Source organism: Prionailurus bengalensis, chromosome A3 (assembly GCF_016509475.1).
Source record: "Prionailurus bengalensis isolate Pbe53 chromosome A3, Fcat_Pben_1.1_paternal_pri, whole genome shotgun sequence".
Classification (NCBI taxonomy): domain Eukaryota; kingdom Metazoa; phylum Chordata; class Mammalia; order Carnivora; family Felidae; genus Prionailurus; species Prionailurus bengalensis.
In genome coordinates, this window is record NC_057354.1 from 110272397 (window position 1) to 110375948 (window position 103552).

The 103552-nt window shown below is 38.0% G+C and overlaps 1 protein-coding gene across 3 annotated transcripts; it reads left to right on the forward strand.

Moving 5' to 3' along the window:
- The first annotated feature begins 4601 nt into the window (after positions 1-4601).
- PRKD3 (protein kinase D3) lies at positions 4602-102401 on the forward strand. Of its 3 annotated transcripts, none has more exons than XM_043604155.1 (19): positions 4602-4614; positions 21681-22639; positions 55942-56080; positions 57395-57526; positions 58273-58430; positions 63863-64055; positions 69731-69808; positions 73159-73342; positions 74768-74891; positions 76569-76646; positions 77725-78001; positions 80867-80919; positions 85205-85277; positions 86324-86430; positions 92767-92928; positions 93166-93264; positions 95936-96203; positions 98336-98421; positions 99525-102401. In XM_043604155.1, the coding sequence occupies exons 2-19, from the start codon at positions 22352-22354 to the stop codon at positions 99696-99698; spliced, it is 2673 nt and encodes an 890-aa protein (XP_043460090.1). In that variant the 5' UTR covers positions 4602-4614; positions 21681-22351; the 3' UTR covers positions 99699-102401. The 3 variants fall into 3 exon arrangements, with proteins under 3 accessions (XP_043460090.1, XP_043460088.1, XP_043460091.1); XM_043604153.1 differs by lacking the exon at positions 4602-4614 and adding an exon at positions 14423-14613; XM_043604156.1 differs by lacking the exon at positions 4602-4614 and adding an exon at positions 20522-20624.
- Positions 102402-103552: the final 1151 nt, after the last annotated feature.

The following is a 103552-nucleotide window of genomic DNA, read 5'->3' on the forward strand; positions in this document are numbered from 1 at the left end:
CGCTCAACCGACTGAGCCACCCAGGTGCCCCTAGATTTTCTTTATACCATCCATGCCTCTCCTTAACGTGTTCAACCTTTCCCCTACCTTCTTGAACATATAGAATATAGTTATATTAAGACAACCGGTTTTAATATCCTTATCTGCTAATTTATCATCTGTGTCATTTATGTGTCTGTTTCTATTGATTGATTTTTGTCTTCATTATGGGTTGTATGTGGCTACTTCTTTGCATGCTTGGTAATTTTTTATTAGATATCAGATGCTGTGAATTTTACCTTTTTTGGTGCTGAGCATATTTGTTTTCCTTTAAATAATCTTGGTATATGAAACACAGTGGAGTTGGAAATAGTTTGATCCTTTGGAGGCTTGCTTTTAAACTTTGTTAGGCTGGAGCAGAGCAGCTCATAATCCAGGTATAATTTGACTCCCAGCTGAAACAATACTCTCTGGGCATTTACTTTTGCCCCTTGTATGTTGGAGTTTTTCCACTTTGACTGGTGGAAACATAAAATATTCCTGACCCCATCTGTGTCCTGGGGCTTATTTTGCCTGCTCCTTTTTGTTAGCTCTTTCCTCCACCTTGAATAGTTTCCTCACCTGCAGTTGCTATCCTGTACTCAGGTAAGACTTATGGAGAAACTTTAAATGATCTCTGAAGTACTCTCTCTCTCTCTCCTCCACTCCGTACTGCAAATTCTAGCCACTTTCCCATGTTCTCAACCCCGTTCTTGCATCTCACAGAGACCACTTGGTTCTGTTGGGATTCCTCCTACCGACACTGCATCCTGGAAGCTCCTTAAGGTGGGAAGTGGGGAAAGCGCCCAGCTCATTTCACTTCCTTTCCTTCTGCCATCACTCTTCTGTGATATTTGCTTCCCAACATTGGAACAACGTTGTTTGATTTTTGTTTTTTTTCAAGATGGGATGATAAATCAAGTCTCTTTTACTCCACTTTGACTGGAAGCATAAGTTCAGAGTATGAATATTTTTCTGTTCTACATGACAAAATGGGAGGTGCAAATAAAGCACTCCTACCGCATACTGAAGGACAATTGTTGTGTCAAGGAGAAGCACTTGTGCAATTGCTTGAGATGCATAGTGAACTATCTGCTTTTTCAGAAAATTCTACTTTTTCTGGTAGAATGATAAGTTGCTAATAACCTATGATTATTTAGATTTGGATATTTGGCAGACATTTGTTTAAAAATGAATAAAGTATAGGGGCACCTAGGTGGCTCAGTCAGTTAAGCATCCAACTTTGGCTTAGGTCATGATCTCATGGTTCGTGGGTTTGTGTCAGGCTCTGTGCTGACAGCTCAGAGCCTGGAGCCTGCTTCAGTTCTGTATCTCCTCTCTCCCTGGCCCTCCCCCTCTCGCTCCCTCTCTCTCTCTCTCTCTCTCTCTCTCTCTCAAAAATAAACATTTAAAAAAAATGAATAAAGTGTGCTTATGCCTTCAAGGAAACTAACTGGCAGTTTTTATCACCAATGAAAAAAACTAGATCTTCCAAATAAACATTCAAATTTTGGAAAACTTGTATATGTTCCCATAAGCCTGACAGTTTCCTTATATGTGACAACTTTTCTGACCAAGTCAGTTATTTTAACAAATGTAATTTTTAAATAATACATAATTAAATTTCAACATTTGGAATATCTGTATAACTTAGTGAACCAATATTTTCCAAATGCTCAGTGCCTAATCACAGAGAGAAGATCGATTCAAAGTATAAGAGTGACTAACAGATTTTATTTATTTTAGAATTGCTTTTACACCTTTATTCTTCATTTCAAATGTAAAAATGTTAGAAATAGCATACAGTGCTCAGAATATTATATGTGTAAGAAGGATATTATAACCTTAAATCAGTCTTACTTAACTAAGATAATCAAGATCAACAGATTTTAATGTAATGAAGTAAAAAATGTTTATTTATATGGTCTTAGATTCCACTTTGTGACTAACTTTTGCAACATTACCTTCTATCATATTTTGATTGAATAACAAAGATTATCCATAATTATCTAAAGAAGCTATTACAATACTTCTTTCTTTTCCGACTACATGTCAGCATGAGGCCAAATTTTCTTCATATCCTTCAACCAAAATAACGTATTACAGCAGATTGAATGCATAAATAAATCCAGTTATTTTCTAATAGGTCAGACATTCAAGAAAATTGTTAAATATTCAAGAATGTCCATTTTTTCACAAAATTATTTTTGTTTTTAAAAACAGCAAGTTTTCCATAAAAAATGTGTTACTTAACATACAGTGTTTTCGTTATGTTTTTAATTTTTATTTAAAAAAAAATTTTTTTTAACGTTTATTCATTTTTTTGAGAGACTGAGAGAGACAAAGTATGAGCAGGGAAGGGGCAGAGAGAGAGGGAGACAGAATCTGAAGCAGGCTCCAGGCTCTGAGCTGTCAGCACAGAGCCCAACACGGGGCTCGAACTCACAAACTGTGAGATCATGACCTGAGCTGAAGTCAGAGGCTCAACCAACTGAGCCACCCAGGCGCCCCTCGTTATTTTTAAATAACTCATGATTAAATATTTATAAAATGCCTGTTTTAATTTTCAATACAAGAGCTATTGATAGGCATAATTCACACAAGCAAAAGTTATTTTTGGTCTTCAATAGTTGTTACTAAGGCACAGGAGTCCTGAGACCAAAATATTTTGAGAGCTGCTGTATTTAAGCTATTTCACCTGAGAAAGATAATACATTAAGCCAATGGTTCAATGGTTTTAACTTGAGCTACATAGTGAAATCATGTAGAAAGCTTTTTTTTTTTTTTTTTAAATAATGCTTGAGTGCCACCCCCTGAAGGTTTTGATATGATTAGTCTGGTGTGTGGCCTGGGCATCAGGTCTCTTCAAAACTTCCCAAATGATTCTAGCAGGCTAAGAACCATTGCAGTAATCCCATGCTCCGAGAAATACATTACCAAAAATCATATAATCAGATTAATGATAACATTAATCATCATGTTGTGAAAGCTCTGAGGGAAATGGTAGTGAAAAAAAAAAGAACTTGGTAAAATGGGACAATCCTAGACAAATTATGAAGTAGACAAGTTTATAATTTTTTTTTAAATTATTTTAGAGAGAGAGAAGGCACGAGTGTGGGAGAGGGGCAAAGACAGAATCTTAAAGAGGCTCCACACTCAGCACGGAGGAGCCCAATGCGGGGCTCCATCCCACAACTCTGGGATCATGACCTGAGCTGAAATCAAGAGTCAGATGTCAACCTACTGAGTCACCCACGTGCTCCTGAAGTAGACAAGTTTGGATCCAAACCTCCCACCCTTCCCCTCACTTTTTGCCCGTGCACAAGCCTCGCGCTAAAACACCTTGCCCTTTGTTCCTTGAATAGCCACAGCGACTATAAAGACGCCCACATTATATTCCTGCCCAAATCTGCCCACCACAGCTTTTAATAATGGAACGAAAAATTAGGATGTTTGCTTCCTCAGTACAGAGTCAGACCTTTGCTGTTCCTCAGAAATCTCAGGAATCCAGATTTCCTGTAAATCTTCCCAGCTCCCTTCACCTTATCAGAGGTCAAGTCAAGGTGGCAATAAAAGTTAGGAAAAAAAAATCCCCTTTCCTCTGGTTTTCTGACCCTCTCCCTTCCCAGCTGTTTAGAATAACAACTCACTCTCCTCTCAAAGAAGGGGAGGAGAACATTCCCCTTGACCCCTGATTCCTTTCACTGACACTCATCTTGCTCCCAAACAAAATTCCTCTTACTCCTTTTTTAATTTTATCCTGCTTTTTTAAATCAATTTTTCTCTGCAAGCTCTAAAAACCAAAAGCCTTTAAGATCCAAAGAAATGAATTTCCAGTAAGGAATTTTAATCTCCTCACAGAGATGAGGGCAGAGAGAATCAAAAGATGAAAAACCAAAAAAAAAGTTCATCTCTTTACTGCTCACAGAATAGACAGCTCTGATCTGCATGCCCAAATTGACTGTGGTTTCAATTAACCGATTGTTATGAAGAGTATGTGTTCATACAGTGTATGTTTGCGTATCCATTATTTTTTTTTCTTTTTTGCAGTTTAAGGATTAAGTAGGTGACGAGGCACCAATTTCTCGAGAATATTAATGCTACTATGTGAATGACAAAAAGCTGTTAGTGCACGAACTTATTTGCATCCAAAATTACTAGCTAAATTTTTTGATGCAAGTTAAAAATATGATCAAAGGTGTTAGGCGTGTCAATGATATATTTTTAAAGATCCTCTAAGTCTATACATGAGTATGATGAAAACCATTATTATTATCCTTGTTGTGAATGATAAGAAAATAAAAGCACAAGGAGGTCAAGTAACCTGCCCCCGGCGCATACAAAGCCAACTCAACTGTAGGTAGTGTACTTTTGCTGTAGCCCGTAGGCTTTTCCAGTTTCAAAGGAGAAAATTTAAGGGTGCCTGGGTGGCGCAGTCGGTTGAGCGTCCGACTTCAGCCAGGTCATGATCTCGCGGTCTGTGAGTTCAAGCCCCGCGTCAGGCTCTGGGCTGATGGCTCAGAGCCTGGAGCCTGTTTCCAATTCTGTGTCTCCCTCTCTCTCTGCCCCTCCCCCGTTCATGCTCTGTCTCCCTCTGTCCCAAAAATAAAATAAAAAAAAACGTTGAAAAAAAAAAATTTTTTTTTAAAAAAAGGAGAAAATTTAAGTAGTTATAAAATCTAGTTTTTAATATGCTAAGGTAAGCTTGTCCTGAATGTAAACGCAGACACTTTGAAATTATTTTATTTCTAAGTGTTAAGCAGAGTACTCATTTTGTATTGCTTTCTCTCCTTTCATCAGATGTCTAATACCATACCTATTAATTAGAAGGGGAAATGCTAATTTTTTTCTAAAAAAAAAAATGAAATACTACAATGTAAATTAATACACTCTAAACCCAGGCACCCCTGAAGTAGACAAGTTTAGACCCAAACCTCCCACCCTTCCCCTCACTTTTTGCCCGTGCACAAGCCTCACACTAAAACACCTTGCCCTTTGTTCCTTGAATAGCCACATAGACTATAGACACCCACATTATGTCCCTGCCCGAATCTGTCCACCCCAGCTTTTAATGATGGAATGAAAAATTAGAATTTTTGCTTCCGCGGTACAGAGTCAGACCTTTGCAAAGACTAAAGCACTGGTTATCTTTTGCTTTGGGGTCATTTATGGATTTTTCTAAGGTTTTATATTCGATTTATTTACGTTCTAATGATAGGAAATTGTGAGAATTCTCTACTGATGAAGCTACACTGTCTGTAATCAGAGTTAATTGTAAAAGCACTCCTTTCAGTTTTGTAATCCTGCAGCAGTATTAATTGGGGCTGTTAATTAAGCCCTTCAAAAGAACAACAATTCCAAGAGTAATTTTCAAGTCAGAAACAAACAAACAAACAAACAAAGAAAAATTGTTTTTCAGATTCAGGTTAGGCCCAGCGGCGTCAAATAAAGTAGGAAGAAAGGCTCTAAAATCTCTTTTTGCAGGATTCGAAAATAAAATGTTAAGAAAGCAAGTAAATATGATACAAATATGCAGAAACTGGCAACAGTCATTAAACAAAAGAGTCAAGTGGACAATGCCACCATAGCTATTAATAATAATGATAGAAAGTTGCAACACGATACCATAACCCAAATTCTGCCTTAAACCACATATGTTCCTAAATATATCTTCACTTTTGCTTAAATTTAGGATAAATTCATTGTTTGTTTTATTTATATATCTGAAGACATTAGCAAAGTATTTCAAGTGTTTTAATAATTTTAAAACAGCATGGACTGTGGCCATAAAAAAATCCTTTCAACCCTACGATTTACATATACAACATTGTTCAGACCATAATAAATTAGATGAGCTAATCCACCTTCAATTTTAATGTTTGAAAACGCATTTCAAGAGAGCGGCCATTGGCACGAGGCCAAGAGTATACCTGACTTTCCCTTTAAAAGAAGCTTAAATTACGGAGCATACAGTTTTAGCAAGACTAATCCCCTTCTGTCACTCGCCAAACCTTGATTTTTTTGTGTGTGGTTCTCACTGGGTGAAGTCCCATGCCTATTATGGGGAACGCTAAGGTTTGAATTCACAGATCTGTGAGAAAGTAGAAGAGATTGAATAATTGTCTTTCATAATACATTTGTTTAGTCTTTCAAGAAAATCGTTCCAACAGTCTAGGGTTGAATCTGTCTTACAAATTAGGAACAAGCAAAGTTGTAACTTTGGAAAGCAGGCTGGGAGGAAATTTTGCAGGCAAAGGAAGTGACCAGAGAAGAATGGTGCATCATCATTCCACTCTGAGGCAAGATGGTCTTCTTTCAACTCTACTCTTACATTAGAGAAAAGGAACACCAATGAGAAAACAAGCTAGTGGCTGAGACAGGAACTACATGACATTCAGGACCATGCTGTATGCATAGGATACGGTAAAAATTATTACAGGGTTTTTAGAGACGAAAGATATGAAGGAAACATGGGATGGTGGCTAGGTAATAATAGCTTATTCTACGCATCTCTGTGTGACAGTGTTTCACATATTCACCTTTATTATATTCTGCAGCTAGTTATATAATACTATTATTTTACAGTACACACACATCTTTAGCATATGCTTTACATGTGTAGAAGGCTTGATAACATAATCCTTACAAAAACAGGGACCTGGAAGTGTACTAAATTCTCAGTAATTCTCAGTAAAATATTGAATGTCTGAAAACAAATACCTTATGATTATTCAGAGTGGTACCTTCCAAAACATATGAGGAAATATTTGACTTGTCATAGTGCCTAAAAACACAGCCCAACCAATAACAACAGGCAATGACCTACCTTCTTTAATTATTGCCCTCTTTCCCTTAGCTTCCATTTTTTAATGTAATGAACACCATTAGTTCCCAAATGCCGGTCCCGTGTTAACACTTGTCCATGACTCTCCTTAATGAGAAAATTAAGAAAAATGTTTTGTCAATAAGGTAACTGTATTTAATATTTATTATTATATTCTTCCTTCATATTTGATGCTAAATATTTTTAAATTAATGCAACAGTTGGTGTAAGTTCCTGAGTTAGTTTTTCTCTGTTATTGTTGTTGTTTTTAACCGTGGCAAAATATACGTAACATAAAATTTGCTGTCCCCACCAATTTTAAGAGTGCAGTTTAGCATTAAGTACATTCACACTGTTGTGCAACCATCACCACTATCTATCTCCAGAACTCTTGTCATCTGGCAGAACTGAATCTCTGAATCCGTTAAATAATAATTCTCCATTCGCTCCTCCCTCCAGCCCTTGGCAACCACTATTCTATTTTCCTGTCTCTATGAATTTGACTACTCTAGGTACCTCACATAAGTGGGTATTTATATTTTTGTGACTGGCTTCTTTCACTTAGTATGATGTCCTCAAGGTTCATCCATGTTGTGGCACGTGTTAGACTTCCCTTCTGTTTCGAGATCGAATAATATTCCATTACATATAACCACATTTTGCTTTTCCATTCATCTGTCATTGGTTATTCAGGTTGCTTATGCTGCTATGAACATGGGTGTACAAATATCTCTTCAAGACTTTCATTTCTTTTGTATATATACCCAGAAGCGGAGTTGCTGGGTCATATGGTAACTCTATTTTTAATTTTTTGAGAAACTGCTATACTGTTTTCCGTAGCAGCTGCACCATTTTGTATTTCTGTCAACAGCACATGAGGGCTCCAGTTTCCCCACATCCTTGCCAACACTTGTTATTTTCTGTTTTTTGACAGTAGCCATCCTGATGGGTGTGATGTAGTATCTCATTATGATTTTGATTTGCGTTTCCCTAATAATTAGTGATATTGCAATCTTGCCTTATTTTAATGTTCTTAGTTGGTAAAACAAGAAGTTGGCAACTCGGCAAGGCTCTCCAGTTTTTCTTGTAAATGTCTTGGTCCTTGAAATTTGAAGATATGAGAGCCATCAATGTCCTCTCTGTCTTCTCATCTTCCATTTACCTCCTCAATTCATTACAGTACGGCTTTGGCCCCAATCTTCTCCTGACACCTCTGTCCCCAGAGTCAACACATGATGAACTTATCATTGCCAAATAGAATGGATCTTCTTCAGTCCTATTATAATTGGTGAAAAGCATAGAACTCTGTATAGAAAAGCATAGAACTCTGGAGTCAAACCTTAGGATCCTGTCTCCTTCGACATAGTAGGACCCCAATAAATGTAATTTCCACTCCTGGTCTTCCTGCAGGATAATTTCATCCCTTCCCATAGTTTCATTCTCCATCCTATGCACTGACTCCCAAATCTCAGGGAAGTACTAAGAGTGGGCAAAACATACTGCAAAGAAGATAGGGATGAGTTATGTGGTCCCTGCTTTTCAGCAGCTTACAGGTGTTTGTTTGCTGAGAGACAGAAAGAGAGAAAGAGAGAGAGAGCGCACACAAGCAGAGGAGGGGCACAGGGAGAAGGAGAGAGAGAATCTCAAGCAGGGTCCAAGCCCAGTGCAGAGCCCGATGCTGGCCTTGAAATCACAACCCTGAGATCATAACCTGAGCCGAAATCAAGAGTCAGATGTGGGCCACCTGGGTGGCTTAGTCGGTTGAGCGTCTGACTTTAGCTCAGGTCATGATCTCACGGTTTGTGGGTTTGAGCCCCGCGTCGGGCTCTGTGCTGACAGCTCAGAGCCTGGAGCCTGTTTCGGATTCTGTATCTCCCTCTCTCTGCCCCTTCCCCACTCATGCCCTGTCTCTCTCTGTCTCAAAAATAAATAAACATTGTTTTAAAAAAAAGTCAGATGCTTAACCAACTGAGCCACCCAGGCACCCCAGGAGTTTACAGTTTAGTGAGAGAGTTGTGTGATAAAATGTCACAGGTGCTATGGAAGCAGCACGTCTGGAGCACAAGGAAAGGCATGGTGATTCCCAGTCTGTCTGAATCAGATAGGAAAGACCTCATAGATGGAGCTGGAACTGAAATAAGTTTCCAGGTAGAAACGGGGGAGACAAGTATCACATTAGCAAAAATACAGTGGGAAACTGTCAGTAGTTCACCACCGCTTGAGGTGGTAGGTATGTGAGGAATTGGGGGTAAAGCAGGAAGGGACACATTAGGCACCATGCTAAAATGTTTGCATAATGAAGGCATTGGTTAGCTCCTGAAGGACTTTAGCCACAAGGAATCATATTCTGCATTTTAGAACTATTACTCTGGTGGCAGAGTGGAGAGTGGGCTAAAGAAAAGATTCAATCGAGGGGGGAAATGTTTTAGAAATCTCTTAGATGGCTAGTGAATCAGGTGAAAGCTAATGGAGGCCTGAGTTAAGACAGTCATAGTGAAAAAGGAGAAGAGGAATACAACACTAGAAATAGGACGGTCTGAAATTGACAGGACTTGGTCGCTAATTGGGTTTGAGAACAAGGAAAAAGAAGTCTAGGCTAACCAAGAAGTTTCTGTCTTAGATGACTAAATAGATAGTAGTACTGTGAACTAAGATTGGAAATATAGGAAGAAGAAAAGGTTTTAAGGAAAAGATGAGTTTAGTTTGGCACACTTTGAATTTGTGATCTTTCTATGGAACATTGAGGTGGTTATATAAAGGGATCAAGGCTATGGATAGAGATTTGTAAGTCTGTGATTGAAGCCATGTGAGGTGAATACAGCAGGTGTCCTGCCAATATCCACCCTGCCCCCACCATTCCCCCCACCTGTCCACTTAAGGGCTTCCAACTGCAAGCACCTGTGACTCCATTGGGAGCTTCCTGGGGGGTCCAGCCACCTCTGGGGGTCATGGGCAGTGACTGCTAACGGATATGGAGTTTCTTTTGGGGGTGATGAAAATATTCTGAAATTAGATAGTGGCAATATTGCATACCTTTGTGAGTTAACTCAAAACCACTTTAAAAAGGTGAACTTTTATAGTTTGTGAATTATATCTCAATTTTTAAATGACTGTGTGAGGACTGTCTGGTCCTATGGCTCAGCCTAACAAAACTATTTGGTCCACAACTATGCACCATGTTTCATACCTCTGTGCCTTTGCTCACTGTTGCTTCCACTTGGAATTTTCTTTTTTTTCCCTCATTTCCCTCCCCCATATTTTCCAATTCTACTCCTTCAAAGCTCAGCTAAAATCTTCTTTGTCCATATGTTTAGCCTTCCCAGGTCAGACATATGTCTTGTACTTCTTTGCCACCTTCTAACCTTTTATTTTGCTTCCTATTTCTTTTTTACTCTTTTCTCTGTATGATAGATTTGACATACCTTATTAATAAACGTTAGTCCCCCAAGATCAGTAATTGTTTCACCTATAGGTCCTGTCTAATGCCTTGCACATGGCAGCCTCTCCAAAAATGTTTATTGAATAGAGGCACCTGGGTGGCTCAGTCGGTTGAGCGACCGACTTCGGCTCAGGTCATGATCTCACGGTCTGTGGGTTATAGCCCTGCGTGGGGCTCTGTGCTGACAGCTCGGAGCCTGGAGCCTGCTTTGGATTCTGTGTCTCCCTCTCTCTCTGCCCCTGCCCTGCTCTCTCTCTCTCTCTCTCAAAAATAAATGTTAAAAAAATGTTCATTGAGTCAATATAACAAGGACTGTAAAGTCTTTTTTTTATTTAAAAAAATTTTTTTAACGTTTATTTATTTTTGAGACAGAGGGAGACGGAGCATGAACAGGAGAGGGTCAGACAGAGGGAGACACAGAATCCGAAACAGGCTCCAGGCTCTGAGCTGTCAGCACAGAGCCCAATGCGGGGCTCGAACATCACAGACCGCGAAATCATGACCTGAGCCGAAGTCGGCTGCTTAACCGACTGAGCCACCCAGGCGCCCCAAGGGCTGTAGAGTCTTAAGGGGGGGCTAGGAAAAAAGGCATGTAAGGCAAATTAACCTCAACTAGACTTCAGCTGCACACTTCATCATCATTTAAGGAACTATGAGTTTAAAGTCTAGGGTTATATAGTCAGAATTCTTTCTGGAGGTATCTGAGATTGTGAAATTTGAGATATATGATCAGAGTACAAATTATAGTAAAATGTTCATCTCAGTAGAGTCTGATTAACTTTATTAAAAACAAAACCAGGGGGCCTGAGTGGCCCAGTCAGTTAAGCGTCCGACTTGGGCTTGGGTCATGATCTCCTGGTTCGTGAGTTCAAACCCCACATCAGGCTCTCTGCCTTCAGCACAGAGCCTGCTTCAAATTGTCTGTCTCCCCCTCTCTCTGCCCCACCCCTGTTCTTTCTCTTTCTCTCTCAAAATAAATAAGCTTAAATAAATAAATAAATAAATAAATAAATAAATAAATAAATAAATAAAACAAAACCATGTAGTGATTTTATCCTGGATGGGACACCTGAAGCTATTAGTGGAGAAAGTGATGGTTTCTGGTCAACTGAGCACCAGTGCAGTAGGATATTCCCTTGATGAAGTGAAAAGGACTTTACTCCATGGTCACAGGGATTCCTGTGTCATTTAAACTCTTCGCTATTATTTTAAATTTCCCTTCACAGACTCAAGCTTATTAGCTTTTCTCCCTCTGTGCTTCTAGGAGGAGCTGTGGCACTCTGAAAAGCTCCACCTCTTAAATGTAATAGCTAACATTTATTGAGCATTCACTGTGTGAATTCTTAAAAGCGTCTTCCATTTGTTATGTCATTTAGGTCTTGCACAGCTCATGGGATAAGGACCGTTATCATCCAAGTTAACTGAGGCTGAGAAGGAAGCTCACTGATGTTGGCATGCCCATGACCGCACAGCCATTCAGTGGCAGAATCGTGATGCGTACCTGGGCAGACTACCTCCGATGCTCATTGCATGTGTGGTACACTCAAGGTCATTCTCACGACCCCATGGTGTACATAATTATCTCCCCTCATTTCACAGGTAAGAACACCAATTCTTAGTGAGATTGAGCGGCATGCACCTGTGACATGGCAGGGACTAGGTTGGATTCTGTCTTCTAAGTCCCATCCCAACCCTCTTCTAACTGGCTCTTTAGGGCTGGTGCAGTTTCCAGACTGTGAGTGAGGGAGCCCACTTGTCTAATTCTTTTGCTCTGACCAGTGTTGGTACAAGAGTTAATTTTAATACTGGCTCGTTATCCAGGTCTGTTGCGCTTGTGTTCTCTTTCTCAGTTGACTTTTAAGATATATTATGGCCAGTTTACAGTATTTCAAAAGCAAGGTTTATAGTGAATATTTAATTAAAATGAAATCCAAAGGCACATTTATGCACTATTTTGTCCTTCTTGGAGAAACGTATTTTACAACCACAAAGATAAACAGGAATTACTGGGGATGAGCAAGGTAATTGGTTTTTGATTACAAATTACCTGACTATTAAATTTTAGGGACACCATATAAAATCCTGGGTGGAGTATATGCAGTAGCTTCTCCTTATAGTTACTTGGTTTTTCTAATCCTCCTTTTAGTTGGACAATCCTTTCCGCGATTCTTTGTGTATATACTATGTTCTACATATATTTGTAGATATAAACATGAATATATTTGCAGTTTATTTCTACAAATATATTAGAACATAGTATGTAATCAAACAGTAAATTATATAAAGTTAAATATAAGTGCATATAAAGAAAAGGGAGGTGTTATGTGTAATATACAGAGAAGGTGATATAAAAATGGATGAATGTGACTGGCCCGGAGCTGACGTTCAATAAATGATAAATATTACTCGCCTTTATATCCATGATCTTATACAAGTTCAGTAGGGGGAAAGACACATTCCTATGAAGGGGGAATCCAGGTAGATCTGATATATACTCAGTTAAAGAAATTGTAGTTTCTGTCAAGCAAAAAATTGCAGCTACAAAGATAGTCTTATGCTAGAATACATTGTTGAAAGTTTCATCTAAAGTGGAGGAGACAATTTAGTTTTTAAAAAGAGAAGCAGAACAGTGGAAATAAAATGCTTACTCTCTCTCTCTCTCTCTCTCACACACACACACACACACACACACACACACATCCTTAAATCTCTATATAATACCAGGTTGATTTGTTTAGAAAAGTTACTTCTAGGAAGAGTAACTTCTGTCCCTTTAAGGACCACGAGAGAACATGGAAGTCACTAGTGACATGGGAATGGCTGTAAACTGCTCCAATGAGGTCCTGGGAATCTTGCTGAGAGAGAGTATTTGGGGCTGGACTAAAACGTCTGTTGGGAAGTGGGAGGAAGAAAAAGGCAAAGTTAGGTAAGAGCGTTCTTTAAAAAGAATGTAAACTTGAGTGGAGTTACTTTCAATTTTAAAATAAAACAAGAGCAGAAAATAAGACTAAATATAAAATATTAGATCGAATTAGGTAGATACTACTGGATATGGGATATGGGACATTTAGCAGCTTCCAATTCCTGAGAATGTTTCAGAAAGGTCTTTTCTAAAAAATAGCTTCAGAGTACATTAGAATTATACACAAGCTTACTTGTCTCATCTTTAATATAATTTTTTTTTAATTCCCATTTCTTAAGTTTAAATACAGGGACATCGATTAAGATTGACAACTTAGTATAAAAAGAAAGGACCCACTTAACTTTCTTTTCTTTCTATTCTCAAAAGCTGCTTGGGAGCGTCGCCTGAGGATGGATGGATTGTTGACAGTAGCCCATCTAGCTTGTTACAAGATATTTTACTTAAGAATTTTCGAGACAAAATCTTGAGAGAAGGAGAACTAGGTCGTTTCTGGGACAACTGTCGGCTGCTCAGGGTTTTCTCTCACATTAAAGTTGTAATTTACCACATAGTGTATTTTCCCTCTAGATCCTCATCCCGACACCCACCCTTCCCTCTGCCCCTCCCCAGGCATTGTCACTCTCTTTCCCCTGCGCGTGGAAGCCGAGGTTTGTGATGCTTGGCTGCACTTCACTTTGATGGTAGGGTACCCCGTGGAGTTCCATGATGGACAGAGAGGAAACACAAAACACATGGAAAGTAGCCACTTCGATTTACTCTGTTTAGATGGAGGGCTCTTGGATGTTTCTGCCTCCGGGGCGGGATGTCTGGGGCCCCGGCGCCAGGCGGCCACCTGGAAGGCAGGCCCGAGGGAGGGAAAGGCAGGGAGCAGGGAGAAGAGCTCTCAGGGGGTAGCTGCTCTCTGCTGTGGACCTCTTGTAAGCCTCCCGTCCAAGTTGCCACCTCTCGGTTCCTTGCCCCCGTCGGCTCCATCAGAGCGGACGACAAAAGAGCAAGAGGCAATGATGGGTATCAAGCGCCATGTGTAACTGGTTCAAATACCCGGTGGCGCCCCGCTGCCGCGCGCCCACGGAGACACAGGGATCTCCGAGCGCGCAGGGCCAGCCCGAAAGGACCCAGCGCTCGCGCTGCCCCTGCACCGCGCGCAGGCATAGCGTGACTGACATCCCCGCGCGGAAACTACAGCTCCCGGCAGGCCCCGCGCCGGCCGCGCGCCCCCGCCCCGCACGCCCCCGCCCCCCGCCCCCGGGCCTCAGGACGGGACAGGGAGGAGGGCGGGAGGGAGAGGGAGGAAGGGGCGCCAGCGGCGGGCGGGATCGTGCGAGGCGCGTGAAGCCTCGCTGGCGCCTCGTCCGGGACCCAGACGCTGGCGGCCGTGGAGTTTCTCACGACCGGCGGAGCTCTTCCTCCGTAAGTCGTCGCCTCGGGGAGCGCGGATCAGACACCGAAAAAGTTAGCGCCGCGGCGGCCGCCGCTTTGTTCTCGCGGCCCGTCGGGTGAGGCGGCGGCGGCCCCTCCCCCACCCGCACGCGGCGGCGGCGGGACTCCGGGCCCCGCGCGGGGCTGGGCGGCGACCGCCCGGGGCCGGGCGGGAAGTTGGCGGAGCGCTGGGCGGGAGGCGCGGGCGGGGTTGGGGGGGGGGGGGCCCGCGGCGGGCCGGGGGCGCCGGCGCGGCCGCCAGATGGGGCCAAGTTCCGGCGTGGGCGCGGAGGCCAACTTGGGTCCGCGCTCCGCGGGCGACCACCGCGCGCGCGGCCGCCTCGGGAGTGGTCTGTTTCGGGGTCCCTCCAGCTGGTTTCCGACGCCAGACCCGCGACAGTCAAGCTGCCGAATTTGGGATGAGCCTTTTTTTCTTTTTCATTTCATCACTTGGAGTTGCAGCCGTCTCAGAGCGGGGAGTAAATGGTGCTTAGAGCATGGGAGCCCCCACCCCAGTTTCCTGACTGTGCTTAGTTTTGCAAGTTGCAGCCTTGCTCGGAGTTGTTCTTAACCCCGGGAGGTTTTTCTTGAGATGAAACGCTGAGGAGTGCGACTGTTTCTTTGAGCAGCAACCATAACCGCGTACTACTCGATTGCCTGTTGGATATTTTATTTGAAGTCATCGCAGGCAGAAGCATAGGCCTTGCCGACTGCAGGCACGAATATAAATTCCAGGGACAGGCGTAAAACCTGCAGACTTTTCCATACACAGATTGATGGCTTGGACATAACTGTCTCTTCGACCACACCCATCCCCACAGGAAATAAGATATCGGTGTCATCTTTGATTAGGAAGAATAAGTTCCACCCTGAACTACAATTTTGTACTACCCAGCCTTCATAAGCTGTAGCCGCAAATGAAACAAAAAGTTTTCAAATGCCTTAATCTGTACCCTAGAAAATGCTATATTGTGTTACTCTTACAACTGCTTCTACTTAGTACTTAACGCTGCAGTTCTTTCCTACGTTTTTAGCGACTATGATTTTGCTTAGATCAAGCTTACTTACTTACCAACTTCTCATGCCTCGAAGGCTGGGAATACCTCTGGATTTGCTGCCGAAGACGTCCGTATAAAGTACCCCGATCTAGGTCTAGACTAGTTTAATTTTATCAAGGAACCTTTTCTTCCTCCCCTGTTAGGATCTGAATTGAGAGCAAGCATGAAAATTCAGCTAAAAAAGAAGTTACAAGTTTAGTAAAAGTATTTTAAACATGTCACTTAAAGCCTTCACCTTACGTTTTGCTTTTTAGCAGTTAATATACATGTGGTAGACCTGATCAGATGAGTTTGGAGTATTTGACAAGCCAGTTTCCATACAATAATTTGGTGGATAGCATTTCACTTTTTAGGATGATTCACATTCAGGATATCTGGAGTAATTTTTTAAGCATCTCAGATAGTAGTGAGTCTTTTAGATACACAGATTTTATAAGCTTTCAGTGTCATCAGACGACCTCTTTAAAAGAGAAATTTCTCTTGTGGGTTGTTTTTAATTTAACACTGGCATATGCAAAAAAAAAGGCTTTAATAAATCAAGTTTTGGGACAGTAAATTTAAAAAATTAAATTAGAATTGAAAAAACCTCATAGAGAAAAAACGAAATGATCATTTAAATGCACTTTTAAGGGACATTTTCTCATTTAAAAAAAGACATTTTAAAGGTGATGAAAATATTACCATATTGAAGTGAATTGCTCATTTTTAAAAGAAATTACTCTTACAGGCCTGGATATATGAGGAAATTATTTGCTAGTACAGATTTTAACTTGATTTAATAATCATTCTTATGGTTCACAATTTTCTGTTAGTACTTTGAGTCTCTGATTATGTAATTTAAATTGAACTTGTATGTGCCCTCTTTGGAGCGGTTGTCCTGTTCGTCAAAAAATTTGAGATGATACACTTAGAAAATGTTTTTGTTTTAATTTCATTGCAGAAAAGTTTTCTCCACTTGTGTGGTTAGTTTACAGTGACATTGTGTGAGAAATTGCTCATTGGCTGTTAGCCAGTCAGATTTCTCAGATACCACTGGGGCGAAGAGAGGCGATGAAGGCCCATCAAGCCCAGCATAGATTCCTACAGCATTGCCAGATTGGCAGTCTCTAATCTTATTACCGGATAAACTTTTCAGTGGCTGAGCAGAGAGCAGACGTAGTATGCTCTCTGTCCTCTCTCTGAGAGTAGGACTGAGATTCAAATGTCACTGATCCAGATCAACAGAATTTTAGCAGCAACAATTTAGTTGAATGCTGATCTCTTAGGAAAAGTATTATATTAACCTAAGGTAATAGTTTTTGAAATTGTATTTGCCGCAAACTGTGATTTTAAAAAACCAAAAAGTTATTTGACTTTAATGCGATATACAGTATAAAAGCAACACTAGGATTATTAAGCCAGATCAAGCCTGTTATCAAGGCAAAATGACCTCAGGACACTGGTCAGTATTGCACTGAAAAAGGGCACATGCTTTTTTACGTGCTAAAAGAATACGTCTACATATTAACAGGAGGGAAAAAAAAATAGCATTCCTAGCACACAAAACTAAATTGAACAAGGACAACCCATTACTAGTAGGAGTCATGGTAAATAATTACGCTGTTCTGAATAAGAAAAGCATTTTACCTCTTTAGCCCTGATTACAAAAAGGACACTGGCTACACTAAATAATGAGCTTCCTTTTGAACTACTGTATGTAAGAATTGGATTTGTTTTGTCTTCCTGGAATCCTCCCTTCTCTGCTTCCCTGACTCCTACTTATCCTTTAGGTCTTAGCTTAAGCACTACTTCCTTAAAGTCACCTTGCCTGAGACCCCAGTTAAAATTAGGTCCTTTTGGTATACTCGGTCATTTCACTTTTCATAATTTGTAGTTCCCTTGCTGTTTATGTGAATGGTGTTTGTTTAATGTGTGTGCCCCACATCACACTGTAAGCTCCAGAAGGAACAGTAGCCATATCTGTATCTGTTACTGCTATATAAGCACAGCAACTGTAGTAACAGTCTGGCAAATAATAGGCACTCAGTAAATATTTGTTGAATGAAAATGCTGTTGTTAGAGCTTGTAATTAGAGGCTTTGCCAAGATATGAGATATGTACATGCAGGGGGGAGGTAAGGGAGTGGGAGAGAAAGGTAGATCAACTTGTGATGTTACTACGAAGTCATAGGCTTTGTTTTACCTTGTCTGTAGTAATATGGCAGGTTGGGCTCACGATTCCTTTCATAGTTCATCTTTTGATTCCATTCCGCAGTGGTGATGGATCCTGTAAGCTCATTTGAATGGGATATGTGACAAATTAACTCCCCCCAAAGAATATTTGAGATGTTCCAAGTAAACGTATTAGAAATGCTTGCCAATCCATAGCTGTTAGAAATAAAGATATCTAATTGATACATAGCTTATAAATTAGTAATTGTCTTCTGTCTCTGTTTTCTAATTGAAACATAAAGACAAAGTAAATTACAGTTCTTGGATTTTTTTGATGTTTAGTGTTAATATTTTGAATCCTACGTCTTGCATCTTACAGAGAAAATCAGGGTTCCATAAAATAAAAGGAGAGAGAAAACAGTTGGGATGAATGGGCAGAAGCTTAAAGACAGCTCACTTAGTTTCTTCTATTTGTTTTCATGCTGAAACTGTAAAAAATATTTTTATACAAAACTATAACACTTATATAGTTTATTAACAGTTATCAATAGTTCTGATAAATTGGTTGATTGTATTACTAGACAGTTATAATAAAATGGAAATTTAGTGGGAAGACATCCATTGAAAATAAATTATTATTGAACACAGCAGTATCTTGTATTTTGAAGTATTTGACCTGAATACAGTTTATTATTCGTAGATATTTTGCTACCTTTTTCATGACAGTTGTTCAGCTTTTGAAACTACTTGTAAGTGACTGACTACTTCAGGAGAAAACCTGGTGGGTAGTTAGGCTGTTGGAGGTGGAATGCAACAGAAAGAACACGGGCTTTGGAGCCTGGCAAACTTTTGTTTGAATCCCAGTCCCATCTCACATTAGCTGTGTAGTTGTGAGCAAGCAACTATAAACTTTGGTTCCTTTTCAGTAAAACAGAGTGGAACAAATCTAGAGTGGTCTTGAGAATGTAATGACGTGTCATATATCAATTGCAGCGGTTAGCATAAAGTAGGACCTTCCTTCTTAATTTCCTCATGGAATCACTGTAAAAATCGTTAAAACTTACTGAGCACTGAACTGTAAGCCGGGTACTGTTGAAAGTACTTTACATGCAGTAGCTCCGTGCTCTTGACCTTCTGTGAGGTAAGCAAGTAGTGCGGTTATCTTCATTTTACTTCTCTGCAGTGATACTGAATAAAGCCGATTATTCTCTTAACACTTTTTCAAATGTTTGAACACCATTATTCTGTTTGGCTTTGTTAAGCATGTATTTGTCACATGACATTGTTTTCACCTTTATCTAGATGCATGCTGTTACTACTATTTTTTAATCAATATGGCTCTTAAAAATGTGGACTGTAGAAATGAATACAGGGGTAAGGTAGGCTGACTGGCAACAGAGTTTACAGGTTGGTGCTGATGGGTTCTCAGTGTCCTGGGGGGTTAGATTTGCATTAGTTCTTTTAGTTACAGATTAGCAGCTCTCGTTAAACTCTTAGGTGGCTAACTCCCCTTCTGAATACCTTCTAAATCAGCACTTCTCCATTTCTTCTCCATTAACTTTTTGAAACCAAATGTAAAGCTTTACACTCACTGTTGTTACATTTCACTTTAATTTTAGTTTATTTCTCCCGGATCGTACACTCTGAGGATTTTATAAGCATGTTTTTTGTGTCTATATGTTATGAATAATCAAAAACAATATAGGGCCGAGGACAGAGTTCTGAGGCACTCCCCTAAAGACTTCTTTCATCTAGGCTGATCTAGAGTAGTGAATTTACCCAACTACACTAACATCCAACTCACACTCAAACAACATATTTGCAAAAATAGTGTGAAAAACCATCTTGAACACTGTTTTGGCCAGAATACACTTTTTTCTCCCTGGCTTTGCTAATTGTGTGATCTTGGGCAAGTCCTTTAATTTCTAAGCGTGTTTTTTCAACTATAAAATGGGTTGTTGCAGAGGATTAAATGAGGTAATGCATATAAAGTGCTTAGACAGTGTCTGGCAGATAGTTGGAGCTCAATGACTATAAGTTATTATTTTTTTCCCTTGCATCTGAGAAGTCTAGTAATCCTTCTTTTCCAAGATGTAAATGCAGTTGATTTGGCATTATTTGTTCTGTTTTAATTCATGCTGACATCTAGTGATTATTATATTCTTTTCTAAATATTCAGAAACCATTTCCTTTCATAATCTATTCTCAGATTTGACTAAAAATTAAGTTTATATGTCTGTGATTTCTGAAATCTACTTCCCTACTCCTCCAGCTCCAAAATTCGAAGCAACCCTGACCCATCTTCAGGCCCTGATTATTTTTTTCTGAGCTCTTTCTCTAAGATTTTAGGAGTCAGCTTTGTGATTACACTTGCTAATTGCTTTTGCAGTGTGGAATGAATTGCATCTGGAACCCAAGACTTACTACATAAAGTTGTTTTAGTCTCTCTCATTCACCAGGCTGGGGTTTCGGTTCTCATTGCCCTTCTACAACTTTAGTTTAAAAACTGAGAGAAGATCAGCAAAATACAAGTTGAGCAATTCTGCTTTCTGTACGTGCTCAACCTTAACAACATCCTCTCTGAGCAGTGATTCTCTCAGTTCCTTGTTCTCTTTGAAAAATAGTATGTTATTTTATGGAGATAGCACTTAGTAAGAAAGTATGAAACTTGGGTCCTGATTCCCACTCTACCTCTTAATTACCTGCGTGATGCTGGGCACGTTGCTTTATCTGCTTGTGCTTCTATTTTCTCATCTGCAAAAGTCATATTTGTCTCCAAAGAGGTGTGCACGAGGTAAAGTATGTAAAGCATTTATGAGATGTTAAGTGCTGTACTGTATAAGGTGGGTTAATATTTATTTGAATGTAGCTATAAAAGCTTTTGTTATCTTTAAGTAATTTTTTCTAAGCCTTAGTTTTCCCTGAGCTTTCTAATTCCTGATACTACATCTGTATGTTTTTGCTCTTCTGTTGTGTTCATCCTGATTTATTTAGCCCCATTAACTACTCTCCGGAGAGTCATTCTGCAACCACATTGGATGCTTCACTCTTTTTCATCATTGGAATTGTTTACAGTTATATATGGAAAATTTAGAAAGATCTCTTGTGAGCCATTTCACTTAGGCCATGGGGGTCATGCCTTTTGTTTTGTTTTTGAAATGTCCTATTGTAAACTGTGATACATATATAACTGAGTCTAGTGCTGTCTCTCTTTTTACTTATAGAAACCCTTTACGATAAGGTCACTTTCTCCTATGTTCCTGTCTTAAGTATGTTGTTCACATTATAACTGTGCATAGTATGTCCCCTTCTGCTTTCTTGGCCTTACGGAAGAAATCTGTCAAAAAGCAAGTCAGCAATCATATTTTGGTAGAATTAGACTTTTAATATAAAAAAGAATACTCTTAACATGTCTTTATTAGGACAGTGTTCTACTTCTTCGGTATGGCTGAGTGGTAGGTGCTTTATTTCTATGACCATATCAGTTTTAACCTTCTTTTAGTCCCTTCTGTTTTTCTCTGTTTTTGTCTTAACTCAGTTGTGTATTGTGGAATAAAAGTGTTTGATCTTCAGATTTTGGGTGTTAGTGAGGGGTGCCATGGGCTTGGTGGTGGTGGTGGTAGTGGTGAGCAGAAGGCTGTCCCTAAAATTATATCTACAGTAAAAAAAAAAAAAAAAAAAAGACTCTGATAACTAGACCTCCAGAACGACTACCCGTTAGGATTTATTGGTGAATTGTAAACATGCAACCAGAACTTCTCATTTAAAAAAATTAAAGGGATTCTTGGCATTCTGAAAATAATGTCAAATGAATATAAAATATTAAGAGTGTTTTTAAAATTCCTTCCAGGCTGACTACATTTCAGAAAACATCAGCTCTTCTCAGCGGACCAATTCTTCAAGTGAAATATACCTGTACTGTTTTAAAAAGCTTTGTGCTTCATCATGGAAAAATTTACCCCCCCAAAAATGAAAATGAAGACATCTGAGAAGGTGATTTAAGGTGTGGATATTTGAGAAAGTATCCCATCAAATCATTGAACCTAAGGATAAGGATTAAATAGATTAATCCTAAACACTTCTCTTTTAAACCAGGAGGATTTCATCTTAACAGAAAAACAACTTTTATTCAATATGTATTTTCTGAAATTAAAAGAGAGAGACAAAAGTAGACTTAAAAGAAAATAGATGAAGATGGTTAGTAAATAAGCAGTGTCAACTCTTTTCTGATGAGGATAATTCAGTGATGTTAAATCCTTTCCAAATCCCTGGTTGTGGTCCTGAAGACAAGACTGTTTTTTGATGGGACATCTGATACTAGGGGAAGTGGGACCTTCTGTGTATTCAGCTCACAGTTGTAGAAGATGCAGTCATTGGCATGAGTGGCTTAAAAGAGGAAATACAGCAGTTTTCAATTAAATCCAAAAGTACAGTCATTTTTTTACTCCTGTGATTGTAAAAGCCTCTTCATAACCACTGAAAAAGAATTGACAACTATTTTAAAAGATTAAAGAAAGGCAGATGTCTGCAAACAATTCCCCTCCATCAGCCCAGAAGTCTGTATTACCTGCAACTCTTCCTGCTGTGCTTCCCACTCCTTCTCCGTGTTCAAGTCCTAAAACAGGACTCTCTGCCCGGCTCTCTAATGGAAGCTTCAGTGCACCATCACTCACCAACTCCAGAGGCTCAGAGCATACAATTTCATTTCTGCTGCAAATTGGCCTTACACGGGAGAGTGTTACCATTGAAGCCCAGGAACTATCTTTATCTGCTGTCAAGGATCTTGTGTGCTCCATTGTTTATCAAAAGGTACTGTGCATACTATTTATGTCCATACTTTTTCTAATTAACGTTGTTCCTAATGCTTTTCTATAAATTATACATGCAACAATGAGTTAACACGTGAGACAATTGATTATGTCCTAATTTTGATCATTTTGGGAAAAGTGCTAATAGGCTAGAAGCCTAAGGTCTGAAATTTCAGGTCCTAACAACTGGAGCCTATATCCTAACTTTAAAATACTGCCTATTCAATTTTCCTTTTTAAGAGCATGAAAATCCATATAAAATCAAGAGGACCTAAGAAATCTTTGTTTTTAGAGAAAACAGGAGTTAGAGGGTACAAGCCATCCAGATGGCTTCTCTAAAGGATAAGACCCAGCTGTGGCTGAGTCCCAGGTGCATATGTGTTCTTCCTAGGTGCGCTGTATTCCGCCCCCTTTTTTATACTCTCTTCTTTCTCTTTTGGTCTTAATTTCACCTAAACTGCCATCTGATAGGAGAAGACCACTCTCTCTTGCTTAAAAAATAGGTAAATGAGTTTTGAATATATGGCAATACATAAAAATTTGAAATTGAGGGTAGTTTTTGTTTCCTCTCTACCTGTCTCCTGTCCTGTACTATACCATTTTTGTTTTTGAGAGAGAGAGCGAGTGCGCGCGCAAGCAAGCATGAGAGCGCTAATGGGAGATGAGGCAGAAGCAGAGGGAGAAGGAGAGAGAGAACCTCAAGCAGGCTCCATGCCCAGATCCAAGCCCGACACAGGGCTGGATGGATCTCACAAGTGTGAGATCATGATCGCAGCTGAAACCAAGAGTCAGACGCTTAACCAACTGAGCCACCCAGGCACCCCTATACTATACTATTTTTTAAGGAACCTTAGCTAAATGTCTTTAATAATCTTGATTTGGTGGATAAGCAGGGACGTTCTCTATTTTATCATGAAACTGTATATTTACATAGTGTGAATTGGGTACATTTTATTTTTGATGGACTGAGCATATGGTTCAAACAAATTAGTATATTTTTTATTTTAAAAATCATTGCACAAGATTAATATATTTGGATTCATGCTCTTTATCTTCCTGTTTTTGTTTTAATTTCTTTAAAAATTAAAAAGAAAATTTAATGTTTATTTTTGAGAGAGACAAAGCACAAATGGGGGAGGAGCAGAGAGAGAGAGAGAGAGAGAGAGAGAGAGAGAGAGAGAGCTGGACATGGGCTCGAACTCGCAAACCATGAGATCATGACCTGAGCTGAAGTCGGATGCTTAACTGACTGAGCCACCCGGGTGCCCCCCAAAGTATTTTTTTAATGTTTATTTATTTTGAGAGAGAGAGAGAGAGAGAGAGAGAGAAACCAAGCATGAGTGGGGGAGGGGCAGACAGAGAGGGAGACACAGAATGTGAAGCAGGCTCCAGGCTCTGAGCTGTCAGCACAGAGCCCGATGCGGGGCTCAAACCCACGAACCTGAGCCAAGATCATGACCTGAGCTGAAGTTGGACGCTTAACCAATGGAGCCACCCAGGCGCCCGCCCCTGTTTTTCTTTTAATTTCTTATCTTTGTTTGTTATTATCTTCTGATGTAGATGCATTTAATAGTCTAAAACATGTGATGTGGTTTGTAAAAATAATCTGTGCCTGTGTGTCAACAATAACTTGTCTGTTGAAATGTGGCCTAAAGATTCACTTTCCTTTTGTAGATCTGTAGAGCCATCTGTGTGCCTTTAAGTATTTTTGCTTTTATTTTCCCTTTCATTAAATGTTACAGAGGTTTTTCACAAATATTTTTGTGACAAGGTTTTTAATTTAAAGGTAAGCTTTTAACTTAACTATAGTTTGTAACTTTAATGTTTCCTTTTTATTTGAGTGCATAGAAATTCTAAAAAATGTTTGTTTATTTTGTGAGAGAGTGTGCCAACAGGGGAGGGGGGGGGAGAGAGAGAGAGAGAGAGAAAGAGAAAGAAAGAGAACCCCACACAGGCTCCACACTCAGTGCAGAGTCTGACACAGGGCTCCATCACACAACCCTGGGATCATGACCCAAGTCGAAATTAAGAGTTGGACACTTAACCAACTGAGCCACCCAGGAACCCCAAACCTATAGAAATTTATAACCAATGTTTTGGCAGAGTCTGTATTTATTGTTTTCAATCTTCTAAAATTTCACTTTGTTCTTGAATTTATACAGAGGTATGCTGATTTCCTACAGGATTATTTTAGAATTCATGTTACTTCATCTTTAATATAGATGTGAGAAGTGGGTCAGATGGGTTAAACTCTTAGAAAACTTGATTAAAAATCATAATCCATGAAAAATTACAGTGATACCAAGGAAGTAAACAGGATAGAGCTGAAGGAAAAAAAAGATAACTTAGGGTGAACTTTATATAGAATTATTGATTCTAGAAATATCATAGTGAACTGAATTTGAATCAATATTATAGTGATATGGGGATGTATCTGGCAAAAATATGTAGCATATATAGGGCATAAATATACTACACATTTCTAAGAGTTTTGAGCTTGAAACTAGGTCAGCTGTATTGCTTATTTACTGTTTAACTTTGCACAAGTGATTTGACTTCTCTGGATTACAATTTCCAAATCTATCAATGACTGAGTTGGGATGATTTCTAGTGTGTAATTACAGTGGTGAGATTATGAAACATTTAATCAAAATTGGGTCTTCACTGCTAGAGACAGTTAAAGGAAAAAGGAGTTTTAAGGGATGACCTACTCCAGATCCTAACCAGAGAAAAATCTTAAGGCAAGCAGCTCAGATTCTGAGATTTTATAGAGACATTTTATGGATCCCTAACTCATTTGGAGGATGGCAAAATCATGTCAGAAGTTCTTTTGTTTTTTCCTTCCCTCTTGGGTACTTGCTCATTAGTCATCCATTTTCATTACCTACATCTCTACAGCTCCAGGTTAGCTGCCAGCGCTCTGAGGGTCACATACCTGCTTTTCTTATATCTATTCTTAGTAAATGCATTTACCTGAACCTTTTAAAAGATGGGGTACGGTTAAATTTTAAGTTGGGAAGATTAACCATATATCCCTTCTGTCAAAAAGCTTACAGTCTGCTGAAGGAAACAGAGTAAAACATGAAAAGTAGAAAGTGGGTGATATAAGGTAGAGAGTGCTCTTCTCAGGTTAATAAAGGATATGGAAGACTTCATACAGAAAGCAGCATTTTATTTGACATTTAAAGAATGAGCAAGATTTCAATAATATAGGAGGTGAGGAATACATTCCAGGTAAAAGAATTAAGATGATTGAAGATACAGAAGGGGACAAGAGGAAGATTATAATAACATTTATTGAGTGCCTATTCTATGTTGGGAGTTTTACACACATTTTCTAGTTAATTCTCACAATAGTTTGTGGTGCATCTCAAATTTTAATGTATATGCCAGTTATCTAGTGATTCTTCTAAAATGTAGGTTTTGAATCAGTAGGTTTGGGGTGGGTCTAAGCATTTGTAATATGGTCTTAGGGGAGGTTGATGCTCCTTCCCAAGGACCTCACTGAGTGGGAAGAGTGTGGGTGATATAATTGCTGTTGAATAAAGGAGGAACTGAATTTCAGAGACATTTAATTACTTGCTGAAAGTTGGAATTCAAACACAGGTCTTTTTTAAACTCCAAAACCTGTATACTCTTTTCAGTGCACCACACTGCCTTCTTCATGCAAAGGAAATTTTTGCACTTGATTCCTGTAAGAGCAGAGATTTAACTAAGGTCTGCGTGCAACATGCAGGTCTGCAAAGCAACATGATCAGATTTGTGTTTGGGAAAGCTTAAATGTGTAAGTCAGTGTGACATAAAATAAGGAGATCAGGTAAGAAGCCACTGTAATGAATATCTGAACTGAGATGATGTGGGAAGTGAATATATTTGAAGAGTGTTGGGCAAGTAGTGTTGGTAAAACTTGACAGCCTATTGAAGAAGACGGGAGCGCGGGTGGCTGGATGGGTGGTGATGCTGGTAACCAAGATAGAAAATTCAGAAAGAAAAGTAAGGTTTTTCTGGGGGGAGAGAATAGGACTGATTTTTATCAAACTTTAATAAGATAGAGTTCCCGTGTTCTAGAAATTTTTAAGGATTTGGGCCCTAGTGTTCTGCTGGGACTCTTGAAATGGAATCATTATTCCTTGAGAAGAACCTTCCCAACTTTCTGTAGAGAAACCAACAAGGTGGAAAAGTGATGAAAAGAGCTCTTACTTTGAAGGACCAGAGGAAAGGCCTCTAAAAGTTAGTGAAGTAAGCCTGGAGGGCAGTCCTCCTTTTGAATTAGTAGAGGAGGACCGCCTGAGATATGATTTCACGTTAACGATATTTTAGATTTTTTTAAATAATATTTTTAATCTAGTCATAATACCAAATGTGTATTCCATCTATTTTACATTTTTGCCATCCAGTGTTAACAATATATTAGTAATAATTGGCCTCAGATATAAGGAATAGGAATTTGACCTCAGGTACAAGAATGGAGTTTATTAATTTGTAAGGCTTTTTAAAGTACCCCTGCAGTGATCCAAAGTGTAGTTTGTGGGATTCTATAAAAGTTTTTGCAGCTATTAAAAAAGGAAACATTTTGTGTGGACATGGTTGGGGGAGGGAGAGATCTGCAAAGTATATAGGACATATAGATAACATAATAAGTGTAGAACAGGGCATGCTGTGCTATCATTTTGTCCTACACACTTACAAATACATATGTACATGTATATATGATCGCTTGATTGCTTTTTGATTACCTTGGAAGGAGAGAGAGATTTCTTCCAGGAGGGGACTGGTGACTGGGAAACGAGTGAAAGGGAGATTTACTTTTCATTGTGTACCCTTGTGTACCTTTTAGATTTTGTGTCTTCTGCATGTATTCCATATTCAGAAATAATATTTCAGTATTTTTTTCAAATAACAGCACAGTGATCTAAACGGAATGACTGTTACATTTTTAAATTAATTTATTGGCTAAGATTGGATTTTATATTGCTTTATTTTCTAGTACCTCTCAGGCATTAAATAGAAGTATGCCATATATGTAGTTTTTTTTCCTTTAATAGCTATTTTAATAAGGTGTTTACTTTTTTAAAAATCAGACGTAATATATATAATTTACCTGTAATAAAATCCATTGATGGAGTTTTAACAATTGTAGGAAGTTTGTGCAACTATCACCCATTCAAGATATAGAGCATCTTCATTACCCCTTAAGTTCCCTCTTGCACTTTTGCAGTCTCCTTTCCTCGTCCTGGTCCTGGGCTACCACGTACTACACTCTGTTACTATAGTTTGACTTTTTCTAGATTTTCATATAAATGAAGTCATATAGTGTGTAGTCTATTGTTCTGCTGTCTTTCACATACCTCAGTGTTCTTTGTTTTTAATTCATCCATGCTGTTACATCGGTAGTTCTTTTTTGTTGCTGAGTACTGTTCCATTGTGTGCATATACCATAATTTGTTTATTCATCAGTTGATTGATACTAGAGTTGTTTCCAATTTGGGGGAATTTTGAATAAAGTTGCTATTAACATTCTCATACAAATCTTGATTGTAGATATGTGTTTTCATTTCCTTGGGGTAAATATGTGGGTGTATAATGGCCATATCCTTGCCAGCACTTGGTATTTCCAGTCTTTTTAATTTAACCATTCTGGTTGATGTGTAATGATATCTCCTTGTGACTTTGATTTGCATTTCCCTAATGACTAACGAGATTGGTTATCTGTGCATGGGTTTATTCACTTATTTTCTTTGGTTAAATTCCACACAGATTGTTTATGTTATTGAAGTATAAAAGTTTTTTAACATCTTAGATACAAGTTCTTATCAGATATGAAATGCACATACTTTCTTCCAGTCTGTGGCAGCTTTTCATTTTTTTCTCTCTCTCTTTTTAATCTAAGTAATAGTGTAAATAATCATCATTTTAAAGGCTTCAGTTATATTGATGCATAGTAGTTTACAACCAGTTTCTTATTTTAGTCGTTTATGTTGCTTCTCATTTTTTCCAGTTTTATGGAGATATAATTGATATATTTGTATTAGTTTTTTAAAAATGTTTATTTATTTATTTTGAGAGAGAGAATGTGAGCATGAGCAGGGGAGGAGCGGAGAGAGAGAGAGACAGACAGACAGACAGACAGACAGACACAGTCCTAAGCAAGCTATGCACTGTCATTGCTGAGCCCAAGATGGGGCTCAGTCTCATGAACCATGAGATCATGACCTAAGCTGCAATCAAGAGTTGGACGCTTAACCTACCAAGCCACCCAGGCATCCCTAAATTTGGATTAGTTTAAGGTATACAACATAATGATTTGATATATGTATATTTTGCAAAATGATGACCACAATAAACTTAGATAACATACATCACCTTACATAGTTAAATTTTTTTCTTGTGATGAGAATTTCTAAGGTCTGTTCTCTTAGCAGCTTTTAAGTATACAATAAAGAATGGTTAACTATAGGGGCGCCTGGGTGGCTCAGTCGGTCGAGTGTCCCAACTTCAGCTCAGGTCACGATCTTATGATCCATGAGTTCGAGCCCCACGTCAGGCTCTGTGCTGACAGCTTGGAGCCTGGAGCCTGCTTCGGATTCTGTGTCTCTTCTGCACCTCCCCTGCTCACACTCTGTCTCCCTCTTAAAAATAAATAACCATTCTTTTTTTTTTAATTAAAAAAAAAAATGTTTAGCTATAGTCACCGTGCTGTACATTACATTGCCAGAACTTATTTATCTTATAACTGGAAGTTTGTACCCTTTGACCAGCTTCACTCATTTTCCCCACCTCCTGTCCTCTGCCTCTGGTAACCACCAATCTGCTCTCTGTTTCTGTGAGTTAAGTTATATGAGACTCCATATAGGTGAGATCACATGGTAGTTGTCTTTCTCTGCTTGACTTATTTCATTTAGCATAAAGCCCTCAAGGTCCATCCATGCTGTGGCAAATGGTAGGATTTCCTTATTTTATGGCTGACTAATATTCCATTGTATATATACCACAACTTCTTTATTCATTCATCCATGGATGGACATTTAGGTTGTTTCCATGTCTTAGCTATTATAATGATGCATTGACATGGAGTGCAGATTATTAAAGGTAGTGTTTTAATTTTCTTCAGATATATGCCCAGAAATGGAGTTGGTGTGTCATATGGTAGTTCTATTTTTAATTTTTCAAGGAATGTCCATACTGTTTTCCATAGTGGCTGCACAAATTTAGATTCCCACCAGCAGTGCACAGGGGTTCCCTTTTCTCCACATTCTCACCAACACTTGTTATCTCTTGTTGATGATAGCCATAAAGTGGTATCTCCTTGTGGTTTGAATTTGCATTTTCCTGATGGTTAGTGATAATGAGGACCTTTTCATGTACCTGTTGGCCACTTGTATGTCTTCTTTGGGAGAATGTCTATTCAGTTCTTCTGACCATTTTTAAATTGGATTGTTTGTTCTTGTTGTTTTGCCATTGAGTTATATGAGTTCTTTATATATTTTGGGTGTTAAACCCTTATCAGATATATGATTTGCAAATACTTTTTCCCCCTTCTGTAGGTTGCCTTTTCATTTTGTCAATGGTTTCCTTTGCTGAGAAGAAGGTTTTTAATTTGATGTAGCCCTTGTTTATTGTTGCTTTGGTTGCCTTTGCTTTTGGTGTCAAATCTAAAAATCATTGCCAAGAATGATGTCAAGGAGCTTATCCCCAATTTTTTCTTCTAGGAGTTTTATGGTTTCAGGTCCATTTTGAGTTGATTTTTGTGGATGGTGTAAAATAGGGGTTCAGTTTCATTCTTTTGCATGTGGCTGTCCCAGTTCTACCAGCACTATTTGTTTAATTATTTAGATCGCACAAGTGTGGAAGGGGGCAGAGGGAGAGAGCGAGAATTTTAAGCAGGCTCCATGGTGGTCTAACATGATCTGTCCTAGAGAATGTTCCATGTTTGCTTGAGAAGAATATGTATTCTGCTGCTTTCAGATGGAATGTTCTGTAAATGCCTGTTAAGTGTCTGATCTAATGTGTAGTTTAACTCCAGTGTTCCCTTTTGATTTTCTGTCTGGATGATCTGTCCATTGTTGAAAGTAGGGTATTAAAGTCCTGGTTATTATTGCATAGCTGTCTATTTCTTCTTTTGGGTCTATTAATATTAACTTCATAGATTTTATGTATTTAGGTGCCTCTATGTTTGGTGCATAAATATTTACAAATATTATATCCACTTGAAGGATTGACTGCTTTATCATTATATAATGATCGTTGTCTCTTTACAGTCTTTGGCTTAAAGTCTATTTTGTCTGATCTAAATTAGTTTGTATACTTTTCATTATAATACACTATATATACTCTTTTCATTCTCTTAACAGTAGCATCTGGAGAGCCAAAATTTCTAATTTTGATGAAGTACAATTAATTTTTTCCTTTGTAGATAGTGTTTTTGTTTCACATCTAACACGTATTTGCCTAAATGAAGATAACAGATTTTTTTTGTCCCATGTTTTCTTCGGGAAGTTTCATAGTTTTAGCTTTTCCTTTATGTTTATGATATGTATGTTAGTTCTTGGGGCTACCACAGCTTCATGACTTAACAGAAATTTTTCTGACAGTTCTTGAGGCTGGCTGTCTATAATTAAGGTATCAGTAGGGTTTGTTCCTTCTGAGGGCTACAAGAATCTGTTTCATGCCTCTCAGCTTCTAACGGTCTCAGGCATTCTTTGGTTTGTAGATGGTATTCTCGTCTCTTCATATTGTCTTCCTTCTATAAATATTTGTGTTTGTAAATGTCACCTTTTTATAAGGACACAGTCATATGGGATTAGGGCTCAGCTTAATGACCTCATCCTAACTTGATCATCTGTGTATAAAAACCCTATTTCCAAAGATTACATTCCCAGGTACTGGGGGTTAGGACTTTGCATCTTTTGGAGGAACACTGTTTAACTCATTACAATCCATTTCAAAACAAAAATTTGTATATGGTGTGAAATAAAGGTTGAGCTTCATTTCTTTGCATCAGACATCAAATTTTTCCAGGACCATTTGTTGAAAAGACTTCTTCCCTCATTGAATTACTTTAGTACCTTTATCGTAAATCAGTTGACCACATATGTTTTGGTCTATTTCTGAACATTGTTTTGCTTTATTGACCTACATGTGTACCCTTAAACTAATTTCACATTGTCTTGAATTCAGTTTTATAAAGACATGAAATCAGGTGCATTAAGTCCTCCAACTTTGTTCTTCTTTTTCAAAATGATTTTTACCAATCTGTATCCTTTGCATTTCCATTGTAATAAAATCAGTTTGACAATTTCTACCAAAAATGTCTATTGAAATTTTGTACATCATTTGTTGTCTGTGTTTCATATTTTTGATACAATTATAAATGGGGTTCTAAAAAATCTGTCTGATTTTTCATTTTATTATATAGAAACACTATGATTTTTGTACAATGTTATTGTGTCCTGCAACCTTGCTAAGCTCATTTATCACTTCTAGTAACTTTAAAAAATTCTGTACAGTTCTGTACATAGATGATCTTGTCTTTTGTAAATAAAGATAGTTATATGCCTTGTCTGCCAATATTTCTTTTTCTTGTTTTGTAATGGAGGCTAAGCCTGTATTGTATTATATTGCATAGAAGTGATAAGAATGGACATTTGTACCTTGTTATCAGTCTTAAAAGGAAAAGCATTTGGTCTTTGACCATTAAATTTGATGTAATTTTTTAGATGTTCTTCATCAAGTTGAGGAAATTCCTGTCTGTACATAGTAGACTGAGATTTACTATCTTGAATGATTGTAAATTATATACTTTTTCTGTGTCTATGTATTTTTATCTTTAAGTCTGTTAATATGATGAAGTATGTTGGCTTATACTTTTTTTTCCATTCCTTTATTTTTTATTTTTATTTTTTAATTTTTATTTATTTTTGTAACTTTTTTATTAAAAAACATTTTTTTTAATGTTTATTTATTTTTGACAGAGAGAGAGACAGAGCATGAGCAGGGGAGGGGGCAGAGAGAGAGAGGGAGACACAGAATCAGAAGCAGGCCCCAGGCCCTGAGCTGTCAGCACAGAGCCCAACGTGGGGCTCGAACCAACAGACTGTGAGATCATGACCTGGGCCGAAGTTGGACAGTCAACTGACTGAGCCACCCAAACGCCCCAACTTTATTTTTTATTTTTTAAAATTTACGTCCAAATTAGTTAGTATATAGTGAAGCAATGATTTCAGTAGATTCCTTAGTGCTCCTTACCCATTTAGCTCATCCCCCCTCCCACAACCCCTCCAGTAACCCTGTTTGTTCTCCATATTTATGAGTCTCTTTTATTTTGTCCCCCTCCCTGTTTTTATATTATTTTTGTTTCCCTTCCCTTATGTTCATTGGTTTTGTCTCAAAGTCCTCATATGAGTGAAGTCATATGATTTTTATCTTTCTCTGATTGACTAATTTCACTTAGCATAATACCCTCCAGTTCCATCCACATAGTTGTAAATGGCAAGATTTCATTCTTTTTGATTGCCAAGTAATACTCCATGGTATATATATACCACATTTTCTTAAATTTTTTTTTTCAACGTTTATTTATTTTTGGGACAGAGAGAGACAGAGCATGAACGGGGGAGGGGCAGAGAGAGAGGGAGACACAGAATCGGAAACAGGCTCCAGGCTCTGAGCCATCAGCCCAGAGCCTGACGCGGGGCTCGAACTCCGGGACCGCGAGATCGTGACCTGGCTGAAGTCGGACGCTTAACCGACTGCGCCACCCAGGCGCCCAGTATACCACATTTTCTTTATCCATTCATCCATCGATGGGCATTTGGGCTCTTTCCATACTTTGGCTATTGTTGATAGCGCTGCTATAAACATGGGGGTGCTGGTGTCCCTTCACAACAGCACATCTGTGTCCCTTGGATATATGCCTAGTAGTGCAATTGCTGGGTCGTAGGGTAGTTCTGTTTTTAGTTTTTTGAGAAACCTCCTTACTGTTTTCCAGAGTGGCTGCACCAGCTTGCATTCTCACCAACAATGCAGAAGAGATCCTCTTTCTCTGCATCCTTGCCAACATCTGTTGTTGCCTGAGTTGTTAATGTTAGCTATTCTGACAGGTGGTATCTTATCGTGGTTTTGATTTGTATTTACCAGATGATGAGTGATGTTGAGCATTTTTTCATGTGTTGGTTGGCCACCAGGATGTCTTCTTTGAAGAAGCGTCTATTCATGTCTTTTGCCCATTTCTTCACTGGATTATTTGATTTTTGGGTGTTGAATTTGATAAGTTCTTTGTAGATTTTAGATACTAACCCTTTATCTGATATGTCATTTGCAAATATCTTCTTCCATTCTGTTGGTTGCCTTTCAGTTTTGCTGACTGTTTCCTTCGCTGTGCAGAAGCATTTTATTTTGATGAGGTCCCAGTAGTTCATTTTTGCTTTTGTTTCCCTTCCCTCAGGAGATGTGTTTAGTGAGAAATTGCTGCGGGCAAGATCAAAGAGGTTTTTGCCTGCTTTCTCCTCAAGGATTTTGATGGCTTCCTGTCTTACATTGAGGTCTTTCATCCACTTGGAGTTTATTTTTGTATATGGTGTAAGAAAGTGGTCCATGTTCATTCTTCTGCATGTCGCTGTCCAGTTTTCCCAGCACCACTTGCTGAAGAGACTGTCTTGATTCCATTGGATATTCTTTCCTGCTTTGTCAAAGATTAGTTGCCCATACGTTTGTGGGTCCATGTCTGGGTTCTCTATTCTGTTCCATTGATCTGAGTGTCTGTTCTTGTGCCAGTACCATACTGTCTTGATGATTACAACTTTGTAGTATAGCTTGAAGTCTGGGATTGTGATGCTTCCTGCTTTGGTTTTCTTTTTCAAGATTGCTTTGGCTATTCGGGGTCTTTTCTGGTTCCATACACATTTTAGGATTATTTGTTCTAGCTCTGTGAAGAACGCTGGTGTTACTTTGATAGGGATCGCATTGACTATGTAGGTTGCTTTGGGTAGTATTGACATTTTAACAATATTTGTTCTTCCTATCCAGGAGCATGGACTCTTTTTCCATTTCTTTGTGTCTTCTTCAATTTCTTTCATCAGCTTTCTATAGTTTTCAGTGTATAGATTTTTCACTTCTTTGTTTAGATTTATTCCTAGGTATTTTATGGTTTTTGGTGTGGCTTATACTTTGAATGTTACCACCCTTGCATTCCTGGGCATCATATATTCCTTTTTATGCTTTCCTTGATTCAATATATCTCTGTTTTCTTAATATTTTTCTAAGATAATGGGAAATGTATTGGCCTGTATTTTTTCCTTCTATTATCTTTGTGTGGTTTTGGTATCAAGGTAATGTTGGCCTGACAAAATGAGTTTGGAGGTATTTTCTTCCTGTCTTCTGAATAAGTTTGTATAAAATTGATATTATTTCTTCCTTAAATATTTGATAGAATTCACCAATGAAGCCCACTGTGCCTGGAATTTTTTTATGAGAACATTTTTAAATTGCTTTCTATTTCTTTAATGAACATAGAGCTGTTCAGGTTATTTATTTCTTTGTGAGTGCAGTTTTTATTTTGTGTCTTTAAAGGAAAATTTTCATTTCATCTAAGTTGGCAAATCTATCGCCAAAAATTGTGCTTTATGTTGTTTTATTATCCTTTAAAGTGATTTTCTTTATTGTCTGTTTTCTATTTTTTTATTTTTTATTTAAAAAAAATTTTTTTTTTTTCAACGTTTTTATTTATTTTTGGGACAGAGAGAGACAGAGCATGAACGGGGGAGGGGCAGAGAGAGAGGGAGACACAGAATCGGAAAGAGGCTCCAGGCTCCGATCCATCAGCCCAGAGCCTGACGCAGGGCTCGAACTCACGGACCGCGAGATTGTGACCTGGCTGAAGTCGGACGCTTACCTGACTGCGCCACCCAGGCGCCCCTGTTTTCTATTTTTTTAATTTTCTTTTTTCTATCTTTATGCATAACTTTATTTTTTCAGTTTCTTAAGGTGGAACGTCGGATCATTGATTTGAGTCTTGTCTTTTCTGATATGTGTCTAGCTCTGTAAGTTTTCCTCTAATCACTACTTTAGCTGTATGCCACAAACTTTGATATGTTGTATTTTCATCTACATTTTGTTTAAATTATTTCCTAATTACTTTTGTGATTTCATCTGCAGTCCAAGGATTGTTTAATTTGGAAGCATTTGAAAGTTTTCCAGATCTTTTTCTGTTATATTGATTTCTAGTTTTATTTCAATTTTGGTCCAAGAATATACTTTAATTTCAATCTGTTTAATTTGAGGGTTTTGTTTTGTTTTTTATAGTGTAAGATTCTGTCTTACACTACATTCTGAATGTTACATATGCAAGTTTTTTTTTTTTAAGTGGAGTTTTCTATAAAAGTTAGGTTAAGTTGGTTGATAGTGTTTTCTGTATCTTTATGGATTTCTTTTTATTTGTTCTATTATTTATTGAAAAAGGAGTATTGAAATCTTTGTAATTTTAGATTTGCCTATTAGTCCTTTCAGTTTCAATTAATTTTTGTTTTATTTTTGAGACTATTACTTACAGACACATTTAGGATTTTTACAGCCTTTCACATACTGATTTATTTTTCAGTGTAACTTTTCTTCTTTATTTTTGGTAATGTACTTTGTTCTGAAGTCATCTTTGTGTGATATTAATATAACCATTCCTACTTTTTCTAAAAAATTATTGTTTGCATTGTGGTATGTTTTTACCACATTTATGTTTTTGCTTATAACCTCTCATATGTGAAATGGGTTTTTTTTTGTAGACTACATATGCTTGGGTCATTCTTTTTGAATTCAGTGTGACAACTCTGCTTTTTAAAGGTTTAGACCATTTATATTTAATATGATGTTTAGTATAGATGCATTTAAACATACTGTTTTCTGTTTGTCCCTTCTGGTCTTGGGTCATTTTCTCTCTTCTTTGGAATTGAGTATTTTCTGTAATCCCTTTTTATCTCTCCTATACCCTTCAAAAAGTTTTTTCCGCAATTGCTCTAGTGCCAGGGTCAGTAGACTACATCTGTGGGCCAAATCTGACCTACCTCCTCTTTTTGTGAGTAGAGTTTTATTGGGACATAGCAGGTTCATTCATTTGTATCTTGCCTGTGGCTGCTTGTATGCTACAGTAGCAAAATTAAGTAGCTCTGACGGAGACCATGTGGTATACCAAGCCTAAAATATTAGTATCTGCTTTCTACAGAAAGTTTTTGCCAACCCTTCCTCTAGTTTATGTGCATCTTTAACTCATCAGAGATGTCTTCAAACAGTATCGTACTACTCTGCGTCTGATGTAATATATACCTTAGAATAGTATATTTCTATTTTCTTTCTGTTGTCACTTGTACTACTGTTGTCATACATTTTATTTCTGTAGACAGTTGATTCTCATTATTTGTGATAGTTATGTTCTATAAAATGACCTCAAACATTGACTTAGTGAATGCTGAACAACTGCTCCTAGGGGAAATACAGGGTTAGATTCCTGTGAGCATCTCGTCAGAAAACTTTTGTTAACTAGTAAATCCGTAACCTTGTTTTATGCACGTACTTAAAAGACATTTAAAGACATTTATGCATGTACTTAAAAGACATTTAAAGACACCGTACTTAATATATATTGTTGATACGTTGATATTGCTCTCATGGCCAACATTCAGGCTCTCATGCCTGAATGAAGCTTATCTAACACATGTATTTTCTCCATAAGGCATATCATAGGCTACTTGCTCTTAGGAACATTGAATGGCACTTCAACATGATGCTTGGGGGTCATTTTAAATAGAAAAATCACCATTGAAACCCCCAAATTCAGAACACATGACACTAAATAAATAGCCCATGAAAAGGACATGCGTTTTTGTACTATGATAGTTGAGACAAGAAGTCAGAACATCACCTTGTTTGACTTCAGTTGGGAACGTGCACAGTGACAGATTTTTTGTCTTCTGTCCATGTCTGCAAATGACTACAAAAGCACAAAATATTGATTTTTGGTTACAAATAAATTTTAGCAAGTTCATAGATACAGAAGCTGTGATGAGGATCAACTGTTGCTACAGATCCCACAACACATTGTTATTCCTGCTTTTAACAGTTAACTATGTTTTAAAAAAATTAAAAGCGAGAAAAATGACCTTTTATATTTTATCACGTATTTAGCATTTGTATTACTTTGTGTTAGATCCAAAGTGTATGCAATATCTTCTTTTCTCTGCTTCATTTACAGTTTTTCTCTTCTTGGTTTTCAGCAATTTGAATATGGTATGCCTTGTTGTGATTTTCTTTCTGTTTTTGTTGCTGGGGTTTGTTGAAGGTTATATTTCCTCAACTTGGGAGACTTTTTGTATTCATTAAAGCTTCCTTGAGTCTTTTCCTGTGTCCCATTTTTACTACCCTTACAAATTTTCCTGAACATGTTCTTGTTTGCTTTCCTCCTTATGTTCTTTCTAATACAGGCTTTCACTTGAAATATACAGTGTAATGGAAAAGCTGTATTTGAATTACTTCTGGGTTGTGCCATGACCACATCTGAATGAATGCATTATTTTAAAACATTTTTCATTCCCAGCCTACTGTTGGAAATAGATTGAAGAAGTATGAACCAAGCTCCTTGTTAAAAGTTTTCCACGATTCAGTAATTTTTGGTAAGATAGTAAATTGTTGTAACCAATTTACTTATCTTGATTCATTCAATCAAATGAACAAGCTCTAATACGTGTACTTTGATAAATGTACTTTATTTCAACGTGTGTGCCTAATTTTTTAACCTATAAAATCTTATATACAATCTACTTTTAAAAGCCCCCACAAGATACTTTGATTACTCTGACAGTGAGCATTTTCTGATAACCAGCTTTTTAAATTTTTAATTAGGAGCAAAATTTTCAAGCTTTGTTTTGTCATATGTATATGAAGAAGTGGCTACACTTCTAAAAATCTTTTATCACAGGCCACGTGTTGTGAAAGATCAAGATTCTTAAATGTTTACAAACTCCATGTATGTGGTTTCAAGGTTTTATGCAACTTTGTGACAGTGATTTTCAATTCTGGCTGCCCCTGAGAACAACCAGGAAACTTAACAGACCCTTCCTTTCCCAGACCAGTTGAGTCAGGCTCTCTGGGCGTGGAGAGTCTAAGAGCTCTGTCTGTGGTTCTAAGAAGTATCCAGAGTTGAGAGCCTCAAGTATAATGAAAATCAATAAACTTAAAGGGCCAGATAATTAAATAATCTGAAGAGATTTTTTCCAAATACTTAAAGTGTATATTTTGTTATGAGTTTACCATTATATAAAATAAAATTATATATTTTTTGAATCTTGCATGCAAATTCAAAAATTCAGTGAGGTCTGCATCTGATTATAGGTTAATATGATAGTTGAAAATTTTAGATAGAAGAATAAGTACTAGTGATTTCATTTCTTTTACTTGGCAGTTTGCAGAGAGCTAAATAGTGTAGTACAGTGACCCCTTACCTAGGTGCCGTTATCTGTTATGGCTTCATGCAATTGAACAAATATTTGTGGTGCACTTACTCTGTTCAGTCACTGTGCTAGAGACTGTGGAGTTACCAAGATGAAAGATAAATTTCCTGCCCCAGTGATTTATGCTTTGAAAAAGAGAAGTTGAGTGAATGTAAAATTACTTTAGATCATGGTAAGACCTGAGGTGAAAGTACAAAATGGTAAATGACTCAAGGAAGAACTACCATCTCATTCAGGAGTTATGAAAACTTGTTTTAACCTTACTTTTTGCTTGTATTATCACCAACTATAGCCCTTCGCCTGGGGAAATAAACCTTAGCGGCTGGTACAGTTCCCTGCTACTACTTTGATAGCTTGTGGCATGGATAAAGCAAGATGCCTTTAACATCCTCAGTAGTCAGAAACCTGTGTATTTATGTACATGTGGACCTTTTTTTTTTCATGGTTAAATGAATAAATCTGTATGATTGTGCTTCCTTGTGCTCCAAATTTTAGGTGAGTTAGACCTAATTATTTAAGAAATTCATGGTGATTTCTGTTCTGTTCATGGTAATCCCTTTACAATCCCCCCCATCATTTTTCTTATAGTACATTAAACCATCAGTTGCCTTTTATGGAGATTATGAGAATAGTAAAACATAACATTTTTTGTATATCCATTTAATTACCGTGTGCTATGCTCTTTACTCCTGGACAACTTATATTTAAAGTTTTGTTGTATTGATTGTGATTGTTCTTTTACTTGAATGTAAAAATCGTAAGCTCTGTAAGGTCAGACGTTGTGTCCACAATAGATGTTCAACAAATATTTTTTGGTTGAATAAACAAAATAAATTCATATGAAACAGTATAGTATGGTTGTTAAAAAAAATACGAGCTTCGAGGGGCAGGCACCTGGGTGGCTCAGTCAGTTAAGCGTCCAACGTCAGCTCAGGTCGTGATCTCGCAGTTCGTGAGACTGAGCCCCGTGCCAGGCTGACAGCTCGGAGCCTGGAGCCTGCTTTGGATTCTGTGTCTCCCTCTGTCTCTGCTCTTCCCCCGCTTGCACTCTGTCTCTCTCTCAAAAATAAACTTTTTTTTAATAGGAGCTTTGAGGTCAAATTTGGGTTTTATCTCTACCACTTACTAGTTGTGTAACCTTGGTTTCTTATCTAAAAAATGAGGTTTAAAAGTGCTCATTTCATGGCTTTGTGTGTGTGTATGTATACTACATGGTACATTTATAAAACACTTAGCCCCGCACCTAGCATAGCAATCTCATTGTTAGTTCGTCAATAATATTATTTATTAATCTGATCCTAGTGGTTTCTAAAGTGAAAAAACTTTAGTCACACATACTTTGGGAACGCTTTTCTGTGAGTTTATTGGAAATTAGTAGTGATCCAGAAATGAGTGAAAACTACTAGTAGTTGAGTTTATGTTTTACTTTTGTGCTTTACAGAATATACACGGGTCATAAACTATTTTCTGCTGTGTAGAAGGCAACTGAGTTTTTCTTAATCTGTATAGGTAAATTATTCACAATTTTCTGTTCACTCTGCAAATGCTCCTTTTAAAGGTACAGAAAATTGGAGGTTAATGGTATATCAGTTCTGTGGTTTATTTAATCACCTATTCTTGGGCTGTTAGTGTCTATTTCACATGCATTCTTTAGCTCCTGAAAACCTGTGCTTTTGTCTTAGAATATTGTACTATATTCCTCAGGGGATGAAGTAGTTCTGTGATTCTTTAGATTAATGGTGATTACAGATGTGACTTCAGAATAATAATTGTGAGTTCAGCTGATTTAAGTACTTAATTACTATTATTGAGCAGTGAGTAAACATGCCTGTCGGTGTTTCTATACCCTTAGACTGTTGTATCTAATATAATGGAATTAGGATATTCCTGTACAGTATGCACATTCCCAAGAATAAAACTGGCAGAAGGAGCCTATAGAGCTACTTTAAAGGCATAGGGATAGTTCATTGAAACTTTTGATATCAAAGAAGGACATGTGGGGTGGTTCAGTCAGTTAAGCATCCAACTTCAGCTCAGGTCATGATCTCATGTTTTGGTTTGTGAGTTTGAACCCTGTGGTGGGCTTTGTGCTGACAGCTTGGAGCCTGGAGACTTGCTTCCGATTCTGTGTGTCTCCTTCTCTCTCTGCCCCTCCCCCACTCACATGCTCTCTCTGTCTCTCAAAAATGAATAAATGTTAAAAAAAATTGAAGAGGGGCGCCTGGGTGGCTCAGTTGGTTAAGCATCCGACTTCGGCTCAGGTCACGATCTCACTGTCCATGAGTTCGAGCCCCGTGTCGGGCTCTGTGCTGACTGCTCAGAGCCCGGAGCCTGTTTCAGATTCTGTGTCTCGCTCTCTCTCTGACCCTCCCCCGTTCATGCTCTGTCTCTCTCTATCTCAAAAATAAATAAACGTTAAAAAAAATTAAAAAAAAATTAAAGAAAAAAGAAGGACATAGAAACTAACCAAGAATACTATCTCCATTAGGAAAAAAAAAATGATCAAAGTATTTATTGATAACTGTCTTAAGAATGGATGAATCCAAATATAAATAAAATTTAAAAATTTTGTGAAATAGTTAATAAAAGACTTTTTGAAATAAATGTATACTCATATTCCCGAAGAAGGAAGACCAATCATATATAATTTCTACTTCCCGAATTAAATTAAATTTTCCGTTCAAGATTTTATTGGGATTCTTTTTACCATGACAGTATTTTTCTAAAGTTTATTTAGGATAAAAAGTAATCGAAAGCATTAAGTTAAAAGTCTGAAAAATAAGAGAAAGAGAGAAAAAAAAAGCTACAGTAATGGAAACTATATACTACTTAAACAGTAATAGAACCACAGTACTTTTAAGTATGTGACTAAGGAAATGAGGAATAAAGGAGAATCATTTTTCAGAAATGGAGTTTAGAAGAGATGCCTAGTTGGCTCAGTCAGTTAAGCATCCAACTATTGATTTTGGCTTAGGTCATGATCTCATGGTTGTGAGACTGAGCTCCTTGTCAGACTCCTTGCTGGGTTGGGTTCTGTGCTGGGCATAGAGAGCCTGCTTAAGAGTCTCTCTTCCTCTCTCAGATCCCCTCCCCTGCTCATGCTGGCATGCACTTTCTCTCTCTCTCAAAAAAAGTGTTTAGAAAACAAGTTAAGCAGTGAAAGGGGCATTAACATAGACCTGGCACTTAATATCTGGTACCAGGATAAATTTCAGAGGAATTAAAGGTTAAGTATGAGATTCAAATCAAAGGAAAATTAGAATAAAATGGAATTGAATATTCATCATACTTACAGTGAGATACTTACAGATATCTCACTTTCAGATCAGGAAAAGGAAACACAAGGAAAAAGAACCAATTATGCATCAGGCTCTGTGCTGACAGCTCAGAGCCTGGAGCCTGCTTCGGATTCTGTGTCTCCCTCTCTCTCTGCCCCTCCCCTGCTCACGCTCTGTCTCTCTCTGTCTCAAAAATAAAAACATTTAGGGGCGCCTGGGTGGCGCAGTCGGTTAAGCGTCCGACTTCAGCCAGGTCACGATCTCGCGGTCCGTGAGTTCGAGCCCTGCGTCAGGCTCTGGGCTGATGGCTCAGAGCCTGGAACCTGTTTCCGATTCTGTGTCTCCCTCTCTCTCTGCCCCTCCCCCGTTCATGCTCTGTCTCTCTCTGTCCCAAAAATAAATAAACGTTGAAAAAAAAATTAAAAAAAAAACATTAAAAAAAATTTTTTTAAAGAACCATTTATAGATTTGAGTTGAAAATTAAAATATTTACATATGTTAAAACAATATAAACAAAAATAAGATTGGGTAAATACTACACAAGTATTCTATAGGTTAATATCTTTATTCTGCAAAGAGTTCATGTATTGGCAAGGAAAACACTGATCTCTAAATATTTAGTCAAATGATACAAAAATAAACTTCACAAAAATTTTAAATTAGTAAACAGGCATGCGGGGAAATGTTCAAAATGTAGTAATAAATACAGGTTAGTTATGTTGTTCAATTGGGAAAAATGAAATTGGTATTTGCAGTATAGATGAGGGTGTGGTAAAACTTCATAGAAATAGAGAACAATCAATGATTTCAGGCTTATAATTAGAAATGGGATTGAATTGTAACTAACACAGATAATACATATACACCAAAGTTTTTTTTTGTTTGTTTGTTTCCAAGAAAATATCTAACAGATCATTTATAGTTGAGCTTTGCTTAAAACTTGGATGTGACCAAAAGTGGTCACTGTTTGAATTCAGTCCAATTTCATGACACATCCAGAGGGTGGAGTGGGTGGAGTTTCTTTTGTTGTTGTTGTTGTCTTTAACATAAGCCAAAAATTCAGCTTCCTTTCCTTGAAGATTTGAAATGCGTCCAACATTTATATTACATTGAGATTGGTTCTGTTTTATTCACCTTTCTATCCCCGCAAATGCCTTAGTCTCAGTAGACATTTTTTAAAGGACACATTGTACTTTTACTGCTGAAAACAATACTGTAGATAATCTATAGTGGTAGTTCCCTCTAGTGATGAAATGACTTCTAGAAAGAAATAAGCAGATAAGCACCAATATTCTTTTCTGATCCATGTCATGTATCAGTTCCTTAGTTGTGTCCAATCTGCTCTGACTAGTTTAGATTTTCAGATATTTAGTTCAAAGAACTCTTTCTTCCTGGGATTGTGCAAAAGGCCAGCTTCTTGAAATACTTGAAATTCTCAAAGTTATTCACTCTGAGGACATCAGTGAACTTTTTCCTTTTTCCTTGTAAGAATGTAGATTAGCACGATTTAAATAGCAGATATTATAGCTCCAATATCTAATTTTAATGTAAGAATGTAGATTAGCACTACTTAATTGGCAGATATTATAGTTCCAATATCTAATTTTAATGTATAAGATTAAATTAAACCAGTGATTTTGATCCCTGACAACCTTTAGCAATATCTGGAGACTTTTTTTGGTTGTCACTAATGGGGAGAGAGGGAGTGCTACTGGCATCTGAAGGGTAGAGGGCAGGGATGTTACTCTGATGTACCAGGAAGCCCCCCACAGCAAAGAATTATCTGACCCCAAATGCTAGTAGTGCTGAAGTTGAAAAACCCTGAGTTAAACTATGTAGAAATAGAATTTCTGAACTTTGGAGAAATAAAAAAAACTTCTGTTACTATTGTAGGGTCATATTAGGGGTGCCTGGGTGGCACAGTCTGTTGAGCCTAGGACTTCAGCTCAGGTCATGATCTCACGGTTCCTGTATTTGAGCCCCGAATCAGGCTCTCTGCTATCAGCACTGAGCCTGCTTCAGATCCTCTGTACCCCTCTCTCTCTGCCCCTCCCCCACTCACACTCTCTCTCAAAAATAAACAAACGTTAAAAAAATTGAATAAGTAGTGAATATGAATATCTTGATGTGAATTGTAGCTTGAGAGCTTTCAGGTAGGATTTCTAGTTTGGCTTGGGTGTGTTTAAGTATAGTATACAGTTTCTGTTGTGAGCATGGAAATAATTGTACAATGTAAATCTTAATTTTTATTGAAATGTAGTTGACATGCAATTTATATTAGTTTCAGGAATGAATGTAAATTTTTAGACTTACACATTAGATTCCTCTATCTACATAGTAGCTTATAAAGCAGACTTAGCAACACACAGTATCTCTGCCCTCTAGGAGTTTATCCACTGAAGAGAATTCTTAAACTGGTGAAACTCAGAGGGCTAGTGAGAGTGGCTGTCGGGAGAACTGAGAAGGCAGACAGATCTGACCAGGAGGTAGAGTTGGGGTTGAGCCAAGCAGAAACCGGACCTCTGCTAGGAGGTCACTATCAAAGAGTCAAATTACAATGAATGAGCAAATCAAAACGGAGGGAACAGGTCAAAAGCTTTGCCCATCTTACAGTGATTGTGCATGGATTCTCAATGTCAAAATTACATTAGTGTTTAAACCTGTACTGTTATTTTTTGTTATTGGCATATGTTTAAAAAAATAATCCAAGAAAGAGGTAGCACTGTTCTAAAGCCAAAGAGACAGACTCAGTTGGAGATTTTGAATTCTTTCACTTTCTTGCTTTATGATTATAGACTCTTTTCAGGTCAGTTACTTCAGATTTGTGTGTGTGTGTGTGTGTGTGTGTGTGTGTGTGTGTGTGTGTGTGTGTGTTTTATTTTGGGGGAGGGAAGGGCAGAGAGAAAGGGAGAGAGAGAACCTTAAGCAGGCTTCACACTGTCAGCACAGAGCCCAACACGGGGCTCGATCCTATGAACTGTGAGATCTTGACCTGAGCTGAAATCAAGAGTTAAACACTTAACCAACTGAGCCACCCAGGTGCCCCTTCAGATCTTGATCTGCAAAATGGGGATCATGATTCCTACCTTCATTAAAAAGTTATGGTGATAAATGTAAAGCCCTTAATTCAGTGTCTGGCATATAATTAGTACCCTCAAAATAGTAATACTCAGTTTTAAAATTTCTCTATCTGGGAAGATCATCGATACTGTAGTGTTCTTAAATTTTTAGTAAATACCAAAGCATGTATAGCATTCTTTCAATACACTGACATTGCTTTACTTATGCTTTTTGATTTTAGTATTTAGCATATGACAAACTATAAAAAATAGAGACTAAGTGTTTATTAGAGGACTGGGATTACTCGTTTTAGGAGTTTTGAGGAAATTAAATGAGGTAGCCTATGATGAGTGCTTTACATGATGCCTGGTGCATAGTAACTACTCTCAGTGTTAGTTCCCCACCTTCTTGATTTCATATTGCCAAGAAGCTTAGAAAATAGCACTGTGATGCTACTGCTATTGTGTTAATTTGTTGAATGAATATAATAGATGTAATAGGAGTAGGAAAGGAAATTGGCCAACAGCAATTCATTTTAAGCTGTGATGGTGTTTACTGAAATTGAAATGAATCTTACTAGAGCAGACTCTGCTTTTAGCTGATTTAAAACATTTGTTTTTAGTTTTGACCATTTACATGACACTAGACCTAAAGAGTCTTTGGTTATGTATCCTAGTTTAGGAGTGATTTTGGTCTATTCGCCAACTGAATACATTGTTTCTGCAGACATGGATTAGGTATAATTTTCAGGTCCTGCCAAAGTAGAGCGAAAACCCCAGCTGTATCTTTTGTTTTCTGGAAACCGGTTGTCATTATGTATTGAGGGGTTTTTTTTGTTGTTTTTTTTTTTCTGCTCTATTCTTTCTACTACAGCTGTGTTGCAGTGGCTAGGTGACATCTAGCCTGCATTTTTGTCTTGGCAAAATAGTGCCAGGCAACCATTACTAATCTGGAGGCTCAAACTGGAAGAAAGATTTTTTTTTTTAAATTCTTCTGGATATTCAGGTTAAGATGTTGGATAGACTAGAAAGTTCCAGGAAGTTTGAATGAAAGATAATCAGAACAAATAGCAAAATAAGGAAAAAAGGTAATGGAAAAAGATCACTCTGGTTTGTGTCAAAGAGAAATGGTGTTAAATGAAGCAGCTCCTCTACTATGTCATATCCAGAAAATCCTGGGTTGGAGATTAATAATGAAAGTGAAGAATAAGTTCAGAGTATGGGCACCTGGGTGGCTCAGTCAGTTAAGCGTCTGACTTGTGCTCAGGTCATGATCTTGGGGTTTGTGAGTTTGAGCCCTGTGTTGGTCACTGTGCTGACAGCTCAGAGCCTGGAGCCTGCTTCAGATTCTCTTTCCTTCTCTCTCTGCTTCTCCCCACTAGAGTGCACTCTCTCTCTCTTAAAAACAAATACACATTAAAAAAAATTTTTTTTAAGAATAAATTCAGAGTAAACATTGAATAATTTTCTCATTGACTCATCTAGACCCTAGTGCCTACTATCTGTATATAAAAATAGGCATTGGGAGCCCCTGGGTGGCTCAGTCAATTAAGTGTCCTACTCTTGATCTCAGCTCAGGTCATGATGTCAGGGTTTGTGAGTTCAAGCCCCGCATTGGGCTCTGTGCTGACGGTGCAGAGCCTGCTTGGGATTCTCCCTCCCTTTCTCTCTGCCCCTTCGCTGCCTGTACTCTCTATCTCAAAAATAAATAAATAAACAAAATACATGAATAAAAGAAATAGTCTTTGAAATTCTTCTCTTCAACTACATACTTTCCCTAAAAATGATGTTAAGTAGTATATTTGTTTCTGGGAATTATATTAGTGTGAAACTCATTACCTTTGCTCTGTAATCAACAGGTTTTTTTTTTTTTCCAGTAAGTTAAATACCAACTTCTAGGTACTGGATGTCCAGTAGGGAGCATGAAAAGAGAATGCCCTTGCCCTTGTGGAGCTTATTTACTATGACCTGGTTTATTATTAGACTTTCTATGATTTACTTGACATCAGACTTTAAAATTACCTTAGTATTCAGCTTCTCAAATTAAGTGAATACAGATAAACCTGTGGCACTGAGAATGTTCTATATCTTGAGCTGGGTGGTAGTTACATGGGTGTGTGTGTGTGTATGTGTATAGTTATCTATTCTAATTAAGATTATTGCATTTTACTCATTATGTTTCAATGTAAACTGTTTTTATTAAAATTAGATGTCCATTGAAACACTCCAGTGGTTTCCCTTTGCACGTAGAAAATCCCATAGTCCTTTAAAAAGGTGTACAGTAATAAATTTTTGTTCAGATAATGTTAAATTCTGAAGCTTGTTAACGTGTAAAAATTGTATTTGACCAAGTAGAATTAAAAACTTGAAAACTTCTACCTCATCTAACATTTTACTGATAGAATTTTATGACATGACATGAATTTTATGACATGAACTTTAAACTGTTCACATTAAATATCTCTCAAGTTATAGTATTGCTTGAAGGAGTTTTATTTGCAAGTATTGGGAACTTTTAATTACAAACAAATTAATACTATCAAAAGTAGCTTCCATAAAATGGCTATCGAAAGATAAGATCTGTTTTTTATTATTGAAGTTGTCTTTACTGCAACAGTAAAGATGTACAGAATTCGTGAAGTGGGCAAAGAGAGCAGTGCATAAGGGGTGAGAATTTCACTTACAATGAAATTCCATTACTCTCCCATATGGACTGGGAAAAGACTTCATTTGGCACAATCTGTAGAAAGCAAGTGTAGAAATGCCTGGGGCAATTTGGAATGAAGTCAAATTAAAGGCCTATTTTGCGCTACCTTGCTAGCTCTTTTGCTGTTTCTTTCATTTCCTCTTTTCTTCTCTTAATCAAGGCTGAGGTAGGCTAGGGAAGGAAATACGGGCATGTCTAGTTTTCAGAACTTTGTTAACTTCCTTCCGCATTTTCCAGTCTCTCAATATTCTTGACCCCTTTGTTGCCCAGAGCAGGGTTTCTCAGTTTCAGCACTATCAACATTTTGGGATGGATAATTCTTCGTTCTCTGAAGTGTCCTGTGCCTCAGAGGATGTTTAGCCACACCCCTGGTCTCTAACCCCTTGATGCCAGTACATCACATTGTAACAACCCAAGTGTCTCAAGACATCACCACATACTTTCTGGGGGAAAAAACTGCCCTGATTGAGAACCTTAGTTTAGGATATGAATAGCCCTTGACAGTAACTGACAGTTACTAAGCGTGTTACCACCTCTGCTGCTCTTTTAATCTTGTTGCAAAATTGCTTTCTTCCCTATGAAAGTAGAATGCTTAGAAAGCATTATACCATTTTATTAGCTAAGGCTTGCATTCTGGATGATAAAGAGAAAGCCCAATGAAAACAGTGGATTCATAAATATAATCAAGAACTGATTTTCATTAGTTTACTAGAATATTTCTTCCTCTTAAAATTATACAACTTTGAAAGGGAAAAAAAGTTCTCTTTTGTTCTTTATTCTGCTGGAGTCTGGCTTAGGTAAACACACTGTTGCTTTGGTAAAGCTCCCTTTTTCTGTATAGGATGTTTTATTGCATCAGATCATTTGAGAAATTCAACATATATACTGTTAAATAAACGGGGTGTTTTTTGTGTGTGTGTTTGATATGTTGTTCAGGACTTATTAAGTATCTCCCACATAATGAGATGCATTTTGAAGAATGGTTGGATTTGGAGTTTTAAAGATCTGTCAAACCATTAGAAATGGGCAAAGAATATGAATAACCAGTGTAGAGAAAAGGAAATACAGGTGTCCCTTAAACATGTAAAAAATGTTCAACTTCTTGGGGCACCTGAGTAGCTCAGTCATTTAAGCACCTGACTTCAGCTCAGGTTGTGATCTCATGGTTCCATGAGTTCCGGCCCTGCATCAAGGCCCCACATCAACAGTGGGGAGCTCTCTGTGTCCTAAGAGTGAAGAGCCTGCTTCAGATCCTATGTCTTCTTCTCTCTCTGCCCCCTCTTGCTAGTGTGCATGCACTCTCTCTCAAAAATAAGCAAACATTTAAAATGTTCAACTTCTCATAATTAAAACTATACTGAAATACCATGTTTTACCTAATATTAACAGATTTGCTAAGGATTAAATTGTGTCTCTCCACCCCAACCCCCTACATCCATATGTTGAAGCCCTAACCTTCACCTAGTGTGACTTTGGAGATAGGACTTTTAGGAAGTAATTAAAGTTAAATGAAGCCATAGAGTTGTAGTTCGATAGGATTGGTGGCTTTATAAGAAGAGGAAGAGAGAAAGAGGTTTGTCTCTCTCTCTCCCCATGTGCATTTTGGAAGGAGAGTTCATCTGAGCACTTAGCGAAGAAAGCTGCTGTCTACAAGTCAGGAAGAGGCCTCTCACTAGAACTTGACCATGCTAGTACCCTGGTCTCAGGACTCTAGCTCCCAGCAATTTGAGAAAATAAGTTTGTGTTGTTTAAGCTACTCAGTCTATATTTTGTTATGCAGCCTAAGCTAATACAACACTACAAACTAGAATGTGGAAAAAACAAGCACTCAGTTTATTACTTATGGAAATATAACTTGGTATGACCTCTATAAAGAGAATTTTGGCAATATCTAAAAATATCAAATGTGGATGTTCTTAGACCTAGCAAATCTACTTTTAGGAAGTAGTCCTAATCATATACTCAAAAAGTAGAAAAGGTAAGTATGTAAGATTATATATTGGGTGTTGTTTGTAATAAAGGATCTGAGGGACACCTGGGTGGCTGTCGGTTAAACCTCTGACTCTTGATTTTAGTTCAGGTCATGATCTCACAGTTGGTGGTTTTGAGCCCCACATTGGGCTCCACTCTGAGTGTGTAGCCTACTTGGGATTCTTTCTCCCCCTAGCTCTCTGCCCCTCCCCTGCTCGTATGTGCACATGCACCCACACACTCTCTCTCTCAAAATAAATAAACTTAAAAAAAAGATTTGAAACATTAGCTAAGATTTATAGAGTGCCCAAAATGGATCAGGAGTTCTAACTTTTTGTGTGTATTCATTCATTAATTCTGATGACAGCCTTATGAAGTGGGTACTATTTTACAGATAGAGAAACTGAGGTTAAGTAAGTTAGCCACAGTTAAATAGTAAGTGAAATGATCAGGATTTGAACTCAGCAGTTTGGGCTTAGTTTTATTCCTTGATCCATATCCCATCAGTGGGAAACTGGTAAAATAAAACTATGCAATTGTAAAAATAAATTAAAAGAATAGAATAGGAAAGAAAGGAAGAAAGGAGAGAAAGAAGGAAAGAAAAAGGGAAGAGGGATGGCTGGGTGGCTCAGTTGGTTAAGTGTCCAACTTTGGCTCATGTCATGATTTAGTGGTTCGTGAGCTGGAGCCCCACATCGGGCCCTCTGCTGTCAGTGCAGAGCCTGCTTTGGATCCTCTGCCTCCCTCTTTCTTTCTGCCCCTCTCCTACATGCGTGCCATACACTCTCTCTCAAAAATAAATTTAAAAAAGAATAAGAACATTTTATGCATAAAATATCTTCAGAAGGATGCTAGGGAAAACTGGCAACAGTGTTGACTATGGCAGGGATAACTGGAAACTCAGGCATAGATTTTGCACTCTACTCTTCTGTACTGTAAAAATTTTGAACCATGTGAAAAAATTGCCAATTAAAAAATAAGTAAAATTCTATTTTTAAAGAGTGTATATTGTATCCCAAAGTATTAGTAAATATCTGTGAGGCCATGTGTGTGTGTGTGTTTAAAAATGATTAGATGAATAAATAAATGGGGGAAAATAGATAAATCTCACATGCAGAAGAACTCCCAATAATTTATATAGATACTCTGCCTTCAAGGAGAAGGAATGTAACTTGCCATTCCTTAAGGGTGGACTGCACACGGCGACTTCCTTCCAAAGAGCAGAGTATTAGGGGTTCAGAGGAAATAGCTTTGCAGTGAAGAAACTTGACAAATACTACCTTAGCCAGATAATCAAGGTCTATATCAGTAGCAATAAATCATGTTGGTAGTAGGTACACTTGATATGATGTGAGGAGAATGGCACTTTACCTTTGCGGTCTTCTTCCCCAAAACTCATAATTCCATTTTAATTATGAGAAAAACATCAGATATGTTTTAATGGTGGCATCCTCACACAATACAGCAAAGTCTGAGAAAGCATTGTCACAGCCAAAAGTGGCCTAAGAAGACATCACAGTGAAAGATAATGTGGTATCCTGTGTAGGATCCTGGGACATAAAAAGGAAATTGAGTAAAAACTCAGGAAACTTGAATAAAGTATGGACTTTAGTTAATGAGAATGTATCAATATTAGTTCATTAAGTTGTAATTAATGTACCATACTAATATAAGATGTTGATAATAGGGGAAACTAGGTGTGGGGTATATGAGATCTCTATGTATTATCCCAGTTTTTCTGTAACTAAAACTGTTCTTAAAAACAAAATCTGTTTTTTAAAAAGAGTACACATAACAAATGTATTGAATAATGTAAAAGTAAACTTGAAATTCAGATGTCCATGACTCATTCCACAGAACTTAACCATAAACTTGGGAAGAGAGCCTTAGCATATTTCATTTTAAGGTCCACCGGTGATTCTAGTGTATGGTTAGAATTGAGACATGGCTTAAGAATTTACTCTTGCTTGAAAATCTTATTTCTGGGGGCACCTGGGTGGCTCAGTTGGTTAAGCCTCTGACTCTTGATTTTGGTTCAGGTCATGATCTCACGGTGGGATTGAGCCCCATGTTGGGCTATGCACTGACGCGTGGAGCCTGATTCTCTCTCTCCCTCTCTCTGCACTGCCCCTGCTCACTCATTCACACACACACACACACACACACACACACACACACTCTCTCTCTCTCTCTCTCTCTCTCTCTCTCTAAAAATAAACATTAAAAAAATCTTATTTCTGAATTTTTAAAAATGATGAATAGTCAATACCTGTATATTCAAATCATTTGGTTTTGGGGTTTTTATGGGGGCATTTTCTCAGTATAATCTTTTTTAGATCTTTTAAACTGTGTGCTCACGGTTTATTTCCCTGTTTCTTCTTTTTAGATGTTTATCTTTAGTGTACACATGCCTTAAGACTTCAAAATGTTTTTAAAGCTTGGGTACATTGTTTCTCTGATGGTCAGTATTTAATATTCTCTTGCTTTTTTTCAGACCCTACTTTCTGTTACTTCATTTTGTGCTGACTCTTCACTTTCAGATGATTCTTAAATATTCCACGAAACACACCTAGAAGTCATAATTGGTGAATAGCAGAAATCTATTTTTTACAAGCTATTTAATACACTTTCCTCTCTTGGAATTCTGTAATTTCTCAAACATATAGATGAAGAAAGTATGTAAACATTTGCTAGTCCAGAAAATTACTTCATTCTTTATCATTGAGGGCTTCCCAACCTGGTACACAAATGCTTATTTCAAGTAAATATTCTTAATACTCCCTATCATTTTTTTAATTTGCTCTTCAGTTTCTTAATGCCAGTATGGATTCACTAGGTCATGTGTTTATCAAGAAGATTATTTTATACACATTTTTTTTTCTCAGCCACACATTTTTAAACGTTTTTCTTCTGTCATTAATGTGTTTATTTAGCTCTTTAGTTATTGGGACTTCTGGGCTGGTCAAAACAATGCTAATGATCCCTGTAATTTGCCCAAGATAGATTTTAGAAGTGTTCTTTCTTGTCTTGCTTTCCGTCTTCTTACTGAATAGTCCAGACCCTGATGCCTCTTTCCTGACCAATGGCTTCAGCCTTCTTTAGGAGCTTGCTCTGGTCTCATCCTGTTTCTTTTTAAGATACAGATTTGATCATGTCACTGCCTTGTTCTGGTATTCTTTCTCTCTCCTCCCCACCCCCTAACGTATGGGATATGGGCCCCTAGCATTTACTGATCATGGTACTATTTTATAACATCAAGTAACTTAATTTTAACAAGAATCCTATAAAGCCAGTACCCTTTTTATTCCAAATTTATAGACAAGAAGCTGAGCATAGGGAGGTTAAGTAGCTTATCTAAGGTTCTATAGTTAGTAGGTGGCAAAGCCTGAACCCCATTCTGTTGACCCCCGAGTTTCTTTAAGTATAGCCCCCTTTGAGCTCCTGTGTGCATTTTTGCCCTCTTTCTGCACAGCCGTCCCCTCATTCTTCAGTCATAGGGGTCCACTTACTTTGTCCCATTTACCTTGTATTTTCTCAGCTATGACCCTTGTACTTTCACTTTCACTTTCTGCCCATAGAAACCCTGCTTTTCTTTTCATGATTCTCTTCAAATATCACTGTTAAAGTGACATTCCACCTTCCCAGTTAAAGTTTTTTATTCCCTCTTCTAGAATTTTATTTATTTTTCATTTTTGTCATTTCCATTATCAGGTTATATATTTATTTCCATCTTCCTACTAGATTGTAAGTTTCTGGGAGGGGAGGGGCTGTCTTACCTTTAGAAACCATGGGGCCAATGCCTTGCACATAGAAGACATGCAGAAATGTGAATTTTTAAAAGGAATTTTATTCATACAAATATTTTGTTAGATATTTTTATAAGGATGGAAAGTGGAATCTTTTTTGTTAATACTTAAGAATTGTTGCAACTAATTTATGGAGATTTTCTAATTTGATGATACTTCATAAAATTTTAATTTCAAGTTTTAATATTAAATAAAACTCCATTTTTGATTCTGTACTTTTCTTTTAAGTTTGTTTATTTTGAGAAGGGGAGTGGGGAACAGAGGATCCAAAGTGGGCTCTGTGCTGACAGCAGAGAGCCTGATGCGGGGCTTGAACCCACCAACCGTGAGATCATGACCTGAGCTGAAGTTGGGCACTCAACAAACTGAGCCACCCAGGCACCCCTACTTTTATATTTTCAGTTGAAAATTATGTACTGTTAGGTATATGTTTAAAGCATATTATAAAGTTTTGGAAGTATTATTGGTAACTCAGATAATTGAAAGGAGAACTAATATAAAGATTCTGAATATTTCTGTACTTTTTCATTATTTCCTCAGGCTTAAAAAAATTCAAATCAACTCAAATTTCTAATTAAGTCATTATTTAAAATTTTTTTAATTTAGTATTTTCCAATAAAATTTAGACCTTTTTAGAGAAATATACAAGAATTTTTAATGGGAAAATTAAATTCAGAAGATAAGGAGAAGGTATCTCCACCTAAAACACATGCCTAAGATCCTAGACTCACGCTGGAAGTGAACTACATATTTGACTTTGCTTTTTCCAGTGGGCAAAGTAAACATGATTAGTTACATGATCAAATTGTTCATATTCTAAAACCAACCAGATAAGTGTCTTTTATGAGTCCTCACAAAGAAGGGCTACCATATGAAGTAGGTCCGTGTCCTCAGCAACATCCCTGCAATAGATACATTTATGGTTTAGTATGACATACATATCAGACCATTCAGTGCAGGCCAGTGACCTACTATATAGCCCATCAAAGGATACTCTGTGAGGAGCCAAAATAAGTCAACGAGAGTGTGCAATCCTGAGATAAACTAATTTGAAATACTTTGAGCAGCATTTCCCAAGGCACTGATATTTTAGAAGATGGTCTTGATTTTGATTTAGAAATTAAAGTTATTTTGTGAGGCAAAGACTTACAAGTTTCCCTTACATAACTTTATTAACTATAAAAACTTTTAGAGCTCATACCTTCATATTTTTAGTCCTTGGTATGCCAGTCCCCAAAGTGTCAGCTCTGTAGTCACAAACTGTAGAAGCCTTGAAATAATATACATAGGGTATATATGAACAGATCTGCAAGTCTCCTGCTCTGGCCAAAGGTTTTTTAAGAGGAAAGTATTAGGTAAATGCTGGAGGCTGTAGGTGCATTTGTCAAAAATATTGGAATTGATACTCTTGTGACTATAGTTTGGGAATTGCTAACCTTCTACCAGCACTATTCAGTAGAGTTTCCTGTGATGGTGAAAGTGTTCTATATCTGCACATTCCAAAATGGTAGCCAAGCCAGTAGCCGAGGTGGTGATTGAGCACATGTAATGTAGCTAGAGTGACTGAGGAACTGAACTTTTATTTTTATTTAATTTTAATTAAAATAACTGCATGTGGCTAGTAGCTAGAGAGGAAGCTCGGTTCTAGAGGACAGGAAAGAATGCTGATCTCTCAGGCTGTGTGAGATAGAGTAGCAGCTAAGTTCAAGATTATATTCTTCATCAATAACTGAATAAAGAAATCCTGTGTTTTTAAGAGACATGAGCTTTTACTAAAGATAATGATTATACTTAAGTTTGCTGTTTTGTTTTTGAGCTTGACAATTAACCAAGGATGCTTGAGTCCATGGTTGATCTTTTAGATATTAATACAATTGTTTTCAGACCGTGTTAGGCTAAAAACTACACTTAAAATTATTTCATAAGATTGAGACATTTACTTATAAAACTGGAAACCTGTGGGTATACTGATATAAGACTGTTTTCTTGTAGTTTCCAGAGTGTGGATTCTTTGGCATGTATGACAAAATTCTTCTCTTTCGCCATGACATGAACTCAGAAAATATTTTGCAGCTGATTACCTCAGCAGATGAAATACATGAAGGAGACCTAGTAGAAGTTGTTCTTTCAGGTAAGTAGCTTCTTTTATTTTGTTGCCTTTTTTTTCCCAACAAGCATTATTTTTTGTGCTAAATGCTGTGTTCTGTTATAGTCTTTATACTATAGTTGCTTAACTTCTTTCATCTATCGTAACGGCTACCAGGTGATTTTTACTTTCAGGAAGGTTATATCACAGATGACACAGTAGGAGAATAAGCCCTGAATTGTTTATTTGAGTGTTACTAAGCTAAGGGAATTATCATTTGAACTGGCAGAAGAATATATACTCTTTGAAATAAATTGAAATAAAACAATTATACTAAAATTCAGTTCGCTTATCCCCATTTCTATGAAGAGCATGGAAGAGAATTGAGGCTCAAAAAAGAAAATCAGGAAAAAAGGAGAAGTAATGAAGATGTGGAAGAGAAAACTGCAGTGCTGATCATTCCCATGATTTAAATAATGCTCCTTCCCTATGTGTTCTCAGTGGACATTTTCTTACCTCCCTCCTTCCCCCCCCCCCCACCCGTTCTTGCCACCTGTTGTTCCTTAGCTCCTTCTGTTTCTGATCTCATCCAATAGCAGGTGGGCAGGATTTAGTGAGGAATGTAAAGGAACAGAGAGTGCACCTAGTAGGCCTGCAGAATTTCTTGTTTGACAGGAAAGGAGGGAGGGAGAGAGAGAAGGGTGTGAGAGGAAGGAAGAGAAGGAAAAGGAAAGCCAGCCAAGAGTTCAGAGTCCTGCCACCAATTTTTCCTCTTTTCAGACTCATCTTTGTCACCTGTTCTTGAGATCCTCTCTCCCCTCACCTTTCCTTATTAGTCCTCGATCCTTCCCATTTGATAGCTGCTGTTTTTTAGAGTCTCTTTTTCTTAACTACCAGGACTATGGAGAACAGACTCTGGAAAGAGCTTATACTGAGATCCTGTTAGAACTCAGAGTGTTTACCATTGAGGTTAAGTTCCACAGTTTTATGGGGTTTTTTGTTTGTTTTTTGTTTGTTTGTTTGTTTTTACTTTAGTGTTCTATTTCCCAGTGTGTTATAAGTTAAACAGTTTTAGACCTAACAACTATTTGTGATCTTGTCACTATGAGAATATTCTTTTGGAGATTGAAATATCTACCCACAGACCTCCTTTTGCAGCTCAAATTATTTGGACCTGAGGAACTTCCTAAAATAGTTTGAAACCCACAATATTAAATGCCGAGAATAGTTTATGATGAATGAAACTTACAAAGAAAAAAAGATTCCACGTACTTTGACATAAATGAGTATGGTCAACATTCTTAATATTATTGTAATTGCAGATATACGTTTTATTTTGGTACTTGTCTTTTTTAAAAGCTTTGGCCACAGTAGAAGACTTCCAGATTCGTCCACATACTCTCTATGTACATTCTTACAAAGCTCCTACTTTTTGTGATTATTGTGGTGAGATGCTCTGGGGATTGGTACGTCAAGGATTGAAATGTGAAGGTATGTGTTCTGAGTTTTGGTGTCTTTTGAAAGGGGATTTTGCATTTGCATTCTCTAATCGGTAATGAAAGAATAAGATCATTGGTTGGTGACTAGGTAGTAACCAGTGTTTAGAACTGGACAGATCTAGTTTTTCTGCATTAGAATTGCTAAGGGGTAGGAGGCAGGTGCACATTTCTGATTAGTCTTCTGAGTACTCTAAAGTGGAGGGTCAATAAAGTTTTTCTGCAGAGGGCCAGAGAGTAAATTTTTAGGTATTATTGGTTAATAGTCTCTGTCACAGCTACTTAAATCTGCTTTGGGCCAGGGAAGCTATAAACAAGATGTAGAGAAATGAACAGCATGCTATGTTTTAATAAAATTAATTATGAACACCGAAATTTGGATTTCATACAATTTTTACATATCATGAGAGGAATTTCGTACACAGTCTACAGTTTGCTGAAGTGCTTTAAGCTAATTGTTCTCAAACTTTACCATGTATCAGAATCACCTTGAGGACTTGTTAAACATACTTTGCTAGGACCTATCCCCAGAATTTCTGATTCAGTCGGTCTGGGGTGGAGCCCAATAATTTACACTGAATTTTTTGGCTTCTGCTTAGTTTGTCATTCAGGTTCTTAATTAGGATAACTATTGCTGCCAGAGAAAGTAAATTAAATAAAAGAAGCATCTATTTTTTATGTAACATACTTATATATATAAGTTTCTTTAATCTATTTTTTTACCTTTTAAAATATATTTAGGCTGTGGATTAAATTATCATAAACGATGTGCCTTCAAGATTCCAAATAACTGTAGTGGAGTAAGAAAGAGACGTCTATCAAATGTATCTCTGCCAGGACCTGGCCTCTCAGTTCCAAGACTCCTACAGACTGAATATGTACCCCTTCCCACAGAGGAGGTATGTATTTTAAGGCAATAAGAGGGCATTTTACTACTTGTTCCTTATGTTTCTATGAGGTATATGACATCATCCTAGGACATAAATTATACACTAAAGACTAAAAACATTCCTACACTTAAGAAAATTAAAATATATTACTGGAGACAGAGTTTACCAGTAGTAATGAGTTGCGTATTATCTTCTTTGGGACCACATTATCACTTGGACCACTGTGTTAACCTTCTAACCAGTATCCTGGTTCCCATACTTTTACCTCATCTTTTACACTACAGTCAGATCATCTTATTTCACTAGAGCTTAATACACAACTCTGATTATATCACTCCCCACTAGGAAACCTTTATATATTCTCTTGTTTCCAACAATCCGTTCTATTTAGCATTCCCTGAACACCCGATTGTTCCCTCTCCCTTTGCTCTTATTGGTGTCCCTCCTTCATGCTTTTTTCAGACCTAGCTCAACAGCTGCCTTTCCTGAATTTTCCTCTTACCCAGAAGTTATTTTATTGGTCGAATGCCAAACCACTTTCCAGACCTGTCTAATGGTGTCTATATCATTCTACCTTAATATCATGGTGTCCTCAAGGAATTCATGATCTGTTTAGAGAAGACAATGCTCATGGTCTTTTGTGTGCCCTACCGTGCCCAGCACAATATGTTATACTCTGTATATGTTATACTCACTGAATATGTTATATTCAGTGATGTAAGAATGAGTGAATGAATGAACCCAGTGATTATCACAATATTCCAGTGAGATATTTTAGTAGATCTGTACGTAATGAGATAGTTGAGACTTATAATGGTTAAGTAGTAACTTGACTCAAGTCACCGAGCAAATTTGTAAGCAACATTAGAATTAAATCCAGATTTGGGGCGCCTGGGTGGCGCAGTCGGTTAAGTGTCCGACTTCAGCCAGGTCACGATCTCGCGGTCCATGAGTTCGAGCCCCGCGTCGGGCTCTGGGCTGATGGCTCGGAGCCTGGAGCCTGTTTCCGATGCTGTGTCTCCCTCTCTCTCTGCCCCTCCCCCGTTCATGCTCTGTTTCTCTCTGTCCCAAAAATAAATAAAAAACGTTGAAAAAAAAAAAATTAAAAAAAAATTAAAAAAAAAAAAGAATTAAATCCAGATTTAATTATTTTTAGATCAGGGATTTTTCCTAATATATTGTACCCGTGAAGAGTAAAACAGTAGATCAAGAGAGAAAGAAATAACTCCCTTGTTCTTTTGATAGTACTTAAAGTGACCTCCATCCATAGATTGCAATCTTATCACTTAGTTGTTTCTGTAACCCCTTTGGTCTTCCATAAATTAATGGCAAAACCAAGCCTTTGGGCTATTGGCTTGATATCCTGGTCACAAGATTTTGCTATACTGAGGCACCTTAGAATAAAAGCTTCTGAAGTTCTTTCACAAAAATCCCATATTTCCCTGTTGCTTAGCACTAATGTGAGATGTTTAACTTAGAAAAAAAGAGTGCTGTGGCATAAGAACTGAGAGCAAAGAGTTATTAGAAACATATACAAGAGCTTGGGAAAGGACTGGTGATTGAAAAGTGAGTGTATTTTATACATGAACTACACAGGAAACTTAGGTCGCAATGGGGTCTGTAGGATAGAGGCGTGTTTTAAGAGCCCCACAACTGATGCTGGGATGCCAGCTCCCCCTAGATGAGGAGTACTAGATTAGGAAATAGGCAGGACAGAGCAGATGAATCAGGTTAAATTTAATTCATTAGTTTCTGTTTTATCCTGAAGATGAAAATTCCTTAGGGAAGTGTATGAAGTAGAGTGACATGTTTGAATTGGTTAGATCGTGCAGAGTATTGTAGAATGAGTAGAAATTGTAGAGTGGAATGTGTGAAAAAAGGCTGCTTCTATCAGTCCACGCATGCAGTCTCAAAAAGGAAAAAGGTACAGTAAGAGAAGAGCTCATGGAGGAAAATCAGAGGGAAGCGTGGGAAAAGAGGACACACTAAAGGAATATAGGAGATACCAATGAGGAGATGAGTGCAGCCTTGAATCTCAACAAAGGTTAGAGAAGAGCTGACTCCAAATGGCTGCCCGGTGAGAGCCTCCTAAGTTCCACGTGCCAGGCTTCATGATGGATGCTTTACTCGTCTTTTCTCATGTAATCCTCACCACAGTCCTGGAAGGCATAGCAGCTCTCATCCTGATTTCTTAGATAAGATGTGAGGAAGAAAAGTTTCTGAGTAGTCGAGATACTAAACTTCACTGACCACTGAGATAAGTTGGAAAAAAGGCCAGGCGGGAATAGAAACTTCTGAATCTGACTCTGGGGTTGTCATTGTTTACATGTAAGAAGGCAGTTTCTGTTGCAGTGCCTGAAGTCATTGTAAAGGAAGTGAGTAAAGAGACAGAGGAGCAGAAGCTAGTCTTTGGGACTAGAAGATGGTCACTGAATTTGGTTACAACAGGACCACTAAGACTAGAGAGACCAGACTTGAATGATGGCTCTTTGGAGATGAGAAGGAGGAATATTCCTTGCAGTACATTTGGGCAGAGGCCTGAGGGGCCAGGACAGGACAGAATCAAGGTAGAAACTGTTGGAACTAAGCGTATGCTTAAAAATGGAGGCATTTTTTTACTGAATAATATTCCAAAGTCAAATATGTATAATTATGGAATTCCCCCCCCCCTTTGAATGCTTTTATTGCTTTTATTATTACATCTGATTGAGAGTTGGCAACATGTTATAAAGTTTTTGTAGGCAAATGTTCACTTTAGACATTAGTTGAAACCCATGCCATGGAAATAATCGGATTACTTTTAGAGAATTTCTGGCTTCTCATTAATAAAGAAGTAAGAATTTTAGTAGTTTGTAAAGAGGGGCCATTAAATCAAGGTAAGAGAAGAACTTTCACTCTAGTTACTCTAGTCTTAGTGGTCCCATTTTCACCAAATGTTCCACAGGTAATTTTACCAGTATCCTCCTTCCTCCAAATTCTGGTTCAGTCTTCCATACCTTTCCTGCCTTCCTCACTCAAGAGAGTGGTAAACCATGGTCCCTGATGAGATTGTAGCCTATGCTCAGGTGTGTTTGAGATGGGAAAGAGATGGGACTGGACTTTCATGGAGAAGACCTGGGGCTAGGGCCACCTGCCTAGGTGGCAGGGGGTGCGGGCAGTTAAGCGTCCAACTCTTGATTTTGGTTTACATCATGATCTCACGGTCATAAGATCAAGTCTCGTGTCAGGCTCCGTGCAGTGCATGGAGCCTACTTGAAATTCATTCTTTCTCTCTGTCTGTCTCCCTATCATGTACATGTTCTCTCTCTCTCAAAACAAACAAACAAACAAACAAAAAAACCCACAGACAGAAGACCTAGGGCTAAGTCTTGATTATAATGCTTGCATTTAAGTAATATTAATCCCTTTGAGCCTGTTTTTTCATATTTAAGTAACTTTGTACTAAACATGAAAAATTAGGTGGCTGCTGTAGCCCAGTCTCCTGAGTAGCTCCTTGCACACATGCTTTGTACCATGTCCCTAATACCCAGTCCCAGGAGGGCCTGCCCAAAGGCAGTCAGTCACTCGCTGGCCACTGGCATATGAAGGGATTTGTTATGACAGTTCTTCCTTACAGGGGTGTCCTACATATTTGATGATGGCTGGCAAAATCGATCTTCTTCCATCTTGTGTGCTTTAAACTTGAGACAAACCGAAAGTGGTAGAAGCAGGAGCAAGAGGAGCAGAGTGTTGAATCACCACTAGAATAGGGAGCCAGGGGTGAACAAAAGCCTACAACATCTGTTTCTCGTTCCTGCTGGCCTCCATTACTAGCTTTGCAGGATCGCTGCGGTGCTCAGTACCCAGCGTCACGGTGGAAGAAAAGGGCCAGGCTAGAGCGGGAGATCCTGAGAGCTGAAGCAGGTTTGGTTTGGGTTTTAACATTGTTTTTGTAACTTTTCTTAAATTAAACTGCTTCCTAATATGCTTTGGGACATTTGTGGCTACATAGTAGTGAAAAACTATCCATCAGAGACCATTTTTGTGTTCTTTTTGTAATGTTCTTCTCCATTTGTATGTCCTTTTCTGTTTCTTCTTAACCTTCTTCCTGCTTTCTTCCAAACAGTCTTTTTTTTTTTCTTCCTCCCTTCATTTATTTCATACAGTTCTCTGTCTCTAGGTTTCTTCTGGCTTCTTTTGCTTTTATGGGTTGACTCAACTTCTCTGAGTTAGATATTACAAGTTATGGAAGGCGCATGAAAGGTCTCAGGACTTCAGTTCTGGCAGTGAAGATAAAAGCAGCTACAACAAAATCTATAATATGTCTAGATGATAGGTGTTTTGTGCTTGAGAACGTGGACTATACTGTATTCATTTTTGTTTCTGCAATACACAGCAGAGGGTCTGGGCTGTAGTATAATAATCAGTGAATGCTGAATGAATGGGATGAGGCATATTGAACTGGCCTATAATTTAACTTGATTATTTTCTTTGTACATATAGAAAGTATCATAGTTAGAAAAATCTAGTTATCTCTCAGGTTACACAAAAATTTTTAATCAACATCTTTAATTTTCTTCTTTGCTCCTCTGGGGGAGTAAAGCCCAAATAACTAGAAAATACTTAAAATATCAAGGGACTTCCTAAAGCATCAGTACTGAGGGGTAAAGTTTTAGCTAATTTTGTATCTGCCATTTTTTATGTCATCATCATTAGACTTAAGTTTTGTGGGTTTTTTTAAATTTTTTTTTTTTAACGTTTATTTTTGAGACAGAGAGGGACAGAGCATGAACAGGGGAGGGGCAGAGAGAGAGGGAGACACAGAATCCGAAACAGGCTCTAGGCTCTGAGCTGTCAGCACAGAGCCCAACGCGGGGCTCGAACTCACGGACTGTGAGATCATGACCTGAGCCGAAGTCGGACGCTTAACCGACCAAGCCACCCAGGCGCCCCTAGACTTAAGTTTTTAACAAACATATTTTAGTATTTGTAAAAATACATTTGAAAAACCAAGACTTATTTCAAAATATTTTTAGACATCATGTTCAATAATTCAACATGAACAACAATAAACTTTCTGAATTTATTATTATTCAGAAAGGTTCATGATTATGATTCATTTCTTGGTTAGGTTTTTCAAGGGATTTAAACATGTCATAAATTCATTTTAAGGCTTTTGTTTTTTATTTGTAAAACGCTATATATGTCTGGCAAATAGTTCATCAATGAATATACATATGTGAGGATGAAAAAAAAATTTTTTTGGTATAAATAATAGCAAACAAATCTGCACTGTTCACATTCAAGTGATGGTAAGTTAAGCTTCCAGAGGAAACTGCTGAGATGCACATTTTTAGATTTTTGGCTTTAGTGTTCAAAATAAATGACTTTGATCTCAAGTCCTGCTCTTAATACTTTGTTTTTAATATACTTAATACTTATGGAAATTACTTATGTTTTAGTCACATGTTCACCAAGAACCAAGTAAGAGAATTCCTTCTTGGAGTGGTCGCCCAATCTGGATGGAAAAGATGGTAATGTGCAGAGTAAAAGTTCCACACACATTTGCTGTTCACTCTTACACCCGCCCCACAATATGTCAGTACTGCAAGCGGTTACTGAAAGGCCTCTTTCGCCAAGGAATGCAGTGTAAAGGTAGGATTGGATGTTCTTCTTAAATAAAATTCATAGGTTTTTGTTAGGAAATTTGTTTCAAAATATTTATATTTCAGAAGCATAGGCAAAGAAATCGGTTTCATAGTTGTTAATTTAAAAAAAGAAAAAATGCATGCATACACACACATTCATATTTATCAACAACTATTGCTCTCTGCAGTATATGTACTATGTACCAGGAACTACAATACAGAAAAGCTAGAATTTGGATCTGTAAGGTATGGCTGCTCTACACCTATCAGTATGGGGCAGTTAGTAAGCAGGTGAGCAGATATTTGAGCTTAAGTCTTTCTGATTCCAGAGCCAAATGTACCCAAAATATAAAATAATGCTTTCCTCTTTCCCTTAAACATTCACACACACACACACACACACACACACACACACACACACACACAAATATATTACAAGAGTTTTCTTGTTTTTATTTATAATTATGTAGCTAGGAAAGCTGTACCAAAACTGTTATTCCAGAGACTAATCATACTGAAATAGGAAGAATATAAGTAGAAGCCACTGGAAATGTGATAGGGATTATCCATATTCGGGTACTAACCCAGAATACTATCATCGTATTCTAAAAACATCTCTCATTGAACCAGGCTTTTAATAGAATAATGGAATATTTTTTCCTACAGTTGTGTTATTTTTTATGTTTTTAAAGATGATTTTAAATTTTGTTTCATATCTCCTTCACAACACTCCTGAACAATATAGTGAAAACCAAAACAGTTTAAAATGTGTTATTAATTATTGAGCCAGGATGGGGTGTAAGTAGCCTGTCTATAATTTTATGTACTTTTTTTTATATGATTATTTTAACGGTTCTTGGTAACATACTTTTTATATAATAGAAGTGATGTGGAATTGAATTATCTAGTTTTATATAAATAAAACATTAGAATTGAGGTCTTTGCAACAATAAATCCTATTTACAATACAGAATAAAATAATTGTACATAAATTTGACTTAAGTATATGAGAAAACTTTTCTTGGCAATATATGGCAACATGGGAGAACAGCAGATAGAGGACAGGTTGTGCGTTTGTTGCCAGGTAGTTAATAACTATCAGGCAGGCATAATTAAATGTTGAAATTTTATTTCAACAGCTTACTTTTAAATATGAGTTAATATATAAATTAATACTTTAAAATATCAACACTAAAGTATATTGGCAAGCAGCCACTAAGGAATGTTTTGGGAAAGAACATTAATAACAGATGTACAAATTCTAGCCAACAGATAATCTTAGAAAAGGTTGTAAGTAGTGCTGCTCTGCTGAACAGAACAGAAACATTCTAAAACCATATGCAGAGCAGTACGATAGTTTGTAGAGGACCTAACATAAATATGTAGATTGATGAATTTTGAAATAAAACCAGTTAACTCTGCCACTGGGTTATTGATTTAATTTCTTAGCTCTAAAAAAATAATGTTTCATGCTTGTATTGGTTCAGAAAGTAGCATGTATTGGTTCAGAAATATATATATTTCTGTATAACTAAGCTATTTTAATTATCAGTCAGAAACAATCACTTATTTCAGTGACTTCTTTTTTGTTTTTTCAGTTTTTTAAATATTTATTTATTTTTGAGAGAGACGGAGTGTGAGCAGTGGAGGGGCAGAGAGAGAGGGAGACACAGAATCCGAAGCAGGTTCCAGGCTCTGAGCTGTCCACACAGAGCCCGATGTGGAGCTCGAACTCATGAACCTGAGCCAAAGTCAAACTCTTAACTGACTGACCACCCAGGCACCCCAGTGATTTCTATATTTTTAAGATATGAATTAGGATATTAAAAAGTAAAACAGTCATTTTCATTCACTTGTCAAGCTAAGAAAGAAAACAGTAATTTAGTGAAAACAGTTACGCTGGATCATTTGAGAAGATACTCAGTTCCAAGAGCAGCTACTCATTCAATCACCTGTTTTTTTGTTTAAAAAAATTTTTTTTAAGTTTATTTATTTATTTTGAGAGAGAGAGAGAGAGCAGGGAAGGGGCAGAGAGAGAGAATCCCAAGCAGGCTCCATACTGCCAGTGCAAAGCCCAATGTAGGGGCTTGAACCCACAAACTGTGAGATCATGACCTGAGCTGAAGTTGGACACTTAACTGACTGAGCCACTCACGTGCCCCATCACCTGCTTATTTCCTACTTTGTAATATTAAAACTTCAAGACAGCTTGAAAGCATACATAAAATATAAGAAAATATGAACAAGTTAATAAGAACATGAGTAAGAGTACAGAGAAATAAAAATGCCTGCCATTAGAACCTACCTACTTGCTGCCGACAGGCCACAAATTTGGCTCTATATTTTCAAAGCGAAAATGGAAATCTTGTTATTGTTACAGTTTGCATACCTCATGAGATAAAAAGCAAATCAATTACTTAAGATAAATGGAAGATGTTAATATTAATATCATATATGAATTTTTCTAGGGCCTTTCATTTAAAAAGACAGTGTTATTTGATACAAGTTGGGTCACCCACCAAATTATTAATCATGGGACTTTTTCTTATAATAACCTTTACCTTATGCCATTGGTGTGATACCCAGAACTTTCTTGAATCACAAGGGCTACAAAATCATTCTAAGTCAGGACTTGAAATTATTTTCTTCCGGATATTGCTGGAAGATGGAATTCCAAGGTGGAAGGGCGTAGTAGACAGTAGTAATAGCAGAGGGTCTCAATTTTGGTATCACCTAAAAAACACTTTTAAAACACATTTCTCAGCCCCACTCCCAGAGCTGCTGACGTAATAGGTTTGGAGTGGCGCCCAGAAATTTGAATTTCTAACAAGTTCTTTGTAATGCTGATTCTGCTGGTCTGGGAACCAGAGTTTGAGAACCACTGAGTTACTTGTAGTATTGAATAGCTTGTACCTGACATTCATCTGCAGTGCTGTCAACTCTGATGTTCTTGCAGGCTGAAGAGAACTATATATAAAGGTGGGAGACGTTGTGCATGAGAAGCTCATGCCTTTCCTTACAAGGCTGTATAGGAAAGCCCTTACTAATTCCTAATAAAAGCTTGTAGAATCTCAGTCTCTCTTCTGCATATGCACCAGGTCCTAATAATTAGGAACTGAAAGTAAGTGCTTGACGTATGTTGGAAAGTAGTCAGCCTGAGAAACTGTCAAGGGAAACATGGAAAGATGAGTATGGGTTAATGGAGCTGCCAGCAACATTTTGACAATGGTTATATGAATAGTATTAGCTTCATTTTACAGATAAAGAAACTGAGCCCTAGAAGAATTGGGGAAGATGGCAGCAAAGTAGGAGGAGCCTAGGTTCGCTCATCCCACAGATACAACTAGATAATTATCAAAGCATCCTAAGTGTCCCAGAAATCTACCTGAAGACTGGCAGAACAAGCTCTACAACTAAAGGTAGAAAAGAAGCCACAATGAAGAAGGATGGAAGTGTGGGATGTGGTTTAGGGAAGAAATGGATCTTGGCTGCTGTGGAGGAGAGGGAGCCATGGTCATGAGAAGGATGAGAGAGAATGCACAAGGGAATGCCCAAGGAGAATGTTTCCTCATCCATTGGCTTGGAAAGCAAGAGGGGCTGAAATACTTGAGTTCTTGCAGTCAGCAGAGATTAAAGCCTGAAGTTTTAAGCATCAGCAGACTGGAATCTGGGAGTCTAGAGGTATTGGGGCTGCCTTCAGAGACAAGACAGGCAAACAACCTGGGGGCAGACAGTGTGGAAGCAACAATCTGAAGAATGCCTGGGGCACACAGTGAGGAGATTATTTGCTCTTCTTGGAGCATGCCCCTGAGAAGCAGAGTTCACAAAGAGCCCTTTCTGGGAACGAAGGAGCTGGTGCCATTTTTTTCTCCTGCCAATTAGTGATCATAGATCAGTGGAATAGAATGGAAAACCCTGAAATGAACCCACAACTGTATGGTCAGTAAATCTTGGACAAAGTAGGAAAGAATATCCAGTGGGAAAAAGACAATCTTTTTAACAAATGGTGTTGGGAAAACTGGACAGCAACATGCAAAAGAATGAAACTGGACCACTCTCTTTTACCATACACGAAAATAAACTGAAAGTGGATTAAAGACCTAAGTGTGAGAACTGAAATCATAAAAGCCCTTGAAGAAAGCACAGCAATAATTTCTCTGATATGAGCCATAGCAACTTTTTTCTAGATAGGTCTCCTGACCCAAGGGAAACAGAAACAAAAATCAACTGTTGGGACCACATCAAAATAAAAAGCTGCTGCACAGCAAAGGAAACAGTCATCAAAACTAAAAGGCAGCAACCTATGGACTGGGAGAAGATATTTAAAAATGACCTATCCCATAAAGGGTCAGTACCCAAAATACATAAAAAACATATATAACTTAACAGCCAAAAAATGAGTAAGCCAATTAGAAATGGGCAGAAGACATGAATAGACATTTTTCCAAAGAAGACATACAGATGGCCAATAGGCACATGAAAAGATGCTCAACATCACTTATCATCGGGGAAACACAAATCAAAACTACAGTGATATATCACCTCACACCTGTCAGAATGGCTAAAATCAACAACACAAGAAACAAGTTTTCGTCAGGATGTGGTGAAAGGGGTACGCTTTTGCACTTTTGGTGGGAATACAAACTGGTACAGCCTCCCTGGAGAACAGTATGGAAATACCTCAGAAAGTTAAAAATAGGGGCACCTGGGTGGCTCAGTCGGTTAAGCATCCAACTTTTGATTTCAGCTCAGGTCATGATCCTACAAACTGAGATTGAGTCCCATGTTGGGCTCTGTGCTGACAGTGTTGGAGTTTGCTTGGGATTCTCTCTCTTCCTCTCTCTGCCCCTTTCCCACTCATGCTCTCTTTCTCTCAAAATAAATAGACTTAAAAAAAAACAAAGTTAAAAATAGAACTACCCTATGATCCAGCAATCCCACCAGAAGAAGTATTTACCCACAGAGTACAAAAGCACTAATTCAGAGAGGTAACATGCACTCTTATGTTTATAATAGCATTGTCTACAATATTTAAATTATGAAAACAGCCATTATCAACAGATTGATGAATGGATAAAGAAGATGTGGCATATATATACAGTAGAATATTAATCAGCCATAAGAAAGAATGAAATCTTGCCACTTGGTAGATGGGGCTAGAGAGAATTATGCTCAGCAAAATAAGTCAGAGAAAGACAAATACCATATGATTTCACTCATATGTGGAATTTAAAAAACAAAACAAACGAGCAAAGGGGAAAAATAGAAACAAACCAAGAAACAGACTCTTAGCTATAGAGTTAAACATCTTAACTGATGGTTACCAGAGGGGAGGTTGGTAGGGGAAGTGTTAGAAAGGTTATAGGGATTAAGGAGTGCATTGCGATGAGCACTGGGTGATGTATGGAAGTGTTGAATCACTATATTACATACCTGAAACTAATATTACATCATGTTAACTAGCTGGAATTTACATTAAAACTTAAAAAAAATAAATTAAAAAAAAAAGAAATGGAACCCTGAGGAGTTGAATACCTATTAAGAGGTGGCATCAGAATTTGAAACCAGACCTTTATTCCAAGACCTGAGTTCTTAGTAAAGGAAAACTTTAAAAAGTCTCTAAGCATATCTGATACTGCCTGACTTTTTACATACATTAATAAACCAAATATTTTATTTCAGATTGTAAATTCAACTGCCATAAACGCTGTGCATCAAAAGTACCAAGAGACTGTCTTGGAGAAGTCACTTTCAATGGAGGTAAAATTCTTTTTCTTAATTTGCCTAAACGATCAGAAAAGGTCACAGTTCTTTTGTGTATTATCTTTGTATAAGGTTATATTTGCATGTTTTATTTTGTTTACTTTGTTTCTTAAACTTTGGCTTTTTTAATTTAATAATCAAGGAAAATACAGATAATCAGTAAAGGTACATGTATTGTATTGTATTTTATCTTATTTTATTTATGCCTTCCCATTTTTCCTATAGCCACCTACCATTTGTAGTCTAATGTTGCCAGTGGTGTTGCATATTTTCTTCCATCCTTAGACATAAAATACTTCTTTTTACACCCTGCTGTTGTCCCTAGAGGTGTTCATAGTTCTAATACTGACTGCTTCTGTGTGCCAGGCACAGTTCTGTACTCTTTACATACATTGATATTTAAACCTAAGAAGAACAGCCCTTTGAGTTAAGTATTTACAGATGAGTAAACTTGGCACAAATACATTGAATAAGTTGCCCAAGAAATATAGCCAACAGTTTATAGAGTTGGGATTTGAACCCATATGATCTGGCTTCTTAGTCCATAGTCATTAGAACACATTGTGCTGCCTCACTGTCTCTTTCTCCATCAAATAATCATTTGCTAAACATATTCCCTCATATGCCTTTTTCTTTTCTTTTTTCAAGATTATGTAGTGATTATGTTTTTGGAGGGAAGGAATAATGATTCCAAGCAGAATTTTTTTTTTATTGTTTGCCTGTAATATATATATTTTTTTCAATATATGAAGTTTATTGTCAAATTGGTTTCCATACAACACCAGTGCTCATCCCAAAGGGTGCCCTCCTCAATACCCATCATCCAAGCATAATTTTTATTTAACATTTACAGGACTGGTAAAAATTAAATGTAGGTAGTTCTGTAGGATGAAAAGTATAAGGAATGGAAATTGAATTTCTTAAGATTTTAATGTTTTCTTTTATGGCATTTTTTTTTTTTTAAGTTTATTTATTTTGAGAGAGACAGTGCGAGGGTGGGGGGCAGAGAGAGAGGGAGATAGAGAATCACAACCTGGCTCTACACTGTCAGTGCACAGCCCAACTTTGGGCTCAAACTCACAAACCATGAGATCATGACTTGAGCCAAAACCAAGAGTCGGTCGCTCAACTGACTGGGCCACGCAGGCGCCCCTGTGGCATGTTTTTTATGGTTGCTATTTAACACCATTGACAGATCGTGATTGGTTTTCTCATTTGGGTTACTCTGAATTAATGCAGCTTTGCTATAGACTAAAGTTTCCTCCAGATTTATGGTTCATGTATTTTTGTACTTTACTACTGTTTGACAGATGAATATGAAATACTATTTATATTGGTTTTAATGTATACTAAGTAGTTTGAACATCTTTCAAATGGTTACTGGTTCTTAAGGGGTTTTTTTTCCCCCCTATAAATTATCTGTTCACATGTTTTGTCCATTTTTCTGTTTATTTGTTACTGATTTGAAGGGAGTTGTTGATAATTCTACCTAATAGTTCTTTGTCAGTTATACTTGATGTAAATACCTTCTCTAAGTTCTGGATTATCATTTTTTTAAGCAGTGTTATTGAGAAACTTTGCATACTTGGCACATTTAGTTTATTCACAAAGTTAGGTATCTATCAGTGCAGTCCAGTGGTAGGACATTTTTCATTACCCTGAAAAGAAACTCCATACACATTAGGAGTCACTCGTTGCTCTTCCCCACTAGCCCATGGCAACCACTAATCAACTTTCTACTGCTGTGGGTTTGTCTATTCTAAGCTTTTCATACAGATGAAATCATAATATGTAGTCTTTTGTGACTGGTTTCTTGGACCTAGCTTAATGTTTTCAGGGTTCCTCCATGTTGTAACATGTATCAGTACTCGTGCTGCTTTGTTGATGAATAGCATTCCTTTGCATGAAGATATCACATTTTATGTATCTCTTCACCAGCCAGTTGGTGGACATTTGAGCTGTATCCACTTTGGGGCTTTTATGAATAATGCTGCTATGAACATTTTGAGTACAATTTCTGTGGACATATGTTTTCATTTCACTTGGGTAGATACCTAGTTGTGGAATTGTTGAGTCATATGGTAACTCCGTGTTTTAAAATTTTGAGGACTGCCAAACTGTTTTCCAAAGCAGCTGCACTATTTTACACTCACTTTACCAGCAGTGTATGAGGATTCTAGTTTTTGTGAAAGCTTACCACCACTTGTTATTATCTGTCATTTGGATTGTTGCCATCCTACTGAGTATGAAGTAATACTTCCTTGTGGTTTTGATTTGCATTCGTGGATGGCTAATTGATATGCACATCTTTTCACATACCTGTTGGTCATTTTACATCTGCTTTGGGAAATATCTATTACTCTGGTCCTTTGCCCATTCAACTGGTTGTTTATTTTTTTATTATCGAGTCTTAAGAGTTCTTTAAACATTTGAGATACAAGTCCCTTATTTGATATATAATATGTAAATACTTTTTTCCCTTCTGTTGGGCAGACTTTTTGCTTTTTTGAGGTATCATTTGAAGCACAAAAGTTTTTAATTATAATCAAGTCCACTTTATTTTTTCTTCTGTCACTTATATTTTTGGTATTCTATCTGGAAGGCTTTGCATAACCCAAGGTCACAAAGATTTACTCCTGTGTTTTCTTCTAAGAGTTTTATAGATTTAACTCCTACATTTAGATCTGTGATCCACTTTAAGTTAATTTTTGTATTTGGTTTACAAAAGAGGTCCAGTTTCACCTTTTTGCATGTAGATAATCCAGTTCTCCCAGCACCATTTTTGGAACAGACTATTTATCTTTCCCCAACAAATTGCCCTGGACCAGTTAACCCAACATACAATAGTGGTGACTAATTTTTTGCTTTGCTTCTAGTATCTTTTGTCATACAGAAATTTAAGTTCTAATTATTAAAAAAAATTTTTTTTAATGTTTTTATTTATTTTTGAGAGAGAGAGAGAGAGCAAGCGGAGTAGGAGCAGAGAGAGAGAGGGAGACACAGAATCTGAAGCAAGCTCCAGGCTCTGAGCTGTCAGCACAGAGCCTGATGTGGGGCTCGAACTCACGAGTTGTGAGATCATGACCTGAGCCAAAGTCAGACACTCAACTGACTGAGCCGCCCAGGCGCCCCTAAGTTCTGTTTAAGCAAATTAATTAATTTTCTGCCTTAGGGTGTGTGCATTTTATATCTTCCTTAATTAAATACCTCTTTATCCATAAAGATATTTTCCTATTTTCATTAAGAGTTTTAAAACCTTTTTTTTTCACATTTCATATACTTTTTCTATTTACATGTATTGCTCTCCCATTAGTATGAAACTCTGAATTCATTTAAAACTTTGCCAGAACCTTCCAGTCTGGGAACAGATACAGATATACCAATGGATATTGACAGTAGTGACATGAACAGTGATGGTAGCCGGGGCTTGGATGACATTGAAGAACCATCTCCTCCAGAAGATAAAATGTTCTTCTTGGATCCGTCTGATCTTGATGTGGAAAGAGATGAGGAAGCTGTGAAAACCATCAGGTAATGCACGTGTGTGTATTGCAAGCTACTTCCAAATGCAGGATTAGTCCAGGTGCTTCATTAAGAAAGAAAAAGCCACATTTCTTTCAATGGAACCTAGAATGTAATTTACAATCCAGTTAAAGTATTGCTAATTCCTTTACATGCACCACAGTATTTCTGAAATAAATTATACACTCTGGCCATCTACTCAAGATGGGAAAGTATGAGAATCCTTGTTAAAGAGAAAAATGCTTTATTTAAATGTAGTCTAGATATTATATCTGGCTGTGGAACAGCCACCACAAGGTGCCGGAATTAAACTATCAATTAAAGCAACCAGCTTCTTCATTTAGGCAAATTATCAGATGTTAGAAACACCAGTGAGAATATATACCTGCCGAATGTTGCACAGAGATGATGGTGACAAATTTGGGGGCAGTTTTCATTTTACCACAATTAGACTGTTAGCACTTTGCAAAATGCTATTGGATTATAAAACTTATAAATATCCCCTTATGTTTATAGAAATTCAGTTTTTTGTGTATACAGCTTTGTAGAATACACTACTTTGTAATAAAATGTGAATATTTTGGCAGGTTTTGTTCTTCACTGGCAACAAAGAAGTATTTAGAGAAAATGGATCATTTAACTGAGTGGTCATTTATTCATTTTGGCTTGTCATTAGATTGCAGCTATTATCATTATGAACTAAAACTTACTGTTTACCCAGTTTGGAGACTGTGAAGAGAACTTGGCTAGCTTCCTAATCATGAATATTTCATAATTTAAGAGAAAATATTTAACTGAGATTCAAATTGAAAAACCATGTATTTTTCACACATATCCCGTCAAATTGTTCTTTTACTTCCAGCTGTGCTGTTTCTGACCCATGTTTCAATATTACCTAATTTGACGCAGTACTTTATTTTATTGTCTTAATTGGTAGCTATAAATCATTTTATTAGTATCTATTAGAAATACTTTTTCCTAACAACATGAAAAATGGAATTTGACATTTGAACCATGTGATTTTGTGAATAGGTATACTTGCTTTTTACCTTGTTACGAATTTACTAATTAATCATGCTGCCTAGGGCAAAAGAACCTTTCTCAACAGCAGTCCCGACTGAGACCCTCTTCCAGGCTCCAGATCTTCCAGTTGGGGAAGATTCTTTCTGCTCTGTTCATTGTTTTGTGTTGTGACCTTCCAAAAAATATTGATGACACATAATGAGGACTTTCAGGATTGTCTTAGTCTTTTATAAATCAACTGTGTATCATCATGAAAGGATTAATTTCTTTTTCTTAACCTATTTCTGTAAGATATTTTGAAAAAATTTAGCTCAGTTATCTTTAAAAAGGCCAGTGAGCTTACAGTATTCATAGGATTTTTTAAAAATTCAAATTATCAATATTTTATCATAAATGTTAAATGTTTTGTAGTCCGTCAACAAGCAGTAATATTCCGCTGATGAGGGTTGTACAGTCCATCAAGCACACAAAGAGGAAGAGCAGCACGATGGTGAAGGAAGGGTGGATGGTCCATTACACCAGCAGGGACACCCTGGTCAGTAGTCACAGATATTTTAATACGGTAGTGAAAGTTTGTTACGTACTTTATTTTGTGCATTTTTAAAATCAAAATGAGGATGTAATATGTATTAAGACATAGTATATTGGAACTGTAGTTATATTTGTAAAGAGTTCTCAAAAGACAGAACGTTGAAATATCTTTACAAACCAGCAGAGCAGTAGAGATTCAGAAGAGGTCTGGGGATATAACATCAAATACAAAATCCATGAAATAAATAATAAGAGGGACTTCATTATAATTATAAACTCCTGCTCTGCGAAAGACAGTATCAAGAGAATAAGACAACCACTGGCTAGGAGGAAGTATTTACAAAAGAGACATCTGATGAAAGACTTCTCTAAAATATACAAAGAACACTTAAAACTCAACACTAAGAAAACAAACAACCCAATTAAAAAATGAGTCAAAGACCTTAACATATACCTCACCAAAGAAGATCTGTACAGATGGCAAACAGGCATATGATGAAGATGTTCCACATCATATGTTGTCAGGGAGATGCAAATTAAAACAACAGTGAGATACCACTACACGCTTATTGGAATGACCAAAATCTGGAACACTGTCGACACCAAATGCTGGCAAGGATGTAGGGCAACACAAACTTTCATTCATTGCTGATGGGGATGCAGTGGTATAGATACTTTGGAAGACTGGTGGTTTCTTACAAATTATGGGCTTTGTGATTATGATGTGTCAGTGTAGGTTCATCAGTTGTAGTGGATGTACCACTCAGAAGAAGGATGTAGGTCACAGGAATGCTCTGCATGTGTGGGCACAGGGGATATATGAGAAATCTCTGTACCTTCCCTTTAATTAGGCTATGAACTTAAAACAGCCAAAATCTTCATTTTACAAAATTATTTTAAGAAACATTAAAAAAAAAAAGCCACGTGTCAAAAAAAGCAAAGACAAATGACAAACTGAAAAAAGTATTCTGAAGTCATGTTCTAGACAAGGATTCATTTCATGATATGTAAAGGATACCAACAAATGGATTCAAAAAAAAAATACAAACAGTCAAAGAATGGGCAAATAATATCTACAGAGTTCACAGGCAGGAAAATACAAATGACTTTTAAAGATGAGAGCTTGATCTCATATTTAATAAAAAGTACAATTTAAAATTTCACTGAATTACCTTTTTTTTTTTATCAGTACAGCAAAGATCAAAAAATTTAGTGACATACTAGATTAGTGAAGGTTTGAGTAAATAGGTACTCATGTTGCTGATAAAACTATAAATTGGATCAAATCATATGTAGGATAATTAATACTGTCAAGGAGAATTACATGTGTACATATCTTTTGACCTGGCAAGCCAATAGGTAAATTAGAAATGTAGCCTACAGATGAATTACATATCAGTGCATGTATACCACACGTGTATTTGCATGTGCTCACATAAAGTTCCCTAAAAGGATTCCCAGAAACCTACTACCGTTGCTTACGTGGGGTAGGGTGGACTCGAGTATGCTTATGACTATATATCCTTTTTCTGTTCGCAGAATTTTGACCCCCGTGAATTTTAAACCTATTCAGACATACAAACTTATGAGTAGAAATGAAAGGAAAAAGAAAGAAAGGCACAGGTACTTTGGAAGAATCATTATTTTTATACCTAACAGTTGTATGCCCTTTATTTTATAGAGAAAGAGGCATTATTGGAGACTGGACAGCAAATGTCTCACATTATTTCAAAACGAATCTGGATCAAAGTATTACAAGGTAAAGATTCCACATTTAAAAAAATAACATACATTAAAATATCGTATGTTTTCCAGGTATATTAAAGTAATATTTGTTAGTTATTATATTGGCATATACTGTGTATTATGACTCTGCCTAATATCGCTTATAAGTCACTCTTGAGTTCCTTGTTGAAACAGTTTTCCCCCACCCTCCATTTCACCCCCCACAGCAGCCCTGCTACCAAAGGATGTTTTTTGTTGTGTTCCTTTGGTCTTGGCCTGCCTGTCAGGTTGCTGCTGATTTCCTTCTGGACACCATGATTTAGATCGGGCTGTTCATGATCATTGCCTGTCCAGAAGAGGCCGGTGTGGTATCCATGTTCTCCCTGCTCCATTTGATCTTAGGCCCCGATTCCCACATGCTGCTGCTTCGCTTTTGTATAGTCTTCTTTGCCTGGCTTGTTCCACACTTGGCCATGCCACAGACTGACACCAAACAAAATTGTAAGTGGAGCGATTGTATCCTTAAGAGAGAGATCAGAAACTGATGACTTTGAGCTGGTTGGGTTCTTTTAAATAGGTTTTTTTGGTGTGGTTTTTTTGTTTTGTTTTGTTTTGGTTTTTTTTTTTTTTTTTTTTTTGCCTCAGGGAGTAGACTACACATGCAGAGTTGTTACAGTTGTGTGCAGAACCAGAATGGAGTGCGTGAACAACCTGTGCTAGCATTCTCCTTTTGCTGTTGTTTTTGCTTTGTTTTCCTTTGAGGGCTGCATCTTGCAGACAGCAGCTGGCAGAGAAGTAATTGTTGAGTTGATTTAATGACAGTTGGAAAGGGACAAGTGTTGGATACAGTGGCGGTTAACTCTCCCCAGTCCTCTCCTTCCTTGCATTCTAACAACCTGCTGGAACACTGGGTTAGTACGCTCCAGGCTCTGCCTTTGGCAGATCACTGATGGCAGATACTACTGTAAGACTTGACTGCGTGCTCCGTGTACCACATACTTGTGTTCATCTTAGTGCATTCGCTAGAAATGTGTATCTTTGATTGTTTAGCGTATTTGAAAATAAAAACAAAGATGTATTTATATTTTTTAATGTTTGATTTTTTACTGCAGGAAATTCCACTTTCAGAAATTCTCCGCATATCTTCGCCACAAGATTTCACAAACATTTCACAAGGCAGCAACCCACACTGTTTTGAAATCATCACTGACACTATGGTATACTTTGTTGGGGAGAACAATGGAGACAGTTCCCACAATCCTGTTCTTGCTGCCACTGGAATTGGAGTTGATGTAGCACAGAGCTGGGAAAAAGCAATTCGCCAAGCTCTCATGCCTGTTACCCCTCAAGCAAGTGTTTGCACTTCTCCGGGGCAAGGGAAAGATCACAGTAAGCAATAAGCTTGTTGATGGCTTTTTCCCCCCTTTGGTTCTTAAGCGTTTTGTGGGTGTGGTTGTGTTTATGTATTTCTAACACTCATTTTAAGCTTCATCGTTAGTAACCAATACTGCGGGTTAATTCCTTTATACAATTCACGTTGGTTACAGTGTATACATACAACCCCCAGTATGAAAGAAAAGGTTCCAGAGTCAGTCTCCCTCTCCAGGCTCTGCCAACCTATTAGGTGATCTTAGGCAAAATTTCACCTGTCTGTGATAGTACCTACTTTGTGGGGTTGTCAGCATTCGAGGAAAGAGAACCAGTAAGGAATAGAACAGTCTTTGGTTTCCATGAACTCTCAGTGGATTAAAGTAAATTGCTAATATTAGTATTTTGCTTCATGGTGGGATATAAACAGGTGATCAAGAATTACGGTTCACGTCATATTTGTGAAATCTATGAAGCCAGAAATGCTGTTTTTCTTTTAACTGAATTAAGACATTCAGAAATACTAAAAAAAATCGTTGAAACACATGTTCTTTGCACCAACAAAATTTATAAAATAAAAGCTAAATTTTGTAAAGGATCAAGTGAAAGCCATAATATAATGTCACTTTTACGCCATTGGTATTATGTTATTTCTGGGGAAACACCATTTATTAGACAGATATATTTAAATTGAAATAGGTATCAACCAGTTCCTACATGTACTTTATTTCTGTTCAACTGTATTATTTTGTGCACCTATTCTTGGCATTATGTTAGGCTCTGAGCTAGAGTATGAAAGAAACACAGAAATTAAGGGAGATAGGACACACATACATAAGTAAGTGTTAGGTAGCAGCATAAAGCAGTAGTGCGCAAAAACGAGTAATGCGTTACTTGGAGGATGCGGATATGGATAGAAGGAGTAAGCAGAGACTTCATGATTTGGATCTTGACCTTGGATCCCAAGTAGGTTAGGATAGGAAAGGCTAAAAGGGAATGGTAGAGAGCTAGTGTTATTCTAGTTAAGGAGACAGGTGTGATCAATGGGATGAAGATAATGACCGTGACCATGTTTGGTGTTTAACATTGATTCTAAGAGGATGAATTAATGGATATTTACAGTGCTGCTAAAGTTTTGGGGGATTTTAGACAGAACTCTGATAACCTAACTAAAGCCATGGACCTATTCCCCCAGAAAATAATACAGGAGCATACATACAAATTTTATGTATAACTGGATGTGGGAACCTCCTCTAGCCCATCATCCATGGACCTCCTTCCTCGGGTTGAGAATCTCGAAAAGCAGAAGGGTTGCGTGAGAGTGCTAGAGAATGATGCGCAGTCGTGCCGCTTACTGTCTGTGTGACCTTGGTCTCTACAGTCTCTCATCTAAAGTGTGAATCATAATAAATGCATACAATGCACGTAGCACAGTTCCTGATGCACTGGTAATACTGTTGTTGTTGCTGCTGCTTTTTGTGGTGTAAAGTTCTGGGAAGCAATAGAAATTAAAACTGGGTGGAGCTGGACAGTGGAGGCCTTTGAAACAATCTGCGTTGACACTAGGAAACCGGAACAATTGAAAAGCATGGTGTTAGATACTTCTGTATCGTTGATGCTGTGCCTTTTTTGTTTCATTGATATTTAATATTTTAATTATTTAAAATATTTTAAGATTGATTTAATATTTTTAAATGCAGGCTTTGACAGTCATTTTTTGATGCATAGTTTTTGATGCATAGTTTGCTTACATTTTGTTAATTTTTGTATTTGGGATTGTAAAGGAAATTTCATATTGTCTTTGAGTTGTCTCCAAGATTCTAGATGTTTGAGACCTAATCTCTTACTCACTTCCCATGCTGCCCTTTTCTCTTGTCAGTTACTTCTGTTGCGTACCAAAATAATACAAACATTTGAATTTTACAGCATTATGGAATATAAGATGAAGAAGTCCTTCCTATACACTTGTAACACCCCCCCTTATTCCTGGTCCTATACCTCCTCCTTCAGAAGACCATTATGAACAATTTGGTGTATATTTCTTGCTTTGGGGAGAAGGGAAGCTTATGCTATCTGTGCTGTATTGTTATATTTTATTTTTGTAGAAAAGTGTGGTCATACTCTTTGTTCTTTTTGGAACTGGCTTTTATCCACTATTTAATATATATCAGATATATTTCAATGCTAGTATATGTAGATTTGTCTAATTTTTAATTTTAATTTTTTAATTTTTAAAAAAGTTTTTGTAATGTTTGTTTTTGAGAGACAGAGAGCATGATGGGAGGGGGGCAGAAAGAGAGGGAGACAGAATCTGAAGCAGGCTGTCAGCCCAGAGCCTGACACAGGGCTTGAACTCATGAACCACGAGATCATGACCTGAGCCAAAGCCAGACGTTTAACCGACTGAAGCACCCAGGCACCCCAAATTTTATTATTACTAAAGTAATGCATGCTTTTTATGTTTTAGAAAATGAAGGCAGTATAGAAGTGTATGAAGAGTAGGCTTTGTTCCCCAACCCTACTTCTCTCACTCATCGGAAGTATCATTTTCTTCATCAGATGCTGCTACTACCTTACAACTTGCCTTTCTAACTTAATATGCTGTGGATAGCATTCTAACTCAGTATTATAGCTCTACACCATTAAATGTTTAGATAGGATTCCTTTGTGTGGGTGTTTCATATTTTATTTAACCAGTTTCCTGTTACTGGGTTAGTATTGTGTGTGTGGATACATTTTTTTAAAGAACATAATTAGCCAATTTTTAATTCAGCCAGTTTATAAAACTTAATGTACTGTGGGCACTTGCATGTCAGCAGATGTTAATATTATTAAATCCTATAACAATTTTGTTCTTTGCTCTTACATCGTTCTTCTGTTTTACAGAAGATTTATCTACTAGTATCTCTGTATCTAACTGTCAGATCCAGGAAAATGTGGTAAGTAAAAATTGAAAATTATAGCTAAGATATGCAAATTGGATAATTAAAATAGGTAAATGAAGATGTGAAAATCAGTTCAAGAGATAAACTCTTAAACACAGAGAGCAAACTGGTGGTTGCCAGAGAGGAAGTGAATGGGGGGATGGGGAAATAGAGGGGATTAAGAATGCATTTATCCTGATGAGCACTGAGAAACATATAGAACTGTTGAAACTAATATAACACTGTATGCTAATTATACTTGAATTAAAAAAATATATATGGGGCGCCTGGGTGGCTCAGTTGGTTAAGCATCCAACTTCGGCTCAGGCCATGATCTCGCGGTTTGTGGGTTCGAGCCCCACGTTGGGCTCTGTGCTGGCAGCTGGAGCCGGGAGCCTGCTTTGGATTCTGTGTCTCCCTCTCTCTCGGCCCCTCCCCCGTTCATGCTCTGTCTCTCTCTGTCTCTCAATAATAAATAAACATTAAAGAAAATTCAAAAAAATAATAATTCTTAGGCCAAAGTATTGACCAGTTGGCCTAAAGACACCAGGGAGGCTAGACTTCAGGGCTGATAACTTCTTTAAGGAATTCTGCCTTATGAAGGAAAGTGTGGCAGATTTTTTTAACTGTGAAAATAAAGTTAACTTTTTCATAAGTGTTAGTAGACTATTACATAGTGACAGACTAGTTCAAAGAGAAGGGAGAGACCACTTCTTTCTGGGTCAGCAGAGAAAGCTTCCTACAAGAAGTGAATCCTGAGCTGTGCCCAAGTGGATGGAAAGGGATTTTGACTCAAGGGCTGAGAGGGTGAGGGCAGGGAATACTACTTCATACAAGACAGGGACCAGGATGGGCACATAGAAAGAAGCAGGACATACAGGACTTGTAAGGAATAGTGAATAGGTTCAGTTTGGCTGGTGTATATATGTAGGTATGTGCTGAGGATTGTAACAGGGGTCAGCAAACTTTCTTTTTTTTTTTTTTTTTTTTAAACATTTATTTATTTTTGAGACAGAGAGCATGAACAGGGGAGGGTCAGAGAAAGAGGGAGACACAGAATCTGAAACAGGCTCCAGGCTCTGAGCTGTCAGCACAGAGCCCGACGCGGGGCTCGAACCCACGGACCGCGAGATGGTGACCTGAGCCGAAGTCGGACGCTTAACCGACTGAGCCACCCAGGCGCCCCAGCAAACTTTCTATAAAGGGATAGATAGTAAATATCTTAGGCTTTGTGGACCACACCCAGTTACTTGATTCTGCCATGGTAGTGAGAAAGCAGCCTTAGTACAGAAAGGAATGAGCATGGCTGCGTTCCAATAAACCTGCATTTATGGACCCTTGATTTTGAACTTTATGTCACTTTCATGTGTCGAAAGATACCATTATTTTCTCTTTTTTAACCATTTAAAAATGTAAAATCTATTCTTTGATCAGGAGTCTGTACAAAAAGACCCAGCAGACCTACCAACTAGTTTGCCAACCATGGATTAGAAAGAAAAAAGGCTGGAAAAAGAAGTCATAAAATATTTCATTGACTATATATAAATTTCTCTGATAAAAACCTCTCACCATCTTCCACCTGGGGCATCCAGCTGTTCTAGCTCTTAGCATATAAACGTTGCCTATTCTAGGATTGCGGTGAAGACACGTTATCCGGTGGCGCTATGGGAAATAGAGGGTCTCAAGGAGATGTAATCTGTGTATCTCTTGTTGTAGTGGCAGGTACGAGAGATACCAGATTCTCGGGGAGGGAAGGAGGAGTAACAAGAACCTGAGGTCACTAACTTTGAAGGAGCTTGAGGGACATGCACATTCATAGCTGAAAAGGGGAAAGGTTTAGAGCTGATCTTTGTGAAAAAACCTTTTCTGGCAGCTATTATTTGAATAGCATATGTCCCCTCATCTAATTTGATTAGAACCAAAATTTGGTTGGTTAAACTTTTTAAAAAGTTGATTAAAGTTAGGAAGCATATAAAAATGATTCTTACAAACCTTAAAATTTTCACTATAACTTAAAACATACCTATGCACATTCATTTGCTGTTGTCACAGGACTGAGATTCTTATGGGTCTGCTAAGCAGACTCGCACTTTGTCTTTCTTGTGTCAGTCACATCTGTAATGCAGTTCCAATGGTAACCACCCAGATTTCGTGCAGACTTCACAGACTAAGGGTACAAGTTCCCAAAAGGCTGCCCGCACTTGAGACACCAGCCACAAGTGCAGGGGTCTCCAGGTCACCCGTACTTCTGACCAACTGGCTACAAATCCAGAGGATTCCCACGAACCCACACTGAGGTTCAATAATTCATTAGAGTGACTCTGAGAACGCAGGAAAGCTCTGGACTTCTGATTACAGCTGAAGTATAAAAATCGGGACCAGCCAACTAAAGACACCTAGGGTGCGGTTTGGGAGGGTTCTGAATGTAGAGCTTCTGCGTTCTCTTGCTGAAGTCCGGGTATGCAACCCTACCAGCACATAGATGTGTCACCAGCCCCGAGAGTTACCTGGATTGTGGTGTCCAAAGGTTTTTTTTGAGTTTCATTAAGTATGATTGACTGAATCAGTGGCTACCTGATTGAACTCAGTCTCCTGCCCCCTCGTGTCCTCCCCTGAGTTTGGACTGTTCAAAGCCCCAATCCTCTAATCACGTGGTTAGTCTTTCCAGTGATATTTCCTCATCCTAAGTCATCTTGTTAGCTTAACACAGGTGTGATCTAAAGGGCTCATGTATTACATGAATGAGATATTCCTGTGACTTGGGAAATTCCCAGGATTTAAGAGTCTCTCTCTAAGAAACCAGGGGAAAAGGCCAAATTCTTATTATACAACACCCATAATATCTATAATTTCCTATTTTTGTTTCTTTAAAGTAGAGCCAGGGATACTTGTGAAATATTCTGAGAACAGAATCCGCACTCCCCCAATCTGGAGTTTGTAAAACTACTTAGTTTTCATAGAAATCTTGTGTGTTTCATTGACTTATCAAATATATTTATATTTAATTTTGTGTAATCTATAACAAGTACATTTGGCAAAATGATTTGGGGAATAAATTCAGTTTTAAGAGCTACTCATTGGGATACCGGCCACAAGCATTTTGTTAGGCTGTGGTAGACATCAGTCAATATATGCTTTTCAGAGGGAGTGGAGAGTGTAGGTTATTCTGGTGAGTTAGTAAAAGACAAGGTGTTAGGATAGCCTCTAATGTAGTACTTATTTGACCCTGATATGTCCTGAATTCCTTATCTTTTTAATAGATTTTTCTGCTTCCCAAATACATCATAAGGCTCTTAACTAGGTCTCTTCCACAAATTAGCTACCTTTTGCAGAGCCCTGTGTACAGTTAGGGTTCAATAAATGTTGATGATAATCATAAAATCATAGGCATTTTTTAAATTAGGGGGAACCTAGGGATGTAGACCAATACTTTTTTTTTACAGATGAGAAAACGTCCCAGGGGAGTCAACAATTTAAGATTATCTAATTAAAACAAATTAGGAAATCAGATTTATGGAATTACTGATTTTTATATGCTAAGCACTAGACTTGACACTTTGTAGATATCTTTATTTACTTTGCTTAAAAATCCAGTGAAATAGGTGTTACTATATTCCCTTTACCAATTAAGAAAATTGAGGCCTATGTGATTCTATTTGAGTTACTACCGTGAGACAGGCACTGGCTGGGAATGTAAGAGCCACAGAGATCGAGCCCCTGACTTCATGCAGACTGGCACAGACCCCAAACAAAAGGGAGACCAGGATCGAAGAGCTGTGGATTGCCCTCCCAAGAATATTCTGACAGCAGCAACCACCACCAAGAGAGAGCGGGGCAGGGGAGAAGATTGGGGAGTGGGTCTCACTGACAGACTTTCTCACACATACGCTGTCACCAGCCTTTCAAAATCAGCCTAATTTCGATATGAACCTTGTGAGTTTTTCTCTCAAATCAAAGATAGCAAATTTCTTTGATGGTGAAATAAGTAAAATACTGTTCTTAATTTTGTATGTTAATTTACTGTTTATAGATGATTACTTAATAAATGCATGATTTCTTCTATTCAAGGCATTCCCCCCCCCCCAAAGATCTTGCTGAATATATTATACTTGCATATTAAGAGTCATAGTATTAAAACTGGGCTTTTCTAGGACATGGAAAGTCTATATTCATAAAATATTTGTTATGAAAATTAGCTGCCTCATAAAAATAAAAATGTGTTTAAGTGTTAGAATGAAGAGTTAGAGATGCTGACCATGTTTCATAGGGCAAATAATGCTGCTTACTCCTTCCCAAATAGGACATTAGTACTGTTTACCAGATCTTTGCCGATGAGGTGCTTGGTTCAGGCCAGTTTGGCATCGTCTATGGAGGTGAGTGACTGCAGCCTGCTGCAGATTATACATACGCCAGAAAATTGTGAAATTTGAAAACCTCTGCTAGCTGTTACGTCTTGTCACAGTTTTGTCCAGTGGCTTGTTTCTGCAGGGTTGACTTGCATTCTTTCAGCTAAGCCCTTTTCACTGTAACTGAGTATTCATTCTTCATTTCAACCGCAAATGTTACAAAGTAACAAAGAATCAGGAAATTAGTTCCACAGTAGTCTTACTTTATCTCTTCTTGTAGCATAAAGATGTGAGGGAAAAATCAATGGCTCAGAGATTTGTTGGGCGGTGTGTGAGGAGGTTATGCCCTACTGGATGTCCAACACAAATGGCCCCGTTCATCTGCTGTTGGATGAATGTTATATCACATTTGAGGACCTGAGATCTCACTATGACTTGATATTGGCAGAGTCATTTAAGCTCACCGTGCCTTTGTATCTTCATCTGTTGAATGGAGTTAATAAACCTTTACCTGCATAGTTCACAGGGTTGTTAATTAAACCTAATTGTACATAAAAGTACTTTTATGAGCTATGATCCGAGGTATAAAAGGAAGGTAATGTTAAATCCTAGTCCTCACTTGCTGACACTGTTTAAGTAGTCTCCTCCTCGGCCTTTCTCCCTCCAGGCTTGCTCTCAGGTCTGGTTAAATAACTTTGTGCTGACTCAGTGAACCTAGTAAAATTAATTCATTGATACAGTGTTTCTATCTTGACAGTCTCTGAAGACTAAGAGTAGTAGTTAACTAATAAGGTAAAGATTATTTTTCAGCACCCAAGTTCATTCAAATTTCCTGCTGTTTTGAGTAATGAAGCTGTCATTAGGGACAGCTACTATTAAGGGAAAACAATTTGCTTCTTAAAATTAAAGGTGAGTGAAGGAGAACAAAATCAGCCAAAGAAAAGAAATATAAGAGTAAATACATATCAGTTTTGGTCTGTGGACAACTTCCTGATAAAGCTTTTATGTTGTAGATGAGCTGACAGTTTGCTGCTTCTTACTTTTCTATACTTTTTTTTTTTTTTTTTAAATAGGAAAACACAGAAAGACTGGAAGGGATGTGGCTATTAAAGTAATTGATAAGATGAGATTCCCCACAAAACAGGAAAGTCAACTCCGTAATGAAGTGGCTATTTTACAGGTAAAGAACAAAAAACCAAGTTGCTTTGTATTGGTTTTAATTTTGATTTATGAGTTTTTAAATACAGGTCTGTTTACTGTGCTGATAAGAATAAGGCTTGTTTTCTGTTTTGTTTTCATATTATGCCCTTTTGACTTAGTGAGAGATTGGTGGACATCTGCATTAAATCCTTAAGTCTTTTTTAAATTTTTTTAAAGGAAAAATTAAGTTACAGTAACCTAGGAGTTACAAGAACTGCCATTATGGTAGTAGTTTGTTTAGAACACATTTTCATAAGTAAAATCTTAACAACAAAACTCTTAATTTGTCTCTCCAGAAGCTCAAAACACTTGATAGTTCTGTATCACCACATTTGATAAGGAGATCAGTGCTATACCCGTTCAGTTCTCACAGATGATCTGCTTGATGATTATAGCAATTGCTATAAAAAAAAAAAAAGTCTGCTTAAAAATTGTGGACTTTTTAACAGTAGCATTTGCTATTTTATTAATTCACAACTCCAAAGGTTTAATTTTATAATGGTTTAGTCCACTGAGGTGTATTTTTAAAGATATACTGACAATGACTTAACTCCCATAAAATAAATTACTGTCTTCTTATTTTCATGTAACATTTTTACCTCTTTTGGGGGTCATCTAGAAGACTAAAATGTAGCTTTATCTTTATTTTTATGAATATCCTAAATCATTTATAATATGCAAATATCTATTTACTGTGTAGCTTTTGCATAATATTTAAGAAATCATGGTGATATAATAGTTAATGCTGTCAGAGCCCCCATTTGCTTGTGGGTGAAGTTCAAGAAGATAGTCTACTGAACTTAGGCTTCCTTGAATAAGCAGGTAAGAAATGTATAAACAAAGGATTAATCTTACATGTATTACATTATCAGTTACTAGCAGTAATGTTTGCCTCACTTCTTTTTCAGAGGCGTGATAATCAAAAGATTATGATCAACAAGCTACCTGTGGTCCTTTCAAGTTGCTTCCTCCTATAAAACTACCTTCATACAGAATATTAATAGCATTCAGACTATATTAGGATATGGTTAGAAGTCTTTTTCACATCTAATTTTGGAATCTTGCTCATTGTCCAACTAGTATGCAAAAAAAAAAACCATTAAGGATATATATTTTTTAAGGGTTTTTTTTTAATGTTTATTTACTTTTGAGAGAGACAGAGACAGAGCATGAGCAGGGGAGGGGCAGAGAGCGAGGGAGACCCAGAATCTGAAGCAGGCTCCAGGCTCTGAGCTGTCAGCACAGAGCCTGACGTGGGACTCGAACTCACGGACAGTGAGATCATGACCTGAGTTGGACACCCAACTGACTGAGCCACCCAGGTGCCCCAAGGATATATTCTTAAGACTTGATTCATCCTTGTCGCTTTGATCACGAACACATCTTTGAATTAAACACTGAAGCTTTTTTTCGTCGTGTTATGAACTGTGGCTCATAATAGCTAAATATAGGGGTTTCCAGGTAATGCACAGTGCAAAAACTGTATTCTGTCCTTCTGGGTTTTTTCATTGATATTGCCCTATGGGGAATACAGTTAAGTGTTATAGTATGTCTCCAAATACACTATTTTCATCTTAAATTTAATACCATATTCTTTGTTATAGATTCTGTTCAAATCGTATGTCGTGAATGGCTTACTTTGTGCCAGAAACTAAACTTAATTAACATCATCCAGCAGGAAGAAGACAGGTTCAGAGTGTGAATCTAAGTCTGTCTCCACACCACATGCTCTTTCTTCTCTGCCACATTGGATCTCCTGTGTGTGTGTGTGTGTGTAAAATTGTGACTTCAGTTTCTTTGCAATGTGTAAGTTCAGCGAATGTTGAGTGTGAGGACCAGCTTTAGGCTACTTTATATTTGAATTACAGTTCTCTTAGAACAATGTGAATATGGTAAATACATTTTTTTAAAGCAGACTTGTTTCAGATAGTAACTCATTTGCTGAAATTCATTCCGCAAGGTTTGGTTGTATGAGCATTTCAGCGAGACCCGTCCACACGGGTCGCGAGGCACTTCTGTACTCACTCACTCGCTCCACCCTTTGGTTCCCGCCTCCCCTGGCAGCCCGGTCATCCTTACTTTCCAGTCACTGCCCCTGATTCTTCTTGTACGTAGTCCTCCTTAAACAAATCCAAAGGTCTGGGTGAACGCAGCCTGGTAGTTGATCCTGGTACTGTAAGTCCCCTGCAGTTCCGCCGACAGCCGTAGTTTTTCTTCCCCATGTCCTCATCTTTTTTTTTTTTTTTTTTAATGTTTTTATTTATTTTGGGGACAGAGACGGCATGAGCGGGGGGGGGGGTGGGGCAGAGAGAGAGGGAGACACAGAATCTGAAGCAGGCTCCAGGCTCCGAGCTGTAAGCACAGAGCCCAACATGGGGCTCAAACTCACGGACCGCAAGATCGTGACCTGAGCTGAAGTCAGACACTTAACCGACTGAGCCGCCCAGGCGCCCACCGTGTCCTCATCTTTATAAAGAAAGGATGAGGTGAAGACCAAGCATATTATTGAGACCATACTTTTGGCCTTTTCAATGGCAGGGAGAGACAATTATAGAATCATTGACTTAGGAGTGACCTTACAGTTTACCCAGGAACATCCAGCCTCTCTCTTGAGTGCCTGGTGATAAGCTCTGTATTTCTATCAATTTAATAGAAATGAGAACGTGACATTTTTGGACATCTGCACATATTCTATTCAGCTAAATCAAAATCTCTTTAAAAAGGTTCCATCATAGACACCACACTCAACACATTGAGTCTCTTTTCCAGATGGTGGCCACACTGACTTTCTTTCTGTTCCTCAAACTTGCCAGATATGGTCCTGCCTCAAGGACTTTGCTTTAGCTATTCCCTGTGCCTAGAATGCTGGCACGCCCCATATCTGCATGGCTTATTCCTTTATCTCCTTCAAGACTTTGCCCAGATGTTATTTCCTCGTGAGGCCCTTGCATTCCGTTCAGCATTATCCACCCATCTACCCCCAGCGCCCCTTCCTCTTCTTTCCATAGCATTTACCACCTTCACACTGGGTCATTTACTAGTTTATTACCTAGTGTCTACCCAACCTTGCTAGAATTAATAAGCTCAGTGAGATGAGATATATTTGTCAATTTTGTGTACTCATGAATCCAGACTACCAGCATAGTACTGGCACATAGCAAATACTCATTTAATATTTATTGAATAAATGTGTTTATGTGGGGAATTAACCCATAACACATTGTTAAAATTTTGAATGGAAGCGTGGAATGGTTTCACTTGTATAGTTCCTTAAGGTAATGTGTTACTTTGTAGATGTGTACAAGCGGTTGTGCAGAGAAAAGGGTCCATACCTACGTAAACTGTTAACACGGCCACATCTGGGGAGCGTGTTGTGGGGCAGGAAGGAAACGGAGGATTTTTACCTTTGTTTCATGGGGATAAGGTAATATAAAATGTCTTTTGCCCCTGCCTGAAGAGGGTAGGTATAGAGTAGTAATGGGGGAAAATGTGTGGCACTCTCACGGCTACTGTGTTAATGGGAAAATGTCATCAGAAACTTCAGAGAGAAATTTCTGGTTATACGCTGTGGTATAAATTCAGCATTTCCCCCACCTCTTCTTGGAAATTACCCAAAAGCTACAAGAAAAATGATAAGCAGAAATGTATACTGTGTCTTTAATAAAAATAGAAGAGAGTTCAGATCTACAAAATAGGTAGGAGTTTTCCAGAAACACTGCAGGGGGAGCCAGGGGTGCGTGCAGGAAGAGGGGCCGCAGTCAGAGCAGGTTTTGCTGGCTCTTTCTGACCTCTCCAGTCGTGATATCCTCTCCAGGTCCCTCCTCAAATAGAAGGCCAAGGGGGTCATGATCTGGTAAGATTTAATTCAAGGGAAAACAGTAAGTGAACTGAAGAAGGGCACTTTGACAGTGGAAGAATGCAGATCACAGCAGATTAACAGTGGCAAGATTTATAAAAGGAAACTAGAGCCAGGGAGGAACTGGCAAGCACTTAGTGGTCCTGGCAGATGAAGTAGCCAAAACTAACAACGTAGAAGGCCTAAACAGCAGAAGCTAATCTAACCACTTGATACTGACATCTGTGTCCTAAAAACAGAGAACAAAGAATACCTCATTAATTCAAAAAAGCCATAGGACAGTGTTCTTTGATCCTAATGCAATAAAACTAGAAATAAATTACAAAATCAGAAAACAAAAAGCTCCCACCTCCTGAATTTTTTTTTCTTAAGTAGGCTCCACGGCCTGCGCAAAGCCCAGTGTGGGCCCGAACTCCCAACCCTGAGGTGATGACCTGAGCTGAGATCAAGAGTCAGCCGCTCAACCGACCGAGCCACCCAGGTGCCCTCTGAAACAAATTTTTTAATATCTTAATTCTTAAAGAGCAAAGTCAAGATGTCAGAGTATTTAGACAATAATCATGAAAATATATCAGCTTTTAGACTATTGCTCAGAAAAAAAAAACTATAAGCTCAAGTATTTACACAAGAAAGAATGAAAATAAATGAATTAAGAATCCAACTTGAGAAGTGAGAGAATGACGGGGGCCTGGCTGGCTCAAGTGGGAGAGTGTGCGACTGACTCTTGATCTCGGGGTCGTGAGTTGAAGCCCCACGTTGGGTGTAGAGATTACTTTAAAAAAAAAAAAGTTAAAGAATGAACAATAAACTTAAGGAAAGCAAAAAATAAGAAATATGACCACAAATACTGAAAAAAATGTAAAGGCATTTTGAGATTTTAAGATGCTGCCGTGACCAACTTGATCAGATAAATTTGAACACCTGGAGAAAATGATTCTCTATGAAAGTATAACTTCCCAAAACAGACTCCAGAGGAAACAGGACATCTAAACAAATAGAAGTTAAGAGACAATAATGTTACAGCGTACTTCTAGTTTTGTATGTGTATACATACGGCTTCACAGGAGAGTGGGAGACGGACAACTGCAGCATGGGGACAGCCAGCCACACTACCAACTCTTAAGTTGATCAGAGTTGTGATATTCTGAGTCTTCCCCTTGCTTACCGCTATTATCACACGCATTTCACTTTTGTTTATTTATAAAGCTGTGACACTTTATATTTTGCTACTTCGAATACCACCTCATTAAGTTGTTTTAAACTGATTAGTAAACAGTATTTATTTCGTGCTTGCTAGTCATTTTTTAAAACACCAACCATGATTCAGACATTGACCTAAAATGACTAAGACAGAGTCTCTGCTCCCAGGGAACTTCCTAGGCTACAGAGTAAGATACACATGACATAGTAGCATGGGGTAAGTATTGCTACATGGATAGACGGTGTTTGCTGGAAACTACTGCAGTCGTCCCAAAGAGAGGTAACGTGAGCTGAAATTAAAGCAGTTACAGTGGGAATTGAGAGATGGCGGCAGGTTCAAAAAACATAGAGATGGCACTCAGCCTCACATAAGCCAAAAAGAAGTTTGCCCTTTTGGCATAATTAGGTACCCATAATAAGGAAAACAGCGTAAGAAAAATAGATTTCTATAAATAAAGAATAAAAGTTAAATCACTTGGGCCAATAGAGCATGTTTAAAATTGAATAGGGCGAATGAAGCCATGTTATTGAAGATGTGAAAATACAAGCAGAGGAATAGATTTATGTCCAGAGTAAAAAGCCATTGAATGTTTTTGAGCATGACTGACTTCTCAAATTTACTTTTGAGGAAAGTTTTTTGGGTTTTTGGCTTTTTTTTAAACCGACAAGATAGATTGCTTTTTTTTATTAGCAGAAACCGTATCACATTCAGCTTTCTATTTCACTAGCCCTGGTAACGTAGTGGTGCTCAAGAAACCTGAGGTGATGGAGGTAGAGATGCTGAGCCCGAAAGAGGGAAGACCAAATCGAGGCGTGATTGAAGATCTGGGCTTAGACAAAAAACTACCTTAAAAACAGAACCATTTCTTGAGCAGAGATACAGCCCCAAAGAGCCACAGCTCTGCGTAATTGACCATAAAGTTTGATTGGCAGTTGGTGCCCACTCGTGGACAACATAAACTTAGAGTAGAGGCAGAAGACAAAAGATGAGAAGGAAAAGGAGTAGTAATGGACAAGGGCAATTATGTAATCAGTTAGGAGGACCTTCCTTCCCCTCAGTGCATCCACTCTCCACCACAGATCTTGGCAAATCAGAATCCGTGATGCTGTTTGTTTGCTTTTAGTGCCTGTTGCCCTAAGCTGATTTTCTTCCCATTCTATGTGTTGCATACAGTTAATCGTAGCACATTGCTAGATATTTGCATAGTAAAACCATTTCTCTACTTAAGTTGGTCATATAAACATCCTGCAACTCTTCAGAATTTGCACCATCCTGGGATTGTAAACCTGGAATGCATGTTTGAAACTCCGGAACGAGTTTTTGTAGTAATGGAAAAGCTGCATGGCGATATGTTGGAAATGATTCTGTCCAGTGAGAAAAGTCGACTTCCAGAACGAATTACTAAATTCATGGTGACACAGGTATTTTAACTCTTTTTTGAAACGAGAATACTTTAAAATGAAAGAATTAAATAGCAGTGCTTTTTACATAAAGGGATATGGTGGGAATTATTAACCATGGAGAACAGAGTAATTAACACTTTGGTTAAATCTTGACGAACTGTGGTGGACTTCTCCAATTATGCCATTCGAGAGGTCAGGTGGGGGTGAACTATGATTTTTTCCAGGCACTGAAAAAACTGTTTTCTTCAATAACAGATCCTTGTTGCCTTGAGGAATCTACATTTTAAAAATATTGTGCACTGTGATTTAAAGCCAGAAAATGTGCTGCTCGCATCAGCAGAGCCATTTCCTCAGGTGAGATACTCTCCGGAACCTTGAGCCCGTATAATGAAAGGCGGTGGTGTCGGTTCGGATACATAAACATATTGACAGAAGTAATTAGCCTGTAACTGCCAGTGAGGATTAATCCTTGAATAATTTGAACTCAGAACTTACTCATATTGTTTATTTTCACGAAGACTTTTTAGACTTCAGCAGACCTTAAGGAGTATCTTTTTTGCATGTAGACTGTTTGCAGGTCACTTCTCCTCGTGGGCAGGGAATGAAGTTAGGAGAGGCCACCTTGGTTGGTGCCTGGTGCTCAGGACAAACTCCCCATAAGGCAGAGGGGTGACCCTACATTGGGGGACATAGATTTTGAGGCAGGCAGCCAGCTCCTCTTCCTCTTTAGGGCACTTTATTTCAAACATTTTCACCAAAACCTATGTCAGAATTACATTTCCCATCACTGCTATCACTCACATGCGTATCCCCTTTGTGTGTGTTTGTCCTGTGTGTGATGCACTGATTGTTTTACTTGGTGAGACTTCATTTCACTGAAGAGTGTTGACCTTGATCCAAAATTATTTAATAACCTACAAAATGGTTCATAAACCCAAAGTTTGAAATATTTTCCTGTGGAATATGTGTTGGCAGTGCCCATAACTATCAGCTAGACTCTCTCCTTCAAACTGTTGTTTATGTAGATTTGACACACGCACAATTAGTTGGCTACACTAAGGACAAGCAGCTGTTTCACTTGAGTCAAATACAACTCAGATCGTCTTTCAAAGAAAAAGACATATTTTTAAAAATTACTCAACTCTTTTAAGGAGGTAATCCTATTCTTTTACAATGCCTGTATGCTTAAAAGTGATTCCCTATCATTGTGAGGCCAAAAAAGGTTCCCTGGTAGTTGGCGTGATGTTTTAAATAAAGTGCTTCCATACGTCGTTACCTCATTTGATCTTCAGAATAGTTTGGGCAAAGGACGCACACCCCTACAGTGAGGCTAAAACTCTGTCTCTCTTACCTCTGTTAGGAACAAAGGGCAAATCACATCATTTACTTGACGTGCCTTTTTGCCTAAGTGCTAGCCATGGCCACACTTTATTCAGTTGCCAAACTGCCAAGGCAACTTTTCTTTATCAAGATGTTAGCTGAAATGCGGCATCTAACAACAGAAGAGTTCATATGTCTTCATGGTCAATAATCCTATTCTTCCAATACTCAAAGAGGGAATCACATTCAATAATGGCGCGGAACAGTTACCATAAAAACGTGCGTGAGGGTCCATGTCCTAGAAAGCCAGCAGCATTTGAATACACCTTCATCATACACTCTCCAGGCACTGTTGGTACCGTTGGTTTGTAGAGGCCAAATCTCTTTTTTCTCAATGTATCATAATGCTTTTTGTGAAGACAGTTTATGAGGCAGGGCATTTCCTCCGGAAAGTACTTGGCATTTGCTTGTTCGGCATGGATGCATCATTAATCACCAAAATCTGAACATCACTAGAAGATGGGCAGCAGAAGTGCTCTGAGCTCTGCCAAGCTCATCACACTTCCAGAACTTTCTTCCCAAAAGGACATTGTAGTAACCGTGACTACCTTCAGACAGAACTTTTTTCAAATCTAAACATCTCACTAGTAATAATTTATTCCACAGTCACAGGAAACACCTTTGCTCCTCTTTCAAGCAGCCTCATAGTTCTTTACTACACTCAAGTTATTTGCCTATTGACAGTATCCTTGGGAATATAGGTTCTAGGATTAAACAAAATAAAGGGTAAGTTTTAAAATATCAACTTATTTTTCATTCAGCAAACATTTACTGAGGGCCTTTATGTTTTCAGGAGCTGTGAAGTCACTGAGGATTTAAAAACGAAACCTATAATTCCTTTTCACAGAAAATTATCTCCTTTAAAGTCAGATGCTGAAAGATCAGCACCCTCCATTTCATCAAAAAACTTTGTGACCAGGGGCGCCTGGGTGGTTCAGTCAGTTAAGCAGCCGACTTTGGCTCAGGTCATGATCTCACCGTTTGTGAGTTCGAGCCCCGCATCCGGCTCTGTGCTGACAGCTCAGAGCCTGGAGCCTGCCTGGCATTCTGTGTCTCCCCCTCTCTTTACCCTTCCCCTGCTCATGCTCTGTGTCTGTCTCCCAATAGTAAATAAATGTTAAAAAACAGACGAACAAAACTTTGTGACCACTTACAGCACCCAGCTGGTATTTGACATTGTGGAAGCTAAAACTTCAAAGTGGTTTTTTGAAATAGGCACTAGGGAAGTTTTTCATACCATGTTGGCAGAAGATCACAGGACCATAAATGTATCTGCCTTTTGGGAAAAGCATATTTTACAATTTCCCTATCGACAATCATTTGACATTCGTGATCAGTACAGTTGGCAAGTGTGTTGAAATGATACAGTATCGGGGAGCTTGGGTGGCTCGGTTAAGGGTCCAACTCTTGATTTTGGCTCAGGTTATGAGCTGTTTGTGGGATTGAGCCCCGCCTAGGGCTCTGCACTGACAGCGCAGAGCCTGCTTGGGATTCTCTCCCTCTCTCTGCCCTCCCCTGCTTGCTCGCTCTCAAAATAAAAAAAACATAACTTTTAAAAATGAAATGATACAGTATCATTTAGGGACAGGCAGAATAGATTGACACATAGATAATAATACAAAACTAACATTTTTTTAATTTGCAGGTGAAGCTATGTGACTTTGGTTTTGCACGCATCATTGGTGAAAAGTCATTCAGGAGGTCTGTGGTGGGGACTCCAGCATACTTAGCCCCTGAAGTGCTCAGGAGCAAAGGTTACAACCGTTCTCTAGATATGTGGTCAGTGGGAGTTATCGTCTATGTGAGCCTCAGTGGCACATTTCCTTTTAATGAAGATGAAGATATAAATGACCAAATCCAAAATGCTGCGTTTATGTACCCACCAAATCCGTGGAGAGAAATTTCTGGTGAAGGTAAAAAAAAAAAAAAAAATTATAGCTCTGTGCCCTTTAGTCTAAAAATCTTTGTGATCCCAGATCAGCCTATTTCTTCTGACTTCTCTTTTTAATTTCTCATACTCCTCTTCCAAATTCAACCAGTTACCAGTTTGTGAGCACTCTTCCTCCTGACAGTCTCGTCTCTAACTTCCTTAAAGTTCCCACGCCTAGCACTAACCCAGGACCCAATTTCCTCCCTTTGAAACTACAAAAATACCTAGGGTTCTACCCGTTAGACTCTTTGACGGTGCTTCCCAGTCACCACTGCTGCCAGATCGGTCTTCAGGAAACCCTCCTTCCATCTTAACTGTGCCCTTACATCTCGGCCTCCCTTTAACCACATTGCATCTGTAGGTCTCTCAGAGATAGCCCAACTTCACCTTCTGCCCTCCCCTCCACTGCTCCCGATCTAAAACCTAGCTGCTGACTCTTCTCAGCTGCTTTCTGCATTTTGCTTAGACCTTTCCCTGCCTTCATTCCCTCCTCACTATTGAAATCCTTCCAGTCCTTCAGGGACCCCTTAGCCTGTGGCTCATCTGTGAAGTCTTCCCAGAGCCCCTCCTCTGAACTGTGTAAGATCTACTTAGGCTACTAGGAGGAGATATTCTCCCTGAAGTATTCTTTCTTTTCAGAATTACTTATTTTCAGAGACCTGTATTTCAGGTTCTTTATACCTACAATGAATGATATAGACATTCTTCAGTTTTCAGCTCCCCTGTGGACCAATCCTAGGAGGCATGGTAACATTTGTTTTCCCTGCCTGGTGAAGGTTTTTGAGCTTGCGGGCCCTGGTTCTGTACCCATCAAGAATGCCTTGGTTGGGTCTCTTTAGTTTACGGACACTGACAGGAAAGGCACACACTTCTTTAACAGCCCCATATTGAATAGAACCCTACTGGGGAATACCCCCACCTGGATTTAGCCAACCTTTGGAACACGGGCCTTTTTTGTTTTCCAAAAGTACCAGACCTAATCTTGGGGATTTGACAGTCCATTAAACTGGGAAGGTTTGAGGAACAACATGTAAAGGCAGTAGCAGGCTTTCTTTGTAATGAATACCTAATTGAAGAATATAGGAGTCTGGGTGTTCCCAGAATCCTCTTAGAGTTCCTGGGGCAGTGTGGTCTGTAGACTTCAGAATAATCAATTGGTGAGCGTACTAAAGCAAAAACCTGTGGCTAGATCTCAGAGGTTCCAGTTTACCAGTTGGAATGACACCCAGGAATGCATTTTTATAAACACCCCAAATGACTGATGCACATGGTGGACAACCATTTAAGGAACAATGGATAAAAGTTTGAAGTATTGAACACAGGGAAGTTCATACTTAAATACTGTGGTGTGCAGAAGAGAAACAGAACTGGTATAATGGGACTCTTCCCCTTGGTTCAGCCCTGGGTCCAGGCCTTAGTGTCGGTATTTCACGTGTATCGTCATACAGGTGGAAGTCGGTATGTAGCTACATGGTGGTTTTGGTTTTGTGGTATTCTGTTTCTTCAATAAGTGGGCAAAATAAGTATGCCAAGATCTCCCCACTCACACCAAAACACCATGAACATATTTGTATAAAACCTGTTAAGTATGCACTTTTGATGAGAAGTGATCATGCAAGTCCGGCCATATCTGTAGAGGCAAGGCAGTGGCTTTGGCTCCCTTGCAGACCAAGCCGGGGACTAGAGAACGGTGTCACTGGAGGACAGCAACAACACGTCAGTCTGTAATCAGTTTTTTAATTCATTTGCAAATAATAATACTAACACTTATGTGCTAAGTAAGCACCGTTCTAAGCCCTTTATGTGTGTTATTTCATCTTCTCAATAACCTCATGTTACAGAGGAGGAAAGTGACCCTCTGGCACACGCAGTAAGTCTACACTGTTAACCTGTACTCGACACCGCCTCTGTAACAAAACAGGCACACTTCATAAAATAGGTGCTCTAAATTCAGTGAACGTTTACGGGCCACTAACGTGTCAGCGGGAAGGCCATGTTCTTGAGAAAAGTCGTCCACCCTGTATTTCTGTGGCTTGAATGCCTTCCAGGCAGAGTCACAGTATGTGTGGGTGCCCCATACACCCAATTCACTGGTTGGATTTTCTCTCCTCTTAGCAATTGACTTGATAAACAACCTCCTTCAAGTGAAGATGAGAAAGCGCTACAGTGTGGACAAATCTCTCAGCCATCCCTGGCTGCAGGTAAAAAAACAAATCTCTCTCTGGTGATCCCCATTGGAGCCATTCATTGTAATGTGTCTCACCTAATCAAACTAGTCTAAGATCAGCAGATTCTACACGTTTTAGAATATTGTAAGTGTTCTTCAGTGATTACTTTGTACTATGGCTGAATCTCTGGAAGGTTTGCTGTGTACCATTCACATGCAGAACTGATAGGCAGTTCAACTCCCATAAACTGAAAGCAATGATTTAGCCTTTATGTAGGGCCTTTTATGCTTCATTTCCCCTTTCTGTAAAATAAGCATGTTATTTTGTCAAATAGATTTTGCTTTTAAGATGCCCACTTAAAAGATTCATATTTGCACTAATGATATATGAAATGCCATTTAAAATGTTTGGCTCAGGGGCGCCTGGGTGGCTCAGTCGGTTGAGCATCCGACTTCGGCTCAGGTCATGATCTTGCAGTCTGTGAGTTGGAGCCCCACATCGGGCTCTGTGCTGACAGCTCAGAGCCTGGAGCCTGCTTCAGATTCTGTGTCTCCCTCTCTCTCTGCCCCTCCCCCACTCATGCTCTGTCTCTCTCTCTCTGTCAAAAATAAACATTTAAAAAAATAAAATAAAATAGTTTGGCTTAATTCCCCCAAAAGCTATTGCATAGATTTCTTAAAAGGAACCCCCGAGCTTCAGAGTAAAGAGAAGCTTTAGAACTACTCTAAAGGGGACTGGGGTGGAGGTTGGCAGGTAGAATTAACTTCAAAACAAATGCACGGTTGCAGTGATTATTAAATTATCCTGATTCTAAGTACTTTCCCCTATTTTGAGGAGTAAGGTGGGGCATAAGGTCAGAATTTAGAACAGAATGTTTTAGTGATTATTATTAGCCATCTCAGAAGCCCCAGGCAGTTTTGTTTTAGTTTTAGTTTTAGAAACTAGTTACTTCCTTCATTAGAGACTCTAAATTTGAAAAAATATCTTCACATTGCTAATTTAAAATATTACGAATGGAACTTACTGTATAGCAAGTACTCATAGTAGAGACTGTCAATTTTGCAGCTATGGGGTTAGGAAAAAAAAGTTCAACGTATTTTATTTCTTTTATAGTTTATAATTCCATTTTTTTCTAGGACTATCAGACTTGGCTTGACCTTAGAGAATTTGAAACTCGCATTGGTGAACGTTACATTACGCACGAAAGTGACGATGCCCGCTGGGAAATACATGCATACACCCACAATCTTGTGTACCCAAAGCACTTCATTATGGCTCCCAATCCAGATGATATGGAAGAAGATCCTTAGTTGTCAATGAGCTAACGTCAGTAAGGAAGGATTTCACGTTATGGACTGATACTTTGCCACACAACTGTTGTTCTTTGTAGGTTATCATCTGCAAGGATGCGAAGATACGGGGAAATGTGATAAGGAATCCGTGACACCAATACTGTAGTTCATCGTGAGAAGGTACAAGAGGGGAAACTGAGTAATAAGAACACATAACGGAACCAAGATGAAGCTTTTCATAAATTTTTATAGCATAAGCAATGACTGGTTTTTATATTTTTTTCCTAATCCTTCACTTTAATAGTATAGTGGCATTTAATTTATCTTCCCTTTCCTGTTACATTATTTTTTAAAAAGGAGAAAAAGGCAGGCTTAGAGTCCAGCCATTGTATAGCTTGACCAAATCACACAAGAGTTTTAAAGTTGAGTACTAAATAGGTTTGCATTTAAAGAGAGAACTGAGGAAGGGCTCCCAGCATGCGATTTCCTGTGAGAACTCTAAATATTTGACCACAGAGGCATTGAGGGGGTTTCCCTGCATGCCTAGAAGAGGAGCTCTAGACTCTTGTACCTTTTTCTTTTTCTTTAGGTCAGTCGACTCCAAAACAGTGATCCCTAACATTTTGGAGTTGAAATTCTTAACGTGCTCTCTACAAGATAGAAATTAAGTTGTCACCTTTTGTGAGTATATTGGAAGGCCCTCTAAGATAATTTTGGGGTCAAATGATACTACAAACCTGGGGGGAGAACCCACTGGTCTAAGTGCAGAGGTAGTAAGTATGTCTTTTCGGAGCCCAGCCCCCCTATTGTGTACTCGAACTCCCGTATCTGTGACCCACAGCTCTGTGACACCACGGTTGGTTTCTGACATTCAGTAGGTTTAGGTGGGAACTTTCATTACACAGTTTATCTTTACAGAGTTGAATAATTTGAGGAAGAAAATTACTAAAAGTAAGGCCAGTGCAGGATCAGTTAATGCTGCAGGAAACAGCAAAGAACGTATCCAGTTTTTCTTCCCTTAGCTTATTGGAAGGTTTTACAGATATCCAGAATGTTTGTAAATCAATCATCTCAAGCAGTTTGGGAGAGTGGGTGGGGTAGAGCATGAAACACTTATTCTTTCATCTGCTCTGCTGATCACGTAGCCCTGGCCTTATAAATTGGGGGGGGGGGGGTTGTTTTGTTTTTTTACATTTCAGCACTGGCAACCAGCTAACGAAGTGTTTTTCTACTCAGATATAATATTTAAGAGGTTAGATTTTTCCATAGCTTTTAACAAGTTACTAATAGTTCCCCCCCCCCCCCGCAAAAAAGTTCAAGATCTAGCACCACCCACTTATTAAAAAACTAGCGGCTTTTTGTTTTTTCACTCCTCATTAATCACTGTAAGTTTTTTTCCTACAAAAAGAGCAACAAAAGATTGGGAGTCAGGAAATCCAGTCTTTTACGTCTTGGCTCCAATCTAAGCCTCAAGTTCCTCATCAGTCTAAAAAACGAAGATTATAACCTTTGCCTCTATTTTCCTCACAGTGTTGTGATGATCAGATATATAAGAACATACCCATATTCAATAAACTAAAAACCATAAAAGCATTAACTATCACTGCCCACTGAATTTGAGGTGGCAAAGGAAAAGAATGTCCCTGTATACAGTGTAAGAGAGGGTCTTAAGAGATCCCTGAAGCTACTCCCTTACCTAGGACTAAAATTACTGTGGAGATAGTAGCAAACGTGGTTCCCATGCTTTCAACTCAACATGTCTTTAGTTCCCCTCGTGACAGCCATGAGGGGGAGTACGTTATGGACTCCATCTCACAGATAAGGAAGCTGAGGCACAGGAAAATCAAGTACCTAGATGCTGGAGGTCACAGTTGGTATGTGGATTTGAACTCAGGCAGTGTGGCTCTAGTCCCTTTCCTCCCTCCTAACCATGTTGCTGCACTGCCTCCCATAAACCTCTCCAGGAAGCATTCCACAGTGTCTCCTGGTATTTTCTTCTCCTACAGGAGTTTAAAAAATTAATCCAAATTAATTTCACAAAACCTTTTAGAACTATAATTTCCCTGTGGGAAAGGATGGCTTCCCAAATGTGTCCAAACTAAGTCTGTTTATATCAATGTGCTAAAATGGAGTAGTTCTAAGTCACTAGGCACCCTATTGTGGTTTTACTACAGAAGGTGAAAATTAACTGGAATGGTTTGCTCTACTTATGTAATCAAACTACAAGCCATGAAATTAATTGCACTCTTTGTGTCTGTGTTGTTGAATGCCTAAGAAGTTTTCTTTAAAAATTTGTAAAGGCACTGTCAGATAATTTGGAGTAATTTACTCCAGATACTGTATAACCTGCATAACCTTTTTGTCTTGAAGTTGTTTTTGTATAAGAAATAATTGTTAGAAACATTTGGTAATGTACAAAGTAGTCTATAATGACACTGTTCAGTACATTTTTATATTTTTTGTTACATCCCACTTTTGTAAATATCCTCAAAGAAACCTGATAATAAAATGTATTTCCATATCACCATACTTTTCTATGTGAAAACCTGAGCTTATCTCTAGTAGAGGTATCCAAAGAAAATTTTATTAGATTGTGTTGTTTTCCCAGGCCTTGGTAAAAGAACTATTTTGGAAATAGTATTTGTAAATGGAACTAATGCTATATTTAAAACACTGATTTTTTTTTTTAACTACCTAAAATAAAAAACTCATTTCAATTTATATGAAACCTGAGGTAATTATCTGGAGGTCTCATTTCTTGGAATGAAAGTTTAGAGTAATTACAACTACAGATTTTCGGGAACTATCCTCAGATATTCACTACTGCCACTGCTAGAAGACGTACCATTCAAAGTAAATGTTCTAAGTTTTAAGATACAAGGCATTGCCTGATTCCTCCCATTAAATGTAAAACTACTAGATAATTGAGAGGGGCCAATATGAGGCATTTTCACCTTCCAAATTCTCCCAACCAAGTTTTTGAGAAAAGAAAATGCGGGGAGAAAAAAAATAAGGGTGGCTATGAATGGCCCAAGGCTGGGCAGCACGTGAAAAATAAGGCCTCCATCTTCATTTTAAGAGTGAGATTCAGAATGTTAGTCCTGTTCTGAGGGAAGCCAGAGAAGCAATAAAAAACCAAGGGTTGATCACTCCGCCAGCAAACTTCGAATACAGTTAAGCTGTAAGTTCAAAACATGGCTGGTATTCTTTTCCTTTAATCTCATAGGGTAAAAAATTTTAAATACCACAAAGGAGAATGAATTTCTACCCCTCAAACCCACTTCCATGTTGGGCTTTTTGTTTTTGTTTTGAGTGAGCGAGCACGTGTGCACATACAGCAGAGGAGGGGCAGGGGGATGGAGAGAAACTTAAGCAGGCACCATTCTCGGCGCAGAGCCTGACGTTGAGTTCTGGCTCACCACCGTGCGAGCAGGACTTGAGCCAAAATCAAGAGCCAGAGAGGCTACGTTGGCATATTTGATAGTAATTACTGGCATCCTTCCCTCACTTTTTATATATAAGTAACTATCACAGAAAACCACCAGTCTGCATTATTAATTTCTATGAAATTAAGCATTTCTTTAAATGCAGCTTCTCCCCAACAAAAATGGAATCATAACTATAAAACATTTTTACTTGACCACATTTTTCATTTACTACCTTCTTAGAGGTAAGGACATACTACTCTACCTCTTTTTTTAAAAATACTTTATGGACAGTTCTATTTAACCCATCCCCTGTGAAAGGCCACTTAGATTTCCAGTTTTTACTAAACCAATCAGTGTTCATGTTTACTTTTTAAAATAAAAATACAGCAACTAGCCTTATTAATTAAAGGATATTCATTTCAAGGTGCCTGAGTGGCTCAGTTG

What these genes read in the sequence shown, in the direction of transcription:
- PRKD3 (XM_043604155.1), top strand. Translation starts at nt 22,352, where the DNA reads ATGTCTGCAAACAATTCCCCTCCATCAGCCCAGAAGTCTGTATTACCT. An exon ending in GTCAGATCCAGGAAAATGTG is followed by an intron (nt 80,920 to 85,204) that starts GTAAGTAAAAAT and finishes CTTCCCAAATAG; the next exon opens with GACATTAGTACTGTTTACCA. An exon ending in CAGCAGAGCCATTTCCTCAG is followed by an intron (nt 93,265 to 95,935) that starts GTGAGATACTCT and finishes TTTAATTTGCAG; the next exon opens with GTGAAGCTATGTGACTTTGG.